The 121,896-nt window shown below is 37.1% G+C and overlaps 19 protein-coding genes and 2 long non-coding RNA genes across 37 annotated transcripts; 8 read left to right on the top strand and 13 right to left on the bottom strand.

Annotated features, from left to right (window-relative positions):
• Nucleotides 1–1,000: 1,000 nt before the first annotated feature.
• On the top strand, nucleotides 1,001–4,539 carry LOC109188108 (protein CHUP1, chloroplastic). 3 transcript variants are annotated; one of them, XM_019338625.1, is made up of 6 exons: nucleotides 1,001–1,269; nucleotides 1,381–1,640; nucleotides 1,891–1,980; nucleotides 2,029–2,202; nucleotides 2,499–3,242; nucleotides 3,492–4,539. In XM_019338625.1, the coding sequence occupies exons 2-6, from the start codon at nucleotides 1,506–1,508 to the stop codon at nucleotides 4,398–4,400; spliced, it is 2,052 nt and encodes a 683-aa protein (XP_019194170.1). In that variant the 5' UTR covers nucleotides 1,001–1,269; nucleotides 1,381–1,505; the 3' UTR covers nucleotides 4,401–4,539. The 3 variants fall into 3 exon arrangements, with proteins under 3 accessions (XP_019194170.1, XP_019194168.1, XP_019194169.1); XM_019338623.1 differs by having other exon boundaries at nucleotides 1,002–1,269; nucleotides 1,381–1,638; nucleotides 1,892–2,202; XM_019338624.1 differs by having other exon boundaries at nucleotides 1,002–1,638; nucleotides 1,892–2,202.
• Nucleotides 4,540–5,756: 1,217 nt separating this feature from the next.
• On the top strand, nucleotides 5,757–8,350 carry LOC109188109 (polyadenylate-binding protein 4-like). Its single transcript, XM_019338626.1, has 6 exons — nucleotides 5,757–6,079; nucleotides 6,212–6,521; nucleotides 6,698–6,960; nucleotides 7,036–7,332; nucleotides 7,408–7,655; nucleotides 7,748–8,350. Exons 1-6 carry the CDS (start codon nucleotides 5,863–5,865, stop codon nucleotides 7,925–7,927), a joined length of 1,515 nt encoding a protein of 504 aa, XP_019194171.1. The 5' UTR covers nucleotides 5,757–5,862; the 3' UTR covers nucleotides 7,928–8,350.
• A 48-nt stretch (nucleotides 8,351–8,398) lies between these two features.
• On the bottom strand, nucleotides 8,399–10,239 carry LOC109188111 (GDSL esterase/lipase APG). Its single transcript, XM_019338634.1, has 5 exons — nucleotides 9,950–10,239; nucleotides 9,737–9,867; nucleotides 9,219–9,452; nucleotides 8,882–9,137; nucleotides 8,399–8,788 (listed from the first exon to the last, which is right to left on the bottom strand). The coding sequence occupies exons 1-5, from the start codon at nucleotides 10,188–10,190 to the stop codon at nucleotides 8,592–8,594; spliced, it is 1,059 nt and encodes a 352-aa protein (XP_019194179.1). The 5' UTR covers nucleotides 10,191–10,239; the 3' UTR covers nucleotides 8,399–8,591.
• A 1,640-nt stretch (nucleotides 10,240–11,879) lies between these two features.
• LOC109187584 lies at nucleotides 11,880–12,572 on the bottom strand. The gene is made up of 2 exons (XR_002055281.1): nucleotides 12,408–12,572; nucleotides 11,880–12,221 (listed from the first exon to the last, which is right to left on the bottom strand). It is a non-coding gene; the product is annotated as an uncharacterized LOC109187584 (long non-coding RNA).
• A 2,262-nt stretch (nucleotides 12,573–14,834) lies between these two features.
• LOC109187575 lies at nucleotides 14,835–15,481 on the bottom strand. Its single transcript, XR_002055280.1, has 2 exons — nucleotides 15,298–15,481; nucleotides 14,835–15,172 (listed from the first exon to the last, which is right to left on the bottom strand). It is a non-coding gene; the product is annotated as an uncharacterized LOC109187575 (long non-coding RNA).
• Nucleotides 15,482–18,238: 2,757 nt separating this feature from the next.
• LOC109187251 (inositol oxygenase 1-like) lies at nucleotides 18,239–23,733 on the bottom strand. Of its 4 annotated transcripts, none has more exons than XM_019337413.1 (10): nucleotides 23,468–23,733; nucleotides 21,195–21,309; nucleotides 20,171–20,252; nucleotides 19,844–20,048; nucleotides 19,596–19,708; nucleotides 19,363–19,485; nucleotides 19,208–19,277; nucleotides 19,004–19,082; nucleotides 18,718–18,799; nucleotides 18,239–18,491 (listed from the first exon to the last, which is right to left on the bottom strand). In XM_019337413.1, exons 1-10 carry the CDS (start codon nucleotides 23,649–23,651, stop codon nucleotides 18,465–18,467), a joined length of 1,080 nt encoding a protein of 359 aa, XP_019192958.1. In that variant the 5' UTR covers nucleotides 23,652–23,733; the 3' UTR covers nucleotides 18,239–18,464. The 4 variants fall into 4 exon arrangements, with proteins under 4 accessions (XP_019192958.1, XP_019192960.1, XP_019192961.1 ...); XM_019337415.1 differs by lacking the exon at nucleotides 23,468–23,733 and adding an exon at nucleotides 21,483–21,731 and having other exon boundaries at nucleotides 21,195–21,300; XM_019337416.1 differs by lacking the exon at nucleotides 23,468–23,733 and adding an exon at nucleotides 21,483–21,731 and having other exon boundaries at nucleotides 21,195–21,294.
• Nucleotides 23,734–29,853: 6,120 nt separating this feature from the next.
• On the bottom strand, nucleotides 29,854–33,769 carry LOC109188437 (mediator of RNA polymerase II transcription subunit 6). Its single transcript, XM_019339125.1, has 5 exons — nucleotides 33,227–33,769; nucleotides 32,681–32,855; nucleotides 31,525–31,594; nucleotides 30,705–30,814; nucleotides 29,854–30,302 (listed from the first exon to the last, which is right to left on the bottom strand). Exons 1-5 carry the CDS (start codon nucleotides 33,484–33,486, stop codon nucleotides 30,153–30,155), a joined length of 765 nt encoding a protein of 254 aa, XP_019194670.1. The 5' UTR covers nucleotides 33,487–33,769; the 3' UTR covers nucleotides 29,854–30,152.
• Nucleotides 33,770–34,757: 988 nt separating this feature from the next.
• On the top strand, nucleotides 34,758–36,090 carry LOC109187608. Its single transcript, XM_019337842.1, has one exon. It carries the CDS (start codon nucleotides 35,177–35,179, stop codon nucleotides 36,065–36,067), a length of 891 nt encoding a protein of 296 aa, XP_019193387.1. The 5' UTR covers nucleotides 34,758–35,176; the 3' UTR covers nucleotides 36,068–36,090.
• Nucleotides 36,091–37,578: 1,488 nt separating this feature from the next.
• LOC109187565 (putative leucine-rich repeat receptor-like protein kinase At2g19210) lies at nucleotides 37,579–41,985 on the top strand. Of its 2 annotated transcripts, none has more exons than XM_019337790.1 (12): nucleotides 37,579–37,700; nucleotides 37,790–38,351; nucleotides 38,507–38,991; nucleotides 39,078–39,216; nucleotides 39,311–39,382; nucleotides 39,470–39,541; nucleotides 39,638–39,921; nucleotides 40,150–40,397; nucleotides 40,535–40,661; nucleotides 40,788–40,850; nucleotides 41,239–41,428; nucleotides 41,536–41,985. In XM_019337790.1, exons 1-12 carry the CDS (start codon nucleotides 37,619–37,621, stop codon nucleotides 41,921–41,923), a joined length of 2,712 nt encoding a protein of 903 aa, XP_019193335.1. In that variant the 5' UTR covers nucleotides 37,579–37,618; the 3' UTR covers nucleotides 41,924–41,985. The 2 variants fall into 2 exon arrangements, with proteins under 2 accessions (XP_019193335.1, XP_019193334.1); XM_019337789.1 differs by having other exon boundaries at nucleotides 37,580–37,700; nucleotides 41,518–41,985.
• A 956-nt stretch (nucleotides 41,986–42,941) lies between these two features.
• LOC109187267 (protein HEADING DATE 3B-like) lies at nucleotides 42,942–46,127 on the top strand. Of its 3 annotated transcripts, XM_019337441.1 has the most exons (5): nucleotides 42,942–43,471; nucleotides 43,856–44,403; nucleotides 44,494–44,799; nucleotides 44,882–44,933; nucleotides 45,015–46,127. In XM_019337441.1, exons 1-5 carry the CDS (start codon nucleotides 43,169–43,171, stop codon nucleotides 45,867–45,869), a joined length of 2,064 nt encoding a protein of 687 aa, XP_019192986.1. In that variant the 5' UTR covers nucleotides 42,942–43,168; the 3' UTR covers nucleotides 45,870–46,127. The 3 variants fall into 3 exon arrangements, with proteins under 3 accessions (XP_019192986.1, XP_019192985.1, XP_019192987.1); XM_019337440.1 differs by having other exon boundaries at nucleotides 43,856–44,799; XM_019337442.1 differs by having other exon boundaries at nucleotides 43,394–43,471; nucleotides 43,847–44,799.
• Nucleotides 46,128–47,251: 1,124 nt separating this feature from the next.
• Nucleotides 47,252–49,932, top strand: LOC109188132. Of its 4 annotated transcripts, none has more exons than XM_019338673.1 (3): nucleotides 47,252–47,693; nucleotides 47,918–48,549; nucleotides 49,117–49,932. In XM_019338673.1, exons 2-3 carry the CDS (start codon nucleotides 47,992–47,994, stop codon nucleotides 49,750–49,752), a joined length of 1,194 nt encoding a protein of 397 aa, XP_019194218.1. In that variant the 5' UTR covers nucleotides 47,252–47,693; nucleotides 47,918–47,991; the 3' UTR covers nucleotides 49,753–49,932. The 4 variants fall into 4 exon arrangements, with proteins under 4 accessions (XP_019194218.1, XP_019194216.1, XP_019194217.1 ...); XM_019338671.1 differs by having other exon boundaries at nucleotides 47,864–48,549; XM_019338672.1 differs by lacking the exon at nucleotides 47,252–47,693 and adding an exon at nucleotides 47,700–47,781.
• Nucleotides 49,933–50,105: 173 nt separating this feature from the next.
• On the bottom strand, nucleotides 50,106–52,476 carry LOC109188130 (IAA-amino acid hydrolase ILR1-like 4). The gene is made up of 5 exons (XM_019338667.1): nucleotides 51,857–52,476; nucleotides 51,510–51,635; nucleotides 51,102–51,416; nucleotides 50,714–50,842; nucleotides 50,106–50,627 (listed from the first exon to the last, which is right to left on the bottom strand). The coding sequence occupies exons 1-5, from the start codon at nucleotides 52,205–52,207 to the stop codon at nucleotides 50,220–50,222; spliced, it is 1,329 nt and encodes a 442-aa protein (XP_019194212.1). The 5' UTR covers nucleotides 52,208–52,476; the 3' UTR covers nucleotides 50,106–50,219.
• A 423-nt stretch (nucleotides 52,477–52,899) lies between these two features.
• Nucleotides 52,900–56,688, bottom strand: LOC109188131 (IAA-amino acid hydrolase ILR1-like 4). The gene is made up of 5 exons (XM_019338668.1): nucleotides 56,253–56,688; nucleotides 55,664–55,789; nucleotides 55,014–55,328; nucleotides 54,699–54,827; nucleotides 52,900–53,534 (listed from the first exon to the last, which is right to left on the bottom strand). Exons 1-5 carry the CDS (start codon nucleotides 56,601–56,603, stop codon nucleotides 53,133–53,135), a joined length of 1,323 nt encoding a protein of 440 aa, XP_019194213.1. The 5' UTR covers nucleotides 56,604–56,688; the 3' UTR covers nucleotides 52,900–53,132.
• An 885-nt stretch (nucleotides 56,689–57,573) lies between these two features.
• Nucleotides 57,574–61,949, bottom strand: LOC109187200 (RWD domain-containing protein 1). Its single transcript, XM_019337327.1, has 11 exons — nucleotides 61,795–61,949; nucleotides 61,185–61,250; nucleotides 61,017–61,084; nucleotides 60,758–60,791; nucleotides 60,584–60,653; nucleotides 60,157–60,214; nucleotides 59,719–59,847; nucleotides 59,048–59,139; nucleotides 58,535–58,619; nucleotides 57,956–58,031; nucleotides 57,574–57,866 (listed from the first exon to the last, which is right to left on the bottom strand). The coding sequence occupies exons 1-11, from the start codon at nucleotides 61,799–61,801 to the stop codon at nucleotides 57,802–57,804; spliced, it is 750 nt and encodes a 249-aa protein (XP_019192872.1). The 5' UTR covers nucleotides 61,802–61,949; the 3' UTR covers nucleotides 57,574–57,801.
• Nucleotides 61,950–66,743: 4,794 nt separating this feature from the next.
• Nucleotides 66,744–71,997, top strand: LOC109188355 (uncharacterized protein At1g51745-like). Its single transcript, XM_019338996.1, has 4 exons — nucleotides 66,744–67,729; nucleotides 69,345–70,213; nucleotides 70,371–70,661; nucleotides 70,832–71,997. Exons 1-4 carry the CDS (start codon nucleotides 67,539–67,541, stop codon nucleotides 71,599–71,601), a joined length of 2,121 nt encoding a protein of 706 aa, XP_019194541.1. The 5' UTR covers nucleotides 66,744–67,538; the 3' UTR covers nucleotides 71,602–71,997.
• A 507-nt stretch (nucleotides 71,998–72,504) lies between these two features.
• On the top strand, nucleotides 72,505–74,162 carry LOC109188393 (60S ribosomal protein L28-1-like). Its single transcript, XM_019339045.1, has 4 exons — nucleotides 72,505–72,623; nucleotides 72,708–72,857; nucleotides 73,085–73,245; nucleotides 73,843–74,162. The coding sequence occupies exons 2-4, from the start codon at nucleotides 72,710–72,712 to the stop codon at nucleotides 73,963–73,965; spliced, it is 432 nt and encodes a 143-aa protein (XP_019194590.1). The 5' UTR covers nucleotides 72,505–72,623; nucleotides 72,708–72,709; the 3' UTR covers nucleotides 73,966–74,162.
• LOC109188392 (anoctamin-like protein At1g73020) lies at nucleotides 74,154–78,858 on the bottom strand. Of its 2 annotated transcripts, none has more exons than XM_019339043.1 (16): nucleotides 78,014–78,853; nucleotides 77,686–77,755; nucleotides 77,479–77,594; nucleotides 77,264–77,390; nucleotides 76,953–77,053; nucleotides 76,700–76,791; nucleotides 76,509–76,613; nucleotides 76,160–76,429; nucleotides 75,884–76,016; nucleotides 75,682–75,795; nucleotides 75,542–75,612; nucleotides 75,319–75,449; nucleotides 75,117–75,199; nucleotides 74,930–75,037; nucleotides 74,658–74,816; nucleotides 74,154–74,568 (listed from the first exon to the last, which is right to left on the bottom strand). In XM_019339043.1, exons 1-16 carry the CDS (start codon nucleotides 78,179–78,181, stop codon nucleotides 74,440–74,442), a joined length of 1,977 nt encoding a protein of 658 aa, XP_019194588.1. In that variant the 5' UTR covers nucleotides 78,182–78,853; the 3' UTR covers nucleotides 74,154–74,439. The 2 variants fall into 2 exon arrangements, with proteins under 2 accessions (XP_019194588.1, XP_019194589.1); XM_019339044.1 differs by having other exon boundaries at nucleotides 74,476–74,568; nucleotides 74,658–74,722; nucleotides 78,014–78,858.
• Nucleotides 78,859–79,583: 725 nt separating this feature from the next.
• LOC109187895 (NADP-specific glutamate dehydrogenase) lies at nucleotides 79,584–86,554 on the bottom strand. 2 transcript variants are annotated; one of them, XM_019338284.1, is made up of 16 exons: nucleotides 86,203–86,553; nucleotides 84,943–85,539; nucleotides 84,077–84,206; nucleotides 83,776–83,977; nucleotides 83,398–83,484; nucleotides 83,260–83,319; nucleotides 83,077–83,163; nucleotides 82,846–82,917; nucleotides 82,515–82,570; nucleotides 82,114–82,199; nucleotides 81,771–81,861; nucleotides 81,529–81,686; nucleotides 81,318–81,409; nucleotides 81,099–81,173; nucleotides 80,610–80,683; nucleotides 79,584–80,051 (listed from the first exon to the last, which is right to left on the bottom strand). In XM_019338284.1, the coding sequence occupies exons 2-16, from the start codon at nucleotides 85,499–85,501 to the stop codon at nucleotides 79,976–79,978; spliced, it is 1,905 nt and encodes a 634-aa protein (XP_019193829.1). In that variant the 5' UTR covers nucleotides 85,502–85,539; nucleotides 86,203–86,553; the 3' UTR covers nucleotides 79,584–79,975. The 2 variants fall into 2 exon arrangements, with proteins under 2 accessions (XP_019193829.1, XP_019193830.1); XM_019338285.1 differs by lacking the exons at nucleotides 79,584–80,051; nucleotides 80,610–80,683 and adding an exon at nucleotides 80,820–80,926 and having other exon boundaries at nucleotides 86,203–86,554.
• A 1,783-nt stretch (nucleotides 86,555–88,337) lies between these two features.
• LOC109187894 lies at nucleotides 88,338–94,401 on the bottom strand. 3 transcript variants are annotated; one of them, XM_019338280.1, is made up of 13 exons: nucleotides 93,990–94,401; nucleotides 92,994–93,220; nucleotides 92,772–92,839; nucleotides 92,569–92,634; nucleotides 92,261–92,427; nucleotides 91,995–92,063; nucleotides 91,725–91,746; nucleotides 91,510–91,594; nucleotides 90,196–91,047; nucleotides 89,902–89,979; nucleotides 89,650–89,761; nucleotides 88,999–89,049; nucleotides 88,338–88,824 (listed from the first exon to the last, which is right to left on the bottom strand). In XM_019338280.1, exons 1-13 carry the CDS (start codon nucleotides 94,335–94,337, stop codon nucleotides 88,771–88,773), a joined length of 2,199 nt encoding a protein of 732 aa, XP_019193825.1. In that variant the 5' UTR covers nucleotides 94,338–94,401; the 3' UTR covers nucleotides 88,338–88,770. The 3 variants fall into 3 exon arrangements, with proteins under 3 accessions (XP_019193825.1, XP_019193827.1, XP_019193826.1); XM_019338282.1 differs by having other exon boundaries at nucleotides 92,261–92,406; XM_019338281.1 differs by lacking the exon at nucleotides 91,510–91,594 and having other exon boundaries at nucleotides 91,658–91,746; nucleotides 93,990–94,400.
• A 3,248-nt stretch (nucleotides 94,402–97,649) lies between these two features.
• LOC109187897 (dof zinc finger protein DOF3.1) lies at nucleotides 97,650–99,361 on the bottom strand. The gene is made up of 2 exons (XM_019338288.1): nucleotides 98,882–99,361; nucleotides 97,650–98,747 (listed from the first exon to the last, which is right to left on the bottom strand). The coding sequence occupies exon 2, from the start codon at nucleotides 98,567–98,569 to the stop codon at nucleotides 97,886–97,888; it is 684 nt and encodes a 227-aa protein (XP_019193833.1). The 5' UTR covers nucleotides 98,570–98,747; nucleotides 98,882–99,361; the 3' UTR covers nucleotides 97,650–97,885.
• A 4,298-nt stretch (nucleotides 99,362–103,659) lies between these two features.
• Nucleotides 103,660–111,147, bottom strand: LOC109187896 (serine/threonine protein phosphatase 2A 55 kDa regulatory subunit B beta isoform). 2 transcript variants are annotated; one of them, XM_019338287.1, is made up of 14 exons: nucleotides 110,618–111,147; nucleotides 109,082–109,185; nucleotides 108,888–108,986; nucleotides 108,319–108,438; nucleotides 107,953–108,159; nucleotides 106,862–106,953; nucleotides 106,652–106,770; nucleotides 105,860–105,983; nucleotides 105,559–105,682; nucleotides 105,029–105,097; nucleotides 104,841–104,932; nucleotides 104,676–104,753; nucleotides 104,519–104,589; nucleotides 103,660–104,392 (listed from the first exon to the last, which is right to left on the bottom strand). In XM_019338287.1, the coding sequence occupies exons 1-14, from the start codon at nucleotides 110,754–110,756 to the stop codon at nucleotides 104,256–104,258; spliced, it is 1,575 nt and encodes a 524-aa protein (XP_019193832.1). In that variant the 5' UTR covers nucleotides 110,757–111,147; the 3' UTR covers nucleotides 103,660–104,255. The 2 variants fall into 2 exon arrangements, with proteins under 2 accessions (XP_019193832.1, XP_019193831.1); XM_019338286.1 differs by having other exon boundaries at nucleotides 107,950–108,159; nucleotides 110,618–111,146.
• Nucleotides 111,148–121,896: the final 10,749 nt, after the last annotated feature.

Below are 121,896 nucleotides of genomic sequence, written 5' to 3'. Positions count from 1 at the left end.
TTAAGTACAAACCTAAAAACTTGTTTACTAACAAAATTCTCAACTCTCTAACAAATTAAATCAAATTGCACAATTATTTAAGATTCACATGAAATAATACACTCCATATATATTATGATAAATTTATGATACGTGAATCATACTAAGTAGAGTTGTTTTAAAAAAAATTGTACTTCGTAATTATTTATGATTGATATATAGGAATATAGCATGTCAGGCCAGTGTTTTAAGGTTATGGTTATTATATTACACGTGGCACGTTGTGCTTCTCTAAATGCGACTGTTTCATCATCATTCCACGATTGAATACCAAACATTTCATGCAACCTCTTCTCCAACGCACACTAGCTACTTTTTTCTGCACCCAACTCATTAAATATGTTTACACATTTAGGTATGGAATAAAAGAGACATGCTTCTAAGGAATTTTTGAGGGGTGAAACATAATTTTAATATTTAAAGATTATAAGTTCGATTTTTATTTATCAAGTGCATTATAGTATAAGAATCAATCAATTTCATAAATACTCATGAGATATGGATCGGATACGAAAATAGTTAGTATGTGACAACCTGAGCTTATATTAGTCGGACAATTGACTGAGAATCATAAAATTTTTGTTTTGACTCTCTCGCGTGGGTTGTCTATTAGTCTTATTAATTTGAATCCGGTTAGTTACAAGGTACATATGCTGATTTATTACGGTTAAAGTCACAAAATGAGATTTACTTATGATACATTTATACACATTCGAGTCTAAATTGTCGAGTTTATCGAAAATAAAAAATACGGAGTAGTTAATTTTGATTGACCATATTAATTTTGATTGGATGAGAATTGAGGTCAGACAACAAAATCAATCCCATTTATATATGGATATGGAAACGGGAATCCTTTGGAAGTAATCTTGGAATCAAAGAATCTGGAACCATTTTAATACCAAAACCGGCGACTCACTACAATTATAACATGCAAAACAGCACAGCAATTAATTGTTGTTTTTTTTAATGTTTTTGGTCGGACCATAAGACAAAAATCGAATGCACAGTGGTCCAGGTTTCCACTTCCATTTCTTGTCTGTAATTACCTGTAAGCAACCCCGGGGAAGAAAGACAAAACGCACAACACGCTACAGAACAAACCCAAACAATCCACATCAGATTGTCAGAAAATCGCGTTTCCTTAACGCCCTTCTTTATTCGCCCGTTTCCACGCCTGCCCTCCATCAAATCCGATGCTGGGGGCGAAGAAAATCTCGTCTCTCACCGGTAAAGTTCCCTTCTTTTCTTCCAATCATCGCCTTCTGAATATGGGTTTTGATCCTTGCGTCAATTCCTCCGGTGGGTCTCCCTCTGATTTCCTTGTTTTTGTTTTTGAAGATGAAGGTGAAGAGGAAGAAGATATGGTATTCATCTGTTTGTTTCTGGCGTGCGTATAGTTTAAGGAATCACTGGAATTTTAAGGATTGATTAATCTGTTGATTGAACAAATATAAATAGTAAATATGAGAGAAAAGAGGGATATTAGGCCTGTGCTGCTAAAATTTGGGGTAGCTGTGGCTCTGTCTCTTGGTGGAATTCTTTATACCATTTTGAGAAACAAAAGAATCAAGCCACCCAAACGCCCTCCCTCAAAAGGTATGATTCTTTATAATCCATTTCAATTTTGAAAGATTAAATTTGATTGTTATCTGGATGATTTGTGATTTGTGTTTGTATTTAAGGATATACTGTGATTTTAGCTTTTCTCTATATGTTTAATGTGATTGATTTAAGGAGAGGTATGGTGTTTTGAGTTTTTAGCTTTGTCTGAGGTTGTTTTGGCTATGTTTTCCTTGATCATATATGGCTCTGATGATCTGAACCTTTCTTGCATTTGTGTAAAACATAGGTGGTGAACATGTGGATCCCTCTTTGCAGGCTACGCCCCGCTGTCGTCTCGATCAATCCTCACAAACTACTCCCCGTGCTCGCCCTGATCAGAATACACCCCGGGCTCGTAGTTCTAGTTCTATGGCAATTGAGTCACAACCCTTGCAGAATACACCCCGTGCTCGTATTTCTGGTTCCATGGCACCAGAGATGCAATCCTCGCAGACTACACCCCGGGGTCGTGCTTCTGCCTCTATGGCACCGGAGATACAAATCTTGCATAGTACACCCCGGGCTCGTGCTTCTAGTTCTATGGCACCGGAGAAACAAGTAAGACCATTTCTTGATTGAAATATGATTTGATTTTGTCATTTTCTGTTACCAAATGTGATCCAATTGATGGAATTTAATGGACTCTTGTCAAGAGAAGAAAAGAATATATATATATGGCGATAAACTCAGTTGCTTAGTGTCTGTGCTAATCTACAAATAAAGATGTGTTTGAAATGAATTGTTAGTAATTTAGCTAAATGGATACATACACATTACCAAAACCTGGGGATTTTATAATACTGCAGAAATTTGGTTTGAACTAAACATTTCTTGGTTTTCTCGTGTATGTGTAGGAAGATCAATCTGTAAGTGAAGGTGTTGTGGATGTATGTTGTCCATCAACTAGCGGTAGATCTGAAGGAAAGGATGATGGGCTCCTCTTGCCGGAGTTCAATGATCTTGTGAGGGAGTTTACTTTAGCTACATCGAAACCTGGTTTTTCTCCGGGGAAAGATGTTGAAAGGAGTGAACGCGAGAAAGAAATCAGGAGCTTAAAAGACAACATTAAATCTCTCAAGGAAAGGGAGAGGAACCTCGAGATCAAACTGCTCGAGTATTATGGACTTAAGGAGCAAGAAACTGTTGTGATGGAGCTTCAAAACCGAATAAAAATCAACAGCATGGAGGCCAAGCTCTTCAGTCTCAAGATCGAGTCTTTGAAGTCGGATAAAAAGAGACTCGAGGCCCAAGTTGCTGATTATGCAAAGGTTGTGACAGAACTCGAAGCAGCGAAGATAAAGATAAAACAGCTCAAGAAGAAACTAAGGTCTGAAGCTGAGCATAGCAAGGGGCAGATTTGTGCCCTTCAAGAAAGAGTTATGAAGATGCACGACGAGGAAAAGAAGGCTCTCGGAACACTGCACCATCACGAAAAAAAGGGTAGTATTGGAACGGAGCTCCTAAAAACGGAGGACTTTCAGATGGAAGCCGAAGAGCTAAGGAATTCTAACAACACTTTGAGGATCGAGAATTCTGAACTGGCTCAGAGGTTAGAATATGTTCAGATCCTTGCGAATTCTGTTCTGGACGATGAAGAGGTAACTCTACTCTTTCATTCCATATTCGTTTCTGTTAAGAGTCTCACATCTATAAAATAAGAGAGAATATATGGGTTTATAAGGCCATGGGTTAGACTAGCTAATTGGTTGGATTCAATTCAATCTTTTAGTGTGGTTTGGTCCATGTGCATTATAGCCCAGTTGAGTGACCATGACCCAATCTTAAATTAACACAGTATCCTTTAATTTACTCGTGTTATGTAAAAACTATGGTCATTTTCACGATAGACAGAAGCATTGAAGGCAGAATCTGACCGTTTAAGGAAACAAAACGAAGATATGGCAAAGGAAATCGAGCAGCTCCAAGCAGACAGATGTAGTGACGCTGAAGAGCTCGTTTATCTGCGGTGGGTAAACGCGTGCCTGCGCTACGAGCTGAGAAACTACCAGCCCGATCCTGGTAAAACGATCGCAAGGGATCTTAGCAAGACGCTAAGCCCCAAGTCGGAGGAGAAAGCGAAGCAACTGATTCTGGAATATGCACATAGACAAGGCTCTGCTGAAAAGATGACTAACAGGAGTAACAGCAACGACTTCGATTCTGACTGGTCATCCTCCCAAGCTTCTTCGTACCAAACCGACTCGGGCGAACTCGATGACACATCTCTCGACAACACCTCTTCATCTGCAACCCAGAAAGCAGCAGCTAACACATCACGCAAAAGAAAAGTCTTCAGCAAGCTCATGAGGCTGATTCGGGGAAAGGAAAAGGACAATTCTCGCAGACTATCCCAGGACAAAGCTCCATCTGCAGAAGATACCTCAAGAAAATACCATTCCCAAGCCCATGGCCATTCTCCAGCTAGTACTTCCAATTCGGGCATTTCACCAGTCATCGATGTTGCCCCTGACAACTTCAACACCAAATCAAGAACATCATCTCAGGGCTCATCCCGACACTCTTTCCACGGGACACAGTCAAGCAGCTATCAAGAAGGGGTCATCAGAAAGGGCGATGATGTCTCCCCGGGTGGTGGTATGCGCAGAACCGATTCCACCCCAGCATCCCTCAACAATTCACCTCAAAAATGTTTCAAATCTGATATACTGAAATATGCAGAGGCATTGAAGGAAACTCGAGCTCTACCTTCATTCCGCAGGAGGTCAGCATCATTTGGCTCCTTAGCTCTACCCTAGTTTAAGGTTGCTCTATTCTGAGCTCTGCAGACCACACATTCAGAAGTGCATTGTACAGGACTATATATAGAAACTTGCATATATAAACCTTTTGGATGTCAAAGAAATGAATATGTAAATAAAATGCGGTTGAGCATGAGATGGTAGTGTTTGGTAAATGACTGATAATATAAAAATAGTGCAATCCAACTATCAGTCTTAGTTGAGAATAAAAAAGTAACCTGGATCTGCACACGTGAAGGGGTGTGGAGAGTATATAATATCAGTTTAAACTTTTAGTTAAGATGGAACATATCATTCTATTAAAATTACAAATTCATGTATTGTGATTTTTTTTTTTATAACATTTGATGTGGTTAGAGATCACGAAATTTGAATTCAAGTTTATTACTTATATAATAATTATACTGTGATTTACTTTAAAGTTACATATCAGATCTTAATTTATAAAATCAATTAAAATGATAAAATAAATAAAACGATTTTTTTTTTTTTTATAGCTCAGGTGATTCCAGTTTTGTCGAACTAATTCTAAGTCCACAGTACCGCGCCCCAGAGCCTTTGTGGAAGTAAATCAAGATCGCACTATCAGTCTATCGGCCTCAAAAGAGAAAATCTTCTTGTTAAATGAAACAATGTCGGTTAGATACCCCACTTATGTGATGTTGGGTTTGTGAAATACATTGGAAATAGAATGTCATCTCGTGAAATAGGTTTATTCTGTTAGGTACAATTTTTACCATAAAGAATAAAATTTCAATTGAATGGGCTATTCCCTTATGCCATGGGAAAAGCTATTCCCAAGCCCCTTAGTATTAGTTATTCCTAATCCATCAAGAATAAGTATTTGTTTATTAATCCAAAAATACATCTATAAACCTTTATAATATAAATACATATATGGTTGTTTCAAACTCCTATGGTAATCAGTTGGCTCTCTTTCTCCAAGAAGCAAAAGCTCTCACTTTTATTGATTAGACAGAGATCACAAGGTTCAAATTTAAGTTTATTTAATTATATAATAATAATTATTTTTTTGAATGCATATAATAATTATTATGATTTACTATAAAGTTACTTCTTGAATCTTAAGTTGTTAAATCAATTAAAATGATAAATAGATAAATAATGAGCCTTTAAAAATAATTCATATTCTATTTTTTTAAAACCAAACACCATGTTAAGTGAGAAGTCATTCACAAGAACCCAAAGCATTCCGGAAACGGAAACGTGGCATCTAAATGATTACCGAAGTCCGTACAATTATGACGTCTGCAATCTCATTACAGTTATAACTGACACTCAGCTGCATTTTCAGATTAGCAAACTCACTTCTCCACTCTCTTTCTCCAAGAACCAAAAGCTCTCTCTCTCTCTCGCTCGCTCGCTCGCTCGCTTCACTCTCTTTATCGTTCTAAAAACTGAATTGTTTCCTAACTAATCCGGTGCCGGAGAAACACAGATGGCGGCGGTGCCAGCACTTTCGCTGCTGGGGATGTCGGAGACTTTCTGGCGGCCCACTCTCTACGTCGGCGATCTTCACCCGGAAACCACCGAAGCAGACATCGAGGCCGCATTTTCTGTGATCGGCCCGCTGGATTCCTTCCGGATTTGCAGAGACGCCGTGTCTGGAAAATCTCTTCGCTATGCTTTTGTCAACTTCTTTTGTATATCTCATGGTAACAAACCATCCCGCTCTTCTACTATCTGAGTTTAATTCAAGAAATTATGATGCTGAATTCATAATCTGTTTCTGGGCTTTCTTGGTTGATTATAATCCTCAAATTATTTATATTTTTTTTTATCATCAGCTTCAAAGGCTCTTGCATGCCTAAACCATACAACCCTGAGAGGAAAGCCGATGAGGATTATGTGGTGGCAAAGGGATCCAGTGCTAATAAAATCTGGGATTGGGAATGTTTTTGTCAAGAACCTTGCTCCTTCAGTCACCAGTGCTCAATTAGAGAGCATGTTTAGCAAATATGGCACAATACTGTCCTGCAAAGTCGCAGAGGAAAATGGGAAGAGCAAATGTTTTGGATTTGTTCAGTTTGAAACTCAGAATTCTGCCATTTCTGCTATCAGTTCTCTCCATGGAGCAGTCTTTGAAGGGAAGAAGTTGTAAGTTGCCTATTGGATCTTCCGTTCTTGTGTTTCTTTTCCTGATTTTGGAAGTTAAAGATGGTGACAGACTATTTCTTCCCTACTGTTAAACGAATGATCAGCCTTTCACTTGTAGATTTTGGCTTCAGATTGTTGTTTTGAACAATGAGTTTAAATTGTTTGGTGTTTTTCAGATATGTGTCCACATTTAAGAAGAAACAAGAGAGGATGATGGGTGCCTTTACAGAGCAAAAATTCAATAATCTGTATGTGAAAAACTTCGATTGCAATCTGACAGAGGATCTCCTAAGAGAGAAGTTCTCCAGATATGGGAAGGTCAATTCTGCTGTCATTATGAGGGATGAAGAAGGAAATTCAAGGGGCTTTGGCTTTGTCAAGTTTGATTCAGATGAAGATGCTATGAAGGCTGTTGAGGCTCTTAATGGTGAACTAATAGGTATGTATTTCTTGCACCTCGAATTTGACTGAAGATAGAAAACATGAGGCTGTTGTAATGTCTTTTTCATCTCAGGATCAAAGAGGCTGTTTGTTGGAAGGGCACAGAAGAAGTCTGAAAGGGAAAGACTCTTGAGAAGTGTATGCGAGGAGGACAAGTTAACCCTTCGTGATCATAAGCTCGAGGCTTCGAGACTGTATGTGGGGAACCTCGGTGTTTCCATCAATGAAAGAAAGTTAGATGAACTATTCAGAGCTTATGGAAAAGTGGTTTCAGTAAATATCATTCGCAGTAATGGGATCAGCAAAGGATTCGGGTTTGTGAACTTTTCCAGCCCGGGAGATGCCAAGGCAGCTATGAATTCACTTAATGGTGAGCTAATGTAGCGATTCATTCCTTCATTTCGATATGCATTATTAGTACTAACATATGTCTCGTTTTCAATAGGAATGGTGTATTATGGAAAGCCTTTGTATGTGTCATTGGCGTATCCCAGGGAAGAGCATTCGAGCAAGTCACTGTCATCTTTCACTTCTTCACACAAGTCTCTTTATAACGCCCCGTCTTATTCCTTGCCAATGTCCATTGCACATTTCAATCCTTACCAGTCTTCCATGCATCAAGACTTTAGCAGACAGTTCAGTGAATTCTATCTTGCTGGAATGCATAATTTTCAGGGAAACAAGTTCACATATGTAAGCAATTTCCTGGTTTGCTAGCTTAGGATCTGGTATGATAATGTTGTTTATCGTTCTTGAATTGAAGCGCTCTTTATATGTTATTGCAGACTATGAAGTCTGCTCCCAGTGTTTCTATCCCGGACTGGAAGTGTGGGGCTCAGAAGCAACAACCAAGAACCTGCTGGGAACCGAAAAACAAGAACATGAAAGGAGCTACATCAGTAACAGCCACTTCAAAAGAGCTAAGTGCAATCCACAACGAAAAGCGTCGCTCTCTTATGGTCTGAGCTTCGGGTTTTATGACTACACAAGTTTGTATTGAAGTTCTGGAATTACGGGGATCATTTCAGCAGTGCTTCCTTTTCTCCACGTCGTCTTGACAGCAATATGCATGGGTTTCGATGCTAGAGTTTAACCTTTTGTGATTGATAGATTGGGCAATCTGTAAAGATGAATGGCTGTTGGAAGCAAACCACTCTGACAAGTAGAAAACAGTACAAATGCTGAAAACAGGCCAAGCATTGTCACCATTTCCGCCTTTTATCACTTCTGCCATGTCTGCAGATACTCATTTTAGGGTTATTCATATGTTAGTATGTTCATAATTGCTTGTATAAGAGATTCTAGTGGCCTCTCCCTAAATGTAAGGGAAGGATTACTGTTGTTCATGCTTTTCTCCTATGAATACAAGTATCTGCTGCTTCAATTGCTTGCTATATTTTCTTCAAACAATAATTTAGGAAAATACAAGCTAAGGATAAAGCTGTAAGTAACTGCAGATTGAATTTTCCTTTTCAGAAGTTCAAACTAATACACATATCATAATCTTCCTGACACTACCATTATTAATCTTTCTGTGAATAACAGACTTGAAAGCACAAGTAAAGAAAGACAGTGGTATCTTTAACACGACGAGAACACACAGAAGTAGTGGAAATCCTCGTGGGTCGATCATCCAATGAGATCAATGCCTTGGGTGATGAGTGCATCTGCCAAGACCTGATTAGCAGCCTCAGATGGATGGACACTGTCCCAAAACACATATTGTGTTGCATTGCTGCAAGTTCCCGGCGACTTAGGATTGCACAACAACACCGTTGTCTCAACCGTGCCTGTTCCACAGCACCCTCTAGCTGCTTCCACAAAACCTGCTCAGTAAATACAAGACAGACGCCAATGAGCTATTCTGTACTAGTGTAATTTCTTGTAAAGAACCGAAAGAAACAAAATGGTGTGGATACCGGAGCTTGAAGGCGATTTGATTAGGTCGTAGAGGGGCTGAAAGATGTCAAAGACAACAAGTTTGAGGTCAGGGAGTTGCTTCTTCAGCTGAGCTGCAGCTGAATTGACCTTCTTGTTGAACTGTTGCGCGTTGGTGTTGATATAACCAACACACCCACTCTGATGAAATCCAAACAGAGTTCTTGCTGCTGGCAAACACCCCAATGGTGGAAGAGAAGTCACACCAATTTTCCTGGCTCCCAATCCATAAAGATCCTGTTTTTATTTTAACAACCCATCAGAATGAATCTTGAAGTAACATTTATCTATCTGTGGTTTAATTAAGAAGATACAGACCTTAATAAAGCTGTTGAATATGCTGACAAGGTATGACCCATATTGATCAGGAGTGTAGACTTTATTAAGGTAAGGATTGACATAGTAATTCTGCAAGAAATCACTGCTCCCAAACCCCACAATATACAGTGCATCCTTGATGATAGATGCAGCTTTCTTGCTGCCTGCTACACCTGCTAACTTACCTTGGTACTCCTTGTAATACTCTACCTGTTGTGACAGTGGAATTGCATTCTGCACAATTCAGTTCCAAATTCCATCATCAATAATCCAATCATAATTTTTATTTAAAAAAAAAAAAAAAGGACAACCCCAGCCAGCCAAATCAGTTAGGCTGTTGGCTTGATAACCACAACATTACAAGTTCGACTCTCAATTAACATTCTTGATTTGAACCAGTCAGCTATGATTAACCTAGACTGGTTTACCGACTAGGGTCACAAGGCGTGCACACTCTCATAGTGGCAGCAGGTTTCACTTGTCACTCAAATAAACAAAAAAGAAATGATCTTTTTTACACTAAGAAGTGCAGTCTTTTCATCATAGCCAGATGCAGCAGAAGCAAAGTTGGCACCAATCAGAAGATTCTTCCCTGTTGCCTGTGGGCTAAGATATGCCACTGGATAAGAACTAAACCCCAAAGTATCAGCTGCAGATATAACCAAGGAGAAACATTAAAAAACACCAATTAAGATAACATAACTACCTATATCAGTAACTAATTAACTAACCTGTAATATCAGTGGCTAGCTTTCCATTGCAGAACCTTCCGGTGGGCTGATGGCTAGCAAAATCTCGGCCGTAAGGCGGATAATCGGCCTTGAAGATGGTGTGAACGTAGTTATTGTTGCCAACGTCCACCGACGAGTCTCCGAACGCAATGATGGCCGGCACCAGCGGCTGAGCGCCACCTCCGACGATAAACGCCGCCACAAATATCACGGCCAACACTTCCCCAAACCGACAACCCATTTTTCAAGAAATTGTGTGGGATATGATAGATAGAGATAGAGCTGAGTGCCCAGACCTTTATATGACAGCAGGACCGGCCCAAATGTGGGCATTGAAGACGGAAGATGAAAGTTGAGACGCCATTAATGCCGCCCAGAGAGTAGTTAGACTTCATTAATAATGGCAAAAGGCGTAAATGCATGTGCAATGATGATATTTTTCCTTGGGGGGTGCATACACAGATACATACACAGATCAGACTACAGAGATCATCTTCTTTTTTTTTTTTTGTCAACCTCATACTCTGCAGAAATCTGGTTGAAGCTGCCATCTATATCAAACAGTTAGTAAATCGATAGATCATTAAACTGACAGTCAGACAACTACTAGCGCCATGCAAGAAGTTGTTGCGAGGGCACCGTACCGGAACAAATAATTGCGCCGGCGCGTGAGGATTTACATACAAACTAGATTTATCTCAAACTAGATTTTATAAAATAAGTCCATAAAATAAACCCAAACTAGATTTTATTGAGTTTACATGTTTAATAGTCAATGATATGATCTTTTTAGATGTACAATAAAAATTATAAAATTACACCGGAGTGAGTGAATCATGATAGATTCTCACACCAAAAAATCTTGTATTTGATTCATTCCAATATCCTCTTAATTCGTACAAGCATGATTTACTCAATGCACATACTTAAATTATTGATCAATTACATACAAGTAAAGTTTATCCCATGTTTACTCCTAAACCCAGAAATTGTTGTCATTACATTTGTTTCAGCTGGCATGGCACGTATGGCACTAGTAGTGTCTTTAATGAATCCATGTGTGATTATTTATTATTACACATGCATGATGATGCACGTAATGTCATTTTTGCCGGTCTAGATTATTAATTAATAATTGATTAATTAATTAATTAATTTTTTAAGAGTTATTTTTTAAAATATAAATATTAAATTTATAAAAACGATTTACATGAAACGTTATGTTGTGCAATTGTGTGCACTATGCAAGGTGCACACGGTTCCAAATTCATAATTTTTATATTATAGATTCATAATTTCTATACTGTAGATTCATAATTTTTAAATTATAGATTTATAATTTAAATACAGTAAATTCATAATTTCTATACTGCAGATTCATAATACATATACTGTAGATTCATAATTTTTGTATTGTAGATTTATAATTTCTAAACTGTATAGTTATCAAATTATGAACATATAGTTCTGTGATTTGTGAATACAGAGTTCAACAATTGGGAATATGAATATTGAAAATTATGAATATAGAGTTCTGTAATTATGGATATAGAGTTCAATGATTATGAATATGAAATTTAAAAATTATGAATATATAGTTTTATAATTATGAACATAGAACAGTGTACACTATTGCACAACATAATTTACCAATTTACGTTATTATTATTGTTATTATTAAATAATAATATAATTATCTAAAATCTAAATAAATCGAAAATTGTAATATTGGCACTGGTATCCCGGGATATAAAAAAAATATTGGAGTATTGGAGATCAATTATATTTTTGGGCATCCAACATATGCGCCAACGCACACAAATGTTGAACTTGACTGCTTCGTCATCTTTAGTGTAGTATATGGAAGACCAAGTCTTCAATTAATGTTTTTCAAAAAAAAAAAAAAAAAGTCTTCAATTAATGCCATTGATTTTATTACGTACATTGACAGATAGGTTGTCCTTGAATTTAATAATTTCATAGCAGGAATACAGAAAACCATAAACACATGAATAATACAATAAACCGTACGTAATTCCCCAGAAAGGGGTAACGGAGTGACTTTTGTTTCATTTCATTTATTTGGAGAAACAAATGTTAATTAAAGCCTTATGATCGAGCAGCCGGAAAGTTGCTTATCACGGCGGAGAAGCTTCATGGGACTGGGTGGTAATGGGGCCGCCGGCACCGCAGCCGCAACGGCAACAAGATCCCGGCGGCGGCGGCTCACAGCATACACAGGCCGGACATATAGGCCTTCTCCCCAACACCTCTGCGGCATTATATATATATATATATATATATATATATATATATATATATGCATGTTAAAATATCAGAATCAGAACAAGAAAATCACTCCCAGCTTCATATATAATCAATCAAAATGCTTCTTTAACTATAATTAATTAATGAAAATAAATAATAATTAATTGCTTAATCAAATAAACATATATACCTTTAAAAGTTGTAGGCCGAGCTGCATCTGTGAAGGTAATTGCAGGAGATATAACCAAAGCAATAATGAAGATTACAGTTAGGATCATGGCAGATCTTGTAGCCATTGCTAGCTGCTTGCTAGATATATTGTCTGAAAGAGGAGGTAAGGATCGGACCTTCTCAATTTATATTGATTTATGTTCTTGTAATTTGTTACAGTTAGTGTTATAAATACAGCACGTTTGGTTCACGGAATGAATTTTGAGGTAATAGGAATGTTATTTCATAAGGAATGGAATAGGCGAGGAATATAATAGGAATTGTATTCTATTGTTTGGTTCGCAGAAGGAATAGACTTTAGGAATTATATTACAATGTTTGGTTGATTTAAGGAATATAAATGAAATATGTTTTAAAAGACATAAATACTCTTATAAAAATATGTGATGGTGGTGATGGTGGTGGTGGTGACGGCGGCGATGGTGGTGGCGGTGGTGGTGATGGTGGTGGTGGCGGTGGTGGTGGTGGTGCTGGGGTGGTAGTGGTGGCGATGGCAGTGGTGGGGGCGACGGTGGTGGTGGTGACGGTGACGGTTGTGGCAGTGGTGGAGGGGACGGCGACGGTTGTGGTGGTGGTGCTGCTGGGTGGTGGTTCTGGTGGCGGTGGTGGTGGTGGCGGCGGCGATGGTGGTGGCGGTAGCAATGGTGGGGGCGGCGATGGTGGTGGTGGTGGCGGCGGCGACGATGGTGGTGGTGGCTGCGGCGGCGGTGATAGTGGTGGTGACGACGGTGGTGAAATAGGATATAAATTTATATATAAGATAAAAAATTAAGTTAAAGAAATGGGTAAAAAATAAAATAGATTCTAAAATCTATTCCTGAGCGTTCAGTAATAGGCTAATACCAGGGGCCCTAGTAATAGCTTGAGGTAATAGGCTATTACCAGGAATATTATTTCTGGTAATAGAAATGGTTACCAAACAAAGGAATATGCATATTACTGGGAATGCTATGCCATTCCCGACCTATTCCGTGAACGTACCAAACGGGCCAATAGGGTACATATAATTTTCTGTAATTACAATTAACTTTCCTCGTAAATCAAAGGAAGAGATAATATCAGTGTATTTATATATATGATGTATGCGATACATATATATTTATATTTATATACATACAAATATTCAAACTGGACAAATAGTCAAATTCTTTGTTTCCATGCAAATTATTAATGCTTTGACTTGACTAAATCAATTTCATATAAATTTTTATTTTATTTATTATTATTATTATTATTATTATTTTGTAATCTATAACCTTCTATTCTTATTCTTGACCGTTTTATAAACTTAAATAATAGTGATAAGTATGATATCTGTTCATTAATACGCATTTTTTCCAAAAACGAATCCGAACCCTATAGTTACTCCCTTAACTTGTCTGGAATTCAATAAAATGTTATGCATACCTATTTCATATCTTCTCCCAAAAAATTAAATTCCTAACCTCAAAAGATCACATCCAGGACGGAGGCCGGCCCCCACACTCACCCCACCATAAACTAAAAATTTTAATAAATATTTAAATATATATTATTATATTAAGAATAAAAATTCACTTTTGACCTCCTTCAAATTTTACTATGTATTTATTAAATATAAGCCTAAAACAGTAAAACATGGCACTGAAGTTCAAATTCACCAAATAAAAAGAAATAAATCAAACAATTAATCAGTTAGTTATTATGTATTTTTATTATTTATTTACACTTTTAAGATGTATAATTGCTAATTCAAGATTAGTTTTGAAATTGAAAAAATTAATGTTAATATTGGTTTTTTAATTCGTAATTTTGAGTTTCGTCCTCATTCATCAAACTTTGGTAACTAGTAAAATGAATATCAATTAATTATGTAAAAAAAAAATGTTGCCAACAAAATAATTGAAAGCTTTTATTTGATAAAAAAGTGACAAGCAACATTATTATTATTATTATATATATTTTGTGTTTGTGAAAAATTATAAAGTATCAATTAACATCAATGTCAATCATTACATAAATTAAAGTAAGTATCAATATAAATTATTACCAATAATATAGAGTATAATTATGCATGGATGCATGGTATATATAATGATATCATACATGATGGGTACTATTATGAATTGATATCGTAAATTTAGAACTTTTAATTTTCTATGATCCTAGTCCCCTTTACATGAATTTTCTGGCTCCGCCCTGATCAAAGTTTTGTTCCAATGTTCCATGTCAACTTAACCAAACTTGGTTTATTTATTTAAGAGAACATTATATTGTTTTTTGGTACATTTGAGAGAGGATATGATGGATGCATGGGAATTGTGGGAAACTGGGAATCAAAATAACCAGCCGTCTGCTTTGTGTAATAACCCCGGCCCGCCGCAAGCAAACTACTATATATTATTAGATCAAAGTACGTAAACAACGAATATATATAATTCTTTATCACAAATTTTTATTAATTAGTTGTTCTAAGCACATACATAATGAGAAATTTAGACATAATTTACTAAACGACTTGCAGAAGACACACACACACACACACACACAAAAAAAAAAAAAAAAAAAAAAAAACATATTGATACAAACAATATATTTGTAGTGTATGTATATTATAGTTAAAGAAGGTCGATCAGCAACCGCACTTGAGACAGCATGAGCCCGGCGGCGGTGGTTCGCAACACCCAACACAGTCGTCCAGGCAATACATTACGGGGGTGGTGGTAGTGTTAGCCTTAAGCAGTTCTGCAAAAAGGAAATTAAAATTTAATATTTTCGCATTATATTACCTACAATCTAACTATATATTAATTTAGCGTTGTATTAGTTTAGAGGGAAAAAAAAAGTATTCATTTGTGATGCTTAATTACCTCGAGAAACTCGAGCGGCCTCGGACGGATTCGCTGCCATGATCGAGATGAAGATAACAGAAACAAACACGGCCACGAATATGAACCTTAGAGGGAAATAAGAGCCGGCCATAACTATATATATATATGTCTGCAATTTGGTAATGATAATGATTTTCCAATTTCCGAGGTAGGATATGATGCATGAACCCATTAAGGTTAAGACCTATTTATAACAAATTCGTGTCTTGTTTGTATGGGGCACGTAACTTCATTGCAATTGAGAAGGAAGATAATACAAAGGAGGACCGAAGATCATATCAGAGAATTGGTCAGTCAATATAATGTTTGTTCGAATACAGTAATGTGAAAAGAAGCGTGTAACGATACGATGAACCTTCAATATAATCCAATTCCCATGCGACCTGGTACTGGTAGCACGCAAATTATATAAGAAAGAAAAATTGTACTAAAATAATCATGTGTAATAAGTTGAATTTAAAAAGATGTTACATTAAAATTATACTGATAATAATTTAATAGAAAAATCATACTTTACCTACTATCACATTTTCAAGTGTACTATGTTGGTGTTTCTTAATTACTTGCCCACAAAGGAATTTAATCGATAAATAATGTTAAATTTTTCCAGGAATCCAGACCAAGCGTTTTTCCAGTCTTGCGTAGAATTTTTTGTATGTTGAAGTCAGTCAACACAACCGCGTCGTTGGAATTTAAGATGGAATTGAAGAAACAAGTTGAATAGTGTAGCGGTGTAGGAGTCATACTTAGTCCAATCTCTCTCTCTCTCTCTCTCTCTCTCTCTCTCTCTCTCTATATATATATATATATATATATATATATATATATATATATATATGTATATATAGGGACGCACTCAGGTGCGAATAAGTGCCCAGGAAGGAAATGCGAACGAATCAGCGCGCGACACGTGTCCAGATCTAATAACTTAAAAAAAAACGCGGTGGCATTTTCGTAAATAATTGAACATCGAAGTGCAAGTAAAATCTCTTATAAGTGCACCTATTTTCACCTATTAGTGCATGTAATTTTGCCTTGTTAGCATTCACTTTCCGCAACCATTCATGCACCTGGGTGTGCTTATAACTATATGTGCAACTATTTATAACTATAGGTGTAACTACTTATAACTATATGTGCACCTACTTTCACCTATAAGTGCATGTAATTCTGCCTTGTTAACATTCATTGATCTGAGTTCGCGGGTAGTAATACTCCTGAAAACCACTCGCAAACATTCATACACCTAGATGCAACTACTTATACCTATGTGTGCAACTACTTAGAACTATTGGTGCAACTACTTATACCTATCTGTGCAACTACTTAGAACTATAAGTGCAACTAAGTATTGATGCTCAGTGTAAATTTTTACTTGCACCTATAATACATTTTACATGCACTTGTAATACATTTTACATGCACCTCGATGTTCAATTATTTACGAAAATGCCACCGCATTTTTTTTTTAAATCAGTGTTTCTCATCCATTAGATCTGGACACGTGGACGAACAGAATCCATTCCTATTTCGCGCCTGGGCGAGTCGTTCGCACCCGAGTGCAAGTCTATATATATATATATATATATATATATATAGAAGGGATCAGGTGCGGGTGGTGCTTCCCGTGCGGTTGTGCGGGTGGATGCACACTAAGCATTACACTGGCGCACTTTAAGTACACAACATACGCACATTAAACACACAAACAATACAGTCAGAACACAAACTCACGCACTTTAAGCATAAAAGTCACGCATCTTAAGCACAACCCTCACGCACCTTAAGCACAAAACTCACGCATCTTAAGCACAACCTTCACACACCTTAAGCACAAAAACACACGCACCTTAAGTTTTAACAACAACTCACATTAAGTACACACCCACGCACCTTAAGCACAAAAGTCACGCATCTTAAGCACAACCCTCACGCACCTTAAGCACAAAACTCACGCCCACTAAGCACAAAACTCATGCACTTTAAAGTTTCAATAACTCACATTAAGTACACACTCACGCACATTAAGCACAAAACTTACGCACATTAGGCACAAGACTCACGCGCCTTAAGTACAAAACCCACGCACATTAAGTATTACACACTCACGCACATTAAGCACAAACCTCACGCACCTTAAACACAATACTCACCCACATTAAGTACAAAACTCGCGAACATTAATCACCCGCACAACCGCATGAGAAACCTTCACCCGCATTGGAACTTAAACCTATATATATATATATATATATATATATATATATATATATATATATATATATATATATATATATATATATATATATATTGGAGTAGTATTGACACTGTTATAATGCAGTATCTGTTCATAACTATTTTCTCAACCTATTGAAGCACAAAGAGTTAATACCGCTTCCCCTTAGGCTCAAACCAATAACCTCCCATATGGGAGAGTCACTTCGTGTCGCTAGACCACAAGATTATTGTCAGTCCAATCTATATATATAAATCAGGGTCTATATAACACTGTATACTCAAGTCATAATTAAAATATATTTTTAATATTTTTCTGGGTTTTTTTTTAACTAAAAAAAAAAACACACAGTTTGAGAGAGGGTTAGGGGTAGTTAAAGTGAATTGAAATTAAACTTATCATTTCCTATGTAACTTATGCGTTTAACCATGATATATATATTTAATTTGGCAAAAAGTTTGAAAGCATACATGTTAGATATGCTTTATTACTAATTGAATTCACATGTTATGTTGATTAGGTTCGCATTCTACCACATGCTAAGCGGGTAACTATGGTACAAAAACGCACACATTATTTTTTATTGTAATATGACTGAATAGATTAAACATAATTACCGTACTAAAAAAATTACAAATTTAGTTCTTGTTAATACCGTCTTAATCGGGTTCATTGGACGAATTGTAAAGCTAAGAAAGCAATTGAATGAACTTTTATTTGAAAGTGAAATATAACTACATGGCCAAATTAAAGCATTACATAATACTACATAACTATTATTATTGAACAACCAAACGAAAAGGTTCTTCTAACTACTAAAATAGCTACATATGGCAATAAAGTTTGGTACTCTTCAAGTCTCATGCATGTGACCATTGATTCAATCTCTTGGATAGTTTTCATCAACTATTCACCACCTCAGCTTTGCAGGGAAATACTGCAATTTCATAACAATAATAATAAATGAATCAATAAAAAATTTAATAATAATAACAATAATAATAATAATAATAATAATAATAATAATAATAATAAAGTTAATAAAATATAAACATGAGCAAAATTTATCTGGTACACATACTCGAATAGTGACTGTATTTTCATAGTCATCCAAAAAATAATAAAATATATGTATATTGTGCTATATTAAAAATTATGTTCACCTTGTCAATTAATGAGAGATAATAGGGTTTGACTTTCTCGATGTCAATTCTTTCTTTGCTCTTACTGTATAGATCATACTTGCTGCAAAACGAAATTAAACCAACATAGTTACAACCGTATAATTCATATACACATTAGGAGCGGGCCATATAATTACCTCTCATGTGTTATTTACAAGTTATTTTAAAAGAAATGTTTACACATTCAGTATACACTATCGGATAGTAATTGCCAATTTTTATTGTTATTCAAAATAAATAAATAAATAATATTGTTGTTAATTACTTGAAAATGTGTAGCCACTTGAGATTCTCCTTGTCCTCTTCATTCATAAGGTACATGTAAGATCCTGCCCTGTGGAGAGCTGCAACATAACAAGTAAATTGAACCTAAATTTTTACAACCTCGTATGGTACGTACGGTATTTTAGACTATAAATAACATTGTATTATGTGACATTATATTGCATGGTTTTTATGTTAAGTTTACCATAGAAAGAGTGGTATCTGATAATGAAGAGACCAGCGTTGGGTAGAGTGGTTTTGTTCTCTTTTGCAACCTGATCAAGATTTATACAAGTTAATTAAATACATAAATGTGTTAAAGTCTATAGTGTTGATCTGTACATAAAACCGTGCACGTACCAAATACATGTAATCATCATGTCCCCAAGACATCATAACATTATTTAGGCCACAACCCTTTGAGTAAACTCCATATTTTGTATTGTAAGAAGGGTTGTAATAATCTGGGTTTTCCTTAAAGTACTACAAAAACAAATAAATAAATCAGGTTATATAATAAGCTAAATTATAGAATAAATATTTTTTTAGATGACGAGAAAAATCTACTCTACTGTTAATGAGGAGGAAGATACCTTTTGATGGACAATGAATTCATCAAAAGCACAGCCAACTGGAAATGTGTCACCTACAACTGCCCATTGAGGCAGCCCTCCAAAGCTAGGAAGGAGAAGAACCTTTCCAAGATCTGAAATCGAGACAAAAATTAGAATATGAAAAATTGAGAGATTGAATCTGACTAATTAACTAGTCTAACTTATGACCTTATAAACTCATATGTTTTCTCTTATTTTATCAACGTGTGACTTTTAACAATTAATACCGTGAATGAGGGCAGTCAAGTGGAGCCAATCTTCATTAGGGTAATCCCTTCTAATAGCTTCAGCACTCTGCAACAAATGTTCAATTTGGGGCTCATCAAGATCTGGATCACTGTCATCCACCACGTCATTCAAAAGCTCACAACATTCCCAAATGCTCATTTCCACCCTGTTTAATCTTGAATATTCTTTCCTCATCTTCTTCACCTGAAGTTATTATTTTAAATTAAAACAATTCAATTTTTTTTTTAATTTGTTAGCTTAACAAATAAAAATATTAATTAGACTGAAACAAACAAACAAAAAAAAGAAAGAAATTAATTACTTACAAAATCATAGGTTTGGTTAGTGTGATTAATCCTATAGAAATTTTCCACCCCTTCTTGTCTTTCACTTTCACCATCATAGTCCCTATTTAGCATGTGCTAAAATCATGTCAATTAACATCACAACAATAATAATAATTTTTATGTGGTACAAAACAAATCAAGTTAAACTAAATTGTACTATAAAGTATTAACACCGATATTAATAGTATCAAGAACAGCCAAATTAAATATATTGGCTAGTGTGCCAATGACCTTGTGGTCTAGTAGCATGAAGTAACTCTCCCAAATCGAAAGTCACGGATTTAAGCTCTAATGAAACGGTATTGACTATTTATGCTTCAGTTGGGGTCGGTCACAACTCATAAGGCATGTTTACCTAAAGTGCACAATTGACAAAGAGCCCAAATTTAGAATAAGAAAGGGTTCAAACTTCAAAGGGCCCAAACCGATTATTTTCGGCCCATCTTGAGCATGTGCAGGCCCAGTAAACGTAGTTCGGCCATAGAAGCCCAAAACAATACTAAAACGTGAATATAATTCCAATTATTATTAAGACATCTTTGTCAGGTTTTCAGAAAAGATATATTAACCGGCCAGACGTTGGATTCCTTGTCGGAATTGGTGTCGAGATTTTGTGATTTTTGTCCAATCTGTAATTGTCAATTTGTCATATTCATATCCATCTTGTTACCCTCTCACCAAAAGTAACCATATAAATATAAATAATTGCCATTAAAATTAAATTATACATTCACAGTAAAAAAATTATTATGTCACTTTTAATTAATCTGAACATTAAGGTGACCAGGAAAATTCAAAGTCATAGTCAAAGATTGTGCATTAAAAAATCTCATTTAAACGAGTTTAACTGTGAAAATGTTGACAAGAATTAAATTCGTTGTTATATATGAAAGTTATGCTTCACCCAGCCCGTTCCGAGGGTTTAGATCTAAATATTGGAATTTTTTCAATTTTTTTTGGAAATAAAATATTGGAATTATTAGGAGAAGAAGAGTAAAAAGACCTAAAATTGTGGCCAAAAGCGTTGGTATGTGGAACAAAAAATTCACCACCAAACCCTACTTCTGTTTCATTTTTTGGGATCTTCTTATCCTCAACCTCAACCTCAACCTCAATACCTGTTTCCAATAAAACATGAAAATTTAAAATAAAATAAAAATAACAAGAGATAGAGAAAAGGGAAAGTCTACAAATTTCAAAAGAAAAAAAAATAGCAATAATGGAAAAATACCCAGAATAATTGGTATAAGATCGAATAATGGAACTCTAAGGAAATTTAAAAAAAAAAAATTACCAAACTGGGATGGCTGATCAATAAGGATAGTCATCCTGACAGAACGAAGCAAGAAGAATAGTTGAAGCAGAAGAAAAAAAAGGATCGGAGGAAGAAAAGATAAATATAGAGAAGGAGATCGAAAATGTATAACAATGGCGGCTGGGCTGCATGTTAGGGAGAGAAGGAAAGGACAGTATTTATATTGGCCGGAAAGTCCTTCCCTGAGATTTTGGATGCTAGAAGTCCTTCCCAGAAAAACTCAAACTCTACATATCCTTCTACCTGTAAACTTTACTAATTATTTTTATTATTATATATTAAGTAAGTAATAAAATTAATTCTTTACTAATATAAAACTGTTATCTGTTTTCTGTTTAGAAAATTTGTTTACTAACACTTATTTTTTCAAATTTATTTTTTTTAGATTAACGTTATAAAATTAACACAAGTTTAATTTTGAGTGAATTTTAGATCTTATAATTTTACATATGTTTGGTTTAAATGGAATAAGTTTATTTATTTTTTTACTTTTAAGTCTAATATATGTAAGATTTTTACATTTGATAACTGAACAAAATTTATATATGTATATAACATAATAACTAAAAAATATATCCGAACCAATAACCTACTAAGTTCACATAAAATTTATTTTAGATAATATTAATATTTTTTGAGCTACTAAGCAAATACTTTATGTTTAAATAAGTAAAAAGTAAGTAGAAAAGATAGAAGATAGTGATAAGTAAAATAAGATGATAATGAATGTAATCATAGTAATGTGGTTATATTGACATCTAACTAAATAGATGATAGATTATTCCGTTTTTTATTTAGAAAATAATTTTTAAGATAAAATTATTTTCAGTTTTCAAAATTGAAAACGGTGCTAATACACATATTTTTTGTTCTCTATTTTTCAGTTTTCAGGAATTTCTAGTTAGTAAACGAATCCCTAAAATGTTTTATTTTTTGTTCCCTTCAAACATTAAAAAAGTATAGCCAGTTGTCCAGTTGGATACAGGCCGGCATACAGCAGAAGATGGAGAAGGACTCATGGTCCTGCTGCCTGTTGGTGGGGTTTGTTCATGCAACTTGACAACTCAATTTAAAGTTCTTCATTTACCCACCACACAAAGATTGTGCAAATATATTTATTTGTCCCGCTTATAGCTCAAGAATCCTATTAATTCAATACGACGCCATAAATCGTGCCAAATTCATACCGACCGAGGAAATAGATTTTTTCCTAAAAAAAAGATAAATAGTATGTAAAGTGCAAAAGTTTTTGGAAGGGATTGATAAAAAGCATGACACAAAGATATTTAAAGTAAAAATAAAATGCTGAAAATCACGTGTTTTTTTAGGTTAAGTCAAGTCGAAATCTACTATAGATGTTCAGGTATATGTACACAGGCACCATGGCTATGGACTGAAAGAGGAAGAAATACATAGAAAGATTAGTTATGACTGAATGAGCCTCCCCCATTGTCCTAAGGCCATTTTTGTGTAGCTACAACTTCCCTTAACTTTTCCTATTTTCATGCCATGACTCCTTCCGGCCCTCCGGGGGCTCGGTGACATTACCATCCGGGGAGGGTGCCACTACCTCCACACCTGGTCCTAGTAATTTTCTTGCTTACTCCATATGACATTCATTAGTGTTCGGGGAGTAGAGCTAGGATAGCCAACTCGAGCTCGGTATAAACAATAGTGGGGTCAAGACTCAAACTTGACTCGGGTTCTACGGTTTGGAGGGGAAACATCCAAAGGATACCCATATAAAGAAGAAAACTCGGTAGAGGGGTGTGTTAATTCACCTAGATGGGAGTTATCATTCATTGGGAGATCACTAATATTGATGGAATCCAAAATCTCGTATGGTGAAACAAGGCTAAAGTGCATGCAAAGGAGCAAAAATGGGCAAGAGGCATCTCGTCCAAATGATAAACAATTCAAGAAAAAAAAATGACGTATAGAGGGGAGGGGAAGAAACTAACCCAGGCTCAAACTTGGGACTCGACGTGAGGACTCGCGGAGAGTTCTTGATCTTAAGAGGAAGCTTGAGAGTGGAGAAGATGGAGAGAGTGAGACTTGGAGGTGTGGGCCAAAATGGGGTGAGGAAATGGGGATTGAATAGAAGGAGGAAGGGGGAGAAAGGAGGAGGGAAATGGTGGTATTCATTTTTGAATTTCAAATGGTGCCTAGGGAAGGGGAAAGAATTAATGGGTGTGACTTGGGGTTCTCCAAGGGTTTTATAAGGGGTACAAGACTTATTGGTATTTTAAATATTTTGGAAGGTGTTGTAGGAGGAGGAGTCCATTTGCGATAAAATTTTACTTAATCGTGATTGGTAAAGTGCGTCAAAAAAAAAATATATTCTCCTTCGTACCTTGGTCTTGTGTTTTTTTGTTACTATAAATATATGGGTATGTGCGGTAAAAGTTCTCGGGGGCGAGTTGGAATATTGTTAATGTTTACACTCCTTCACTGGCGACTTATCGCAACTCGGGGAGTGGGGAAGTGATGATGGATATATTGGAAATCGAGCAAACCAACCCAGAGAAGCGGAACAAGGAGGACTCGGGTAGACCCAGGCCCGGGGTGCTTGACCCGAGTCGCCTAAGCCATGGCCAGACCCCTTGTGCCCCGGCCATGTCCGTAGCATTCTGCCTGGGCTTCGACCCAAGCCTTGGCCGAGCCCTAGCCCGTCCCCTCCTTTTTAGGGGGACGATTAGTAGGCTTTTTAGTATAATAAATAGACATGCTTTTGTCCTCTTAAAATATGTTCTCTTGTCTCCACAACTATTGTAATATCATTATTACACCTACTTTGTAACCATCTTACTATCAAAGTATAAATACAAAATTATCTACGTGATATACATCTTGTTTTCCCCATATTTGTACCTTGTTACTCTACCATTTCCTATCTTATCATTTTCCTTTATTTATTGGGTTTTAATAATTTGGACAACCCGAATCAATCACATACCTTCCTTTTTTTTTTTTTTTTTTTTTTTTTTTGGTCCTTTGTAAGATCTGAATCTTGCACATTGCACCTAGTAGCAAAATAAAGCTTGTGAAATTAGTTTACTATTAGGCTATCCTTATCCATCAATACTGTCTAACTTTTAAAAATAGGTCCTACTTCCACATCATCATATTTACAATTTGTGCACTATTTTATCTACATCCCTCTAATTATTTCAACACACTTTCAAAAACCATATTTCACATCATATTTAAAAATTACTATATTTCATTATTATTATTATTATTATTATTATTATTATTATTATTATTATTTAATACTCAAAATCGTCCTCGACTATAGTGGTTTTTCTCAATTTCGTCCTAAACGACTTTGGTGACCTAATATCGTCCCAGACTTTTGTGTTTCGCTCAATTTAGTCCTCCATTTGTTATTCCGTCAAATTGGTGTTAAATAAAGGGACAATTCAGTAATGTCAATATTGATCTCTCTTTACTTTCAACTTGTGAAGTGCGAAATTCCTTTTTCTTGTACGAATTACACCCAGAATTACTCCCGGACCTTGCAAATCAAATTTTATATTCGCAGTTTTAGGAGTAATTCTGGGAGTAATTCATAAAAAAAAAAGGATTTCGCAGATCACATGTCTATGAGTAAAGAAATGCCAATATTAAAATTACTGAATTGTCTATTTATTTAACACCAAATGGACAGAATAACAAATGAGGGACTAAATTGAGCAAAAACACAAAAGTCTAGGACTAAATTGAGCGAAACACAAAAGTCTGGGGCGATATTAGGTCACCAAAGTCGTTTAGGACGAAATTGAGAAAAACCACTATAGTCGAGGACGATTTTGGGTATTAACTCTATTATTATTATTAAAACATAATAAAAGCAAAAAAAAAAAAAAAAAAAAAAGTAACAAAAAAATCTCTCTCATATTTAATGCATTGTATGTTGGCCACAATTTCTAAGACTTGCAATCCTTATCTAGCAAGGATTGCAAGCCACATTATACTTAAAAGAAAATTTTAATTAATAAATAGTGACACAACTTATGACATGTCAGCTTGAAAGAAGCAAAATTTTAAGAATGTGGATAGCCTTACCAATACATAAGTTGATCTACTGCAAAATTCAGTAAATTGCAATTGAAAAAATCACAAGTTTACTTCATCAAAAATCTAGTGCATAAGTTTACTTCATAAAAATGCACAACTGCACACGGCCTCTAAAGCTCCCCTAACAATAAATTGATTTAAAATATTTTTAAAGTAGACTTGTGGATTATTGTGAAATAATTTTGTGTATTCAACGTCGCTCAAACACATGACATCTCTTTTGAGAGAGTTATTTCGTATCACTGGACCATAAGGTCATTGGTGTATTATTTATATTTAATTTAATTGGAATTAAAAATATAAATTGAAATACACATAAGCTATGAGTTTGATATATAATGAATTATTGGCAATGATAGGATAGGCTGACGTGCACGAGGTGTGGTTTCTTTTGAATTTAAGGTTGACATTTCAATCGATCATCAATAGAAGATATATACTTTTTTTCTGGTTCATAAGATATCTATTTAGAGTAACTTATATTTGACCTGATTTATATTTATGGAGTTCTTTTTTTAATAACCAGTGTCTAGACGAGATTTTTGTAACACTGTTCAAGAGTATTATGTGTCTCGCTTAGATAAGAATTATTCAGACATCCTTTTACATACTTCGTCGGGTCGGAGTGTGAGGATCCTTAAGGTTAGAAATTCAGCCTTTTGGAATAAGAATTATTTAAGATAAAATTTTGTGATTATCTAACTAATTGTTTGTCCAACTCAATAAAAGTTGTGATTATTAGAGCTTTTCTTGAGTGCTAATGACGGAATCTCTTTCCGTATGTCCTATTATACATTAAATAGTGTAACGAAAAAGAATATAAAATGGGAATTGTGGGCAAGTCAAAATTAGCGAGGGAAGGACAAAAGTTTCTGAACATCACAAAAACGCGAGGGATTAAGTTGAAACAGTTGCATTTTATAGGTCCTGGAAAATAAGAAATTTCCTTCATATTTTTTTCTTTTTTTGCATTTCTCGAAATTCCATTATTATAACTTATCGTAAATTATCGTGTCATACGTTCGTGCGATATTTTATCGGCAAGTAGGGTCCACCGTGACTCAGCTTTGCGCTGGACATCACTCATCTTTCCACTTGCGAACTTCGGGCCCACTGACGTGGATTGCAGTCAATTAACACAATCATTATTATATGGAGTTGTGGACCATATTTTGTATATTACTCCTTATAAATAATGTACATTTAATATATAAATAATATACTTTTAAAATATTAAAAATATATTTTATTTTTAAAAAAATACATTATTTAAATATTAAATGTATATTCAGTATATAAATAATGTATTTTTTAATACATTAAAAATGTACTTTCTTTTATGGTCCATACAACACTATGTAAATCATGGTCCACGTAATAATTTGTCCAACTCAACCTACGTTCACGCAATCCTACGCCCTGTCACTTTTCGGCCCGTAGATTTTTGTAAAGCCCAATTCGGTCATGTTAATGGACATTTTATTTAAATAATTCGAAACAGTTGATAAATAGATGATTATTATTAATGTAATTTTTTATTTTGAAAACATTATTAATAATTATAAATCAATTAGAATAGACTTTGTGGAAGTGTGCTGTATTAAAAAGTTATGGACTGAATTTTGCGGGTGTAATTTAGATCGAATTCAAGTTAATTATATAGAATGGAAATACTTTTGCTCTTATATAATACGGAGTAACTTATATGACAAAGATTTTGGAGTCAAGCGGTATAACTGTGACTCTCTCAAATGAGAAGTCACAGGTTCAAATTATAGTAAAATATTGATTCTTTGTATTTAAATAGGTTAAGAAAATATATATGAACAAAAATTTTATTATAATAAAGTCAATAATACTCAAAAACTATATATGTAGTATTAAATTTATAATTTTTTATAGAGTAAATACCCAAAATGGTCCTTCGACTATAGCTAAATTCACAAATTGGTCCTCAACTTTCAATTTCACCCAATTAAGTCTTTAAGTTTACAATTTTGACACGATTTGGTCCTCCATCTAATTGACCGTTTGTTGACCGTGATCGACGATCTCCAGAAAAACCTTCAGCTCTCGCCGGAGCACGTGGAGGCCTCGAGGATGACGTTGCACCGGTTCGAAAACACGTCGTCTTCTTCGCTCTTGTACGAATTCAACTACATTGAATTCAAAGGGAGGATGAAGAAGGTGACCGGGTTTGGTAGATTGCTTTCGATAGTGGATTCAAATGTAACAGTGCGGTGTGGAAATGCAACCGGAACCTTAAAAAACCGACGATGGACCATGAAATTACATATATATCCTCAAAAATCATAGTCAACAAACGGTCAAATAAACAAAGGACTAAATTGTGTTAAAATTACAAAGTTAAGGACTTAATTGGGTGAAATTGAAAATTGAGGACCAATTTGTGAATTTAGCTATAGTCGATGGACCATTTTAAATATTTACTCTTTTTTATATGAAAGTTATGTTTATCCATCTCATTATTCATATTTATAAGCAGCTTTGGTTTGATGGTGAAGTAGTTGGTAGATGGGACATGGGATGATTTTTTGGACGAGTGATTTTTGAGTTGCCACGTAGACTTCATGAACGTACACGTGCACCGACACTTTCCCGAGCTTTAGGCAGATTCCGAATATTTCCTCATATTTTACTAATTTAGTGTCGGTGTGTATTTCAATTATTATTTTTTTTTGGAGAATGTGTATTTCAATTTTAGCTAGACCATAATTCATGTTTATCATCTCGGGTTTGAACCAAACCCATGAAAAAGTGGCACCAACATAATTGGGTTATATACTCCCAAATCTTACTTCTTTAAATTTATTTCTTGATATAGGAGTTCTCATATCTTAAATTTTTTATGTGAGTTCTTGCAAGAGTGTCTATATTAATATTTTAAGTGTGTGACTAAAATTAACCAGTTATAATATGTACGAATATAATAAGTTTCAATGTGTCTATATATATATATTTGGAAACATGAAATTAATATATCCACAAGTTATTTGGTTGTAAGGTGAGAATTAAGTGAAAAAAGAAAAATTTGTAATTTTGTGAGAAAAAAGGTTCTTTGAGAATCACATCACCGGTGGTACCTCTGGGTCTTTGTTGATGTACTGGAGAGGGCATCTGAGCTGGAAGAGCATCAATAGTTAAGACGGGTGACATCATCAAACTTGTAGAAACATGCTCATAAATGCCATCAAAATAAATACTTCTCCAAATATCGTTTTAAAATAAGCTGGGCTTTTAATATTTTCTCTTATTTTATTCCTATTAATTTTTGAAAATGACATAATTTATCCTTCTTTAATTAACCTAATATCTAAATATTTTCTAACACATTCTTCCGCATCCCAGTTTTTTACCTTAGCTGTTCATCAAGGTGGGAGCCAAGCAGCACTCATCACCATTGTAATGTAATCATCCAAGCATTCAAGGTAATTAAACTCTCTTTTTTTTTTTTTTTTTTTGTTATTTAATTAGAATAGTGTGTGTGACCACTGCCTATCCCTGAATATATGAATATGTGTGTAGGGCGGTGATATATATTGTAGTCGTTTTAATGGGGTCAAGTATCCATTAATATTGAACTAAGTAGAAACTCTTGAGGGGCATATGCTTATATATTTATATTTCTTCATTTCTTTTCCTTCTAAAACTTGTTTGTTTGTAACTTTTAAATTTTTAATACATGTTACTTCTAATTCTACAAGATGACTTCAACAAATGATAATATGAAAGGGAAAAGTTTTAAATGGACCCTTGAAAAGTACTTTGATATTTTGTGAGATTTGTATTAAATACATTCTAAAGTATGGACGTGGATTAATGAAATGAATTGAGATCAAACAAGAGTTTTAATGAAGAGAGAATGGCGTATGTGGAACAATTTGAAGCGTCATGAAACTGGTTTAGAATGAGGTTTTAATATTTAGACCCTAAAGGAGAGATTTGTGGTCTAAACTGTTTGAAGATAATTATGCAAATAGAGAAGGTTGTGTTACACCCACTATGAATTCTCAGGGCAATTTGTGAATAATGAGGAAGGGATTAATGGAAGATGACTATAAAAATTATGATTCTAGAGGTAATGTATTTTCAAAGAATAGCCAATATTCCCCTTAGCCCGACCTATTCCTAAGTGAGAGTTGGGTTTTGCAATTCCTCCCAACCAAACTCTAGAATTTTCGAGAAATTGCAATTCCTCTCTACTAAACATGCCATAAGGGAAAGAAATTCAAGTCGTTTAAACAAATAAGATTAAAAATTGTAATACATTTGAAAATTTTCACTTTCAATGGGCTAAAATTTCACTTTACATGTACAAATATTAACTGCATGTGTATGGTTAATGCTTCACTTCAAACAAGCTTAAATGACAGAAATGGTTGGGATTTGCTGCGGAGTGCCAAGTGCTAACAACATCAAAAGGCTAAAACTAATGAAAGAAAAAGGCAAAAATGGAGATTGCTTTCCAATTGCAGCAACTGGAACAAAGTTGGTGCTACCTCCATAAGATTGATTTGGACACAAGATGGTTACAGATGCACAGTTTCAAACTCTCATCCTCTTAGATGGGCCTTGATCGATGATGGGATCAACCGGAGGCGGCTGAGCCTCCGCTGGCTGGTTTTCTGATGCTTCTGCGGTTGAAGGGCGCGTATAACCATCTGGAAATGGAGGCGGCGGGGGAGCTGGTGGAAGCTGTAAAAGTAGAATAACTCAGTGTTAGAACTAAGAAACATTGGAATTGCTTCATTTTAGAAGTGTTGCTTCAACAGCATTTAGATATATCATCATCCTAAGAGTGGTTACAGTCAAGTAATAATGCAGAATTTCTCAATGAAAAGTGACCAAACTCCACTTTTCTTGTGTACTTAAAGAACTTAAGAATGAGTTCTTATTAGATATCAACTAAAATCATATGTAATTTAACTTTTGTTTCATCCAATACCAAGGCTTGTTGACTCATAAACGATAGGTAAATGCTGTAAAAGGACTAGGATTTCAAGGAATCATGCAAAATGGTGATCTTATAAATATGGTTTTTCGGCTATAATGTCCTACATAGAATCAGATAGGGATCTTTGAGTATATTAAGGTTACCTTGCGTTGTAGAGAAGCAAGAATATGATCTACTCGCTTAAGCTCCTTAAAATCAATAGTCTCTTTCGGAGCCTTTGACTCAGTATGCCCGCTCTCATTTTCAGCATCAACTGTGCAGTTACAGAGACAAGGAAAATATCACCAAAGGGTAAAAAATAAACCACGAATAAACAGAGAAAATTCATCATTTCCCCAAGTGTTCTCTTTGAAATTACTCATGTTTTCATCATTATTCATGCTTCTCATTAGAAACACGATGTAACTTATACATATCAAAGTCTACTAACTATGATTCCTTGAGAATAACAAATTTTTTATGGACATGAAAAAAATTAAAAGGTAAAATATCAAGAGCGAAAGAAGAAAAAGGTTGGTTGTCCGGCACTTCTTTCTGGCTTTTTAAAAATAAATGTATCGATTGCAATTTGATGGCAATAAAGGTTCATGATGCCTTCTATCACCCAAGCAAAAGAAACATGAATGAACAGTTAAGGGCATTTTTTTACGAAGCTTATCCAAAAGTCATTAAGACAATAAGACTTGGAGAAATAAACTCAACTAAGCCTCCATGTCAAACTATTTTACATGCAGGCAGGATTGTATGTTCACATTATGATCGTACTTGAAACTAGGACCCCTCAGTGAATACACAATATGCTATACTCTTACTCTGTAATGTGATAAATAACACAAGAATTTCAAAACATGTTTTTATGTATTTTCCTCTATAGGTCATCAAAATGATATCAAGTGCATCAAATGAAAGCAATAAAGGGAAAAATAAAGAATAAAAAAAGGAAATGAAAGAATATCAAAATACCGTATCCAATCTTTTCCAACTTCGTAGCAGCAAAAGTAAAAGCTTTTGATATGTGAAATAAAGCCCGCCCCTTGCAAAAATTAAAAATCACAACAAAGTAAGTTTCAAGATGAAGAACAGTGAATAAATTGTGTCCAGTAATCTCCTAATGTTCACATCAATGCATATTAGTCTTACAGAATACAACCATTATGATATAGAATAGAGCTCTGCAATCAGTAAATCTCTCAATAATCTCAATATAATCAGTGCTGTAAAATTCAGCCAAGGCGCCCCTAGGCCGAGGGGATTTCAGCCCTAGGCGGCTTTTAGTCAGCCAGCTAGGCGCCCAACTCAGCTGACTCGGAGCCCCAACTTGGCCGAGTGTTTTTTTTTTTTTAATTGAGAATTTAAAAATAGTGAATCCCTAAATGGCTAAAACCAAAAAATATATAAATAAACAGTCTAACATATGTAGTTGACTAGTTTGGGGGACTATAAGCATCTAACAATAATGCCCACTGCCTTTATATATATATATATATATATACACACACACACACACACACATATATAAAATTACTCGGCCAGCCTAGGCGCCCCCGGGCACCCGACTAGCGCCTAACGCCTTCTACAACATTGAATATAATAGAATGCTATTTAAAGGCGAATTAGTTCCACTTTTGGTTCCACAACTATAGTGGCTTCATGAGATCGATGGGAACTTCATGAGATTGGAGGAATATGAGGAATACTGTGAAGTTACAATTTTAACCTCATCTCATACCGAGATTTCACAATTTGGCTGTCAGAGGACTAAAAGTGGCATTGCCACAATAGTTGTGTATCTAAAATGGTCAGGTTTAAAGTGGTGGACCAAAAGGGGTAAGAATGCCTGTTATGAGAGGAAAACGGGGTAAGGTTCGATTCTAATTTGAATCCTTCAGCCAGAAGGAATGAACATTATACTAACAACATTTCTAATAAGTTTCATATTATGCAAAAATGCCTGTTATGAGAGGAAAACGTCATGAAAAATTATCCTCTCAACACTTAAAATTACTTGGAACTTGAAGGAAGTAAAAGATTGATGCAAACCAATGCGCTTTATACTAAACGAACTTTCAGTAAATGCTTTAGACCAACTAAATCAAGCAATGACAGAACAAGTACTGACTAGTCGAGCTGCAAAGACATTGCAAAGCTGGGGAGCTTGGTAAATTGAACCATCCAAGACATAATATGTTAGCATCGGTGTAACTTTCTCAGGACTATCCCTCTTTTGCTTGCGGAAGACAAAAAGATGGGGCTCCATAACTTCGCTAAGCCAGTACTCATTGCCCGTCATTTTGCTGCAGTAGAAATGAGCAGAAATCAAATATATACATATATTGAAAGTTTGAAACCCAAAGTAAAAAAAGTATATGCATTATCACTCACAAGAATTTCCTACTATCAATTGTAATAACTCCCACGGGCAGACAATCAAGTTATGGAAGAGAATAAGGTAATTTACAGCCATGATATCTTCAGTAGCAGCAAAAGATTTAGCTAAGTGATCATAGAACCCTACATTCCCAATTTCCAAGTTTCTTCAACTATGCTATAACACAATTCACAAGTTAGAATTTTGACGGTAGGCCACTGTTTTCTATCTAGATTAAACCATAAATTTAAGATTATGGCTGTATTTGTGTAGACAGTGGAGGAAGAGAGAGCTTACGACAGTTGAGAGATATCGAGGGGGTGAATGGAGCGCATGCGGAGCTGTTCATTATTGCAGGTCCAGTCATAGAAAGGGGAAAGCGCGAAGTAATCGAACACCAAGTTTCTATCCAGCGGGTAGGTGTTCAGCCACAGCTGATCCCTGAAGCATATCCCGGTCATATCCGTCCCAGGCGGCTGCGGCGGCGCCGGTACGCCTCCATCTAAATTCGGATTCCCCATCGCCGCGTTAGGCGGAACCATCGGCGTATTCGCCATTGTAGATACGCGTTTCCTTTAACCGAGGTTATAACAGTTGGAGTGAATTTCAGCAGTGATTGTTGATTGCCTCTTGTATTAATTTATTCGGTGAACGCTCGCAACGGTGTTTCAACGGTTATTCGCCGGATAATTTGTAACCCAGTTAGCCTGAAACTCCCGGCGATTGAAACATAATCACTTTTTCATTTTCCTTTGTGTCTGTAGCTTCTGCTGCTTATGCCATGGCTGCAGATCTGATACTGTTACCAAATACCAAAGAGGAGACGAAGGCCGTGCGTTTGTATATGCTTAAGGTTCTATCTTTAATAAAACTAGAATATCAAAAAAAAAAAAAAACAAAAAAAAAAAAAAAAAACACTTTGGGCCTCTTGTTGAGATATCGGAAGAAGATAATTGGGCTCGATTATTGATCTTTTGGGCTCTATATTTTTATATTTGTTTGAAATGATGAAATTTTATTGTCACAAAGTTATCAAAAATCACAGTCACTATTTAAATGTGTGTCTAAAATAAATAGATCTTGTGATCCAAGCAGGTAAAGGAACACTTTGACCCTAATTGGATCAACATAGGTTGCACATAGCTAACTGGTTCAAGTTTAAGGGTGCGTATGGAGTAAACATTGTGTTGTGTTTGTGATCTTAGCTATTAAAGGATCACATTGATCCTAGCCAACAAAAGAACACAAAGAGGTAAACCACCATAAGTTGCTCATAGTTAACTGATTCGAATTTAAGGGTGTGCACGAAATAAATTCAATTTTGTGGCCCTAGGCTCCTAACTAGCAAATGAACATCCTGACTCTAGTCGTCAAAGGAACACAAAAATTGAAGTAAACCAATGTAAATTACCTATTATTGACAGACTCAAATCATAAGGCCAATAGAATATTTTCACCATAAATTAAACTTAAAATCTTATGATTATTAAATTAATAGGCTAATCACTTGAATGGGTTGTACAACTATTACATTAATTAAAGTCTTATATACCTCGGTGAACCAAATACAAAATTACTTGAATGGGTTGTACAACTATTACATTAATTAAAGAAGTCTTATATACCTCGGTGAACCAAATACAAAATTACAATTGTGTGACATTACATATCATTATTAACATCATCCTAACAAGTAAACCATGATCACTAAATATTGTAGGATAACATTTACTTGTCCTCTGAACCGGAGTATGTATTACGTGATTATATGACGTTAGCAATATTTAGAATTGAGGCCTGTGGAATTGAAATTTGGCCTCTTCTCCTCCATCCCCACACCCACTCTCTAGCCTCAGCATTTTCCTCCACAAAACAAAACTTTGGTGCCTAAACTTGCATCTTTTTCACCAAATAATTCTGTCAAAATCACTTTTGCTGGAAAATTTAATTTCTTCATCATCATTTCCCCCTAGCAATTTCAATTTTCCAGTCTCCCAATCCAAAGTTCTTGATTTCATTCCTATTCCGGGCTTGTTTGCATATATCAACGTAACCTTAGCTTCTTCCGAGGAAACTAACGTACGAGGAATATAATCGGTGCGTTCGTACGTGCATGCATGGCTTCATGATGCAGAGACGGCCATTAAACTTGTGCAATTTCTGGCGTCGATCGGTTCTGTTTATTCGTCCATGTTTGGTTCATATATGCGTGTGATGAAAGGGGGGAAACCTTAAAGATCCATAAAAATGGCGGATAGTAAATTGGGCGGAGACGATGCGATTACGAGCAAAAACCCTCAGAGCAGCGTGACGTGCGTGTACCAAACGCACATCGGCGGCTACTGGCGGAACGTGACGGTGATATGGAACAAGAACATGATGAACCACAGCCTGATCATAACGGTGGACAGCGTGGAAAGCGACGACCACGCCACCTGCAAAATCGACCTAAAACCTTGGCATTTCTGGGCGAAGAAGGGGTACAAGACGTTCGAGGTGGACGGGTACCAGCTGGAGACGTACTGGGATCTCCGGTCCGCGAAATTCGCCGGCGGCCCGGAGCCGGGCGGGGATTTCTACGTGGCGCTGGTGTCGGAGGAGGAGGTGGTGATGCTGTTAGGGGACTACAAGAAAAAGGCCTTCAAGAGAACCAAGGCGCGGCCGGCGCTGGTGGAGGCGGTGCAGTTTTACAAGAAAGAACACGTCTCCGGGAAGAAGAGTTTCTCGACGCGGGCGAAACTGGACCACAGAATGAAGGAGAGCGAGATCGTGGTGGAGAGCTCCACGACGGGGCCGAAGGAGCCGGAGATGTGGATCAGCATCGACGGGATTGTGCTCATTCACGTCAAGAATCTGCAGTGGAAATTCCGGGGGAACCAGACCGTGCTGGTTAACAAGCTGCCGGTTCAGGTGTTCTGGGACGTGCATAATTGGCTGTTTTGCCTGCCGGGGGTGCCGGATCACGGGCTGTTTATATTCAAGCCGGAGGGGGCGACGGACGGGGAGAGTGACGCCGAGGAGACCTGCAGCGCCGGCGGCGACAGCGAGTGCAGCACGGATAGCAGGTATTACTCCGCGCAGAGCCACGCCTCCGCCACGCCGTTTTGCCTTTTCTTGTATGCGTGGAAGCTTGAGTGATCTGAGGGAGGGAGATCATCGGAAATTTGTGGGTACATCTTGATCTATCCGTAGTACAATTTTCCGGCGACCGCCGGTTTTTTTGAACTTAAGCCTCCAAATTCTTCTCAATTTGTAAATCATGTATATATTCTTCATAATTTTATAGACAAATCTTCATAATTTTATCACGTAACATCCACAATCAAAATACTAAAATTTAAAATTTCTCATAAAAAAATAAAGAGATCATGAAATGGGATGGAAGACTAATCACTATATAAGTAAAACATAATTTTGGTATATATTAGAAATCATGAGTTTAATTCTTACTAATGTGCATTGCACATATTTTAATGTTAAAATAATTGTTGACTTTGACATTATACGAGGGAATTAATGTTTGAATTGTTTATCATGGTGGTTTTATATATAATAACATATGGAATAATGTTCCGGCCAGGTGTACTCAACAAAAAAATGTTCCGGCCAGGTAGACTCTTGCCGGCCGGCTATTATCCTAGTCCCAATATCCCTATGACTACACTAAGTCGACGATCCATTCATTAATCAACGCCGATAAAGACGGGAAGGATGTTCATCCAGACCTATTAGCAATTAAGGATTATAAAATGTGGGCAACTAAGTATTATAAAATTGCTCCCAACAGGTAGTCGAGTTGAGGGAGCAATATTTTCATATCTAAATGACTAGTGCAATGGACTGCGAGGTCTTCCTAACACATTATATACCTTCATGTGTGATTTCCAAGATATTACACATAATGGAGTCACCCCAAAAAGTCTTCCTTGTACAATTTACCTCTCGTGTATAGTAGATCAATATTTATTTAATGTACGCCATTGGATATTGACTATATATACTTGAGTTCTCTACCTCACCCAAAAAAAAAAAAAAGTCATAAAATTTCATTCTCAAATATAATATTTGTTGTTGTTTTATCATATATAACTGGCACTATTATTGGACAATGCTGCAAGATAAGTATTTCTTTTAGTTTCCTCATAATTTCCACAAGTTGACTATGGTTGTCGTGTATATATATATATTATATTAATCTCAAATATTCTATATTATAGTTTATATTGTACCAGGTTGTAATTTGTAAACAAAAATTTAAGAGAATGAGATGTGGCAGATTGCTTCTTCTTTTTCTTTTACAAAAAAAAAAGTGCAATCACTATTTGAGAATGTGCACTAATACTCGGTTTATAATAACACTCAGCTCGCATTAAGAATTAAGAAAAATTTGACTAAAAAGATATTGACAAAAATGAAATCCGTGCCTTTATAAGAGAATTATACTTCACATACATACCTAGCTATCCTGTGTCAAAACATTATTAATTAGTTATTTTTGTCTTATACGAAGCACTAATAAAATACAAAAATACAAATATTTAGTTCGTGCAAGTTCATCATGTACACCACTCCTTTGAAGAACATTTAAGTATAGGCCGCCAGATCACAAAGAAAACACCATTCTCCACTATATATGCATTTAGCCAAGATTCAATAATTCTTAAAATTCACGACTTGGGTTAGTTTCCAATGATGTTGAAAATAATACTCCTGTTTGCGGCGTTCCTAGCTGCTCTTGCTGTTCTTGTCCACTCCCAAGATGATCAATCAGGTTTGTATAATTGAGTCATTCAAAATCATATTTCTTAAGAATTTGGAGTGTTATATTTTCTTGTTTTCTATGGCTTCTGATCTCTCCAGGCTTCGTAAGCATCGACTGTGGACTCCCGGAAGGCTCCAATTACACTGATCCGATTACCGGAATACGTTACGTCTCCGACGCCGGCTTCGCCGACTCCGGCACCGTCAACAACATATCCTCCTCGTACGTCACCGGCGATCTCATTCGCCAGTTCCTCACCGTCAGAAGCTTCCCGGAAGGACCAAGAAACTGCTACACCGTTCGACCTCCCAAGTCGAAATTCCGAACCAAATACTTAATCAGGGCGAGGTTCTTGTACGGAAACTACGACGGCCAAAACCAGGTTCCGACGTTTGACCTCCACCTCGGAGCTGATCGCTGGAAAACCATCACTCTGGAAGATGCATCAACCCCGCACTCCACGGAGATGATACATGTGATGTCGTCGGATTTTCTGCACGTCTGTCTTGTTAACACCGGCGCCGGAACGCCGTTCATTTCTGCGCTGGAGCTCAGGCTGCTCAACGAGGATGGGCTTTTCGCTATGTACCCGACGGTGAACGGATCGCTGCAACTTTACGGCCGCATTGATCTTGGCTCCACATCCAATCAATTTATTAGGTAGTATATAACCACTGCTTCAATTTGGTATCAGAGCCAGATCAAAGGTCATGAGTTTGAATCTTGCGTCACGACTACGGTGACAGAATAAAATTTTAGTTAATTAAGTTCAATTATTACCAGATTTAACGGAACGAATTGAACACCGTATGTAGGTATAAAGACGACAGATGGGATCGGATATGGAAGCCATTTACCTTTGACGGAATGAGGATACTAAACAATACCTCTGCAAAAATCAAATACGACGGATTTGATCCCTACATAGTACCGGAGAAAGTGATGAAGACGGCGGGGGAGATAGTAGAAAGCAACAGCAGTCTGCCGGCGTTCTTCTGGAAACCAGACAACTTCGACGATGAGTTTTACATGTACATGCACTTTGCAGAACTTCAACAGCTGCCCAAAAACCAGATCCGACAATTCAACATATATCTCAACGATAATCTCTGGTTCGGGAATTACAGTCCCAGGTATCTACGACCCGGCACTGTTTTCAGCGACAAACCTGAGAATCAATCCTTCAGGTACAACGTTGTTTTGAACAGAACCGGGAATTCTACTCTTCCGCCGATCATCAACGCAGTTGAGGTGTACAAAGTCACATATATTTTGCTCAATCAAACAGCTGACCAAGATGGTAAGCCTTTAACTTTTTAGTTGATACAAAACACTGTCTTTAATTTTACCTTTTTAGTTGATACGAAACATGTCTTTCAATATCAGTGACGGCTATAAGGTACATCAAATCGATCTATGGAGTGACGAAAAACTGGCAAGGAGATCCATGTTATCCCCAAGAATACTCATGGATCGGTCTCAACTGCAGCTATGATGGCAACAATTCTCCCAGGATAATATCCTTGTAATTAAGCCTTTAATTAATTTTCTGGGAATTGAGATTCTATGATGCCGATATATATGTTCACAATTATTTATGATGCTTAATTAATCTGCAGGAACCTGGCCTCGAGTGGGTTGACAGGGGAGATATCTCCCTATTTATCCAGTCTTTCCTCGTTACAACTTCTGTAAGCTCGAAGCTAACTGTTAATACAATCTTCTACCCATGTTTAATTTTCCATTTTTAATGATTTTTTTACTGGATTTTCATTCAGGGATTTGTCGAACAATGATTTGACAGGGAAGATACCTGGTTTTCTTGCACAGTTACCCTCCCTGAGAGTGCTGTAAGTCATCACTTAGATATATGAATGTATGAAGAGTAATGAATTATATTGCGTTTAACTAGATGCAGTTGACATGACTGTACTTTACTTCTCCAGAAACTTGAAGGGGAACAATTTCACCGGTCCGATCCCGCCGGAACTCATAGCCAAGGCCAAAACCGGTTCACTGTTGTTGAGCTTTGATCAAAGTGACGGCAAAGACGATATAAGTGTTTGTCAGTCCGGTCCATGCAATAATAATAATAATAATAATAATGGCGACGGCAAAGAGAAGAAGAAACACAATAAGTTCGTTGTTCCTGTGGCTGCATCAGTTTCTTTTGTTCTGCTTGTACTAATATCAACCTTGTTCATCATGAGAAGAGGAAGCAAGCAAAAAGGTATGCGGTATAATAGAACCATAAGATTCTTTTTTTTTTTTGGTAAGGAGAAATTTCCCGTCACTATTGAATAATGTAGACAGGATCAAACCACAAAAAAATCAATAAACTGTCCACATTGAGAGTCAGTACAGTCAAACTTGTAACATGTTACAAAGTCAACAACCTAACCTTTCGACCATTTAGAAAATACTAAACTCTTAAAAATTGGTCACATGATTGACCCAGGACACAGGAAGGTTGGGAATGGAAGTGTGACAGTTCCGGCAAGTAGTGAGGCGGCGGCTGTGAAGATAGAATTGAGAAACCGGCAGTTTACATATTCTGAAATCCTCCGAATGACAAATAATTTCGAGACAGTCATTGGGAAAGGAGGGTTTGGAACGGTTTACCTCGGTTTCACAGAAGATCGTCGAGTGGCTGTTAAAATGTTATCTCCATCTTCTGTTCAGGGTTACAAAGAATTCCAGGCTGAGGTGAGTATCAATAAGTTTTCTTAATTGGTTTAAACTGCTGATTCGATCTCTTTGTGGTCCTTTACTAGTTACATTAGGACATATATGATCGATGATGTTTAATTTTAATATAATGTTGTATGAATTGCTGCATGCAGGCCAGTCTTCTAATGAATGTTCATCACAAAAACCTCACCTCTCTTGTTGGGTATTGCATTGAGGGAACCAATCTAGGAATCGTTTATGAGTACATGGCCAATGGAAGCTTAGACAAACATTTGTCAGGTATACATATATACATATACATGAAAAGTAACTATCCCTCCGATCCATAACTGACAGAGATTATCGAAAATTTTCAATTTTTTGGATCAAAATTTGAATTTGTACTTGTTAATCTCTGCAATGCAGGTAAAACCCCACATGTTTTGACATGGGAAGACCGCATTAGAATTGCATCGGATGCAGCAGAAGGTATACAAACTACTCCACCAATCTCCATATATAGTCAGAAATAGTGACTTTGTAGTTAAAGTGGTTGGTATTAAGCATACAATATATAAATTAAACATATGTAAATATTAGTATAACTATAGATTTTTAGTTAAGACAAAACACATATTTCAATTATTAGAAGATTGGTCAGAAAGGTCATTTTTACTATTTTAAATGAGTAGTTAAAATTAGCAACCCAAGGTTTTCTTTTATTATCAAAACCCTAGATTTTGGATAGTCAAAACTTTCTAGTTCTCTAGTTGTGTATATATATATATATATATATATATATATATATATATATATATACACATACTTATTTGTGCATGAGATATATGCCTTGAATTGTATGTATATTATATTGTAGGGTTGGAATACCTACATCATGGTTGCAAGCCACCAATTGTGCATAGGGATATCAAGACCACAAATATTTTACTAGATGACACATTGCAAGCCAAATTATCCGATCTGGGCTTGTCTAGGGTTTTTCCCGCAGAAGGTGGAACTCACGTAACAACTATCGTTGCAGGAACTCCTGGGTATCTCGATCCCGAGTACGTGACACTCTTATTTCACATGCGGCATTAATTAATAGTCTTCAAGATGTAATTGATCGAATTTTGTAATGTGTTTTAATTTATAGGTATTACACGACGAATAGGTTAACGGAGAAGAGTGACGTGTATAGTTTCGGAGTTGTGCTTTTGGAGATCATAACAGGTAGAAATCCATTAGGAGAAAGCGACAATATCTATGTGGTTAAGTGGGTTACTACAATGTTGGAAGACAATGGAGATATTGCAAGTATCGTGGATCCAAGGTTAGTCGAAAACTTCGACATTAATTCTGCATGGAAAGTGGTTGAATTAGGAATGGCGTGCGTAGAACATGATTCAGCAAATAGGCCAACCATGGCTTCGGTGGCATCTGAGCTAAAGATGTGTTTAATGGAGATCACTACTAGCCGTAGCGACCAGCCGACGGTAGAAAGAAATGACGACTCAATGCCTCTTAATGTGGAAAGTGATTTATACCCCAGTGCATGTTAGATAGCTATTTGCATGTACTTATAATCGAGTTATCAAATGTGGAATAAACTCGTGTTTGAATATTTGTGAGTTGTGATGTATGTTCATCAATGCGAACTTCATATTTCAAGTTATCTCAATCTCAATGGTACTAGACGTACTCTTTTTATATATATGAAAACTTAATTTTTGTACAAGGACTTAATTGAAATGATTATGGTTGATTTGAGTCGGTTTGTGATTTTTTTTTTGCCAGAACTATAAGGTGATTTAATTTCACCCAAATCTATCACACCAAATTTATAGAATAAAATCTTTCATACTATATATATCTGGTTATAAAAAGAAGAGTCCAGCCTTATCAAAATTCCTACCATCCACTTTGCACGGAAACAATCTATCTCTAACTTTTGGATGAGACTCCCCATCAACATATATAAGATCGATGCATAATTTTACACGTGCCCATTTCAACAGCAAAGTGAAAGAATCATGACACCATATATAATAGAATCAAAGAATATCGTTAATTATTATTACTTGGTATATAGTAATGTTAAGAATGAAAGCTACGACATGAATGCATATGTTGTCAAAAATGAATCGGAGTTGACCGGAAACTATAATCACGGACCACTTCATAATCTAACGAGGAAGGTAAAAACAAGAATTTTAATTACATGGAAGAGAAGGGAGAGGCGAGAGAGAGGGAAACGGAAGGGGTTGGCGTCTCTCTTAAAAATGTAATCTTTAACAGATTTTTCGTTAAAAGATTGGCAGAATTTAATAATGTCTGCACATGTGGCCGTAAGCTATCCCACTTGTTCGGCAACTGTTCCTAAAGGGAGAGAGAGAGAGAGAGGACGACTCGTTGTTTGTGTTTTTTCACCAAATTTTCTATTGCCGTTTTCTCCTGTCACTCCTTTCATTTGTTTGGCCATAGAACCTCCACGGCTTCAAACGTTGTTTGCTCTATCGTGTTTGGACCCCACATTGCTCTGTTGTTTTATTCTCCTTCTCTTCTATTTGTTGAAATGTGATCCTCTCCAGTCTCCCCAGATTCCCCTCTATCAAATCACTCAACCCTGGCCTAAAAGAAAATATCCGGAAGGAAAAGAACAGAATAGTGCGTGCTTACTATCTTTTTCACCTCCTGGGTTATGATATTTATGTTTCTTGTGTTGTGTTTTGCTAGAAAGGTTTGATCTTTTTGAGGTGGCGCATTCTGGGTGTTGGGGCATTTGATTGTTGTGTTAGCTGTGGTTGATGCTTGGCATTCTTGAAAGCTCAAATTCTGGGAATGTGGTGGTGGAATTGAGAAAGGGGAAGATGAGAGGTGGGAAAGAAGAAGAGAAGAAGATGGATCCTATGTTTCCCAGGCTGCATATAAAGAATGCTGCAGAGAGAGGAGGGCCTAGGGCACCTCCAAGGAACAAAATGGCTCTTAGTGAACAGCCTGCAGTTTCCCTACCACCCCAGAGGCTCAATCCTGACCTTCCATCAATCTCAATGCTGCCTCTCCCTCCTGCCAATTCCCCTACTTCCATCCCTGGACCATCTTCCAGTAATGTGAGTCCAACATTAGATGTTTTCTTTGTTGTCTGATAATGAATCTCAATCTGTCTGTGTTGAAATGTTGTGCTTATATGTATGTGTTTCTTTTGATTCATAGTTATATATGGACTGTGGATGCTAAGTCTGATCTTGCACTTATAATGTTAAGCCAGCCAGCCATTATTCCCACCTAGGAATATAACATTGTCATCACCTAGGAGTCTGAAAACCAGATTAATTCTACATATGTTCTGCTGTATCAGTTAGATTGTCCTTAAACACCATGGTTTAGTTTAGTTGGAAAACAGTTTGTTTTTGGTTAAGTTCTCATATTTCTGATATGGCTATGAAAATTAGGGCTTCCTGATCTGCTTATTTGACATCTTAAAGTGATTGTAGGTCGGTTCTACTGAGAAAATGTTCCCTCCTTTCTGCTATCCGCCTGGCTCGTCTCACTGGACTGGGATATCTCATCCCTACTCTAGCGGCATTCATTTTGCAGCTGGTGAACCGAGTTTTGCAACGCCAAGAAATCCAGATGTAGCGCCAATGGCATCTCTGAATTATCAGTGTTTTAGCGTTAAAGGGCATTTGCCTAGCTCGGAGTGTATACCATTTCAGCCTTGCAATTTACCATACTCTAGTAATAGCTTTTCTGGTGTGAAGCTTGGAAATGGTGGTGATTTTAGTGTTCCAGCATTTCATCAAATAGGGAAACATGTAAATTGTGGGAATGTACAGCAAAACGGGGAGAAAGAAAAGGATACGTTCTCGAGCTCCAACTCTTATCAGAAGTTTCGTTGTAGTTCTGAGAAACAATCTAAAGATCGAGTTACAGAGAACCTCGATATGAGCCAAACAAGGAAGCACCACGCTTCTTTCGTACCATCATCTACTAGGGAGAAGTCTTTGATCAACGTAGATTCAAGTTCAGTAGCTAGAACTAGGAGTGGGGAGCCTGCACCCCAATCGAAGAACCAAAAAGAGAGATTATACAGTCTGGGAGATGATGATATAAACAGAATTCATAATTATAGTTCAGAGTTTCAAGATGAATGTAGGGTTCTGCAAGAGAACAAGAGCAATGGAGATGGTGAATATGAGAAGTCTGCTAAAAAGAGAAGTGCTTCCATGATGGAAGATCTTTCATGCTCTCGAAGACCAAATGGGATAGAATTTGTAAATAAATGCCCTGATGAACAGGACCATGGATCTTTTCAAAACGAGGAAACCTCGGATGCCTCTGCAGTAAACTCAACATCTATTGTAAATTTATCCCCCGCCGATATAGTAAGAATGCTAGGCCAAAAGCTATTCTGGAAAGCAAGGAGGACCATTCTGCAGTAAGTACCCTCCTTCAGTGTCTTAGTTTTGGCACATGTTCTATAATAATGTCTGTCTTAACTCCTGACATTCTATTTTCAGTCAGCAAAGGATGTTTGTGCTACAGATTTTTGAGCTGCACAGGTTGATAAAGGTACTAACTTCCAAACTGTTTGTAGATACATTGGTATTTCGTGTGGGGAAGAGGATCTAATACTTGCTAATATTCGAGCAGGTGCAGAGAATGGTTGCTCGTTCACCAGAGATATTATTCGAAGATAACTTGTATGTTTCGAAAAAGAATTTACTATCCAATAATGCTGAGGAATCTCCTACCCCAAAGACGATTATGGGGGATGGAGGAGCAGACAAAACAAACGAGAAAATGGTTCCTGTCTGCAATGATACTCCCAAGAATCCCGGGATGCCAGCATTGGCATCTCCTGGTGCTGAAGCAAAATCGGGGGCTTGGTGCTTCCAGCCCCCTCCTGGGAATCAGTGGCTAGTTCCTGTAAGATCACCTTCAGAAGGGCTCGTTTACAAACCGTATTCTGGTCCTTGTCCTCCACCGGGGGGGATATTGGCGCCTCTTTATGGCGGGGGTTGCAAGCCACTAAACCTGTCAGCTGTTGGTGGAAACTACCTGAACACACCTTATGGTACAGGAATTGGGATTTTCTCGACCCCTCCTGTTGGTCAGGCCTACTTCCAACCATATCCCATGCCCGTGATGAATCCCTCCGGCTCACCCTCAGCTATGGACCTGCTTGCACGAGCTAGTTCTAGTGCCTGGGAGATTGTCCCATCATCCAGAAGCCAGAAGAGCGGGATCGTATCAAATGGTGCTCAAAGTTTGCAGACAGACAGAGGAGGGAGTGACCTGCAAGGAAGCACTGCAAGTAGTCCTTCTGAGAGGGACGCGCTTTCCCTCTTCCCCACCACGCCAGCCACCGACGCCCCTCCACCCCAGAATCAGATCTCCGAGCAGCGGATTCAGGTGATCAAGGTTGTGCCTCACAACCCCAACACAGCACCAGAATCTGCAGCTCGAATCTTCAAGTCCATTCAAGAAGAAAGGAAACAACACTGACTTATATACCCTTTGCTTTAATTTGCAGTAAGACTAACCACCATTCTTGCTATTTACATTCCTGTAATCATGTTGTTCATCTTTCTTTTGATTATATATATACATACTGTTAAATGTAAATATATCATCTCTTTTGTGAAATGGCCAGTGCAGCAGCCATTGGTTTTATTCAATGTATTTGGTATCTTCTCTTTGTGTTGTGTATTATATCCCATTCAAGATTTTATCAAAGCTATTCTTTCCTTGTGATCTATAAAAGAGTATTCATCCTTTGTCATTTCCAACAAAAAAAAAGTGTGTAATTTATAACGAAAAACTTAAAAATTAATAGGAAAAAAGACTTATGCAACAACAACTCGATTAAAAAGGTATTAGCAAAAACTAAATTCGTGATTGACTACAAAAATTATGTCTCGAAACTAGCATGAGTGGTTGATCACCTGACTTCAAGTCACCGCGGGAGGCGGCAGGATGGGAGGGATTCAAATTCCACCTCAAATTATCATTGGAATGGGGCTCTTCACGTTGAAGTGAGTGCAGGTTGGGCTCCTTGTACGCACAGTAAAACGATAGATTAAGGCTTTGTTTGGTAATGTTCCTAAAATAAGCTAGTAGATTAAAATAAGATCTTATTTTGAAACGTTAGTGATAGTACTAATACACGTAGTCTAGTAGCAAGACCGATCGCCCTAACTCAGCGTCCGACCTGGTGGTGCTCGAGAGTCTCTGAATAGGTGCTTGTCTCTAGGTCGATCGAAAAAGTCCCCTGTGCCGTAATAAATGCGCATACTTATGCGAAGACGAGGGAGACACGAACCGGGCCACCGGCATGACGAGCACGTGTCTATATCTAAGCATCGAACTTCTGGCAACGCCTACCACTGACACGTAGGGTCTCACAAGGTTAACGCGCATGCTAGTAACGCAAGCAGACGGTGACGGTCAAGAAAAATACTAAGCGGGCAAGCGGTCGAAACCAATCGGATTAGGCAAAGGATCGCTCAACGGTTTGACACCGATTAGGCGTATAACCTATCAGTTAGGTAACGTTTAAAAAATAAGTTAATAGTTTCCTAACTTTTTTTTTCTATCTTTATCCTTATTATTTTAGATAAATGATATCCTTTGGCCCTTCTTCCAATTAAAACTATTTTGACATTTTCTCTTCTCCTATATTATTATTATTATTATTATTATTATTATTATTATTATTTCTGCAACATTGCATCCTGGAATACACATAAAATCACATAATTCCTTCCTGGTTGGAATATATATATTCTAACTCAATCGGGTGTTGTCTAGGTAAGAATTTACTAAAAAAAATTGTCCAAATTGGACACGGGTCTTCCCAAGATGTTTGAATTTCTAGGAGGTTCCAACATTCTTGAATGGAGTACAAAATCATTTTCACCTTTTACCTGGCAAACATCCCCCTAGGTTCTTCCGCTCGCACGCTACCATCCCTGTCTATAACATAACATTCTATAAAACACGGATCCCGTTATGAAGTTTCTTTCTTTGGATCAATCAGTGTCTTCGCCGTTATATCAATGTAAGAGGCGAAAATCAAGCGACAAAGCAGAAATGGTGTGAAATCAAGATTCCGTTTTATAGTTCAAACCCAGACGTTTTACACCGTATTTGGTTCCTTCATAAATCGGCTCTCTTTATGGCAACCATACTCATCATTTATTGAGCTAAGAGAGGGAGAGATTAACTCCCGTTTGACAAGTGAATACGCCGCAGAATCTTGGAAATTGGACGTTTATTGTGTTCAGCACTCGAGCATCAGCTTCATATCTGGTGAATGCCTTCTTCACGGTAAGGGACGCCACCATTTCCGCTATCTGGATTTTCATGATCTGGGTTGAAAAAAGGTTTCATTCTTGATTGGCTAATGCTCTCTGAGGTTAACAGAATTAGAGTTTCAGATCTTGTTCTATTATTGCTGTGGTTGTCTTTCTGAAGCTTTGCTTTTTTTTTGAATCTAGTGTTGTAGATCAAATGTCTCTGGTGATTTCCCATCTACAATTGGTGATTTGCAGGTTGAGAAAACCTAGTTTTCTTACAGATTTGGAATTGTTGCCCTAAAGAAAAGAAAGGATTACTCAGCATTTAAATGGAAATAAAGATGCATTCAAGGGTTGGGAGCCAGGGGGCATTGGAGGAGGGGAAAGACCTTTCTGTTAGGGTGACAAATCAATACAAGCCTTTACCACTAAGATTACTTCAGTTTCTTCTTTTGTTTCTGGGTGTCTGTATTGCGTTTTCGATTGTTAGCATGTACACACTTCGGTATTTGGGAGTTCAGAGTGTGGTTCCTATGATACAGTCTGGGGTTCAGAATGTGGTTCCTAGGATACAGTCATGTTCTCAAGAAGTAAGTAATTTGGAGAGGTGGATTAGACCGCCATCCGATCTTTTGCATACTATGAATGACACTGAGCTGTTCTGGCGGGCTTCATTCGTTCCTCAAGTGAAAGATTATCCTTTTAAGAGAAGACCCAAGATTGCATTCATGTTCTTGACTAGAGGGCCTCTGCCTTTGGCCCCATTGTGGGAGAGGTTCTTTAAGGGTAACGAGGAGCTTTATTCAATCTACATTCATTCATTGCCAGCTTACAAGCCTAATTTCAATGCATCATCAGTGTTTTACCGTCGACAAATACCTAGCCAGGTAATCATCACTCTTCCTCTTCCACTTTTATGATCAGTTTGTGGAGATAATACCAACTGCAATTGCAAGTCGAAAGTTTATATTGCACAAAATGCATCTTCCTATCAATCTTCATCTTTCTATGGCCCTGTTTGGTAAAATGGTTGTTAGCTGATTGTGTTAATTAGAGGGTATAAATAGTTGATAACATTAGCTGATTGTAGAAAAGTGTTTGGTAAATTAGCTGTTAGCTGATAGCTGTTTGGTATAATTTCTTTTCTCAAAAAGCTAATTGAAAAAGTTGCTTGAGTAGCTTTTTGAATTTTAGCCTTTTGGAGTTGCAAAAAGTTAATTAACCAAACATTTATATTGATATTTTAACTAAATCAAACAATTAATAGTGGTCAAATAAGCCAAAATTGGCCTATAGGCCAATTTTTTACCAAATAGGGCCTTAATGTTTGGTAGAAAGAAACTGATCTTAACTACACTTTTATGGTTCTGCAACTATATTTATGCATATATAAATCATTTGAATAATGCAATTTCTGTATTTTATCGTCCATGGCTGTTGGTCTTCTTGTGTAGGTGGCAGAGTGGGGAAGGATGAGCATGTGTGATGCTGAAAGGCGACTTCTTGCTAACGCCTTGCTTGACATATCCAATGAATGGTTTATCCTCCTTTCTGAGGCATGCATTCCACTTCATAAATTTAGCATTGTTTACCATTACATATCGAGATCCAGGTACAGCTTCATGGCTGCGGCTGATGAACCCGGGCCTTATGGAAGAGGGCGTTATAATGAGAACATGTCACCTGTGGTTAACCTAACTGATTGGCGGAAAGGATCCCAGTGGTTTGAAGTTAACAGAAGATTGGCTGTTGACATTATTAAAGACGAGAAATACTACCCCAAGTTCGAGCAGTTCTGCAGGCCAGCGTGTTATGTGGACGAGCACTACTTCCCGACCATGCTGACCATAGAATCGCCTCGTCTCCTGGCAAATAGGACTCTTACATGGGTGGACTGGTCACGAGGCGGTGCTCACCCTGCTACATTTGGTAAGGCTGATATTACAGATGAGTTCTTTAAGAAGATGTTTGAAACGACATGCATCTACAATAACCAGCCAACTAATTTTTGTTACCTTTTCGCACGAAAATTTTCTCCTAGTGCTTTGGATCCTTTGTTAGAACATTCATCCAAGTTCTTGAGCTTCTGATAAGCCACTCATTTTCCATGTACACTTAGGCAGTATGAACTTAGGTATTCAAGAATGTTATATCATTCTACACATGTTTTTGTTAGTAAAATTTTGGTATTCTCTTGAATGTTATGCTCAAGAAACCTTAGCCAAGTTGGTTAAGCTGTTGGTTTAGTAATCACATTGGTACTAGTTTGACTCCCTGTGGGAACGACTTATTGGCTTTCTTGATTTGAACTGGTCAGTTATGAGCAACCTAAGCTGGTTTACCTCCTCGTAACCCTTTGCCGACTAGAGTCAAAAGTCAGGATTTACCCAGCACACACTCTCGAGTAGTGGCTACGGGTTTTCTTCGTCATTCAAAAAAAGAAAAAAAGAAAAAGTCTTTGCTGATTTGCTCTTCTTATAATTAGAAACATCAGAAACTGCTTGATAAATGGACAATTTGTATGTCATTATTAAACAAACCTAGTGCCCTGTATGGCTCACAGTTCATCATGCTTGTTTGTATTTCGCAATGGAACTTCGGGCTGGTGTTCAAGAAGGTACCTTACAGCCAACGAGGCCTGCAGCGCAGCGCCATAAGGAAGGGCGTCTTCGTTGACCTTGAAATAGGGCGAGTGCGCTGATGCAAGTTTTTCCCCAGTTTCATCCTGCAACCCAAGCAAGTACATATAACCAGGCATCACTTGCTGATAAAACGAAAAATCTTCAGCCCCCATCCGCATTTGAGCATCTTTAACGCGAGAACTTCCCAGCAGATCAGCTGCAACTTTGTGGAAGTACTCGTGCAAATCTTTGTCGTTTATGGTTGGTGGGAAAAACGGTTTCTCATCTTCATTAAAGTTCACACTTGCATTGCACCTCTGAACAGCAGCTTGTCTTACAATTACCTGTCAGCACAGATAGTTATATATGTATGTATATGGACTAATATGATAACATGGTACCAAAAACATAGTACAAGTTTAAGCACAACCTCCTCAATGCGCTTCTTGAGCTGTGCAAAGCCCTTCTTTGAGAAGGCACGGAAAGTTCCACCGATAGTAACAGAATCAGGAATGACATTAAATGCGCCACCCCCTTGGAAATGACCAACCGAAACTACCTGCACATGTTAAAAAAAGATATTGCCTAAGTTATTCAAAGGCTATATTCCCTTTTGAAATATTATCGAAGAAAAACAAAAAGCAGAACTAAAATGGTTACGGCTTCTCAGATCTGTTACAAAGCAGAGGTGACCTTCCATACATAACACAAAAACTACATTTCAGCAACATAGTAAAATGTAGAATCTGTTTGTGAACATACACAGTGGTGAAGGAACCTTAAATGCTTGATGATAAAGAGACAAGCAGGAGACACACCTGAGATTCTAAAGGATCAGCTTCTCGAGAAACAAGATGTTGTAAGCTGACTATCACATTTGATGCGGCAAGAATTGGGTCGATTGAATGCTGAGGAATAGCAGCATGCCCGCCTTTTCCACTGATTACAGCTTCAAAGAAGCCACTCCCCGCGAAGATAGGTCCAGGTCTGGATGCCACTTCACCCAAAGGCAGATCGGGGTCCACATGAAGACCAAAGATCGCCTCAACATTTTCCAGTGCTCCAGCATCTACCATTTTCTTACCCCCACCACCTCCTTCCTCTGCAGGTTGGTAAACAAGAACAACTGTTCCCTGTCGAAAGCATTATTTCAGATATCAAAACAAGTAGTAGGCCATATAATAGTTTTGAATGAAGAACAGACATCAAATGATTAAGAATCAAACCTTCAACATTTGTTTATGTTGTTGAATAATCTTGGCAGCACCAAGAAGCATTGCAACATGTGCATCATGTCCACAAGCATGCATCTTTCCAGGGATTTTACTTTTATGCTCCCACTCCACCATTTCCTATGGAATCTTAAACTCATTAAATTTAAGCACCAGTGTTACCATATTTAAGACAATGATCTCTTCTGATTAAATTCACATCTATATTGATACACTCTAATACTAATATAAATAAATTACCATAAAGAACCAACAAAGATTCCCATCACACAAGCTTAAAGAACAAAGTCAATCACAGAGACTGTAAACAATACAATACAAACCAAACAAATTAAGCAAACCTGCAGAGCAAGAGCATCCATATCTGCTCTTAATGCCACAAAGGGAGGCTTCCCAGAACCAATGTATCCAACCACACCAGTTAAAGCAAATGGATGCTTGTAGGGAATCCCCAGTTCATCCAACTTCTCCCTAATAAGCTTACTGGTCTCAAATTCCCCATACCCCAACTCAGGATTCTCATGTATCTTCCTCCTAATCCCCACCATCCAATCAAAGACCTCAGCTTCCTTGGCGAATTTGAAAAAAAACTTGGGGATCTCCTGGGGGGTCAGTTCAAACTCTGATGAAATGGGTATGGGAGAAAACAACATATGAACAGAAATCAGGAAAACCAATTTGGAGAAACCCATGATCTTTGTTCTTTCCCGGCCCGCTGACCGGATTGAAAAACGCGAAATCAACAAGGGATAGAAAAAAAAGAGGGGATTTTTGAGTGATTGTTCTATATTATATATTTATATATATATACATACACGCGTATCCATTGGAAACACAGTACTGACAGTAGAATAGTTGGTCAGCTTCAAGTTCATGCCAATAGATATTGAATTTGAGAACGGGGAAAACGTGGGATTTTACAACATTGAATTGTATTTGGTTCGTCGCAAGTTTCTCTTCTGACGGACCGCTGCCGCCGCTATAAGCCTAAACTGATCCCACCTCCACTTTCCTCACGTGCATTTTAGTGCGCATTTTTTTCAATCATTATTAGAATGTTACAAATTCGATTCTGCCAACACTTTCTCGGTCTTATGTACTTATGTTACAAGTTTGATTTTGTTAACACTTTCTCAGTCTTATGTTACAAGTTCGATTTTGCCAGCAACACTTTCTTGGTCGAATTTGTTGTGCATGGTCTTGTAGAAAAACAGAATTAACCTAATACACATCCTTAAATAGTAGTCATAGTAGAATATGTTTCCTATTTTACTAACATTTATTTTTCATATTCAATTTTTTTAAGACTATAATGTTATAAAATTAATCACAAATTATAATTTTGAATCATTTACAGAAGTAGTGAAACTCTTTTGGGTCAATGTAATCCAAAAAGGTCAGTAATTTTTTTCTTTCAGTTTATGCATAAAAGTCTTGTATCCTTTTCTATTTATTCAAACGTGTCACTTGTTACCTAAACAAACTAGCACTAGATATGCCTAATTCTAGTACAAAAATCCATAAGTATTCAAGAATGATAAAAACATTATCCAAATGTGAAATGTCTGCCAAAATCTTTGCATTTTCTTGAATGTAATGATAATCTCTGCAGGAGCCTCACAGTTCATCATGCTTGTTTGTAACCCATTCCAGCTGGCGTTCAAGAATGTACCTCGCTGCCAAGGACGCCTGGAGAGCAGCGCCATAAGGAAAGGCGTCCTCGTTAACCTTAAAATACGGCGAGTGTTCTGATGCGGATTTGTCATCTGCAGCTTCATCCTTCAACCCAAGTCCATATATGTAACCAGGCATAACCTCCTGATAAAATGCAAAATCGTCGCCCGCCATCAATGGTTTGTGGTCCTTAACACGAGAACTTCCCAGCAAATCGCCTGCAACTTTCTGGAAATGCTGGTGCAAGTCTCTGTCATTAATGGTGGGTGGGATGGAGGGCTTCTCACTTTCCAGAAAGTTAACCGTCGCATTGCACCTCTGCACAGCGGCTTGCCCGACTATTACCTGTCAGCGTGGACGACAGATACAGCTAAGAGAACATTTGTGGATGTTGATGAATCAAAAGAGCTGACAACAATAATTTCCGCTAACATGAAGCCATTTACTTGGCAAAAACGTGATGAGTATGAAAACTATGAAACACATGGTACTAACTTTCCTCGGGCCTAACCAGCTTGGTTGGCGTGAGTGGCCGTGCACTCTCGTCCCTTAAGAGAGGTCGGGAGTTAAAACCCCCTCTCGTATGGAAAAACCAATATGGCCAGCACTTTGACCCTTAATTGGGTCGGGCCGGTGCAAACAGGGATTAGTCTGAGTATCGCAAATTATGCTGTGCAACCGAATGCACCATGCGCATGGTGCATACGATGCAAAACGAGTAAACGACGTCGTTTTGGTTAAAAAACGCGCGTCCCACTTAAAAAAGAAATCAGGCTCGATTCCCGGCAATAGCATTTTTATATATCCATAAATTCATAATTATATATCCACAAATTCATAACTATATATCCACAATGAATGAATGAAGTAAAAATCCACAATGAATGAACTAAATATCCCCAATGAATGAACTAAATATCCACAATGAATGAACTAAATATCCATAAATTCATAACTATATATCCAGAAATGCATAACTATATATCCAGAAATTTATAACTATATATCCATAAATTCATAACTATATATCCACAGTGAATGAATGAAGTAAATATCTACAATGAATGAACTAAATATCCAGAAACTCATAACTATATATCCACAATAATGCTATTGCCGAGAATCGAACCTGAATTTTTTTTAAGTGGGACACGCGTTTTTAGTCAAAATGACGTCGTTTTGCATCGTATGCACCATGCGCATGGTGCATTCGGTTGCACAGAATAACTATTGTCTGAGTATGGTACGGGCTTAAAAGTGCCTCCTACAGTTAGGGCATACTCAGGACACCTCGTGGTCTGACAAAAAAAAAAAACTTTCCTCGGGCCTACCTGACAATTGACATCATCAAACACTCTTCGCCTTTCCAATAAGTGGTATGCAATTCATAACTTTAAAGATAACGAAAGCATATAAAGATATACATGTATATAAACACTTTGGAGTATGGACTATATACAAATATGTACAATGATCCTAGCCTAGCTTGTTCACAAGTTTAAGCATTACCTCCTCGATACGCTTCCTGAGCTGTACCATGCCCTCCCTTGAGAAGGCGCGGAAAGTTCCACCAATAGTAACAGAATCAGGAATAACATTAAACGCACCCCCTCCTCGGAAATGACCAACTGTAACTACCTGCACGTGTGAAAAGGAGACGCCTAACTACCTAATTCAGAAGCTAAAATGGTAAAAGCTTCTCAGTTCCCATTCAAAGCAGATTAAGTATCACATTCACTTCATAGAGTGGTTGAATGGGCTCAATATATTTTCTGAGTTACACGCAAAGACATGCAGCATAGGAATGTGGACAGAAACACATACCTGAGAGTCTAATGGATCAGCTTCTCGAGAAACAAGATGCTGTAAGCTGACAATCACGTTTGATGCAGCAAGAATCGGGTCGATTGAGTGCTGTGGAATAGCACCGTGCCCCCCTTTTCCACTGATTACAGCTTCAAAGAAGCCGCTCCCAGCCAAGAACGGTCCGGGTCTGGATGCAACTTCACCCAATCGCAATTCAGGTTTCACATGCACAGCAAAGATTGCCTCGACGTTTTCCAGTACTCCAGCATCTCGCATTTTCTTAGCCCCAGCACCTCCTTCCTCTGCTGGTTGGAAAACAAGAACAACCGTTCCCTGTCAAAAGTATTACAAACAGACTATTTCAGGTAACAATATAAAGATATCAAAATACAGATCTTTTTACTCGGGATATATCTTTAGCTAAAATGACCACTTGGGCAGACAACACAAGGGCATTGACCAAGATGAACCCTACAAATAAATGGAAGTAATTGCAATAGATTGCGATCCTCTTTCCTTACGAATGAATTCGGGGAAATCCATTCAAACAACTAACAAGTCATAAAGTCGTTTGAAATCAAGAACATTATAACAGACACTATACTTACTGCAACACAACTAATACAGACAGCAAAAACAGTAGCTTTGCAAATGATTACTAATCAAACCTCTAGCATTTGTTTATGTTCTTGAAGAATCTTGGCAGCACCAAGAAGCATTGCAACATGTGCATCATGTCCACAAGCATGCATCTTTCCAGGGATTTTACTCTTGTGCTCCCACTCCACCATTTCCTATGAAAATTTAAACCCATTAAATTTAGGCACTCAATTACTGCACTTGGCAACATTGCCATATATAAGACAATGGTATCTTCGTCTGCACGAATAGTTCAATTGGTTCCTGGCTGGTACATTGTGGGCGAGAACAGGATCTCGAGCCTGGAAGCCACAATGTGGGAATCACACCAAATGTGGTGGCTCCTTGTGAGCACCAGACACGGGTCATCCCAACTAATGGGCCGCTAAGTCAATGTGATTAGTTGCACTATACCGTGGGCCGTGGGGCCCTGGGTAGATTGTGGGCAAGGGCTAGACATTATGCATGAATTCACATCTATATTGATACACTATAGTATAATAAATTAACACAAAGAATAAACAAAGACTCTCATCACACAATCTTAAAGAACAAAGTCAAATCACAGGGAATGTAAACAATACAAACCAAACAAATTAAGCAAAACTTGAAGCAAACCTGCAAAGCTAGAGCATCCATATCTGCTCTTAATGCCACAAAGGGAGGCTTTCCAGAACCAATATATCCAACCACACCAGTTTCAGCAACTGGATGCTTGTAGGGAATCCCCAGCTCACCCAGCTTCTCCCTGATAATCTTACTGGTTTCAAATTCCTCGTACCCCAACTCAGGATTCTCATGTATCTTCCTCCTAATCCCCACCATCCAATCAAAGACCTCAGCTTTCTTAGCCAATTTGAAAAAAATCCCAGGGATCTCTTGCGAGGTCAGCTTAAGCTCTGATGAAATGGGTATTGGAGAAAACAAGAACTGAACAAAAATTAAGAAAAACCATTTGGAGAAACTCATGATTGCTGTCCTTTCCAGCTGAGCCCGGATTCAGAAACGGTATATGCGAAACCAAATGGGAAAATGATATACTCCCATGGAGTATAACTCCGGTTGCGCATACAAATTTTATTGGGGTAAATAAAAGTGAAATGATTAAAAACAGTAGAAAGTGAGAATATGTAAATATGTAATATTACTCAACCAAAAAGTATGCTTGCATAGGCACGTGTGTAGTGGAAAAACTGGAAATACAGCAGAATCATTGGTCAGCGTCAATATTATTGTTTCTACAATAATTTTGTATTGAGAAGGCAAAATTTTTTATTAAATATTATAGAATAAGGTAACACTTGTGTAATATCATTTTTCAAAGGCGGATCGGATCTTTAAATTCATTAATTAAATATTAGATCTATCTCACGGATTAAGATCTGTGAGACGGTCTCACACAAGTTTTGACCTTATTCTAACTCATAAAATACATTATTTTATCTTATAAATTTTATTTTAATACATTATTTTAACTCATAAAATGCATTATCTTATCCCAAAAATTTATTATTCTTACACATAAGCATGCGGGGCACAATTTTTTTTAACGTCAAAATAATGTCATTTTAGATCGTAGTCCACAATAACTTGCCAAAAGAAACACTCTAGGTGAAAGTCATCTTATTATCTTATTAACCCAGTTAACAAATGACCACAATAAGATAAATTAACATAAGTTACTCATGACTGACTAGCTCAAACCAAAAAAGTAAATAGAAGCTCTCACAGAAAGTCAAACTCGAAATTTTATAATTACCAAGTCAATTATCCAACAAGTTGGCTCCATTTTGTGTACTCTGTTCTTATGCCTTTCCCTTGTATTTTAAAATTTAAAAAAAAAAAAAAAAAAAAAAAGAATCCCAAAAGAAAAGCTTGCGTCTTTATTAACATTTTCCCACTTTTCTTTAAAGAAAAAAAAAGGCTAAAAATTATCCAATGCATAAACTGATGATCATAAACTATAGAAACATTAAAAGCTTTAGAATCAGAGGGTAAACCATTGGTTACAGCAAGTAAAAATGTAAAACTCATGCCAGTTGATCCCAGGCCAAAAGTTGCCATAAGTCTCAACAGCTCAATACAAGTATACAAATCATCATCATTATAAAACTCCACCCCAAAAAGCAGTTCTGCAGAGCAGTAAAAATAGTCCAGTCCTCCAAAATCATGAATGGGAGGATGATACTGATTTCTCGGCTAGATAGTGCTCAAGCATATCTTCCTCATCGTCTACAAAAAAAAAATAAAAATGAAGCTAGTGTTACTTTGGTTCAGAGACAGAAGAAGATAGTGTACTAGTGAGAAGGCGAGAGAATGACCTTCAAAGTCTTCATCGTCGAAATCAATATCGTCTTCGCCTTCATCAGATTCTTCAGCAACGGCTGTTGCACCCTTCTGTAGAGAACAAATGAAAAACTGATATAGCTTGCGTATTGTTATTGCTTGTTAAATGTTGAGGTCGTTTGGTTGGGGGGAATAAGTGGGGTAGTATTGTTAGCCCTTTCTCGCTATTTCTCTAAACCAAACATAGGGTTTTCAATCCAGGCCCAATCAATCCCATCTTCTTTTTCCTTTTTTCAGACTGACAATCAAGTCTCATAATACCCCCCTACCCCCCCCCCCCCTCATCCCTTCATTAGAACCAAAAGACCACTGAATATACTAACCACCATTATAACCTAAGCATGGACTGAGCTTGACCCAGTTCTAAGCAGCATAAACATCAAAAGTTTCAGTTTCAATTTTATAATGTGGTTCTTCCCTGTTATGAGGATTCTTGGTGAAATAAAGCAAAGCAAGCATTGGCTTGATTTCTTTGGATCAGGTTTAATATAGTAGTTACTAAATGGTTTATTGGCAGGAGGAAAGCAAAAAAAAAAAAAAAAAAAAAAAATTACCGAAGATGCTCTTCCACTTTCAAACCATTGTCTGCCTGACAGCCTCTTTTCCTTGGGTGCTGAAAGGGCAGAATCCGGCATTAACCTGAACATTGTAAATTTATTAGGACCATTACTACTGAAAGCAAATGATAGTATGATTTCTAGAAATGTCACCACAGAATCAACAAGAATGCAACATTTGATTCTAAGCATATTCTTTGCAAAAAGGTTAGCCTTGGTCAGTGTAATGCACTAATGCATGCCACTTTCATGATATCCATCTTGACTGGAATAATTTAAAAGCATTTGTTGAAAAGCTAATAAACTAAGCGACAACTGGTATATTGTCTGGAAAATTACATCTCGGGTTCCTATTCACCTTGCTCTCTCTGCCCCTGCCCCGCCCCCAAAACAAACCTTCATCAGAGTGTGACTGTGAGAAATGTTTGTGTACCAACACTGCAAATGTACTACTGTTCACTGCCTTTGAAATAAATGAAATAGCAACTGTACAAGAGAGATTCACCCTACTTGGCTCTTTCCAGGGCTAGTTCAGCCTCATATATTTCTCTCCATGCCAAGAATGTTTCAACAGTCACTGGTTCTCCATGTGGCACAATTACCTGAAATAAAAATAGAGCCAGATCAAGTTTGAAGCGAATTAGATTTAGGTCAACTGACGATGTTAACAAGTGAAGAACACAAAAATAGATAATGATGAAAATATATTGTTAATGCAGAACTGAGACACCAAAATTAAATTTGAAATGTCAGAAACTTATTGAAGGAAAGACTTCACAAGTGCTTCTCCACTATTGGTCTATTCATTAATCACTTACCTAATTACTTTGACAGAATAAGCAAAATCTCCAATTAACAAAAACAATCCCAATATGTAACTACAATGCTGCTAATGAGCTGAGCAAAGAACACAGCATACAGTTGTATATGTGAGGATCAGCCATCTCTAATACAGGTTCAAGATTTGATTAAAGCACAACAGAAAACCAAACCCTAAACCTGAAGGAAACTTGTAGTTGAACTAAAGAGAAGATTAATGAGTCAAACAAATATTTACCATTCTGATTTAGACCCATATCAGTTGCATTTCACAAATTTTGAGTACACATATCTATACATGCAATCTTGTGCGAGGATTGAATATTTCATGATGCAACAGATTGGAAAACTATAACATATACCTCATCTTTTGCCGCTTCATCTTCTCCAGCATTTTCATCATCACCATCCTGAGCAAATAGTTCAGATAGCCACTCTTTTGCTGATGTGACCAATGTGTAGATCATTGCCATGCCAAGATTCTCAGTTGCCTGTAGAATACAATCACATAGCAGCTCAAGGAGCATCAGAAATTACAGTCATGCAAACTGTAAGTTGAACTGGTTAAAGGCAATAACCAAACATTTTCAATAAATTAAGTGGACATTGGCCCCATCTAGCTCTCTTGTTAATCTAATTTACCCGCCAATCCTTTGTTTCAACAATCAGGAAAGATTTCAGTCATGCTTCTTTGATTTCATTGAAGGTGATAAGTTTTTGCAGAAACAATATTCAGAATGCATATTATTTATAAAGATGCCAAAAAGTGCATTGGAAAAGAACAGAGATGTACAATCTACCTCTTGCTCTAGCTTTTCTTTCAAAATTTTAAGGTCTCCAGATTGGATTCCCTTTAAGCTGAAATTACCATAAAGAAGTATTAAAACACATCAAAGTTATGCAATTTAAAAAATAAAATAAAAACAATAATTTTGTCTGACATGGGTAGCACACTAAAAATTTGGTGTCCATTCTTTCTAGATGCAAACACCATGTTAAAAGAAGAAAGGTCCTCAGAAGTAATGCATGCAAAGCATGGTGATTATGCCATAAGCTTGATGGCCTTGAATTGGTAGATAAACATGGAAACTGTGAAGCCTTGGGAGTTGGGCCCACAAATTGACAAGCCAAAAAGATACTTCACAAGTTATATATTGATATGTGCATAATAAGCATTTAGTTAGTACATTTTTCATTTTTTGGCAAGTAAAAGTATGTAAATCATACCTTTGTACATTCAAAAGTGGGGGCTCATCGGGATACTTTTCAGTGTGTGAGAAAATTAAAGCAAGTCGAACTGCAGAAACAGTTTGGTATATGCATTAAATTCAAAACAATAGGCAGAATAAAATAAGCATAATACAGAAATTTGAGGTCTCCAGGAAGTCACTTTAGAAAAACCTGATGAATTTGTTGGTTCATCTGCCTCCTCCTCCTATAAAACATATATAAGGTTTATAAGAAATTAAGAATACTGACGGTAAAACAAATGACAATAACAAAAACAAAAAAAAATTACAGCATTGGCAGAATTCGAGGCAACCCACAAGAACCATGACAAAAGGTGTTCAAACCAATTTACTCCTTTTTTAAAACTAAAAGATCAATTATGAAACTTTTAGAATGAAATATTCACAAAACACTTGAACAATATATATACCTGAGGAGATATAGCAATTTGAAAGCACCTACTGGATGTGCTCAGCCCACTTTCACCAGGGTGAATTTCTGGAACATAAAAAGCCACGGTATATTATTCATGAGACTTAAACAACTTGGTGCTCATCAAATCAAGCATCGTGAATATCATGAATAGTCAGGGACAAACCCTTGAAGTCATCCATAAGGATAGCTTCTAAAGCTTCTATTTCCATCTCTTGTTCCTGCACATAATCTGATCAAGAGTTCAATGTCAGATACATATAATAGTTCAAAATAACTTAAGCCCTAGTCAATAAGCAAATACTACACATTATTGTTTGTCAAAGTGAATTGGTCATTTTTCTTTCTTATTTGGATAACAACAAAAGGTTGATAAATGTATTCATTCAGTGACCCCGTGCTAAACAATCAAAAGTCATGACTCATAACAAGCATTTCACACAATTTTCAGTCCCTTGCAAACCATTCACTCTCCATTCACACATTTACTACAAATTCAAATTCAGCAAAGAAATAAGAAAGCTTTAGCTGGATTTTATACTTGAAACTCAATAAACACACCAACTTCAACAAGTAGACATTGAAGTTTAGTAATAAACCCTACACACACACACACACACACACACGCACACACACAAAACACCAAAAAGAAAATAAAAACAACATAATCTAAGCACAAACACGGTGAAATTCACACTATCAATTGCGGAGCATAAATTTGCATCTAAAATAAAAGTTTATAGCTCATATACAAACAAGATTCAATCCGAGATTACCGGTCATGGTTGCTTTCTGCTCCTGCTTTAGTGCAATTACTCAATCCGAAAAACAGCGATTCTCGACACTGATACGCACTGTGGACTAAAACCTAACGAACGCCCCTTTTTCGTTCAGTAATGTTATTAGCTCAAGCATATGAGCATCGATCGACAATTGCCGTTGATCGAAATCGTGTCCCTCGATAAATTTCAAAATTTCTCCCTCGCCCTTCCAAATACTTGTAATTATGCAATCTTCCCGATATATTTACTTATTTGTGTTATTGCTTGCAATATAAGTTTTAACCTTTTTTTTTCGAAAATAAGTTTTAACCTTTTTTGTTTTTTTTTTTTTTAGAATAAAAAGTTTTAACTTTTAAACCCTAAATTTAAAATCATTCACCACTCCCATTGCTCTTGCTTTTGAGACTATTGGATAATAAGATCATTCACAAAATGTATCTTAATTGACATACATGCCCCAAAATACTTGTATAAATAAAGCTTATAAACTTATATTTGAATTGATTAACCAATTTAACTATGTCTCAAAACATATTTTTTAGTTTAACTTCTTCTCCACCAGGCCACAATATGGTTATATGAAGGGAAATAAAAGTAAATGAGTATAGGAACAAAAGATAACATACATTGTGTTATTGAGCACTTGTTATACAAAATTTTGATGATTTTATTATGGTATAAATTATAATTGATTGAGTTAACAGTTTAATACCAATATGCAAGTTGCATGTGATGGGCATATTATGCATAATCATTAAATTGTGATTTTTATCTATATGTGTGTGCGTGTCTTGTTAATAGATCTTTTTGACGTCAACAAACAAAGTTGTTGAAAGATCCCATAAAATAAACATTACCTACATTTTTTTTTGTTCGTGATATGAAGCAAAAAAAAAAAAAAAAAAAACACATAATATGATAGAGAATAAGTCGTGTGGGGGTAATGGAAGGATGGATAGGCCGCACACGCGTCCCAATCCACCGGGTCGATCCAACTATTGTGTATAGAGGCGTGGCAGCATATTGTTATTCCTATTTTGATGGGCTGGCAGAATATAAACAAGCCACTGGTTTCCCCATGCCATGCCATGGCAGTAGGGGTGGTGCGACCCCAAGCACGGCAACGACGCCCCTACCTTAGGGGTTGTAGTATTGAAGGTATGTACATACTTCGAGGGATAGTGATCGGCCCCTATCGGTCGGCGCATGGCCGATGAGTTAGCCCATCGGTCTCGTATGACTGTGGCCGGTGTGGTTGGTGCACTCTTAAACGTGGCAACAGCATCCCCACTTAAGGGGGGTGTAGTATTGAAGGCATTGGCATACATGCGGAAGTGAGGGGGGTGGTGATCGGTCCCTGGCGGCTAGCAATGTTAGCCTATCGGACTCCCTGTGACGTGGCGTGGCTAGCAGGGTCCAAGCACCCACCCGTGCCCCTACCGATGAGGGGTGGTAATAAGGGGTACAGAGAGGTGGTAGAGAAGATGAGTGAGAAGCTAGAGACGTGGGTAAAGACACGAAGCATACATGTACATGTGGATCATGGATAGGAAATACTAGCCGATGTTGTACACTTGTCAACAATCCAGAAGGTCATCTACACTATAAATAGGCACCTTTATTCCCTCTTTAGGACATGATCCTTGTGTTTACTAAATTCTAGTTGGCTTAGTAATTTGTGGTCCTAACCTTAAATCCATACACTAGAGTTCAATTCCTAGCTGCAATATTATTATTCCTAGTCCATTTTTTAGAGCTATAATATGTATTATTTATGAATATTTTGAACCAATATCTCGAACTACGTAGTACATATTTTTTAAAAAAAAAAAATTTGATAGCGTCTCAAGTAATAAAACTATTGTTTTCCTACCCATTGTTTAGTACTTTTATGCCTAATTTCTGGTGGACCTGGTACTGACAAAACCACCTATCCACATTTTGGCATAAGGGTTTGCAGATAATCAAGCTCTTATCCTAGTTGAAGAGTCAAACCCTCAATAATTATATTTTGAAACAAATTGCTTAAACTTGGTTCAAGGTAGAGTAAATAATTCATATTATATACTAGTATTGCAGTCAAATAACGTATGTCATTAGTTTATATGTTTTACTGTAAAACTAGCCCTATTAAACGATCAACAAAGCTCACAACTCATTCACTTGTTCAAGCTATAAGCTTTTTTTTTTTTTAATGCTACTGGCTCTATTACATTGTAGTATCTGTTCAAGCTATAAGCTATTAGTATGGAAAATACTAAGTAGGCTCTCACTTTTTTAATTTCCAAGTTATATTCTTACTTTTAAATTTTTGAGGTAGACATTTTGTTTGGGACCTAAAAGTAAAAGTGAGTGAATATTATTTTTGAGAGAACTCTATTAGGGTGTGTTTTGTTGGTGGGTTTTGCCCATAGGAATGGGTATGAAAGTGATTGTTGTTGTTTGGTTGATAGGTTTTTAGAACACTACTATGGGTTTGGAATATCCCATCAATTGAAAAACTCGTACCCAAATAATTAGCTTAAAATGGCATAAAATGGCATATTAAGTGGCTATTTTGTGGTACAATTATCAGTGGGGTCCACTTCCGATTTGGGTCGGGTCAAAGTGGATTCGGATTCTTCGTAGTAAGACGAAGAGATTGATATATTGTACGCTCAAAACGGATAATGGGTGAATGAGATATTGATTCTCAAAGTAGACCCATTTAAGTTGGGAAATGAAGGGAAAATGTAGGACTTTGTCCCACATTGGTTTGGAAACAAGATTTGCCCCCCTTATATACATGAGCTCTTTTCAAGCTTGTAGAATTATATAGCATAGGTGCTCTCTCGCGCGGGGGGGGGTGCAAATCAAAATCCAACTAGAGGACATCAAAAAGCCCGAGCCGGCACTGTTATACATAATTTATTAAAGAAGTATATGTTCATAATTTTATTACTATATGTTAATAACTATACGTTCATAACTCCATAACTGTACATTCATAATTTTCGAAGCTCTATGTTCACAATTTTAGAGCTCTATGTTCATAATTTTATCACTATATGTTCATAATTGTAAGTTCATAATGTTAGAGCTCTTTGTTCATAATTCGATCAATAACTGTACATTCATAATTCCATAACTGTAGATTCATAATCTCATAACTGTAGATTCATAACTCCATAACTGTAGATTCATAACTCTATAACTGTACATTCATAATCTTCGAAGCTCTATATTCACAATTTTAAAGCTCCATGGTCATAATTTTATCACTATATATGTTCATAATTGTAAGTTCATAATGTTAGAGCTCTGTGTTCATAATTTCATAATTGCATAACTGTACATTCATAACAGCATAACTGTACATTCATAACGGCATAACTGTACATTCATAATCAAAAAAAAAAATAACGCCGTTAACGGCAAAACGCGCGCGATATTTTTTTTTTTTTAACTAAATGACGCGTTTTTTTTTAAAAACGATGTCGTTTTGGGCCCGTGTCCACAATTCATTGTGGACACGGGTCCAGGGCATAATTTGCCCCTGCGGGCACGAATGTCGTCCGGAAATGGGCTGGCCTTGCGGACATAAGTTATGCCTAACTTCGGTATCATTTTCCATCTGTTATAGTCACTTGGCTCGGCCAAAACCGAGAACACCACTTTCGTGCTACAGAGAGCACGAGAGGTTGTGGTGCATGGCTCGGCCAAAACCGAAAACACCACTCTCGTGCTACAGAGAGCACGAGAGGTTGTGGTGCACCGAGAGCAAAACTCTCGTGCAACGGTGAACACGAGAGGTGTACTCTCGTATTGCACCATAGCACGAGAGGTGTACTCTCGTGGTGTACCACAGCACGAGGGTGTGAACTCTCGTGCACCCCAACGGTCTGAAACCCGAAAGTGCAGAAGATTAAACTCATCTGTTACGGAATTAATACTGTTTTAATTCCAATTTTTAAATTCTGAGTTTAATCCTACTTAGTGGTGACCGTTACAGGTGTTACACAATTGGTTTTAACACCAATTTAATGGCCATGTTGAATGCTATCACTCCAACATCCCTATATAAAGAGAGGTAGAAGCAGTAGCATTTTACACAGTGAAAAAACAAAGAAATTCCAGTAGCTTTTCATCTCAAAACTCTGCTTCTACTATCTTCTTTTAGCCAACCAGTGTTCTAAATTTTGCTTTGTTTGCCGGGTTCCTTGTTTAGGTGCTTAAACAAGGAATCGTAGCACGTTTTATCCTGGGAAACCTAGGCTACAACGCTCCTAGCACTTGTGGGAGGTAGCAAATAAGGTTTTAAGGAAAAGAACCTTGTGTTCGAACTCGTGCTAAACCTATACCCAAACACTTAACCTTTTCCTTCCCAATTCTTTCTGTTTTCCCATATAATATTAATCTTTTCGTAGGATTATTATTTTTGGAAATTTTCAACCATATTACCCAACATAATATAGTCTAATAACGTACTTAAAGCGTTAATCATCCTTCTTGTATTCATCAAATGTTTTTGCCTTAATAATATATAATAATAGGCCTTTTTTTCAAAAAAAAAAATATATATAATAGACTTAAATTATCCTTTTTTTTTATTACAAAAAAAGAGGATACCCAAATAATCCAAATATACAAACTCCAACCCGTCACCTCAGAGAAGTAACTTGGTACTATTGGACCACAAAATTATTGACAAGTTTAAATTATCTTACTTACCTATCTAATCGATTTAGAAAAAAAAATTCATAATTGTTGGGGTGTGTGTGCAATTCATGATAAATTGAAGGGCAGGTTTCGGCCACCATTAGCAGGGCCCACGAGGGGAACAGGTGCAGATTTGCTAATATACAACGTGTCGTGCCGAATCGCAACGCCCTAATTTTCCATATTTTCCCCCCACGCTTAGAAACTAAATAAATAAAATCAGAAATAATATTAATTTTCCCACTCGTCACTTCCTTTCTCTCTCTATATCTCTCTCTCAAAGAGAGTACAGAGTTGGAGCCTGGAGGAGTGCCCTTCTCTCTCTTTCTCTGACTCTCTGTGTTGGAAAAAAGATACCAAAAGGTACGTCCGATTCCGATCCATTTGAAAAACAGTACCCCACTCCGCTGCTTCGTCTTTCTTCGTCATCAACAACAACAACACTCTTCACAGACACGCAGCCCCCCCTCCCTCTCTCTGTCACTCTCTCCTTCGCATTTTTCCTTCTTCCTCTGCGAAACTAAAAGAAAATAAAAAAAAATCCCAAGAAAATCCGCGCTAGCTATCCGGGATGGAATCAAAACGAGGACTTGTGAATCTGAATGAACAGGGAAATTTGGGTTGTCGAGTATTTTTGTTAAAATAAGGAAAAACTTATTAATTTTTGGTGTTTTTTTTTCCCGGAAAATTTTTTTTTTGCCTCGGTTCTTTGTCTTCCCCAGATCTGTCTTTCTTCCCCTATCGGTTTCCTCATTTTCTGGGCTCGATTTTTTTTGGAATAAAAAGTGATTCGAGTATTCGTTTTCTTCCCGTGTTTGCCTTTGCGGTGCATTTGAGGTTTAAAATTTGTTTTGTCTTTTTTTTTTTTTTTTTTTTTTTTTAAAAATAAAAAATAAAAAAAGGGTATATACATTTTCCGCCGTTTGGGAGGTCGGTGGAGTTTTTGTGGCTTCGTGTGCTCAGGAATGCTTGGTTGAGATTGAGCTTTTGAGGAATTTTTATTTTTATTTTTCCCCATATTAGTGGCTGCGATAAGAGGGATGGGGAGTTCTGGGGAGTCTAGCGCTAAATCCGTTGATGCATCGGCTGGTGGGTTGGTCTGGGTCCGCCGGAGAAACGGTTCGTGGTGGCCAGGTCGGATTTTGGGGCTGGAAGAGTTGCCGGAAAACAGTACGATTTCTCCAAAATCAGGGACTCCAGTTAAGCTCCTTGGAAGAGAGGATTCAAGTGTGTAAGTTATTTTACCTCTTCTTTCCTCATTTATTTATGTTTTTTCATAGACTTCCGGTGGAGTTTGTGTTTTGTATGTTCATTGAATAAATTAATGCGTTAGTTCAGAATTGCAGCTTTATTAGCAAGTCCCTTATCACCTGATTCGCCACACTTGTATTACTCTTATTCTCTTGTGCACACTAGGTGATTTGTGTGGATTAATCAATCCTGTGCACTGACTGTTAGTACACAAGTTTGACTTTGTGTATGAACCAGAGTCTCCTGCCCTGTCAAATTTGGATTAACCAATAAAGCAGAAAGAAAGGAAATGTTCAATAGTTATCCTCAGCTGATGCCCATGTTAGTTCTTAGGATTTGGGGTTGTAAGGGAGATAGACTCATAGGATTTGGTTAAACAATCAGGTTTGAGGGTAATGTATGTGGTGCACAATGCCCAGGTTTTGCTGTTCAGTGCTCACTGCCATGTGATATTCCCTATTCATCTTCATTCACACTAGGATCATCATCATCTTGTCAAATCACTTTTATCCTGACTTGGCCAGTTGGCCCTATTGTTGGTGTCTGATACATCATACATGGTTGATATGTCAATGCTGTCCACTGATTTCTGTGCACCCTGCAGCATCCCAACCTGGTAGATTAGTGTATTTTTTCAGCTCAATATCTGTCATGTGCATGTGCCTGCAGATAGGGGGTATTGCATTTTAGGCTGATATATTGGAATCTTGGACCAATGGATGTTACATTCTAGGTCCTTGGATAAAGGATAGTAATTAGTGACACTTGGTCATTCACGTGTTTGTATAATGTTAGGCTGTCTGAGAATCAGGAATCCTATTAGTTATTACCAGTAAGTAAATGTTGGGAGCATCATCTTAATCTTTAAAGATTTGTGCAATGGATATTTTCATTCTCTTCCCATGACCTCTTAAGTACTCTCCCTTTGTCAAGTATGAACAGTTCTTTGGTTCTGGTAGAATTGGATTGATGTTTCACATTTTAAGCTTTCCTTTATTATACTCCATACTTGATATGATGAAACTTGACCAAAAAGGGAAATGGAAGACTTTGTGAAAAAATGGAGTTGAAACTTTTTATTCTGTCAGTAAAAATGATGCATTGTGCAATGTCTGTTCTTCTAGCCTCTTGTTGCTTCTTAGTTGTCATGTCCTTGTACATATATGATTTTCTTTAGTTATGCTCATGCAAATATCCCCTGACATGGTTTCAGTTACCAATGTCTGAAAAATCTATTTCTGTTCTCTAGTTTTATTTCTTAGCATTCTAAAGTGGCCGAGAAATGGTGTTAATGTGGGAGAAACTGATTCCAACATATTTCAAAGATTCCCTTTAAGGAATAGCATGTAGCGTGTTGTGAACTTGAATTGCTTTTTCATGTTGCCAACTATTATAATAATATTAGTTCTTTCTGAGGTCTGAATTTTATCTGTACATAATGTTTGTCTGGCAAGTCTGGTTAAGTAATTCACTGCATCATCAATTGCATTGAGCTGTTGAGCAAATTAAGTTCCTTTGAATTTATATATTTAGAATTACAAATATGATTTTAGGAATTGAAAAAAATTGGAGTTTAATATTGTATGTTGTTTCAGGGACTGGTATAATCTTGAAAAGTCTAAGCGAGTGAAAGCTTTTCGTTGTGGGGAGTATGATGAATGCATTGAGAAAGCCAAGGCTGCTGCAGCTAATGCTTCTAAGAAGGTTGTGAAATATGCCCGCAGAGAAGATGCTATTCTTCAGGCACTTGAGATTGAAAGTGCTTGTCTTGGAAAAGATCATCCCAATTCTCTTCCAAGATTGGATAAGCAAGATGGGGTGCAAAATCTTATTGAGGAGGAGTTACCTAATTCACCGCATCACCATGAAAAAAGTGCAAATATGGATGAAGATTGTAGTAGTTCTGAGAACAATTCAAGTTCAGCACCAGCATTATCTCAATCTGGTGTATCCTTTGAGGAGGCAAATAGTGTTAGTGCCTCTAAAGAGCAATCCGTGCAAGGTAGGAGGAGGCGAACCCCAAATGATTCAGAGGATGATGGCACTGAAGGAGCTAAACGAATGCGAGGACTTGATGACTTAGGGATGCAGGTGGTGCAGTCACTGAAAAGAAAGAGATCTCAGGTGGCACATGTTCACGAATTTCTGAAGAAGAAAAGCCGCCGTCGTACCTTGATGAAAGTTTTGGAGAGTACTGCCTTGGTTTCTGTTCCTGTTGTTTGTGAAGGAATTCCCAGTCCAACTGGATCAGGTTTTGCTGGAACCGTGCATAACAATACGTCAGACAATGGAGGATTTGTATGTGAAAATGGAACACTCAAGGCATCTGGGCATACTTGTGGATCTTCCCTTGTTAAATGCAAGCAGGAGAATGACATTCAGAGCATTCCAGAGTTGCCCGAGGATGGTTCTTTAGACTCATTATTCGATGTTCCATTTGTGACAGAAGAAAAACATTCTGGAGGTAATTATGGCACAACTGATACTAGATGTTGTTTTGCCAATTATGCATCCTGCTTGTGGATCTTCCCTTTCCACTTTCGAAAAAAGTATTGTTGACTAGATTGTGCTCCACTTAGATATATTGATCTTATTCTTTTTTGCATTCATTTTATCATCAGGCTTGTCCCCAATTGTATCTATTGCATCCCAGAAAGCTCAGCCCGGTGCTGGAGCACAATCTAGTCAAAGCAGCCAAGTTGAAACCACGTCATTAGGGAATGACGAGCTTAACGAGTCAGGTACAAGTTCAGGTAATCCAGACGTTCATGATATTTGCCAGAGAATGGAGAAGGGGACTTCGGAGTGGCAGTCAAAAGGAAAGAGGAACTCCAGGCACACGGGTAAAGGCAAGAAGCAAGATCCTGGAAAAATGATTAACCTGGATGATGAATTCAATGCACGGTTGGCAGGTATGAATCAATATGCATTTGCCTTTCTTCTTTCCAAAAGTTTTTTTGGTCAGACCACGAGGTGTCCTGAGCAGACCCTAACTGTAGGAGGCACCTTTAAGCCCTTACCATACTCAGACTCTTCTTTCCAAAAGTTAATTGCAATCTCACTCGTCTTCTCATTGTTTCAGAATACCCTACGTATCTCAAGTCAAGACCAGTCACAGAATTTCATGTCGACAAGTTCCAAGGATGGAGCAGAAATAGTTCCCACAGAGAACTTCATGCAAAGGGGCCAGCAGCCGAGTTGCTGGTTCCACAGAGGTTACTGCCATACCGTCAGTCCCGTTTTGTACTTAACCCAAAGTATGACTCGTCAGATTTCTCTCTCAGGCACCATGTAGCAGATTCTTCACTGTTTGATGTTAACCTGGAGGTGAAATCCAGCTATCGCCCGCAACATGTTCCATACATTTCATTAATGAGCAAATTGAATGGCCAACCCATCATAGGCCACCCGCTCACAGTTGATGTATTAGAAGATGGCTTCTGTGATCAACTGCTAGCAAGTGCATCTGAAGTTTATAGCAGCAGCTTTGACTTGGATGATGAGATAGGCGAGAATACTTCTGCTTCACAAGGTGTTAATACGGTTCATGATACCAGGTCAGGCTCGGGTGGTAGAGTTCCTCCTCCTAAGCATGTCAAATCGCATCATTTTGGCTCAGCCTCCAAGTCATCAAAATCAAAGAAAAACGGTCTATTCTCCAAGAAGACTCGAACATTGTCTTCATTAACTGGCTCCCACAAGCAAAGTCAAAACAAGAAACTGTCGGTACAAAAGCTTAAAGGCCCTGCCGTAGCCTGTGTTCCTTTGAAAGTAGTTTTCAGCAGAATCAGCGAAGCGTTGAATAGTCCAATGAGGGCTACCCACCGAGTAATTGGAACCAGCGTCATTTGAAGAATCCTCTCTCCCGGGATTGGTTGGCCCAAGCATCGGGATTTGGTTCATAGAAAATTTATTTGTCTAGACGGACTTAGTTTTGGCACAATAGTTTTAACTGAAAACCAATCTCTGAATGCATAAACCTCTGTTGAAATCAGGGGTATCAATCATCTCTTTGTGCTGGTGCCTCATTCATCGGCTGCTTTAGCTCTCTGTACATAAAACCATGTAACATTAGTTGAGGTGTAAAGAATGGTGATCCAAATGGTTAGGTTTTGGTGATTTTTCATAGCTGCTCATCAAATTGTTATAGGTTGATAACTCAGTTTTTAGCCCATGCTGCTGGTACAGATGGAACTGGCAATGCAATTATTTGCTTTTCTCTATAATCATCCCTGTATCAGTTTTATTCAAATTTACCTTTTATTCCCTTCAAAATCTTGAAACATGAATGAAATTATGGATTTTCCCAGCATATTAGCTATGTGAACATGAATCCATAAGCATTGGCATGATGTGAGTGGTTACAGGAGAAGAGTCATCATCATTTTCTGCTTGCCTTAAAAGATTACTGGAGGATATAAATTGCGGAATTTGTCTCAAATGTGTTTCGATAGTCTACATACCCTTAAACGTGTATAAACTGTAAACTAAATATCAATCGCTATATCAGCCTTTAAGGCACAATCCAAGCTTTTGAGTATAATTAACGCACCAATCCAAGCTTTTGAGTATAATTAACGCACCAAACACCAACGATCGAGACACAATAAGCACAACTCAATTAGTTTTAGCTTTGGTCATACAAATTAATTAGTTGATTATAATTTAAAGAAGAGTGATAAGGACTAAAATGTAATTAAGTGAAAAAACACGGGCAAATTCGGTAATTAAGTGCAACTTCCACTGAACCTCTATCGTCTAGGGTTTCAGGTTACGTTATATATGCAAATGTTCATTATTTTTTGTCCACTGTCTCTCGCAATACCTTCCAGGCCGCCGAGCAAAATCGTTGTTGTCTCTTCTCCAATCTCTCGGTAAATAGATGCAACTTGTATGAAAATCTGCACCTGTCTGCGCGCGTTTTTTTTTTTGATAATTTTCTTTGTTGGATTCTTCAGAAATGGCGACGGTACCGGGGCAGCTGGTGTGGGAGATCGTGAAGAAAAATAACTCCTTTTTGGTTAAGGAGTTCGGTGATGGCACCGCTGGTGTTACGTTTAGCAAAGAGCCCAACAATCTCTGCAATCTTCACTCATACAAGCACTCTGGTTGGTCATCAAGCTCCAGTTTTTCATTGCTTTTTTTATGAACTTAATTTCTTAGAAATAATATAATTTGATGCTTTTGTGTGTTTTGGTCTGTTCTGATCCTTTTCTTGAGCATATAATATCAAAGCTTAGTGCTTTCGTATTTTAATTGGAATGTTACTATTGCTGGAATAGTGGAATGTAATGATCTGTTTTCTTTTTCTTTTGCTGTTGGGATTACTTAATAGGATTGGCAAACAAGAAAACTGTTACCATTCAGGGGGGAAAAGATCAAACCGTGGTGCTTGCTACAACAAAGACCAAAAAGCAGAACAAGCCTGCTAACTTGCTTAACAAGTCTGTCATGAAGAAGGAATTCCGCCGCATGGCCAAGGCTGTTATCAGCCAGGTATATGCTAGACCTAATACTTCATTGAGCTCCATGGATTTTGCTAAATATTGTGACTATTTAGTCCCTTGTGTAACTAAGGATGTGATTATATTTGAATGATGAATGTTTGAATTCAGCTGTTTGTAATGTATAATTTGAAAGTTATATATACTTTCAATCATCTTGTTGATAGAAGTATATACTCTAATGTGGCCTGTAATTTTGGATTTTTCTTCCTAGCCTGCTTGCAATTTTGACTTTGCTGGCTGGCTGGCTGGCTGAAGCTTTGTCTTACCTCTCAAGTTTCTAATAATGGTGACTTTTGCAAATCACTTTTATTGGGGGAATATATGCTGACCCTGGGTAGTTGGCTCATTTTATGGACTTGTGATTTTGCCTAGACATTGAAGCAATATAGTGATAATTGCCAAGGCAAAGGCTCTATAAATGTATAGAATTTGGATGACAGTGCTTCTTGCTTGTGATTTCAGCTTACCAATACTTGTTCTGTGCCTGTTTGTTTAGTTTAAGAGTGATTGTTTGTGTTTCTAGTTACCTCGTTATAGCAGCAGAGAATCTCATTATATTGCTCTTTCTACTCGCCCTTGGACACAGGTTGCAGATAACTATTATAGGCCAGACTTGAAGAAGGCCGCCCTTGCAAGGTTGAGCGTTGTAAACAGGAGCCTCAAGGTCGCAAAATCTGGTGTCAAGAAGAGGAACAGGCAGGCTGTATGAGAACTGCAGCGTTTAAGTATCATCATCCTTTGATCATCCAGTCCAGTTTTGGATTTTGCATTTTTGTTCTTCTCCTTTTAGCTGTGGTCCTTGTGGAGATAATATCATCATATTTTGAGTAATATTAGACAGTATATTTGGACCTTATACCATTCAACCCATGCTTTTATGCCTGCAAACTATATACATTTTCCAAATATGCATTTCTCTGTGTTCTATATAAGAAGCACTCTTTTTTTCATGCCATATAACATACTTATAAACCTCAATACATTCATCTTTGACTTGTATTTCACCTAACACTTATGAGTCATTTCTCTTTGGAAGCATTCAAATTTACAAATCCAGCATCAGAACTATGTATGGAAAAACCAGCTCTAAAACCTCATTTTGCCACCTTCTTATTTGGTTCGGGAGCTTCTTCTGTCCAGGGTCTCTTGGAAGACCCATCTTCTTTTCTCTTAATCCGATTTTCTAGTTATTGTATTTGTGTGGTTCATTTGACGATTTTTCATCAGATATACTCCTCAAAAGCTGCCGGGAGCACATATCCTGTGCTTGACTTGCATTCTTTGCACGGTTTGCTCTCACCCACTCGGGCTCCTGAAATGAAGAGGACAAGTAGTAATGGCTGTGCAGATATTCCTATTCTTACTTGTTTGGTCCACAATATGATCAAATTGTAAGCATACCGCGGGAACAATGCGGGAAAACCCAGCTTTTATCAGTAGCAGAACATGTTCCATGATAAGGATTGCTGCAAGGCCAGGCGAAATTTTCCAGGTTCCATCCCGATCATATAAGCATACCAGAAGCACACAGTTTGTACATATGGACGTGACAATAAGAAACTGAAATCAAACGCTTTAAGCCATGTAAGGAAAACATGCAACAACGAGAAAAAAATGGGAAAAAAATAATGCAGGATGGCTCTCATATCAACTACAACGGAAAACAAAATTACCTGAAATATATTCAGCCAAGCACCGATTGTGGCATTTGGTCGAGGAAAAGGCCTTCTTAACATGGCTAAGAGCTTTAGAGCATCTGTTCTGATCTCGGTTATATTGCTCTGCAGGGAGCAAGCAGCATATCCTTAAAATGATCCCGAGCACATACAAGTAAACCCGTATATGAAAAAAAGTGCATACCAAAGTAGCAAAGGCAAAACCGAGTGGGAATGCACAAGCAAACATCATGATCATGCCAAACTGCAGTACCAATTCCAGAAAATCTGCAAGTAATCAGTTGAAGAAAATTACGAGTGGGGCATTTGGACCCGGCATGCAATTCAATTAACAAGCCTATATACATTATCAGACACACAAAGTTCATGCTCTCGAGAGGACATACCATCAAATAGACCATCTTCAATCTCATCTACAATACTTGCAGAATAAGCGGGCTTAAGGTATTCCTTCTCTACCCGGGAGAAGTATTGGATCTTTCCTTTGGATCGCCCTCTTTCGCTCTTTCTCTTGTTTCTTTGAATAAGGTTAAATCATAAATGTCAGATGGTCTGAAACCCCCAAAACAGACATAATGGATTTGATGTGTTCAAAAGTTAGCGGCTCACCTGACTGCTCTGTATTTCCTAAAACTATAGGTTAAATAAGGTAAAGACTTTCCCACCAGATTACCAACCACCTAAAAATAGATATATCATGATTAAGAGATGCTTAGGGATCAAATATAAACCAAGTAAATAAAGCCTACCTCGGAGAAAATTAAACGTTGAATCACAACTTGGCGAAGGGTCGAAATGTTGCGGTGCAAGAGTGCATGATAGAAAATTCCAATGTAAGTCTGCATGAAATAAAGACCAAAGACCTGCACGAGAAATGAGTTCCCAGATTACAATACCCCGTAGATTACGGGGTAAAAAAAAGCGAAAAACGAAACAAGCTCTTGTTACCACCTTGTAAACCAAACTGTTAGCTCTATATTCTACGCTCCTATTACTCTCATGTTTTACAAGCTTGGCAGATACTTTTCCACCGATCCCGGTGAAATACTGGATGACAAAGAGGTATACAGCCGTCAGACCAAACCTGGAAACAAGCATTTGCGTGGCATTATAAATGAATTGAGAACATATGTATAAATGATTCGGGAAAAAAAAAATATGACTTTTCCATCTTCATCAGAGAGGGTGAATGAAGAACTATAAAATACAACTAATCGAACGACTTACTTCAAAGTTTCGGAGGTTAAAACCTCATAGAGGTGGGCGAAAGCCAATTCAAAAGGCAGCTGAAGACAGATAATGACGAATATAATCATGGCATCGTTTCTGAATCTCATCAAGTGCCCAAACCATTCCTCTCGTTGGAACGCTTCTTTTTCTTTCGTGGTATCAGTCCCCCATTGCTTCATGAGTTCCACCGGGGCCTGAAACAGTCCCCATTCCCTCTCCACAAATTTAAACTCGGAATGCCCTCCAACCGGATAATTTATCTGCCACCTATATCGGGACAACCATATAGTATATTATCAGGTCCGTGAAAAAAGTAGCTACTAAATGCCATGTCGTGTATAGTTACCTGACAAGAAGAGCTGAGTTTTTACGTTTCCAGAACTGGAAAAATAATACTGCCCACGAGACTAGGCATATGAAGAACATGGGAAGAACAAACAGCTGTAAGGATCTGCGGGAAAAAAGAAAATGGAAATGAAAATGGAAAGAGGTAGAAATTATGGCAATATATAGGAACAGAATTTGAGATTAACCTACCCGAAATCTACAAACTGCACTGCGAGTCCTAACGCAGCGGGAAAGAACATCCATCTCGTGAACATCCCAAGAAACGTAAAATATGTAGCAATCTGTTCCAAGAAGGGATAAATATTAGGCAATCTGTGATCATGTTATGCTACGATATATTTTTCATATATGAATCATCACAAAGAACCTGAAAATAGATTGCAATTGAATTGAATATTAAACGACCATATAATTTCAAAAAATTAAAAACGCTTTAGTTTACCCTTGTTCCATAATACGAACATATATCATCAATGGGCTGTTCTGTCAAGTCCCACCAGTTCAGCGCCCAACTTCTTAGAAGTTTCTTCCTCTTCATTTCATCTACAAAGAGGCAATTATAACACTCGAGTGCATCCAATTTGCAAGGAAGTTTATAACATTTTAAGAATACCAGCCTATAAGTCTATAACCCAAGAATTAAAGGTGAGTCAATGCAAATGATGATACGAATCTGGTTGGTCCGATCTTCTCTTCACACACTAATTAAAATAATATTTTAGAACAGTTTATTAGGCTAGGTAGAGACTATACCATGCAAAGGGAAAACTTCTTTAACAATGCCCTCTGATTCTAATCTTTTAAGCAGCGATTCCCCTGGCTCCCAGCGGATTTCCTTCGGGTCAGCATCTAATGTTCTAACCGAATTGCTCCCGTTCACCTATAATGTTTGCCTTAATCTCAAATAAACAGCATATAGGGTATAGACAGTGGAGCCGAGAAAAGAACAATCAACCAAACCAACTCACAATTTTATATATCAAGTGATGATAGCAGCTGAAACGCTCGTACCAACTGAACAAGGACCCATCGGGCTGCTTGGCAAACGCTTCAACTTCGTCCCAGTCAAATTGCAAATCAACTCCTGATATTTAAAAAAATTATATATATATACTCAGAAGCCAGAAGCGGTGAAATCTTGCTTTGTAACTATAGCCAAGAAGAGAGATCATCACCAATATGAGTTCGTTTCTTCATCCGCAACTCGGCTGCAGCCAGTCCCAAAACATGTAATGAAGCTGCCAACTGGAAACAGAATCAAGAACTGTGAAGTATGATATCATAACTGGATCATTGCTTAAAGAAGGATATCTAAGTACTAAATTTGTGTACCAGGTCTCTTCTCCACACAATTACTTACATAAATAAACACAATAATGATGAAGACTAAACTGTTTCCACCTCAATAACAACCTAAACACAATTCAGAATCTACTCAACAACAATCATGTGCTACACCTAAGGTTTAGGATAAAACAAAAAGTAACAAGAAACTGAACAAACCTTGATGTATTCATTTTGAAGGCCAACAACTCTGTCCACAAGGAATCCCACCTTGTGGAACTCATCAACAAGAACCTCAACACACTCAAACCTCTGATCTTCTTGTTTCTTTGGAACCACAACCGCTATCTCAAACACAGATTCTTTATCGCCTCCATGCGCATTCATTTCCAAACCCCTCTCTCCCAACCCCTAAAACCCAAATTAAAAAAAAAAAAAAAAAAAAACGATTTTAAAAAAAACAAAGCCTTGAGCTTCCCCAGCTAACCAAAGGGTGCCCCGATTAACGGCTTGTTAAAAGTTTAAGAAGGGGAAATATCGAAAGTCGATAAATTTGTTTGAAAATTGTATAAAGATTCAAGCTTTACATGTAATGGGTCAAATCCCACCCGGATTCTGATCAAGATCAGTTTTTTTTTTTTCTAATTTCCCCTTCTCAATCTCTATCTCTCTCTCTTTTTCCAAGTGATGTTTGCTGGTTGAGGTATATATTAAATGGAGTATTAGAATTTAGAAAGAGCAAACGACAATGGATGCAAAACATATGTCCGAGGAAACGAAAAGGGTGGGAGAGGAGACACATAAGAGCTGGGAGGAAGGACACGTGGAGGTCTGCGCATGCAACCACGAATCCATACTCCACCCTATTAACACATATTCCCCAATTCCCAACTTGGCTAATACAGAATATGGGCATTTAATCTCGGTGTTTATGCGCAGAGCAATTTGCAGAGGAATACGAATATCAGAGTACAGAATAGAAGAAGATGTTTCATAGTGGGATTAGAGCAGAAAGAACATAGCGTCCCGGACATTTGGATTCGGTCTCAGTTGCAGACTTTGCAGTAATAAATGGTTGTGAAGTGACATGCAAAAAGAAAAAAAAAAAATCAAATTATAATAAATGCAGCTTCAAGTAAGCCTGTTGAAAGAGAAGGAAATGATGAATGGCAGCTGTTTCATGGAGAGGGGAACATGCACACTCCAAATTTGATCAGATAATTGAGCTTTGGTCAGGTGTTTTTTTTTTTTTTTTTTTTTTGAATAAGAGCCAAACTCTGTGTTTAATTCGGATAGAATTAGTTTCTTAATAAAGATTTTAAGTGTCATGTACATAAATAAAAGAAAAAATCAATATTTATTTAACTCTGTGTTTAATTTGGATAGAATTAGTTTCTTAGTAAAGATTTTAAGTGTCATGTACATAAATAAAAGAAAAAATCAATATTTATTTTAAGCGTTTTATTTATTTTACGCATTTTAAACACACTTTCTTACTGACGGAGTGACGATAAGAGTAAGGTTATACTCTTCTACAAAATCACTCCATAATATCAAATCATATAAAAAAAAAAAAAAAAACACCAACATTTTTTTCTAATTATCATCGATAAGTATAAATAGAGGGGGAGTCTTCATTCACAGTCAATGGTCTATCTAAAAATCCATCAATTGTTATATCATGAACCAAAGTCCACCATACACATTATAAATTCTAATTCAAATTTACCATATTATATACATGCACATAATCTCCATTTTACTGATATTTGTTGGATTCATAATGAAGTTGAAACCAAATATGTAGTAAGATAGAGGGGTGGATGAATTTATCCCTTCTTCCAAATATTCCACATTGTTAATACAAGGTGAATTATACTTGAATGAATAATTGGTTCAACAGTTCCAACACCACCTTTTACACCTTTCCCCTGTTATAGCTATCCCAAACATGGGCAATTCAGTGTTCAACTACAGTCTACAGTACACAAAACACACCATTGAGATGTGCAGTTTCCTTGGCTGCCCAAATAATGCATTAAACTGGCAGCGGCACAGCGCGATACTGCAATGCCTGACATCTTTAGTTTCATATTTGCACCAAGTAAGATGCATCTCAGGCTTGTATGAAGAAGCATTGAAGGAAGGAAGGAAGGAAGCCCGGGGGATGAGGGTGTGAAACTACACGCACCCTTGATCTGTCATGCCATTGGCAATGGTAAGAAAGGCGGAAATTGCAGCTCCATGTACCAAAGCCCTGCAAGGAATAGGAAGAAACCGTATTTGAGATCGAACTGAATCCTCTTGCAGATATCTGCTAATGGTATCTATTATCTATATCAGGTTAGTATGGGATTGAGTACTGTATCTGCTATCCAACCCACTATTGCTGTGAATCTTTCTACATCTCTAAGTTATTTAAAAAGAAATTTCAGCCAGGTAAAGGGAAATGTTAATGCTTCTAAATTCACATATATTCATACAACTGTCCCCGGGCATAGCTCAGTGGTTGAAAGGTTGAGTGTGAGTGTAGTGACCCAGCAAATACCCGGATTCGAATCTTCAATGGGTGAGGATCTCAGCCTTGGAGCAAAAAGCAAGTACTCAGACCTTGCATCATTGAGACACATCCCGCGATTTACTTCCTCTCACAATCCCCAAGGCAGGGGGGTGAGGGGCACTCAGGTTTAGGGTTTAAACCTATATATTCATACAACTCCCAAAAGGTTTTTTTTTTTTTTTTTTTTTTTTTTTTTTTTTTTTTTTTTTATGAGGGGGGTGGGGGGTTCACTATGGGCGAGGTATGAAGTCTTACTCAGGACTCTCTTTCTGATAACCGAAGTCACTTGCTGCTTTTAATGCTCTTTGATATGTCAGTTTCATTGCTTCCTGCCATCAGAAAGCAAAAGGATACAGCATCATTAATGCATTTAGAGAAGAAATCAGAAACAAAAATAATTATTTCTAACAGAATAAGGCAGCAGACAAATCTTATGAGTGATGGCTGATATGTTTTTACTTTTTATTGGTACCATGACTCCCTGGTATCCAGTAGTCACTTTGGGGTCCGACTAACTGCTGCCAGAGTGCCAGACCCTATTTGAGGGGCCAATTAGTGTTTGAAGGGACCTTCTACAATCACAAATCTAAGTAAAATGAGAGTGTTTATTATCCAGATAAGCAGATGCTAATCGGATTGGTGAACCGAAATAAGCACTCTGGCAAACTAAATGGCTTTGAGTGACATTTGCAGCCGCTAATCCTAAAAGCAATTAAGATTGTCTAAAAGTAAAAGCATTTAAACCTGTAGCTTTGATTCAAAATCCTCGGGAGACCAGTTTAAGTTACACTCCTTCAGTTCCAGTTCCCCAGCAACTACCTGTAGCAAATGGTTAGTCATTTGGTTTTCAATTTCCAGAGAACAAAGAGAGAGAAAGCAACACAAATACTACCATTTTAGTGTTAATTTTAGATAGATAGATGGCTTTCATGAAAAAAAACCAAGAAGAAAAGTCGAGCATACCCCTCCCACCCCAGCAGCCATAGAAGGAGCAACTATAACATTAGCCTTCCTCAGAACGTCAACTGCCTCAGGGGTACAAGGCATATTTGAGCCTGAAAGGAATACAAATGCAGTAAATACTAGAGGCGATAATGATTATCATCAGAAAAATAGTGAATTGACGGTGCGGGGGTGTCAATGTTAGAGGGACTGTCACAATATTCTCCAATACCTTCTACAACTATGCGACAACCCGAGTTTACCAAGTTAACGGCATCAGAATGATCAATTTCATTCTGTGAGGCACAGGGGAATGCCACATCACACCTTTCATTCCAAGGCTTTGATTCATCATAGTATTTTGAGCGAGCATAAGTTTTTGAGTAATCTCTGAAAAGTTAAACATAAACACACAGTTGAAGAACTCAAGGTCACAACTCTACATAACCAAAAAAAAAAATTTTAAATACAAACCTTAAACTTCTATGCTGAGCTTTAATGTCTCTTAGGAAAGATATTTTCATGAAATCAAATCCATCTTCATCCACCAGATAACCTTTTGAATCTGTAAAATACATTTGGAAGTTGAAAAAAGGAATACATTTCTTCAAACTATGACTTTCTAGTGCACAAGTATCTTATAAAATAGTTGCTAGAGCAACAGCACTTAACATGCATATTTTGAGACTTCAACATGTTTATCTAAATTTTTCTAGTGGAATCATGTGCAGATTGCCAGACGACTGAATATATATATATCCAACAAAAAAAATTCCAATTCACTTAATTGATATACGGAGTAGTATATATTAATCACCTGATACAGTGATGGGAACAGCCCCATATGCAATAAGCTTCTCTAGGACATGCATTGCAATTTTTCCAGAACCACTAACCACACACCTGAACGTAAAATACAAAACAGAAGTTGAACAAGGAGAACCAACGAAACAATTAACAATCCCTTATAGCTGGGCATGGATTAGTAAAGGAAAACAAACATTTATTTGTTAAATTTCAAATATTGTTTTTCATTCTAGCATATACTGCCCTCTAGCTGCATATCTCCCTATACTTTTTCCTATTTGAGATGTGAACAGAATGGGGGCCTTGGTTCTCAGTTTACTAGCAACCATAACACCGGCACCTCACTTGGAAAAATTATTTTTTTAAAAAATACTGCTGTCTTAATAAGTTTTTTTCAGGTAAGCAAGGCACCTTAGTCCTTTTAATTCTTTGTTCATGTCTGCAAGAATAAGCTGTGCAAAGAAAACCTGCAAAGTGCAGAAGCAGTCAGTTGGCTAGGATCAATATATTTTTATTTTATTTTTGTTTTCAAAGAAAAAAAGGCCATACCAAAAGAAAGGTATTTAAAACGGTTAACAGAACTGCCACAAGACAGCAATAAAGGCACACACATACTATATTAATAGCAATTCGGATATCTCTTATAGAGTATGTATTTTTTAAGGATTGCACATGCACAAAGATGTCTAGCAATACTCCCACACCCATATCAACATGCATTAGAGAGAGTGTGTGTGTTCACCAATCCATAGCCAGTAGCCTCAGTGCGAAGACTCGAGCCTGACCAATTCACTCTAGGTCCTGTAAAACTTCCCTGCATGAGTATAGATTCACTTAATCAAACTGAATTAACTAAAATAAGCACGCACTCAGTAACCAATAGATAGATACATAGGAAACCCATTTCACGCACTCAGTAACCAAGCATTTCACATCAATTACAAAAAACTGAGAAATCTAAGCATCTTTAAACCTGAGATTGACCCGCCAGCCGACGATATTGACCATATAGGAAACCCATTTCACGTGTGCCAACACCCATCTCCTCTGTGGGAAGGTCCTACATATATAAACAATCAATCAAGTAACAGGAAAACTTTTCCTAGGAGCTGAGTGAGTGAATATGAAAAAGTGTCAGGTGCCTTAAATGAAATACCTTGTCAGGGCCCAAATAACGAAATAATTCATTCATAAAGCTTTGACAAAATCGCATGATCTGCAAGTCCAGATATTAGAAGACAAAAGAAAGGTTTAAGCTTGTAAAAAATCTTAAAGCTAAATATGAACATAATACCTCACTGTCACTTTTGCCTTTTGGATCAAAATCGCTTCCACCTGAAGAACCACCTAGTCTATATGGAGATAAGGCATTCTTTAAAGTCTAGAACACAAGAAGAGATCAAAAGTTGTCAGCAGTTGTGTCAGTTATCAAATTACACCAAGCATCATGGTAGTCTTGGAGGCAAGAGATGTAACAAAGTTGTAAGTAACAAGATAAGACTTAAACTCTCTTAGCAATTTGATATGTATAACAAATTTGTTTCTAAGGCATGTAGTTCACCTCAAGTTTGAAGTCTTTATAGAAAATTAAGTAAAGGTTTTGAAAAAAGTTCATTGACAAGTCGCAAAACAATAGCCCATAAATTAATGCAGGACAGAAGTAACAAATCACCTGTTCAAAACTAAGAAACTTGGCAATGCTTAAGTTCATTGATGAGTGGAAACGGAGACCGCCCCTGCATGGACCAAGTGTCTGATTGAAGTGAATCCGAAATCCACGATTCACATGTGTCTCACCCCTATCATCAACCCATGGAACTCGAAAGATAATCATACGTTCAGGTTCTAATAGCCGCTCCATCATGCTGACATAACTATATAAAGGAAAAAGATGCTTTCAAATTGCAACAGAGTTGACAAAATTAAATGAAAGCTAAGGTTTATGAAAACAATTAATTAGGCATATAACTTACTTGGAGTTTTTTGAAATCACTCTTTCTAATGCATGAACTGCCTCTTGAATGCACTGTATAAACTCAGCTTCTTGAGGATCTCTTTTCAATGCCGCTTCAATAATTGATCCAGATGTTTTTGACATGAGTGCTTTTTCCAGATTTCAACAATCATGAATATGTCAGATGAGAAACTTTAGCTAATGGAGCACATAATGTCTGTAAACGAATAATTTAGACTACTGTTTCAGAACTTAAACCAGTGAAGCATCCATATGAACCGAATAAAAATAATTCATTAATAAACAAACACTGCATGGTGGAAGATGACTCTATGCGTAAAATTTAACAAGAGATGTTCCTTAATTAACAAAAATCCATTCTTCTTGGTTTGTTGTCAACTATATAAATACATCAATGCACAAGAATAAGAACACAAGCTATTTGCCCAAAATATGCAACTTTAACAAGATACTCATTAGAAGTATGTGGTAAACTTCATTACCCAAAAATTTGAGCTCTCGGTACCAAGCAGGAAAATGCAGATTGGAACATTCTGGGTATGTACATCAGAGAGATGAACTAAGTTTCTTGGTAACAGTAATATATGATTTCACTAGATAAAACTATTAAATGATGTGTCAGAAAGTAAAGTGAAGTTATCCTAGAAACTGAAGTTCAAACATAAAACCATTTGCCCTAAGTTAAAATGCAGCATAAAAGATCCACATTCAAAAGTTAAAATGTACAAACATACAATATATGAAGATCGGTGGAGAGAATAACTGCTACCATTTTCTTTTCTATTTTTCATTTTAACAATGTAGTTAATAAAAAAAAAAAAAAGACATGTGTGATTAACGTATATATAAAGGAAGGAAAACCACCTTTCACATATACTGGTTTATCAGCAACAAGTTTATCTTTGGAGGCCATCTGGAGACGAAGAGCCTCTTTGTGAAGTAAACTATTATTATGCTCTTCCAATGCACTCATCTGCATGTTTCTACTGCCTTCATTTCCATAAGGATTCCTTCGATGCTTCCGACCATAGTCCCTGCAAACTGAGCAGAATATCCTTGGTGTTCCATCTTTCACATCAACATAGGCCCACTTATATGTATCAGCCCATTCTTCTCTCCATCTTTTGACAACCTTTTTCTTCTTTTTCACTGGTTGTGTCTTTGACATATCCTCACTGTCGGTAGGAAGTTGAGAAACCATCATGTGCTTGTTCTCTCTGTGCTCATCAGCTGAAGATTCTTGTGGTGTAACAGCAATCAGACTGTTCTGGGCAAACGAGTGGCCATCATCATCCCCCGGTCCAATTTCCAAATCAATCTCTTCTATCTCCCTTACCACCAGGTGATGCCTCTGAGCCTGCTGAATCAAATTCATGTCATCCATTGTAGAATTCATCCCACCCCCACCGATGGGAAGCAGCATTCAGCATGACAATTTAGGAACAACTTGATTTTAACAGTCTGCAGAAGTAAACAGGGTGAATGATGAACTTGTCAGATATCCTCAGTCAAGCAACACAGACAAGTATTATAGATACTATCAATCTATTGTTAAGCACAAGAAGTTGCCATAAAATGGCACATCCAAATGCATTCTAAATTTCTTCTGTTTCTTTTCCCAATAGAGTCCTAATAATGATACAAAGGCCAGCTTTCAAAAAAAAAAAAAATGATACAAAGGCCATAGAAAGACATCCCTCCTTGGCTGGGTGAACTGGTGTCTGAAGTGGGTAACCAATAGCAATAAGTCTCAAATGCTATCAGACTCCTTTTCTCATCCTCCAAACAATACATAATCCATTCTCCCCATTATTTGATTGAGACCAATTTTATTTTATTTTTTTTGGGATTTTGACAAACACTAATCTTCCTTTTAATCTATCAGGCACATCATTACTCCAGAAATTTTCACACCACAATTCATCAAGCTCAATTGGCCAAACACGAGTTTCAAAATCCCAACAAGGCACAAAATTTCGTTCCAAGTCACACAACCCAGACTTTATCAAGCTCAACAGATCCCCTTTTCGCATATTTGCAAAACAGCAAAGTGTTCAAATTTCTCGCAACACCAACGATTGCAGCTAATCCAACTGGGATAGAATTGAAAGGAAAAGATTGTACCTGGAATTAAATTCCAAAGTCTGAGCTGCCCACGAGTCAGAAGTCAGAACCCAGTCTTGCGGCGCCGTGTTCCCACGGGCCAATCGAGGAAAAGAAACCGAAAAAAAGCTTGATTGAGTATGATCAGAAAATCCCCTGGAGCTGGGTGTATGAGTAGAAGGAAGAGTAATTAGAAAAGGAGAGTGATTGTGTGTGCATGCATGTTAGATGAATTGAGTGTATCGTCACTGCGGGTGAAAGAGACAAAGGTGGATGGATTCACAGACTTCAACTGTAACTTTGGGGCTCCAAAGCGGAGAACTCTATTTGCCCAGAATGGAATCTCAATCCTATGGTTACCGGAACTAATTTTATCATTATTTTTTTTTCCCTTATGTTAAATTAATTTTTAAAACACAAGTTGCATAATTCATATTATATATTATAATAAAAATGATTAATTATTTTCGGTTATATTGAATATATTAGTTTTTTTTTTTTTTTTTAAATCCATATACACTAATACCTACAACAAAATCAATTAATTTTACCGACCGAGTATGTAGAACACGATTCCCGACTTTTCGTACCGTCAAGTTAGGAGTCTAATTATTGTGTAACACCCTTTTAGGGCTGTCTAGTGAAATGTGTAATTTGTATGTACGCCCTCAAATAGTTTAATTTTTACTAACATCTTATCGGGATCTGCCCTGCAAGGTGCGAGGTTTATGTTCACTCTTAGTCATAAAAAAAGACTAATTTATTTCATACATTACATTTGGTATCAATAAAATTATGAACCTTACAATTACTCATGAGATAAATGTTGCTTAATTGATCACAAAATTTAATAACTCCTAAATATTTGGTAAATATGTGAATAATAGTAAACTATATTTGGCTTAATAATTAATATGTTATTTAATTATGTAAATTAAATTTGGTAAGTAACATGTCCAAGGTAAGCATATTTAGGTTTTTTTTTTTAATAAAAAAATTCCATTTTAATTTGGAAAAATGGCACTTTTTCCCTAAGTTATATACTTATAGCATTTTTTCCCCCTCAATTATTTAGGTAAGCACATTAGCCCCCTCAATTATTTAAAAAGTGGTGCTTTTTCCCCCCGATATATTAAATTGACATTTCTACCCTTAAAGTAAACATTTTATTTATTTTACTTCTTCAACAAATTATTGTGTATACGTAGGGGTGACCACAGTTCGATTTGAACTGAACCGGACACTAAAGCAATCAAATTAAAAGTTTCCGGTTATGATTCAGATCTAGAACCCAATATTTAGATGTCAATTTATTAAAATTATGTATCAAAAAATTGAATCTTGAACCGTGAACCGACGGTTCCGGATCCGGTTCGCGATTTTGAACTGTATTTATTTTAAAATTTTATTTTTTATTTTAAAATAGTATAAATTCAACAATAAATGTATTTTATTTTTTCAGTTCGGGACATGAACCGTCCGTTCCGGTTCACGATTTTAATAAACTCTAAATATTGGGTTTCGATTCTAAATTGTAATTGGAATATTTCAGTTTGGTTGCTATAGTGTTTGTTTGGTTTGAACCAAATTATGGTCATAATTTGTTGGAGAAAAAAAATAAATGAAATATTTATTTTAAGGGTAAATATGTCCATTTAACATTTCAGGGGGAAAACAACCACTTCAATAATTCAGGGGAAAAAATGCTATAGGTATATAACTCTGGGGGAAAAAGTGCCATTTTCCCATTTTAATTTTGTAGAAAATGTTATCCAACCATACTTTGGATCTACTCAACATTAATTACATTCATTAATATATCAGCATCTATCCGCTTTATTCCTTGAATGTTACTAATATTATATGAATTAAAATTTAAAATCCAAACAAATTTTAGAATTTAAGTAAATATTGATTCGAATATCAAATTTTAAAATTTAACATATAGTGTTCTCAACAACAACAATAATAATACCACACACTACACATATTAATCTGGGGTGTGGTTGAGTAAAAAAGACTCATTCATCCTTAACCAAAGGTCAAAAGTTTGATCCTTGACTTTGGATATGGAACAGTCTTAAATCTCCGGGGAACCCCGGGTACACCCAAAAAAAAAAAAACATTACACATAATTAAGCAAAATAGTTTTTCCCAAAACATATTCAAATATCATATAATTGAAAAAATTGTCAAAATATACCTTGAACTTCATACGAAAAAACAATTAAGCCTTAAACTTTAAAAAGTTACGGAGTACAATTAAATACAGCAACTTGTCATTTTTTTTGCATTTAAGCATAATAATTGTTTATCAACCGGTAATGTAGATATTTTAGGGTTCCGGCAACCGTTGCTTCTGCTAACAAAAAACGACCATCGCTTGCAAGAAGAAGAAGAAGGTGATCGGCTGGTCGCCTACTTCAGATCGAGGAAGATATCAGAATAGGAGGCTTAGGTTACTAATCACATTTCAATAAGCCTCTTTGGAAAAATCTAACCATTATGTTGAATGGCCTTCAACCATGGAAGATATGAGAACAAACTGTAGTAAGCATGGATACAGGCAAAACTGGAGAAGAAATCCGTTTATCGATCTTTGCAATATGAAGCAGCAAAGTCATTGATCATCTGTTTCAAATGCTGCAAACCGATACAGTATAATTAGAATTCAAAAAACTGAATATGTAACATGTACATGCAGAATGGATTAAGCATACATTACTTTCATATAAAAGGGATTAAATGGTAATATCTATAAATGAAAATGATGCACAAAATGGAGCAACAAAGTTAAATGATTGGAGGGGCAATCACCTTCAGTTCTTTGTGAAGCACGATGAATATTTTCTTTAGTCGTTTATGTCCCTGCAGTAACACATATTAGTATGTAAGTCAGATTTGATAGTTTAAACAGCCTGTTCATATTATTATTATTAGGAATATTAGCTAAGAAGATTGCGGGACAAATGACATCACAACAAAGCAGTTAGGTAACAATTTAGTTTAGAAGTGACTCCCCAACTTTAATGTAGTTAGTCAAGTCCAATCTCTACTTGCATTTGAGAAAGGAGAAACAAATCAGGTGGCAAAACTGTGCATGCTGATGTAGCAAGAATAATGCTTGCATATCCAATTTCAGAATTGATGGAATGCAAATGAGCCTAGTTCGGACTGACAGAAAAACAACTTCAAGAATCAACAACTGACTAAAAATTGTCCAGGACTAAAGCTTGTGTAATAGTGTTCCAAACAATATATATATATATATATATATATATATATATATATATATATATATATATATATATATTATGAGTTCTTCCTAAAGTGATTCATTTGACTAAATACCTTGCAATAGCGAGCACAAAGCAAAATGAATTTCACATCTACAGAGGCATTATGGCCCAAACTCACCACAATCACAATTTGCAATAAAAGCATTGGAGGATTACAATTCAAACTTACTGGTCCATATTGGCAATAAGAATCCTTCAACCGTGCCAAAATTTCATAGTACCTCTCCATGTCCTTTCCTTTACAGATGTCTAAGTCCTTTCCAAGTTCAAAGAACTCAAACCTAAAGCATTTGGGTAATATGCAGTTTAGAAAAAGCATGAATACCAACAAAGAATAACTCCAACAGTGCATTAAACAATCTGCAGATATTAAAAAAGCCTTCAAAATCTTGAGAATGAGCACATGATTAGAATTTCAAACCTGTAGGACTCCAAGGTTTTCTTCAGCAAGCAATATTTCTCATACTTCTCATGATACTCCTCCACATATTCTTTATATCTGAAAATCAGGGTTATATGAGAGCAAAAATTAAGAATAAGAAGGCTTTCATCAAAGAACATACATTGCTCAATGGTGCAAATGATATACAAGTGGAAATCAAGAAAATAAGATAACAAAGTGGATGGAAACACATGAAAAACTATTCATGACATGGTGTATTGCATATATGAGTATCAATCGAGAAGTCAAGAACCAGGATTAGAAAAAACGTACTGTGAGAAACCATTAATCGGTACCCTGAACTCTGGATCCTCCTTTTCATACTTAGAGAATGAACAACTGATCTCATCAGGAGAAGAATGTCTTCTCTCCTGGCAACCATCATTGCTCCTCAACAAAGAAGTATCCTTTTGCCTATCATTTAGGTCTGTGACTAAATTTATCTCCTGCATTTTGCATTCCTTAGTGACAGGAAGGCAGACTCCCTGTTCTGTGTCATGTCGTTCTGCTTCACCGGTAGAGACCTTTCCATGATTATCTCCATAAGCCTCCAGGCTCCGTTCAGTTACATTATGTTGATTTTTACTATTCACCCCAACTTTATTACTATTTTTTGCAACAACTTGATTAATACTACCAGAAATCTTTTGTTGATTCATATTTCCAGCTTTTTGCCTCTTTGTGCCATCAGGTTTATACTTGACCAACCTGTCATCATCTCGTGTCATAATATCCAAATCATCATCAGATGCCTCCTCACTGTTAGAAGGGATATCACTTTCACTGTCACTGGTACTCCTGCTTGCACCATCGCCCACAGGGCTTCTACTTCTGCTTTTATTTCCACTACCGCTGCTGTCACTTTCACTATCAGTACTGCTATCACTAAACCTACCCGCTGGCCGTTCACTGTGGTCAGGGGCTTTTTGCTCATCAAAATACTCAGGAGACAGTTGGACTAAATCAACTTTTTCTAAGAAAGTTGGTGCTTCATCACGTTTAGAATTCAACTGTTGTTGCCCTTCCAATGCATTGGTATCAGCTCTCATTGACAAGCTAGATTTCGGAACTGGAAGTTCATGCTTATTATGGGTAGGCAATGTGGGATGATTCACCTCACGAGAACTGGATAAGGAAAATTAAACATTAGAGCTAGTGAGTATTGCATCTGACAAAGATGCATACCATGAATAGCAGCAACACTGTAAAAATGGTCAAAATGAAATGGTTTTGTGGCAAGGGAAACACTGAGAATTCAGAAGAGGTATCCTAAAGGTATTAGACAAATTGTCACTGGGACTCCTTAAAATTAAAAACAATTATGGGAAACTGAGAAATAATGTTAGGAACTCAGACAGCTCAAAAAAAATTGAAGCAACTATAATTTAAGACAAAACCCAGTATATCTAACAGATGAAAAGTTAAGTATTCATTTACAGGAAAAGTCCAAACAAATAATAAATCCCCTTCACAATTAGAACGTTCTTGTTTCTTTAATAGCATTTTGGAAAGTTATATCATCCTACAAACTAAATTTTCACTGTATAGTAGCATATTACCATTGAACCTGAGTTCATAAAGTCTTACAGGTACTTTACTTTTTTTTTTTTTTGAGAACAAATTAATCCACCTAGTAAATCTTTAATTTCTGGGATGTACTTCTTGGATTCACCTGCACAGAAAAAGGAGGATACAAACTTGAGAATCATTAAAAGTCCAAATAAATTGGTAGTACCTTCCACTTCCAATTGTAGATTTCATAAAGTTTTCTATCTTCACTCCTGGTTTAAGGAAATATCTACCTGGAGCCTGAAAGGTTGCAACCTAACATGCACATTGCACACAACACATGAATGAGATATTGCAAGATAGGCAGATAACTCCAAAAAATTAGCTGAGATAAGAAATTCACTATGGTGTTTCTTTTCTCCTTTTCCAGTACATAATTATAGTGGAAGCCTGAACTAGATAGAAATCAAATCTAGTTATTAACTTCACGATGAAATAAAGCATTCTTTCCTTTGTACTTGTATAATTTTAAGTGATATAATCTTTGAATCTTTGATACTTACTTTTTTAAGAATGGGCTTAATTTTCCTTGCTGAGTTTGGAAAGGCACCTCCAACAGCTTTCTCCAAGGCCTAGTAATTAAGAAGAAATCATTTACTTAACTGATTCAGTTATAGAGTTGTAAAGAATTATCATATATGAACCCCAATCAACTACCCTATGCAATAACCGGGGAGTCACAGACAGAGAAAAGAAAAGCTAGTGGATCCAACTCTTGCACAAACTAAAAGCTAAAATAATATCTCGTTGAATAAAGTTGTTCACATACTTTGAGGGTCATTCCATTTGACTGGTTGTCCATAAGGAAAGTTATCAACATGCACTGCAGATCAGAAGGTTTGGAACTTGTGCTCTTCTTGCCCCCTGGAATTCCCTGTGTCCCACTACTAATCACCTTGTTAGGAGGGTCTCTTGCTGCATGAGGCATAATTTGGAAAAAGAACAGGAAATGCAAAACACATCATTACTTTGGAATCAAAAGCTATAAATCAACTAATCTAAAACTTAACACATGCTGGATGGAATACTTGGGGAAAAAAATCCATTAAGAACCCACTAGACTTGAATCCCAACTACCTGGGGGTGGTTCAACTTTTCTCTTTTTATGGGGAGGTTGCTGCAGAGTCATTTTAGATGGATTGCCTGAAAAACAAGAATTTCACTTTGGTGAAAATGAATTATTTTTACAGGAAAGACTCATATCTTCCATGATATCACACACCTTGCCTCAACAAGGTACAGATACATAAATAATTCAGATGCCGGAAACAAAGGCTTACCTTCTACAGTAGCCCTTGCCTTCACTTGACTCTTTGTAGATGGATTGCGAGGATCTAAAATAATGGTTCTGTATCCAGAGGGTACCAATAGCATAAGGATAATGATATAGTGAAAATAAGCAAGGCATTGCTACAAAGTTACTACAAAATCCAATAAATGTTCACTAAGCAAATCTTTATTCAATAAAACACACTAATTATGCTCAGGAAAGGAAAATATACTTGCGTGATTTAGACTTGCGTTCGGCTTCCTCAGATAGCATTTTAACATGGTTTTTAGTTGATTCATCCAAAACACGCTGTACATTCACCTTTCTCCAAGCACTACCAGATTCCACTAGCAGGCTATTTCCATCTTCCTCACTTTGGCGCTCTTCATATATGTCACAGAGGTCTCCCCTATCCTGTGACCATGTAAATCTGAAGTCTTTACCGCCAACATTAATAACCTGAAAAGGACTGACTTCAATGCCTTGAACAACTGGTAAGAGCATGCTGGATCTATATGCAATTATCATATAAACTAATAAATATATTTGCCACAGTAATATTGACATGGAGTCTATCAGACCTTCAAACTTTCTCCCTATCCAACCTCTCAAGTAAACTGAATGAAGCTTTCCAAGAAAAGAAAAGTATTATGTTCTCTTCTAGTTTTATCATGAAAATAAATAAATAAAGAAGATAAAATGTAATAATGAGATCAAGTTGGGCTCAATTTTCTCATGCAAGAGGTGTGACCTTCAGTCTGCACCTCCCTGATTGATATTTCACTGGGTTCATCCACAGTGGATGACTCTCCATGCTGCCTGTAAAAAAGTTCTGGAAACCAGTTAAAGCCTCAGCAGATAAAGCGTTTTCCCTTATCAACCAAACAGGGTAAATGAATTCCAAATGAATAATTATTTATGAGATGGAGACTGTGGCTGCTTGAGAAACTTCTGAAGATGAAATTGAACTTCAGTTGTAAGCAAACAATTCACCTTGTTTCTTAATCACTAATTCTAGTGTGATAAACCCTCAATCCCATTCATCCAAAAGATGCTACCCTTTATGTCGCTATAATTCAACTGAATAATTTTGAAAGCAATGCATTCCCGACTTCTCCATATTGCAGTGAAGTCCGCAGAGTGAAACTCCACGTTTACAATAAAACTTCTAGCATCAGAGTATAAATAAGATGATATAAATAGACAAATATAAACTATGAAATCTTACATTCCCGGCCGAGTTATTAGCATTTGCGCCAAATTTGATCCGCGGTGTACCCCCATGAGCCTCCGTGCGCTTGATCTCCTCCACCAGGTCCGGCGCCAACCGAATAATCATGGCGAAGTGCAAAGGATTCCCGCTGACGAGGCTAAAAGTCTCCTCAGCAGCATTGGAAGGAGCAGATGGCGTGGGACCGACACTGCGATTGCGGGGAGCAGCTGCTCCACTGCCGAGTGAAAGACGTCCGCCAGGTGCGGCGGAAGACCTTTGAACAGCCGGCGTTCGGAAGGAGGAGTTATTGTTGCGCTTGCCAGCGCCTCCGGCGCCACGGCGGCCGCGCTTTCCCCCAGACATTTCGCGCCCAGCTCAAAGTGGTGTGACGAAGCTCTTCGGTTCTCACTTCGGCACTTCCGTTTACAATAATATTCGATTGAACTTTCAAATTTTTAATAGTTACCATTCAACACGTGAACATACGGAGTATCATAGGCCAGGACTATGTGGTCTAATGGTATCCGGGTTGGACTTCCATTTGGAAGGTTGTAAGTTCGAATCTCAGTGGAGGCGTTATTGGCTCTTTGTGTTTCAGTAGGTTGAGAAAGTATATGAACAGATACTACACCCTACAATGTAATAGAGCTACAAAAAGTGTAATCATAATACAATTAGGTTACTAACTTTTAAAAAATTACAATTGAATTTTTAAATTAACTAATTTGATGCAATTAATATACTTCGTAGGTTTTTTAGATTTCTAAGATGTCACTTCAAATTTAAAATATTTTTTAAAAATATAGAGTCATTATTTAAAAATCTCAGTCCACTACGTTGGAACCACCGCCCACAACCGTCATGTCATGCTACGCCTCCAAAACTGGGATCTCGCGCCAATTTCGACATTCATTTCCACGACTTCTCCTTGCCGCCTTTCGAATTCAATTACTTGTAATATTTGTGTACAAGTAATTAGTATCACATGATTAGAAATTCAATTCTTGTTAATATTTTCATGATTGATTGATTGAATTCGTCCCACAAGAGCAAGAAATGTTATAGATTGTTAATTAATCTAAAAGACATAGTAGATAAACTATTTTATGTATTCATTTATTTTTATGATGTTACGATATTACTCTTTATTTTCTAATGTTATGTTCTCCCTTTATGTATTTTTGACAACACATAAGGTACACATTTCAAAAACAAACTACATTATAACTCACATTATTATTCATTTTTTTCATACCAATATTTCAATTTAAACAAATAATAGTTGTTTATGAGTTTGTAAGTTGTAACACGCAAATAGTAGTTTGATTATTTGTGCGAATTATTAAGATAAATTATTGTGTGAATCATGAATGTAATATACATTTTTAATATATTAAAAGTACATTAATTGGGTACTAAATATATATTATTTGATAACATATAAAAAATAACATATTTTTAGTATATATATTAAAAATGTACTTTTTGTTTATGATTTACACAAAAGTGTGGACCATGGTGCATGGAATAATAATTGAATTATTTATTAACCTTCTTAATTTGAGCATTTCAACTATATACAATATAAGTTAATTTACATTCGTATAATTCCTTACTAGGGAGGAAAATATGTTAAGCCCTTCATAAGGGTCTATAGCCTGGCCTATTTAGTAAAAAGGTCAGACTTAGACATATTTCAAAGCATGTTTAGTTAAATAGACTCAGACCTATATATACAATGTATGGCTTTCAATCTTACAAGCTTGACACACACACGCATGCGTGCGCGCACACACATACACTTAATACAACACAAGTATATATATCAATTACTAAACCTCTACCCCCGTCCCGCCATCTCGAATTGTAAATACTAATTTGTAAATTTGTCTCTTTGATCTCACTGTTTTCCATGTGATTGCTAGACGAAGATTCTTAGCCATTGTCCAGGTAAATTTATAAATCTTATTTCTTGGTCACTGTTGTCACTAATTTTGTTTTGTTTTTTTTTTTAGGTACAACGAGTATTAATATTAAATAGACTTTTAAACATGTTTCAAGCCAGCCAATTGTAGACTTAGGTTTGAGCCTAAAAAAAGCGCCAACATACAGGTCCGTGCTCATACTCATACTCAAGCCTTAAATTTCTATAGTATGTCCAAACTTAATTTTCTAAAATTAAACTCGACCCAACATATTTTCATCCCTATTCTTACCAATTAAGATCATAAAAATAATTTCACCAGAAAATGCACAGTAAATAAAAGTACACAGAATTTTTATATCAGGATTCACAATGCAATATAAATCATGGTCCATACTATAACAATTGGTCAATTCTCATATACAATTGTCAACTCTCTCAAATTGTATTCAAGTCATTCATAAATAAAGATAGGAGAGATTCATTAAATAAAACATATTTTGATCCATGTGATTTGGTTAATGGTCCATCTACTTTGCCATCACGGATTGAGGGCTTTGTGGCCCATGTTGGGGACCAAAGGGCCAATTGGACAGCCCTTCCTCCTACTTGACAACAATCACATCCAATTCTTGCCATTTCAAATTGGCCTTTCCAACTTCATTACACTGGAGATGGAGATTGATGAATTCAATACACATCTACTAATCTACTAAAATATAGAAAATGTCAACGATGGTAGAATTTTAGACAAATTATTTTGTAGACCCAGATCCAAAATATATAATTTACATACTGAATGTTCACAATTCAAATTGTGAATGTTCAGTATGTATTCATTTGTGCAAATTGCCTGTATTCTTATTTGTTTTATCCGTACATTGCTTAGGGTGGTTACTACTTACTACCCCATTCATTTATGGTTTGCAGTGCATTGTGGTACAAGTACTACTACAAATCGGTCATAAAGATTAAATTGGGTGTGGGGCACAAATGGATCCACACCAAAATTGAGATGTTGCTATTAAAACAGACCAAAAGAGGAAAAGATACAATATCCATTGGAGGCAAATATATTCATCTTGTCTACCCCTTGGTGGACAGTGGGGGGAAGGATGCAAATGATGCATTTTGGAACTTCCTCATGCTCATCTTCAATATCTTTCTTCCCACTCCTTCCCATTATCTCTCACCATCAAATCACCATTATACACTAACCCTTTAGGTCAAACCACTCAAAATAGAAAAGCTAGCATCGAAGGGAGTGATCAAGTGAGCAGAACTAAAAAGTTACGAGTTCGATTCGTACCAAAATGACAACACACTATCAATTGAGTCCGTCACATACAGTCATTTTAGTGTAGTTTACTCTTGGTATGAGCCGATTAGCTATGAACAACATAGGTTGATTTACATCATTGGGGTCTTTTACTGACTAAGATCATAAGGTTGATTTCACCAATAGCGAACATTTGAGTAGTGGTTACGAACTTTCCTGTAAATCAAAATGTTAGATCTTTATGGTTTGAGATGGTTAAACGGTTAACCATGAACAACCTAGGCTGATTAACCTCATTGACTTCGTTGTAATCCATTGTCAAGTAATATCACAGGACAGTATTTGTACATTTGGATAGCGTATATAAATTTTAATGTAAATCAAAGCCTAGGACCATGTTGGCTTTGTACCCTTCACCATTCACTTTAAGAAACGACTGAATATAAGAGACATGAATGTCAATCGGAGATAATGCTCTACAAGGGTAAAAGAAATCATGGCATATCATTCTTTTTTTCAGCATCAAATACATAAAAGAAGCCCCTAAAGCACACACAATGTTGTATGTAAACTCTACTCATGCACACCAAATCCTTACAAAGTGATTTAAAATAAATAATCCCACAAAATTAGCAAATAAATCTCTCTTCCAATACTTAATAATTTTACTTTTAAAGTATAAATCTCTCTCTGTCTGTCTGAAATTAATTACTGGAAGTTGGAATCTGGTGTGTACATGGCAAGATCAGGCCAGTCATTGTTAACTCCGGTCCAACCGTTGGGCGAATCTCCACCGTCCGATTGAACACCGCCCAAGAATCCCTCTGTATTATTCACATTCTGAAAACCCATTCCCATCCGGGCCGCACCATTCGGGCCCGACCCGGGTGCGGGGTTCTGGGTCGGGTTCCCGGGGAACTCGCCCAGCTGCAAATCCGACCCGTCAAGGAAATTCCCAAACTGCCCTCCGCTCGTCGCCGTCAAAAGCGAGGTGAAACTGGCATTCATATTGAAAGGCGGAAGGTCAGCCATCCCGTACGCCTCCGACTTCGGCAGTTGCACGGCCTCCCGCGGCGGCGGAAGAGGGAGCTGCTGCGGCGGAGGCGAAGACTCCGCCGCCGCCGCCGCCGAGGAACGCTTAGAAGAAGAAGACGACGACGGCGAAGAGCGCTTGGCGTTCTTCCGGGAGCCGCCGCCGACGGGGATGTTCCGGAGAGCGCCGCCTTTGGTCCAGTAGCGGCGGCAGTTCTTGCAGAAGTGGCGCGGCTGCGAGAGGTTGTAGTTGTTGTAGTAGCAGAACTTGGTGTTCATGGAGTCGCAGCGGGGACATTTCAGGTGCTCTTGCTCCGGGAACTGCGGCTTGATCTGCGTGTATATCGATGGGTCTTGCATTTCCCCAATTCCCCACCTCCAAAACACCAAAAAGCTTCAATCTTTAAGCGATCCACCGATATGGGTCACAATAAAAAATCAATCTTTAAGCCAAGTTCTGGGGTTTACTGTGTATCACATTTGCAGGCTTTGGGTGGCTCTGAAAGAAGGATATTTCCCACTATTTTGCACTGAGGATCTGCAGAGATATAACTTATAAGCAACTTTTTTGTTGAAATTTTGATTCAAAGATTTCAGCTGAGGTGGGTGGTAGGGGGGTAGGGAAGACAAAAAAGTCAAGAGTTCATCTTTCACTTGCACTCCCCAACCTACACAATAAAGGAAGATCAAACTCCAAAAGCAACAACTTTTCAACCCAAGAAGAGAGAAGAAGACTAGAACATTGACATTTCCAGAAGAAGAACAGATCAAATATGAAATATGTTATTCCCAGCAAGAAACAGAGAGGGGGAGAGAGGAAACAGAAAGCAGGCTGAATTTGGTTTGGATGAAGACTGCCTGATCTGATAAATAGAGAGAGGAAGAAGGTAAGAAGGCAAGAAGCCTTCTCTCTCTCTCTTGTTGTGGGGTGAATTACAAGTTATACAACTCTACAAGCAGATTATGCTTAGTTAATCAAACACTAATCCAGATTATCAACCTAATCTGAGATTGAAGGTGTATAAATACCTAGTTTTGGAGAGTGTATAGATGCATGTTGTGTTGGGATTGGCTCAGGCTTAAATGGGGAAACGACAAAAGAGCAATTAATATAGCCACACAAACAGTAAATAAACCCTGGGCATTGATGAAGGGGATACTTAATAGTTAATTCTGATTATCACTTTGTCCTTGGGTCGCAAATAAGGATTAGTTTTAATATAGAGAAAATGACAATTTTTTTCCTTTGAGTTGTTTACTTATAGTAAATTTTTTTCTTGTGTTGTTTAGGTAACCACTTTATCCTCTCAATTGTTTTTAAAATCTAGAAGTTATATTGACTCAATTTATCTCCTAATGTGAGTCATGACTTTGGGACGAATTCATAAGTCTAGAATATAATTCTACAAAATTGAAATACTTAGGGTGTGTTTGAAAACTCGGAAAATGATTTCCAAAAATCATTTTCCGGGTTTCCAATGTTTGGAAAGAAGGAAAATTTGAAGTCAACTGAAAATGAGCTACTGGTCAATGGAAAATGAGCCTATTTTTAAGGAAAACAACTTCCTCTTTAAAAAAGGGGAAATCATTTTCCGGATGTTGACTTCTTTATTTCTTCACTTGAAGAACAGTTGACTTTCTTCATCTTCATTGGCTTCTTTATCCTTTGGCATTTGGGCTCACTGGTTTCCGGCAGGTTTCCGCCGAAAACCTGAGCACTGGTTTCCGCCGGAAACCAAAGGTTTTTAAAAAAAAAAAAAAAAAAAAAATAGTAAACAACCCATCTAGTTTTCGCACAGAAACCAGATCTTGGTTTCCGGCGCGGAAATCATGTCATGGTTTCCGGCGCGGAAATCATGTCATGGTTTCCGGCAGAAACCAGATTTTGATTTCCGCCGGAAAACATGAATATTATGTTTGTTTGTTTTTTTTTTAATAAATAATATTATTTGATTTTAAAAATAAATATTATTTTTTATAATATTATTGTAAATTTTATATATTTTAAACAAAATAATTAATTATATAAAATGTTTAATTATACAATTCGACATCATTTTTGAAAAATGAGCCAAACACCAAAAGACAGTTTTCCATTGTGCAGCCAAACACAGGAAAGGAAAATGACTTCTGGAAAATGACTCATTTTTCAAAAGTCATTTTCCAGAAGTCATTTTCCTACTTTCCAAACGGACCCTTAATGGTAAACAAATGAGTAAAACAAAATTTTTGTATTAAAAAATTACGAGCTAGAATATAGTACCAGTAAATTTTCTTTCTCACCTTAAAAAAAAATATAAAATTTGTGAACATCTTGTAAGTTGTAATAAAATAATGGGGTTTGGGAATAATTAGATTCTCCATTGTTGGCTGCTTTTGTAAGCCACCAAGAAGGTAATACAGTAGTACGTGCTATTCAATATTCATCCGTCAACGCAATTAACGTTGTTTATTTCAAACCGGGAGACCATATGTCAATTTGTTGTCTTCAAATTTCAAAATGGTCGCTAAAACCTTAAACATGTGATCATTAACATTATTAAAAGCAACTTTTACTAAAAGCCTTAAAACATTCTAAGAATTCTTTACACATACTCAGATTGAGGCTTTAGTTTTTTTTTTTTTCATAGTGAGCATAACATGGTGACACATTGACTGGTAAAAAATACGCATTTAAGTACCATTTTCACTAATCCAAGAAAAGATATAATATTGTCTATATAAAGATTATCTTGGTGACGACATAATCGACATAATGATGAAATATCTGTTCCCTACACTGGGTTTAAACTTGAGACCTCTTAGATAAGGGACCACAACTATGCCGCTCAACCACAAGAATTCTCATTTGAGGTGTATGTAACATATTAAGCAAAGAATAAAATTGAACAATGTGACTAAGAACGATGAACATCTTTAACTTGTGTGTTTTAATTGATTGGGAGCGTAGGTTTTGTCGTGTGTGAGGGATGGAGGGATTAAGGAATGTCTTAGTCACACAAGATATGATAAAGAGCAAATACCAATTTTGGTCATATGAGTATTAGTAAAATGACAGTTTTGGTCCACATGTTTAATTCCTACCACGACTATTGTTTTAGTACCAATTTTCATCCATAACTATTGTTTTAGTGCCAAAATTCATCCGGTTACCCCTTCGTTTAAGACATGCCGAAATATGAAATTATTAAGGGTAGTTTCGTGCTTTTCAAATTAGGATTCATATTTGAGCATGAATAAGGGGATTTAAGCCCTAAGATCTATCCCAATTCGCAGTTTTCCTCCTCAAATTAATGTAGGAGCAGATCGGGATCAATCTTTAGGCTTAAATTCATTTATTTATGCTCAAATTGGAATATTAAGTTGAAAAGGACGAAAATGTCCTTAAAATTTTTAGATTTTGAGATGTTTTAAATAGATGGGTGACCGATGTGATGAATTTTGGTACTAAAATAATAGTCGCAAAAACAATAGTCGTGGATGAAAATTGATAGAAATTAAACATATGGACTAAAACGGTCATTTTGTTAATACTCGTGGGACTAAAATTGGTATTTGCTCATATGATAAATGACTCTCTACTCCTAAAATAATCCTCCGAAAACCTAATACACTGTCACGGCTTATTGGTGGCTAAACTCGTGAGAGCCGCCGAGTGACGATTGAGCCAACGGGGTCCGTTCCTCAATCTCACCGTTGATGGGAGTGTGAACGGAATGAGTCGACATTCGATGCAGAAGGCTGAGTCGGAGCCGAGCTTTGCGTGCGAACGAAGCAGAGTATTATTATTGGAATGAAGGTGATAGATCCGGAGCGTCGATGAGGTTTGAGTTGGAGAGATCGGGGCCGCAGGTTAGCGAAATCGTAGCTTTGGGTGGCAGTAAGCAGTGGCCCAATCCGAGAAGGAACACGTGGCAGAACCCCATCATCACTACTTGCTTTGGGACTGACACAGTGAGCTCCAGAACTATTTTTGGTATAATATTACTGCGTATATTATATATGTTTGACGGTATTGAATCTCTTCTGTGAGTGCCCTTTGGAGTTTGGCTTGTCAACTTTGGGGCACTGCAGACGCGTTGCAAGGACTCACCTTCGTGGGTTTCATTGAGTCAAACTTGCGGACTTCTAGCCAGGATAAAAAATCGTGCTCAGAGTGTTTATATTGTGGAGTTGATTATTTAAATTTTTGCAATATCTTTAATTCTGTTAGTAAGGACTTATCAGGTTAGTTTGGTGGTTATGTAATTTTGTTTGATTGTTATCTTTGGGGTGTGGAACTCTTACCCCTTTTTGTATTTCGAATTTGATTTAATACAATTTCTTTGTTTTTCCTCACAAAATATATCTTTTTTTAAAAAAATACTCCGTATTATATTATCATAGTTACCGCATTGTCATTTTAACTTAATCTTGTCATTAGGACATTAGGTAGGTATAGTCAATGCGTGTTGTCATCAGACAACGGAATTAACCTACATATGAATATGATGAGTCATATAACTCATGTTCTTAATAATAAGCTCCTAATTAATAGAGATAATACAATCAAACGGTCTCTTAACTTGTTTCTACTAATAAACTTTCAAATAGTAGAAATAATAGACCGATCTTGTCTCTACTAATGAACTCCCAAATAGTATAAATAATATGGTCAAACGGGTCGCTCTCTAGTTACTATATTTATTTCATCCTATAAACCGCTTGCAACAAAGTGACAACCCATAAAAATGTTGTTCACAATCTACTATCCAGACTTTATATACCAGTCCTCAAATAATGCAATTTGGCTACCAAAAGGTCAAACAAGGGATGAGTATACATATGCAACACAGAAAGAAGGGAGGAGCGGAGAGTGAAAGAAGCATTGGTGATGGAAATGGAATGGTGCAGGGATGAGATGTATGAAGTCAAAGTGGAGAAAAAGGAAAGGAGGGCAGTGGGATATGATATGTCAGATTGTCAGGTCATGTCTGAATGTGAATGGTGTCAAACCCGCGTGCACCACGCCGCTGCTAGCGTGGTCTCACCCCGGTCCCCGCCCACACCACTGCCCCCTTTCCTACTCACAATCTTCATTTACTTGTCAGGATTTGCAAACCCACTTACAAGAGGTTTTGCACACCACTAAAAAAAACAACAAAAGTAGCATGACAGTACTGACACGTAAATATAAAGAAGTAAAATTAAACATTTATTATTAGCATTGGCAATTTGGCACTAATTACTTACATAAGTATATTTGGCGTAATAATAAACGCTATAGTGAACAGTTTAGATGGATGCATATCTAACATTACCTGACTGATGCTCATTATATAATTAGCTCCAACAATGAATATAGAAGCCAACCAAAGGTAAAATCTACACTTTGCTTTTTTACAGGGAGTAGAGAAAATTTAGCTGTTAAGACACCTCTATACCAGAGCATGCAAGAACTCCAAGAAGTATATGGGTAAATGAAGACCAGAGGCATTGAAATTTCTTTTACAGTAAAATGGGGTGGAAAAATTACTTTAGTTGATAATCTATTAAAAAGCACACTAAAAATTATCCTACCCAAGAAAAAAAAAATTAATAATCACGACAATAACTCTATCCCAAAGAAGTTAACATGCTTAATGCCCTGCAAGTTAACAGCAGCTCCTTCCCAGCAAGATCTACATTTACTGTACTAGTAGCAATTTTGCACATCCAACGGTTTTCTTGTAGGAGAGCTACAATCGACATTCTTTCCTGACTTTCATCACAGCACAATAATAACAAAATTGCAGCTTCCAATTAAAAAAAGGATAAAGAAAGCGAAGCAAAAAAAGGAGGGGAGGGGTAGTGGTGGTGGTGGCAGCGCTTTGTTGTTGCTTTGTAATTGATTCCCTAGGCACTTCTGAACCTTCATTGACTTTAAAACTTGAAAGCACAAGCTCTGCATCAGTGAGGCAGTTGAATGTGAGAAATGGTAAAGCCTCGAGTTGCTCCATAAGATGACCTTCCCAGAAAGCAACCAGAAAAAATGCTAACACCAAGAAACACATTCTTCCTGTAAATTTCAAGCATAATACATATACAAGCTGTTTGCAGCAGCACAAGCAATTGAGTTTTCGGTTGGATGCCAGGCTAGATGGAGAAGTTTTGTTGTGAAATCAAATGAGTTCCCATTTGCATCTCCACCCGGACTTTCAGAGCCTGTAATACAATCATCCCACGATTTCAGTCTCTCTTACTAAAATGGAGGGGGAGAAAGTTATGCAGCAATAATACATGCTCCAAAAAAATTATATAGGCAAAGAAATCAATTTGCAAATTTCAGACCTCGCCTGACAACGCGAGTTATGCTACTACCCTGGGATCTGGCAGGTCTTGAAGGGGTTTGGGCTTGTCTCCTGAATGAGCATAGTCAAAGGTTGTCATTAACAGTAAAATATTGCAAAATCTAGTTTTCATCCCAAAAGTGTCTCAATACAAATACCTCATGGGATTTTTGCTTGCTTCCAGTGTGGTTGCTTCAATACTTCCCGCAGCAGAGCCAAAAACACGGAACAGATTGCTGAAGCAACAAAAATTATTATTGGAGAAATAACACAAAAGTGAAACAATTGAATACAAGCAATGAATCTGCAGGCCATGTGGATACCTATAGGAACCTGTAGCTATCCGCAGGCCATCACCGCTCAAGCAGCACTCAAATTTATCAAAGATGGAATCATTCTCATACAAATCACAAAGCTGCATGTCATCAAATTATACCCTCTAATCAGCAAAGTTACTGGGGGTACGGAGAAAAATAAGTCACAAAAACCTTTGCTTGGAGAAGTAATTCACCTTTGGTCTTAGATGTTCATGAACCTGGAAGGTAGCAACTGGACCAGAATCCATATTTATGTCCCACAACTGAGAAGTGAGGTGAAAGTAATTAAACAGCACCAAGAGTAGCAGAAACTTTGACAATAAAATTGCTTCAAAATAACCATTTCAGATCACAAATACTAAAATTGTAAGCATATAACCATAGAACAAGTAGCAAACATCATCCATTAGTAGAGATTATGTCTCAATCTCATTTTATATGTCTTGTTCAGTTAATGAGTGTTGATTCAAGTTATCTACATTAAAAAAAAATTATATTATTTAATTTAATATCAGTGAATAAAATTTAATATAGTTAGAAACTATATTAAAAGTGAAAAAAAAAAAAATACAAGGAAAGGTTAAAGAAAATAAGTGAAAAAAGAAAAGTTGATTTGACCATTGAGTTGTAAATATGACACAAATAAAATGGGAAAAAGGAAGTATATACACACAATGCAAGGAGCATATAAGTGAAACTCAGAAAATGTAAATCCCTAAACAACCTTGAGAGTCATGTAATCACGACTTAGGATATATCTTCCATCCCTTGCAAATTTAATATCAGAGATTGAAGCAATAATCTCAGTAAAGAAAGATCTTGAACCAGGTGCCTCCTGTTCCTCAAACCTATAAGCGCATTAAGAAGTGGTTTAGATATATATGGTTCAGCCCATTCAATTAGCATGGCTGGAATTGATAAATAAATGTTGATGGTAATGGATCAAACCTTCACACAATTTGAATCTTAGTCTCTAATTAGCATAAGAAAATAACAATAAAACCAGCAGGATAATAAGTACTCACAATTTAGAATGTGAATCACACAGTGCTGATTGCCGTAAATCTATGAGACGAATTGATCCTTTTGAACTACTATATGCTAACATGTTACAGTGTGTTGGGTGAAACTCTGCTGAAGTTATCACCTCTGCAACAACAAACATCTCTAATTAAAGATTGAGCATGTATCATGACAAAACAAACTCAAGATTAAGAAAAACCATGAGCTCATTGGCATTTCGAGGCACTTCTAGTTTATTTGCCTATCTAACCATTAGGCAAATAAGGCTACTCTTGATAGTACGAAAAAAGCAATTCAGTCATCTGTCAAGCAAATAAATGATGTGATTATGTGAATACAGAAGCAATACATCAAATGGTAAAATATAAATACTAGAAGTGAAGCATGGTTGAAATTGACTTATGGAACTTAACATGTTTAATTTTCATAAGAGAATTTGGAAGGACTTGGCAGCAAGTTGAAATAATGCATCAGAAAATAGAAATACTGTCAGATAAAGCAAGAGGAGGAATCAGGATCAACAAACATAGAGAGAGAGAGAGAGAGGAGAAAAGTAGTACTTTCAACAAATAGACTAGTAGTAGCTTAGGAGCTATTCAGGAAATTAAAACCATCAAAAAACGATAACATTTGATTCATAAAATCTGTTATGTTGTGCACACTCCAAACGGACTTTAAGTGAACATGTCTTAATTAGGTAAAAAAGGCTGAAGATGAATAAAAACTGGTATGGCTCTGGCCCTTTTTCTTGGGCTAAAGTGGAATTGCAAATCAAATTATGAAACTAAACTAACCTGTTAGGTCTTCCATATTTGATGGCTTCATATCAACAATATTGAAACTCTGGCTACTTATTTCCAAGTTCCAAAGGTTTATCCGCAAATCATCAGCCGATATAAATGTTTCACCATCACTATTTACAAAAAGTGAAAGCAATTAGCATAACTTCTTAGAAATTGCATTTCACAGAACTGCAGCTACACAATCAAAAAATGTATGCTCACCTGTTATTTGAAATGGAATTTATATGATAGTCATGGGCATGAGCATACACTCTTCTACACCTTGCAACAAGGCTAGTCTCAGCGCTAGAAACCTATAAACAAAACTCATAAGTTTGCAATACAAAAAGAAATGAAAACAAATTTATGAAATTAGGTATGCAAAATGAAAGAATACAAAAATCTATTCAACAATTCATATGGTCAAACCCCACACCCTATGCCTAGGGCCCTGGGTTTCAAGGAAAAACTTACGAATTTATTTCCACTGATGAAGCTAGAAAAAGAGAAGTAGGAAAAGGAACCTATATAATCGCATACAATGATACAAATGTGTTTCTGCAAATAAATATAATTGTATGTGCACATATACAAAAAATACTGCAGAAGGCGCCTACATAAAAAATAAAATAAAATAAAATAAAAACTGATAAATTTATATAGCTGTATGGATGCATATACAAAAATTAGTGCAGAAAGCATCTAGGTCTTAAGTAAAAACAGATGAATTTATCTCCTCTGATAGAAGCAAGAAAAAAAAAAGTAGGAGAAGGAACCTATACAAGCACATACAAATGTGTCTACAAGTAAATATAGCTGGGCTCGCACAAAAATAATGTGTCTTAAATGGTACACAAGGCAATAATAAAGTAATTTAAACTTCTTGCACACTACATTTGGAATCAATCCACAATTAAGTACTTTCAAAGGGAGATAAAGCTGGCAATCCACCATGGGAACCTGGTGATGATTTTTTTATTCTTGCTCCCCGGTAGGTTAAATGCATGTACAAGTCCTTGCTTGAATTCCATGCAGTAAAGTGCACTGCTTCACTGCAACTTCATAAACTCTTTGGTTCCATACTACTTAACCACAAAAGGAGTAGATTCCTACATCCATACATTTTCATATACATATATATCTTCCTTGTTAAACAATAATTTCATTCACAGAAAAGCACCAAGAAGGTGCATACAATATGTTCCAAAAAGCTTACACAGATCAAATATAAATATTATAAAATAAACAACACGCAATTGGACATTACCAGATATGCATGTGCAAGACAATATGATTAGGGTAAGTACAACTACCACAGGTAAGCGGAGTGCAGCTCTGGTATCGGTAGGAAGTGAGATGTTGTTGCTCAAACAATTGTAAGATTTATCAGGATAGTTCCCATTTTCAAGACGCTGTTTCGGAATCGAGGAAACACTTGAACTTGCGATATCGCCATTTCCAACCACTCTAGAAGGGTCAGTATTCATAACTGATACTTTCTTGAGTTTCTTCTCTTGTACCTGAATAAATAAGAACAAAAATTAGCAAATAATGCAATACATCAGCCTAAAGCTGCAAAATGAATCACAAGGAAGCAAGGTTTAATATGCCATTTCAAGTAATATATGACCCCACGACCACGGTAAAATAGAAGCTTCAAATTGAATGAGATCATATACCTTCCAAAACTTTATTGTTTTATCATTAGTGGACAGAACGAAGAGCGCACCATTAGCTGTCTGGCACCACCGTATCTTGTTTATTTTCTCCTCAATCTCCAAACTCTTGAGATAATCAAACTGCAAGCAAACACGACAAAGAACTCATTACAGCTCTACTTGACACCCTATACCAATAGATATACAAGATGGAGGTTATAAATGACTCATGCCATCAGGCAGTTACGACTAGAAGCTTCAAAAGCTTGAAATGGTCAATTGCACAAGTATATTTGCTAGAAATGAGAACACTCGCATCTTTTTGGAGCTCAGAAAGTAGTAACTCAGAACTTCTGAATAGTTATTTGTGTTTTCCTTTTAACTTTAAGTAATGCTTGTAGTGTAGTCTATATACATTGAAAAAAGTAGTATTTTGTTCAAAGATATTCACATCACAAGTAGATAGGGCAACTCTTACATGTATACTACTCATCTACTACAGTTCACTGAATCTCGCAACCGAAGGATGATTGTTAAGGCAATAAGGTGAAGACAAATAAAGGCTAAGATATCATGGAATAATTGCATACCTCAGGTTCATGGCTTTGAAATTCTGTCTTGTACCGGAACTCTGGATGCCGACTAACAGGATAGTCTGTCCTCTCCAACTCTCTTCGACTTCCAACAAGCTTTAAAATTTATTTGTCGGAGAAACAAAGCAGTGAGTAAATCACTCAATTTAAAATAAATAAATAAATAATCTGCTCAAATTTTTCAAACGTACCTCCTTTGTATCAGTCCTTTCAAATAATACCACTCTACCCCCACGGTCACCAGTAGCAAGATGGTCGCCAGTTTTATCAAACTCAATGGCAGAAATGATATCAACTGCAAATCAATAAAGAGCAAACATATTAGGATTTCCCATTAAATGAAGTTGCTAGAAATATAAATGCAGGAACATAATTTATGATTTCAAAACATTATCAGAAACAGAACAATATTATAATACTGTAGATTATGTGAGATAAAAAATCAAATTTGATGATATGTTGAAATAGCCTACATTGATGAAATTCAATTGTTTTAAAACAGAATGTAATTTCCATAATCTGAGTGCTTGTTTATCCCCAACTTAAGTTACATGAAATTGTAAAACCTCAACTTTGGAACTTTTTGAGAAAGGAGTTTTCCTATTATCTAATTCTCAAAGGCATTTTTATTTTTAGTTTGTGGCCTAACTCATGCTTTTTGGAGTAGATGAACTCCAAAACAAGCTAGGCAAAACACACAGTATGGCAATAAGATACTGACGCTTTTTCTTGTGAGTACCTCTATCATTTGCAAGTCACCTAGTTAAAACAATAGGATAAGTTTAAGTAGCATACAAATCATGCATAAAGGATGCCATCATTTTGAACTTTTCCAGGGTTTAGGCACAGAGCCGTGTATGTCTTGATATTCTGTCCTTATCTATTTCACATCATTTCAGGGAAAGGTTATGGAACTCAAAAGTTGTCACCCAACACTTCTCACAATCTCAAAAAGTTAATTACAAGAATCTGTAAGAATGTCTGCATCTGTGAGTTGTATAATAATTGATGCCTTATAGTAATGAACTAACCAATCAAACGGTCACATTGTAATCTAACATGTCAGTGATGTCACTCAATCTTGAAAAGCTAACTACACAAACTCATAAGAATGTCTGCACGCAATGTCATGCACCGATTCGAACCAACCAACCCCAAGGTCACATCAGAGCCATCACCTCTTCAGTTCAGAATTTACACCATCATAATTTATGTTATTAGTAAGAGGTATGCAAGAAGTTGAGCAATGAACCATCCACATTAATATTGAAGTCAGCAGTAACCACCAGCTGACATGCGTTATTTGCTTTTAAATAGCAAAAGCACATCTATGTCTAGCTCCAACGATGGAGACCTAATAAAAAGACTCTTTTCAAGCATGACAAAGGCAACCATAGAGATCTGGACGGAAATCCAAAAATCTCAAATATCATTACAACCACATAAGATGATGAAAAAACACACCGAGCTAACTCTAAACTCGATTCCCTTCAGTTCTAAAGAGTTGATGTATCTTTAGATTGATCAAAGTCCACATGCAAATCACTCAATTTAAATGAACACTAAAAATCCAACTTGAGAATTAATGAACTAAGCATTTTCTGAAATTATCGAGCAGAGAGCAGATCAAAAACACGAATAACAAGCCCTAATCAACACACTGACACCAAACAGACTACGGATCGGAAGGCAGCAGAGCAGAGATTCAGAGCTCAAAAAGATAATACCTTCCTGAACTTCCTCGCCTGCCGTACGTTCACCAAACACCTGAGAAAATTTCCACTCGAGAGGCTGCGGTGGTCCCCCCGGAACTGACGCCGAACCATCTTCCCCACCTCCTGCGCCACCATCACCACCGCTTTTCATCGCCTCCCTCAAAATCAAACGCGGAAAGAGCAAAACTCCAGCGCAAAATCGAAATCGGGAAATATATTGAGAGGCAAAGCTGATAGCACGTTAATCTCACTTCATACGAGAAAACAAAATTAAAAAGCTAAATCGTCTTGGGAGGGGTTGTCTGCTTCATCAAAAAAATAATGTCGGATTTGGATTCAACCATTACGAGTCCAAAACATCAACAACGACACATGGCCTTTCAACACCAGATTGAGATTCTCTTCGTTTCTCTCTCTACTCTCTCTCTCTCTCTCTCTAGAGTCGAATAGGGGCGAGGACAAAAATGGAAATCTGAAGTCGAGCTAAGCAAACCGTTCTTTGCCCCAAGCCCAGTGTTCTCTCTCCTCTCTTAGCTCTATCACTCCCCTTACTTTTTAATTTTGATAACTTCACCGCACCTATTATTCACCCCGTCTTTACATCATACCAAACATTATTTTACTCTCGTCATGAAATTAGATCATTGTGTTCTCCAAAAAAAAAAAAAAAACATTGCCGTGTTTGATTAGTCGGTTATGGAAACCAGTGCAAGGCTAGTGAGATTAGTAGGAAATTAGTAAAATAGGCACTGTATAATTGTATAAATTATTTCATTTCTCTCATTTTAAATGTGACTTGATTATCAATTACCTTGTGGTCTAGTGACACGAAATGTCTTTTTCAAATGGGAAATCATGAGTTGAGCCTTGGTGATAACAATATTAATTATTTGTGCTTCAGTAGGTTGAGAATACTCCGGAAAAAAAAAATAACTCGATTAATTGTAACTTAGTTTAAATTTTGTATACTTTTAAAATATTATTTAAATTAGTATAAATCCTCTCTCATATAAAAACTTAATATGATCAGCACTTTATCTCTTAATTAAATTGATCCAATAAATTTGAATATGGTACAGATTTAAAGTTATCTTATACAGTTATGGTCTATTCGTCTTCTCATGACTTTGATAAAAAGAAAAAAAGTAATGAATTGTACGAAATGCATTAGTAAAATATGTCATTTGTGTGTGTACACGATCGGGTTTGGAAGGAGGAAAGAATACAAAAGGTGAGGTGGTGGGAAATGACACTTTTGCCCTTTTCTTCTTATCCTTACTTTTGTGCTCTAGATTTGTTAAGTACATGTGATTATAGTATTCATTATTGCTGTCCTTCTATATTGTATTGCTCCACCTAGGATGAGGTTTTATATATATACACACAGTCACACACGCATAGTAAGATTTTATTGAATACAAAACAAATGTGAATACAATTTGTAATCAATTATTATTTTCGAATTAATAATAGCAGGTTACGTCAATATTGAATAAAATGTAATGACATATGTATATTATTTTCTTTCTTTTTTTTTTATTGAGAGGCGATTGAGGTGGGATTTTTATAATTTAATTTATTAGTCTAAGAAAATTTTGTATATTATTATGATGTGCATATTAATTTTATCGTATTTTGCACTCTAATCTTAAAATTTTTGATCGCTTTTACTCTTAAAATTTGGTAGAGGATGTTACAATGATGTTCACAGTCTTATTTACCGATCCTCATAGCTAGCTTATGTAATATTGTATATTTATGTTAGTAGCACAGAATGTCGTTTTTTTTTTTTTTTTTTTTTTTTGCATGTTACATGTTAATTTTCCTAGTTAATAATTGTAATTTAATTTATGTCAAATCATGTGTATGCATGTCTAAGGTACATACTAGCACATTATATACACGAAGTACAACATTAATGTGTGATTGTTTGGGTTCCCTAGCTTGGGGCACATTTTGTTGTATATTAACATTAATGCGGATTCTCTTTTATACCCACAAAAGGGGTTCGCTACTGGAGCTACACATCTCAGCCTAATTAAATCACAGTGACTCAACTATTCATTAAGTCAAATGATCAATGCCCAACAAGGAGTCCACCACATTATTAAGTGTAACTCACACCTGTAATTGTTAATGTTTGATCTTGTATATCTACTCACAATATTCTATACATAAATCAATTGAACTACCCGTAAGTCTCGCATTCTATTTTATAATACAACACTAGTATCTTTATCATTATGAAACTAATTCGAAGTATACTTGGATCATGCACTATTTACAATAGTCTAAATTATGAGTTGCACAAATGATGACTTTATTCACTACTTGCTCTTGGATGTTGGCTATGTTTCTTTAAATCTTTGCATAGTGGAATCCTTTGAATGCAAAACATGAAATTTCTTGCCCCAATGATTTTTTTGGGATTGTGGAAGAGTTAAATTCTCTTTATATAGGAAGACCTATGCATGGTGCTTACAAGAAGTTACCCTCATAAGATGATGAAACTTGCACACTGCAGCTATTAAGATTTTGCATTATTAGATGCAATACCTACGTAACGTAATTCTTTCTTTACTTATTGTAGACGTAATTGATGTAACTTTGCCACGGTTTATTTATTTCTTTTAAGATTATTTTATTATTTTGCTTGTCAAATAAGAAATTAAAAAGAAACCAACATTTCAACATTGCTTAGTTATATTTTATTTATATATATTTTTGGTTGGTTGCTAATATAATCCAATGAGTCGTCGGTATTTAAATGAAACAAACGTCGCATGACCAATAGTTATGCTGTGCAACCGAATGTACTATGCGCATGGTGCATACGATGCAAAACGACGTCGTTTTGACTAAAAACGCGCGTTCCACTTTAAAAAAAAAAAAAAAAATCATGTTCGATTCTCGGCAATAGCATTATTGTGGATATATAGTTATGAATTTCTGGATATATAGTTATAAATTTGTGGATATATAGTTATGAATTTATGGATATTTAGTTCATTCATTATGGATATTTAGTTCATTCATTGTAGATATTTACTTCATTCATTCACTGTGGATATATAGTTTTGAATTTATGGATATATAGTTATGAATTTCTGGATATATAGTTATGAATTTATGGATATTTAGTTCATTCATTGTGGATATTTAGTTCAATCATTATGGATATTTAGTTCATTCATTGTGGATATTTAGTTCATTCATTATGGATATTTAGTTCATTCATTGTGGATATTTAGTTCATTCATTGTGGATTTTTACTTCATTCATTCATTCATTGTGGATTTTTACTTTATTCATTCACTGTGGATATATAGTTATGAATTTGTGGATATATAGTTATGAATTTCTGGATATATAGTTATGAATTTCTGAATATATAAAAATACTATTGCCGAGAATCGAACCTGATTTCTTCTCTAAGTGGGACGCGCGTTTTTTTTAACCAAAACGGCGCCGTTTTGCAACCGTATGCACCTTGCAAGGTGCATTCGGTTGCACAACATAAGCATTCGGTTGCACAGCATAATTTGCGTCGCATGACGGCATGAACCTAAAATATTCAAAAGTCAAACATCAGCCCAACCAAAACATAGTTTTCATGTTTGGGCCAACCTATTAACCCATTTTATCAATCATGGGCTACCCACTAACTCGTGGATCTGGTTATATTTTGAAGGCCCATAACTTTGTAGTTACACTTGAACTCCATTTCATTTTTTTCTTTTTGAGAGGAAAGGAAGTGATATATTATTGATCAACCAAAGATGAAATATAGGTCGGTGGCGTAGAGAACCACGAATCTAAGGCAAATATAGAATCAGAAGCCCGTGCTAGCACATGAGCCAAATGATACGCTGACCTATAACCAACAATAACCAACACCACAACACCATTTTTTGAACTCCATTTCCTAAACTCATGGATCAGTTTGAAAATGATACTACGATTTCATGACGTATTTGGACCACTCTAATCTCTCAAATCTCGTACATCCGTTATTCCTAACAATGATTCTCGTGATCATTTGATTAGATTTTATACAAGACTAGACTTGTTCTATCAGACATTCAAAATGTGTTTTGTCACAATGAACAAACTTGAAACCTTATTGTTTCTAAGTCATTTGATTAATCAACCTCGCTTGATTGCCACCGATTTTTCTTCTAATTGTTATCTGTCATGCTTGATGCTTCACTAGGTTTATGACAGGATATGCTTTTTCTTTTCAACCTTTTCCCCCTATTTTCATACTTTATGTCTATGAAAAGGCAAAAGGAGATAACACAACTTTAGGTTTGGATCAGCCCAATGCAATGTCTATGCCAATGGCATCTTCACATGGCTGCCATTTAAAAAATAAAAAATAAAAGGAATAAGGTTCAAATTGGCCACTGAACGTAACTTGAAAATGCAATTAGGCCACTGAACGAACAAAAAGTGCAATTAGGCCACTGAACACTCCAAAAACGTGCAATTAGGCCACTGAACTCTCCAAACGTATGCAATTTCACCGGATAGCAGGTTACCATCAATTTTAGCAGGTTACCTGCTTACGTGGCAGCTGAGTTGACATTTTTAATAATTTTTAAATAATTTTTAATAATTAATTTTAATAATAAATTTTATAAAAAATTGAAAAAAAAATTAAATAAAAAAATAAAATAAAGTCATTTTTATTTTTTAAAAATTTTTTAAAATAAAAATTTAAATAAAAAAATAAAATAAAGTCATTTTTATTTTTTTAAAATTTTTTAAAATAAAAATTTATTATTAAAATTTATTAAAAATGATTTAAAATTTATTAAAAATGCCAACTCAGTTGCCACGTAAGCAGATAACCTGCTAAATTTGAGGGTAACCTGCTATCAGGTGAAATTGCACATTTTTGGAGTGTTCAGTGGCCTAATTGCACTTTTTTTTCGTTCAGTGGCCTAATTGCATTTTCAAGTTACGTTCAGTGGCCAATTTGAACCTTATTCCAAAATAAAATAATAAATTATAAACATAACTTTTACATTTTTAAACTTAATACTTTATTCCTTTTATTTTTTAATTTTTTTTGCCACATCTTATAAAATATCACACTCCAAAATATTAAAGTACTTACAAATATTTCACAGATCAAACACCTTATAGGGTTATACAATAAGTCTATCGAAACTATTACTCAAGTGTCGCCTACCTTTGTGTTCTTCTTGGTCTAGTGGTCGAAAAAATTGATCGTTAAGACTAGACACTGATATTACTATGTCAATTACGTTGTCATTGGTCAATACATCACGTCAATAGTTGATACGTGTCACGATCAACCTAAGCATCTAGTCACACGTTGCCACGTTGGATGCGTTACTGATTTTTACATTGTGTTCCTAACTTAATTAGCTATGTAAACTTTCACCAGTTTGTTAGAGACCCAATTCTTCATGCATATTCCTTTTATTATTACCAATTATGGTGGAACCTTACAAGCTCCCATTCTAAATTAGTGCATTATTACTAACCCATATGCTAAAATCCACATGACAATATAACACAATTTGTACTTTTTACTATTATATATATATATATATATATATATATATACTGTTTTTTAGATATATAATCATTTTAAAACGGTCAAAAAACAATAGGAGTAGTTTTTGACAGAAAAATGGAGTTTTTGGATAAACTTTACTCCTGCAATTAAGGTTTCCGTCCATGCCAAAAAAAAAAAGAAAAAAGGAAGAGCACGCTTATAGCGCATGGGCGCTTCATAGTAGCTGCCAGGAATATATTTTGTCTTTAATTTGTTTGTTTGTTTTTTTTTGTTGTGCGTCATTTAAAAAAAAATTGTTTAAAACATTTTTAAATTTAATTTTGTTGTTAAATTTTTTTTTTTTTTAAATAAGTGGGTAGTTTTGCTCTATTACATTGTAGTATCTGTTCATATATTTTCTCAACCTACTGAAATAATAAAAGAACCAATAACATCTCGACTAAGGCTTGAACTCACAATCTTCCAAATGGAAGTCTAACCCAGGTATCATTAGACCACATAGTCTTGGTAAATAAGTGTGTAGTTAAATTTTTGTTTAATTTATTAAACATCATAAATAATTGTAATTTTTAATTAATTAGTAGTTTAATTTTAATTTTATAATTATCATTTCAATTAAATGTAGGTATGCTTATTTTACTTAATTAATTTTCATTATAATTATAAACTTAAAATTTAAATAAATAACCAAATAATTAAAATATAGTATATATAGTAAAATTGTGAATCCAACCAAAAAAAAAAAAAAAAAAAAAAAAAAAAAACTAAACTTGATGGGATAAAGATTTTTTAGATTGAATGAGTTAGTATATGTTGGAGCCTACAAAGAATTAGAGGAGAAAAACTCACGGATGACGACGTTGTTCTTAATAGAGATTACCAATTAACAGACAATCAATGAATGGAAGTCACATCAAAGAGTAAAATAATGTAAGAAAATTTTATGACCAGGGATCGAGTCTCACCAGCGGGAGTGTGGGAGCAACCTCTCAAAGTGAGGGGGGCTCCTTGTGCGCAGTGAGCACCGGTCTAGCCTCTATGGTTCATGTTCAGTTGAGTCACCATAATTTACATCCTTTCAAATGCTCTATCGGGACGGGGTGTGAGGGCCCTTAGGGTTGGGGTTTAGCCTTTTGGAAGAATGTAAGAAAATTCTACAAGAGGAATAAAACATCTTTCTTTTGTAGGTATATATAATAGTATACACGTTGCTATAAATAATCTTGTAGCAAGTTGTGAGAAAAGTAGTATTATTGCAAGTACTTGGTAGTGGGTTCGTGAATAGTGATCAGAACATGAAGTACAATAATGCTACATACCAAGCATTATGCTGGAATATGTTGGAGCACGTAGAATATGCACCGTTTAAAGTGATTGAGAACATTCGTACCAATTCATGAAACTGTCACCGGCCTATCATGTATATTGTACAAATTATTATTCGTATTTAAAATTATAAATTAAATTATTGTTAACACTTTTAATTTCATCCATGAGTTATAGGGAAATAACAATTATTATAATTCAATTATATATTTGTCAATTTTTATAACTTAATTACATGTGAATTGATTTTTTAAAGGGGTTTTCAATTGTATGCACATTGAGTTTTTAACTCAACCATAATAAAAACTTAGGAAGCAAAAGAAGTCTACAAGTGAGAAACAATAAATTGTAACAGTATATTGAGCGACAAAAGTACTATATATTAGAAATCTACTATTATTTGTATTGTGTTTACTATTGAACTCTAGACTTGTATATTATGTATATGACTCTTCATTTGTATTTACGTTTCTATTCTTAACATGTTCTCATTTGATATCAATCGCTAGGTTTTCTCCCGTTATAGTCGGCGATAATGACAACTCTGCCGGAGTGTCTTCCGAACTTACTATTAATAAACATTTTTAACTTAATATTTTAATTTTGTAAGACAATAAAGGACCTCACTCAAATTAATATATCAACATGACTATTAAAAATGTTAATTATGCTAATGTTTATAATACAATTTTATTATTGGTAGGGAATATCCCGACCGACATAGCTTCACCACGATCAAGGAGCCTTTGTCTCTTTTTCCTTGTCTTTGCAGGCAACAGGTCGGGCTCCTCGAGAAGAACCCGGTCGTATACCGACCGGGAGTTGCCCGATCGACGGTGTCGACCACCGAGCGGTAGCCCTTTGGCGAAAGAGCTGACGAAGGACACGTGGCGGCTCTTTACATCGACAGGCAGGGCACCCGGGAGGATGACACGTGGTGGCTACGTGGAGGACATGCCGAACGGCTGGAATCTTGTCCCCGGCATAGCGGCTATAAATATCCACAGTAGCTACAGTGGAAGGGACTTTTGGACGATCGATAGGTTGTTGTTAGAGAATCCCGACCGCAGTCAGTCGGTACTCAGAGCAACCAAGTAGATTGTACTTAGGGCCTTTACCGTGATCAATAAAGACATTTACTTGCTTTAATTGGTCTCGAGTTACTTCATATTGCTTACGTACAATTAGCAGTATCATTTTGGCGCCGTCCGTGGGGACCCGTGCAAGAAACCAACGTCTTGACGAGCACCCGATCATTACATCGACATGTATCCGTGGGCACACAATAACTTTGCCGACGACCAGGCGGATGCGGCGAGCTCCTCCGACCACTATGCTACCCAACAGCAGGGTCAGACGATGGACCTCAACCTCAACCTCTCACCACCGCATCCGTCAAATACATACCCGGCCGCCCAGCAGCCGGTGAATTACATACAACCGGGATACCCACCACCCGGTCTGCCATACCAGCAGCCGCCGACGATGTATCCCGCCCAGTATCCGTACCCAGTCCCACCTCCACCATATGGGTATTAGCCAGGCCAACCAATGTGCTACACTTCCCCGGTCGGCTATCCACCATATACGCCTGCTTATACAGCTCCAGCCGCCGCCCCTCCAGTACAACCGACCGCCCAAGTGGAGCCGCAGCGTCAGTCCACATCCCGGGCTCGACGCTCGGCTCATTCGCGGTTGGGGTCGGGGGGTGCTGATGCGATGGAGGCACCAGCTCAGGCCGTTCAAGCGGAGGACCCTGAAGAAGTTGCCCGAGCGGTAGCTTTTGATCGTCTTCGACCGGAGATGCGCCAGCGTTTGGGACCCCAAGACCCGAACCGCGGGCAAGAAGACGTACAAATGCAGGAAGCTAGCCACGAGGCTTCATCTGGGTATAGCGGGTCGAGATCTCACCGACGGCGACGCGCTCGGGATACAGCCCAAGCCGCTCAAGCCGCCGAGCTCAACGAAACCCGAGGATTACTCTATAACCTTCAGGCGGAAGTTGCGCAGCTCAGGAATGCGTACCCTGGAACGCCCCCGGTCAACCAATCAACCCTGCACCAGACGCCTTTCACAGCAGCGGTAATGGCCCAGCCTTACCCGCTCGACTTAAAGGTCTCTGGAGAGAAGAGTTATGACGGGCGAGCAGATCCTGAGGCCCACGTGAATGATTTTTTCAGCAACATGATGCTGAAGGGCGTTTCGGACGCCGTGATGTGCAGAGCCTTTTACTCAACCCTCACCGGTCGGGCAGCAGAGTGGTTCCGTACCTTGCCACCAGGGTCGATCGATAAATTTGAGACCCTGGCGATCAAATTTGTGAGGAAGTTCATCACTTCCAAAGTGGTGATGAAGTCGTACATGTATCTCGAGAAGGCCAAGCAATTAGAAGGGGAAAGCTTGACCGATTTCCTCATCAAATGGAAAGCGGCGGTCGGGGAGGTCGAGCCTATGGACGATGCGACCGCTACCCACATGCTTCACATATCTCTCCGGGCGGGACATTTGTATCAGGACTTCATCCTACACCCCCCGACCACTTACGAGGAGGCCCTTCGGAGGGTCACAGACTATGCCAACGCCGGCGAGGCGAATGCCGTCAAGCGCTTGCAGGAGGTCGGCTCTTCGTCCCGTAAACCGGCCGGCCGGGCGGAACATAGGTCGGGAGATGACAACCCTCGATCCCGCACCAGGCCTGGAGAATTTACGGCCTTGAACCGATCCGCAGCGGAGGCCATGCAATACGCCCAGTCCTGCAATCTCATCAAGCTCCCCCATCCCGATCGAGACGGCCCTGACAAGAGTAAGCACTGTGCTTACCATCGATGTGCCGGGCATGACACCGAGGAGTGTACCCACTTGCGCCAATTGTTGGAAGATCTGCTGAACAGGGGAAAATTGGACAAGTGTGTGGGGAAGAGAGAGGAAAACAAGAGGAACACCGATCGGAGGGATCATAGACATTCTCATCACCGCTCTGATCGATCTGGGCAAGACAGAAGGGATGATCGTCATGATGACCGACGGGACCCCGACCCTCCGTCCGGTAGCCGCCCGTCCGGAAAGCCTACCATCCACGTCATTTTTGGTGGGCTGGAAGATGCTTCCCGACCGCGGACTAATTGCCCGGTCGCAATAGTGGATTCCCGGGGAACCGGGAAGAGGCAGAAGATGGAACCCATAACCTTCACCCTTGAGGACCAACCTACCAGCAGTGATCACGGCATGGAGGCGCTCGTGGTCACGATTGACGTTAAGGGGACAGACGTCCAGAGGGTTATGGTTGACACGGGCAGCAGCGTGAACGTCCTATACTTGGACGTGTTTGAGAAGCTTGGCCTTGACAGGAAGGAGCTGACGCCGGTCGGTGTACCACTGTCAGGATTTACCGGGGCTCTTATTTACCCCGAGGGAAAAATAACGCTCCCGGTCGAGATCGGCACACCTCCAAAGTCGATCCAAACGGAGCTGGAATTTGTTGTGGTCAACCTCCATTGCGTCCACAACATTATCTTGGGCCGACCCGCCATCATGAAGATCGGTGGGATAATTTCTATGCCCCACCTGTGCATGAAATTCCCCACCCCTAACGGGGTCGGCGTGGTCCGTGGCGATGTCCAATCCGCCCGGAAGTGTTACACTCGAGCGGTCAATAGACGTGACTCCGGTCCATCTTCCCGGGTGAACATCATAGCCAAAGAGGAGGCTAAGGAACGGAAGGAGCAGCCTGAGCCTTCCGAAGAAATAGAAGAAGTTCCCCTATCCGAGGATCGCCCGGATAGGAAGATCAAGATTGGCCGAGCCCTCACCCCCGAGATCCGAGCGGAAGTTCTGACCGTGCTCCGGGAGTATGCTGATATCTTTGCATGGGGGCCTGAAGATATGCCCGGGATCGATCGGTCGGTCATTTGTCACAAATTGGCCGTCGATCCCGCAGCTAAGCCGGTCGTGCAGAAAACACGACACCTCTCCTCCGATCGCCGCGAGTTTGTAAGAGAAGAAGTCAAAAAGATGGCGGCGATCGAGCACATCCGTCCGGTGGTCTATCCTGAGTGGGTGGCAAATATCGTTCTTGTTCCTAAGCCCCCAGCATGGAGGATGTGCATCGACTTCACGGACCTCAACAAAGCATGTCCGCTCGACCCGTATCCTCTACCGAGCATTCATCAGATGGTCGACGAGACGGCCGGGGCCGAGTTAATGAGCTTCATGGATGCCTTTAAGGGATACCATCAGATTATGATGCACCATGAAGACGAGAGCAAGACAGCCTTCGTGACACCGGATGGGCTGTATTGTTACCGAGTGATGCCGTTCGGCCTCCGGAATGCAGGAGCGACCTACCAGAGGATGGTCAACATGCTCTTTGCCGACCTACTGGGCCGAACGATGGAAGCTTACATCGACGACATGC

The sequence above is a fragment of the Ipomoea nil genome, unplaced genomic scaffold, assembly GCF_001879475.1.
Source record: "Ipomoea nil cultivar Tokyo-kokei standard unplaced genomic scaffold, Asagao_1.1 scaffold1421, whole genome shotgun sequence".
Classification (NCBI taxonomy): Eukaryota; Viridiplantae; Streptophyta; class Magnoliopsida; order Solanales; family Convolvulaceae; genus Ipomoea; species Ipomoea nil.
The sequence above is the reverse complement of the archived record's forward strand: the minus strand, read 5'-3'. Positions and strand labels throughout refer to the sequence as shown.

What these genes read in the sequence shown, in the direction of transcription:
- LOC109188108 (XM_019338623.1), top strand. Translation starts at nt 1,506, where the DNA reads ATGAGAGAAAAGAGGGATATTAGGCCTGTGCTGCTAAAATTTGGGGTA. An exon ending in CAAACGCCCTCCCTCAAAAG is followed by an intron (nt 1,639 to 1,891) that starts GTATGATTCTTT and finishes TGTAAAACATAG; the next exon opens with GTGGTGAACATGTGGATCCC. An exon ending in CTATGGCACCGGAGAAACAA is followed by an intron (nt 2,203 to 2,498) that starts GTAAGACCATTT and finishes GTGTATGTGTAG; the next exon opens with GAAGATCAATCTGTAAGTGA.
- LOC109188109 (XM_019338626.1), top strand. Translation starts at nt 5,863, where the DNA reads ATGGCGGCGGTGCCAGCACTTTCGCTGCTGGGGATGTCGGAGACTTTC. An exon ending in GTCTTTGAAGGGAAGAAGTT is followed by an intron (nt 6,522 to 6,697) that starts GTAAGTTGCCTA and finishes GGTGTTTTTCAG; the next exon opens with ATATGTGTCCACATTTAAGA. An exon ending in AGGGAAACAAGTTCACATAT is followed by an intron (nt 7,656 to 7,747) that starts GTAAGCAATTTC and finishes ATGTTATTGCAG; the next exon opens with ACTATGAAGTCTGCTCCCAG.
- LOC109188111 (XM_019338634.1), bottom strand. Translation starts at nt 10,190, where the DNA reads ATGGGTTGTCGGTTTGGGGAAGTGTTGGCCGTGATATTTGTGGCGGCG. An exon ending in GCTAGCCACTGATATTACAG is followed by an intron (nt 9,868 to 9,949) that starts GTTAGTTAATTA and finishes TTATATCTGCAG; the next exon opens with CTGATACTTTGGGGTTTAGT. An exon ending in CAAATCGCCTTCAAGCTCCG is followed by an intron (nt 8,789 to 8,881) that starts GTATCCACACCA and finishes TTTACTGAGCAG; the next exon opens with GTTTTGTGGAAGCAGCTAGA.
- LOC109187251 (XM_019337413.1), bottom strand. Translation starts at nt 23,651, where the DNA reads ATGAATACCACCATTTCCCTCCTCCTTTCTCCCCCTTCCTCCTTCTAT. An exon ending in GCTTTTGGCCACAATTTTAG is followed by an intron (nt 20,253 to 21,194) that starts GTCTTTTTACTC and finishes CATGCTAAATAG; the next exon opens with GGACTATGATGGTGAAAGTG. An exon ending in AATTCATTGTCCATCAAAAG is followed by an intron (nt 19,486 to 19,595) that starts GTATCTTCCTCC and finishes TTGTTTTTGTAG; the next exon opens with TACTTTAAGGAAAACCCAGA.
- LOC109188437 (XM_019339125.1), bottom strand. Translation starts at nt 33,486, where the DNA reads ATGGCGAATACGCCGATGGTTCCGCCTAACGCGGCGATGGGGAATCCG. An exon ending in CTCGATATCTCTCAACTGTC is followed by an intron (nt 32,856 to 33,226) that starts GTAAGCTCTCTC and finishes TTTCTACTGCAG; the next exon opens with CAAAATGACGGGCAATGAGT. An exon ending in TTGCTTCTCTACAACGCAAG is followed by an intron (nt 30,303 to 30,704) that starts GTAACCTTAATA and finishes CTACTTTTACAG; the next exon opens with CTTCCACCAGCTCCCCCGCC.
- LOC109187608 (XM_019337842.1), top strand. Translation starts at nt 35,177, where the DNA reads ATGGCGGATAGTAAATTGGGCGGAGACGATGCGATTACGAGCAAAAAC.
- LOC109187565 (XM_019337789.1), top strand. Translation starts at nt 37,619, where the DNA reads ATGATGTTGAAAATAATACTCCTGTTTGCGGCGTTCCTAGCTGCTCTT. An exon ending in TCTCCCAGGATAATATCCTT is followed by an intron (nt 39,217 to 39,310) that starts GTAATTAAGCCT and finishes ATTAATCTGCAG; the next exon opens with GAACCTGGCCTCGAGTGGGT. An exon ending in ACAAAGAATTCCAGGCTGAG is followed by an intron (nt 40,398 to 40,534) that starts GTGAGTATCAAT and finishes TGCTGCATGCAG; the next exon opens with GCCAGTCTTCTAATGAATGT.
- LOC109187267 (XM_019337440.1), top strand. Translation starts at nt 43,169, where the DNA reads ATGCTTGGCATTCTTGAAAGCTCAAATTCTGGGAATGTGGTGGTGGAA. An exon ending in GCAAGGAGGACCATTCTGCA is followed by an intron (nt 44,800 to 44,881) that starts GTAAGTACCCTC and finishes TTCTATTTTCAG; the next exon opens with TCAGCAAAGGATGTTTGTGC. An exon ending in AGCTGCACAGGTTGATAAAG is followed by an intron (nt 44,934 to 45,014) that starts GTACTAACTTCC and finishes ATATTCGAGCAG; the next exon opens with GTGCAGAGAATGGTTGCTCG.
- LOC109188132 (XM_019338673.1), top strand. Translation starts at nt 47,992, where the DNA reads ATGGAAATAAAGATGCATTCAAGGGTTGGGAGCCAGGGGGCATTGGAG. An exon ending in GTCGACAAATACCTAGCCAG is followed by an intron (nt 48,550 to 49,116) that starts GTAATCATCACT and finishes CTTCTTGTGTAG; the next exon opens with GTGGCAGAGTGGGGAAGGAT.
- LOC109188130 (XM_019338667.1), bottom strand. Translation starts at nt 52,207, where the DNA reads ATGGGTTTCTCCAAATTGGTTTTCCTGATTTCTGTTCATATGTTGTTT. An exon ending in AACATAAACAAATGTTGAAG is followed by an intron (nt 51,417 to 51,509) that starts GTTTGATTCTTA and finishes TGCTTTCGACAG; the next exon opens with GGAACAGTTGTTCTTGTTTA. An exon ending in TCAAGAAGCGCATTGAGGAG is followed by an intron (nt 50,628 to 50,713) that starts GTTGTGCTTAAA and finishes CTGTGCTGACAG; the next exon opens with GTAATTGTAAGACAAGCTGC.
- LOC109188131 (XM_019338668.1), bottom strand. Translation starts at nt 56,603, where the DNA reads ATGAGTTTCTCCAAATGGTTTTTCTTAATTTTTGTTCAGTTCTTGTTT. An exon ending in TGGATGCTCTAGCTTTGCAG is followed by an intron (nt 55,790 to 56,252) that starts GTTTGCTTCAAG and finishes AAATTTTCATAG; the next exon opens with GAAATGGTGGAGTGGGAGCA. An exon ending in AACATAAACAAATGCTAGAG is followed by an intron (nt 55,329 to 55,663) that starts GTTTGATTAGTA and finishes TACTTTTGACAG; the next exon opens with GGAACGGTTGTTCTTGTTTT.
- LOC109187200 (XM_019337327.1), bottom strand. An exon ending in TGAACCAACAAATTCATCAG is followed by an intron (nt 60,654 to 60,757) that starts GTTTTTCTAAAG and finishes CTGTTTCTGCAG; the next exon opens with TTCGACTTGCTTTAATTTTC. An exon ending in CCACTTTTGAATGTACAAAG is followed by an intron (nt 60,215 to 60,583) that starts GTATGATTTACA and finishes TGGTAATTTCAG; the next exon opens with CTTAAAGGGAATCCAATCTG.
- LOC109188355 (XM_019338996.1), top strand. Translation starts at nt 67,539, where the DNA reads ATGGGGAGTTCTGGGGAGTCTAGCGCTAAATCCGTTGATGCATCGGCT. An exon ending in AGAAGAAAAACATTCTGGAG is followed by an intron (nt 70,214 to 70,370) that starts GTAATTATGGCA and finishes TTTTATCATCAG; the next exon opens with GCTTGTCCCCAATTGTATCT. An exon ending in ATTCAATGCACGGTTGGCAG is followed by an intron (nt 70,662 to 70,831) that starts GTATGAATCAAT and finishes TCATTGTTTCAG; the next exon opens with AATACCCTACGTATCTCAAG.
- LOC109188393 (XM_019339045.1), top strand. Translation starts at nt 72,710, where the DNA reads ATGGCGACGGTACCGGGGCAGCTGGTGTGGGAGATCGTGAAGAAAAAT. An exon ending in TCACTCATACAAGCACTCTG is followed by an intron (nt 72,858 to 73,084) that starts GTTGGTCATCAA and finishes ATTACTTAATAG; the next exon opens with GATTGGCAAACAAGAAAACT. An exon ending in CCAAGGCTGTTATCAGCCAG is followed by an intron (nt 73,246 to 73,842) that starts GTATATGCTAGA and finishes CCTTGGACACAG; the next exon opens with GTTGCAGATAACTATTATAG.
- LOC109188392 (XM_019339043.1), bottom strand. Translation starts at nt 78,181, where the DNA reads ATGAATGCGCATGGAGGCGATAAAGAATCTGTGTTTGAGATAGCGGTT. An exon ending in TTCAAAATGAATACATCAAG is followed by an intron (nt 77,756 to 78,013) that starts GTTTGTTCAGTT and finishes TTCTGTTTCCAG; the next exon opens with TTGGCAGCTTCATTACATGT. An exon ending in AACGTTTAATTTTCTCCGAG is followed by an intron (nt 75,613 to 75,681) that starts GTAGGCTTTATT and finishes ATCTATTTTTAG; the next exon opens with GTGGTTGGTAATCTGGTGGG.
- LOC109187895 (XM_019338284.1), bottom strand. Translation starts at nt 85,501, where the DNA reads ATGCTGCTTCCCATCGGTGGGGGTGGGATGAATTCTACAATGGATGAC. An exon ending in GTTATTTGGGCCCTGACAAG is followed by an intron (nt 83,164 to 83,259) that starts GTATTTCATTTA and finishes TTATATATGTAG; the next exon opens with GACCTTCCCACAGAGGAGAT. An exon ending in GGCTGGCGGGTCAATCTCAG is followed by an intron (nt 82,918 to 83,076) that starts GTTTAAAGATGC and finishes ATACTCATGCAG; the next exon opens with GGAAGTTTTACAGGACCTAG.
- LOC109187894 (XM_019338280.1), bottom strand. Translation starts at nt 94,337, where the DNA reads ATGTCTGGGGGAAAGCGCGGCCGCCGTGGCGCCGGAGGCGCTGGCAAG. An exon ending in CCGATTAATGGTTTCTCACA is followed by an intron (nt 89,980 to 90,195) that starts GTACGTTTTTTC and finishes CCTGATTTTCAG; the next exon opens with ATATAAAGAATATGTGGAGG. An exon ending in CTTATTGCCAATATGGACCA is followed by an intron (nt 89,050 to 89,649) that starts GTAAGTTTGAAT and finishes GTGTTACTGCAG; the next exon opens with GGACATAAACGACTAAAGAA.
- LOC109187897 (XM_019338288.1), bottom strand. Translation starts at nt 98,569, where the DNA reads ATGCAAGACCCATCGATATACACGCAGATCAAGCCGCAGTTCCCGGAG.
- LOC109187896 (XM_019338286.1), bottom strand. Translation starts at nt 110,756, where the DNA reads ATGAAAAGCGGTGGTGATGGTGGCGCAGGAGGTGGGGAAGATGGTTCG. An exon ending in AATTCCATTTCAAATAACAG is followed by an intron (nt 106,771 to 106,861) that starts GTGAGCATACAT and finishes TTTTGTAAATAG; the next exon opens with TGATGGTGAAACATTTATAT. An exon ending in GCAAGCAAAAATCCCATGAG is followed by an intron (nt 104,590 to 104,675) that starts GTATTTGTATTG and finishes ATGCTCATTCAG; the next exon opens with GAGACAAGCCCAAACCCCTT.